This window comes from Culicoides brevitarsis, chromosome 1, assembly GCF_036172545.1.
Source record: "Culicoides brevitarsis isolate CSIRO-B50_1 chromosome 1, AGI_CSIRO_Cbre_v1, whole genome shotgun sequence".
In the NCBI taxonomy this organism is placed as follows: Eukaryota; Metazoa; Arthropoda; class Insecta; order Diptera; family Ceratopogonidae; genus Culicoides; species Culicoides brevitarsis.
The window spans coordinates 20,470,895-20,598,254 of NC_087085.1; the positions used below are offsets into that span (position 1 = coordinate 20,470,895).

The 127,360-nt window shown below is 29.5% G+C and overlaps 12 protein-coding genes across 17 annotated transcripts in view; 5 read left to right on the plus strand and 7 right to left on the minus strand.

Moving 5' to 3' along the window:
* Positions 1-25,552: 25,552 nt before the first annotated feature.
* On the minus strand, positions 25,553-29,533 carry LOC134832693 (motile sperm domain-containing protein 2-like). The gene is made up of 7 exons (XM_063846808.1): positions 29,460-29,533; positions 29,025-29,189; positions 28,677-28,823; positions 28,274-28,618; positions 27,448-27,656; positions 26,371-26,488; positions 25,553-26,318 (listed from the first exon to the last, which is right to left on the minus strand). The coding sequence occupies exons 2-7, from the start codon at positions 29,122-29,124 to the stop codon at positions 25,699-25,701; spliced, it is 1,539 nt and encodes a 512-aa protein (XP_063702878.1). The 5' UTR covers positions 29,125-29,189; positions 29,460-29,533; the 3' UTR covers positions 25,553-25,698.
* Positions 29,534-32,327: 2,794 nt separating this feature from the next.
* On the minus strand, positions 32,328-39,629 carry LOC134836811 (uncharacterized). Of its 3 annotated transcripts, XM_063852043.1 has the most exons (5): positions 39,511-39,629; positions 39,219-39,450; positions 37,701-39,142; positions 33,561-36,278; positions 32,328-33,493 (listed from the first exon to the last, which is right to left on the minus strand). In XM_063852043.1, exons 3-4 carry the CDS (start codon positions 38,184-38,186, stop codon positions 33,585-33,587), a joined length of 3,180 nt encoding a protein of 1,059 aa, XP_063708113.1. In that variant the 5' UTR covers positions 38,187-39,142; positions 39,219-39,450; positions 39,511-39,629; the 3' UTR covers positions 32,328-33,493; positions 33,561-33,584. The 3 variants fall into 3 exon arrangements, with proteins under 3 accessions (XP_063708113.1, XP_063708112.1, XP_063708111.1); XM_063852042.1 differs by having other exon boundaries at positions 32,328-32,785; positions 37,701-39,450; XM_063852041.1 differs by having other exon boundaries at positions 37,701-39,450.
* Positions 39,630-40,613: 984 nt separating this feature from the next.
* LOC134836902 (elongator complex protein 4) lies at positions 40,614-41,889 on the plus strand. Its single transcript, XM_063852178.1, has 2 exons — positions 40,614-40,931; positions 40,990-41,889. Exons 1-2 carry the CDS (start codon positions 40,668-40,670, stop codon positions 41,806-41,808), a joined length of 1,083 nt encoding a protein of 360 aa, XP_063708248.1. The 5' UTR covers positions 40,614-40,667; the 3' UTR covers positions 41,809-41,889.
* Positions 41,890-42,873: 984 nt separating this feature from the next.
* Positions 42,874-44,599, minus strand: LOC134827002 (tetraspanin-11). The gene is made up of 3 exons (XM_063839524.1): positions 44,324-44,599; positions 43,409-44,041; positions 42,874-43,339 (listed from the first exon to the last, which is right to left on the minus strand). The coding sequence occupies exons 1-3, from the start codon at positions 44,384-44,386 to the stop codon at positions 42,965-42,967; spliced, it is 1,071 nt and encodes a 356-aa protein (XP_063695594.1). The 5' UTR covers positions 44,387-44,599; the 3' UTR covers positions 42,874-42,964.
* A 3,390-nt stretch (positions 44,600-47,989) lies between these two features.
* On the minus strand, positions 47,990-98,895 carry LOC134838254 (serine-rich adhesin for platelets). Of its 3 annotated transcripts, XM_063853749.1 has the most exons (7): positions 98,187-98,895; positions 63,399-63,513; positions 59,163-59,466; positions 57,873-57,960; positions 51,381-51,636; positions 50,785-50,891; positions 47,990-50,730 (listed from the first exon to the last, which is right to left on the minus strand). In XM_063853749.1, the coding sequence occupies exons 2-7, from the start codon at positions 63,511-63,513 to the stop codon at positions 48,163-48,165; spliced, it is 3,438 nt and encodes a 1,145-aa protein (XP_063709819.1). In that variant the 5' UTR covers positions 98,187-98,895; the 3' UTR covers positions 47,990-48,162. The 3 variants fall into 3 exon arrangements, with proteins under 3 accessions (XP_063709819.1, XP_063709827.1, XP_063709835.1); XM_063853757.1 differs by lacking the exons at positions 63,399-63,513; positions 98,187-98,895 and adding an exon at positions 59,607-59,672; XM_063853765.1 differs by lacking the exons at positions 57,873-57,960; positions 59,163-59,466; positions 63,399-63,513; positions 98,187-98,895 and adding an exon at positions 51,914-52,030.
* Positions 63,818-65,454, plus strand: LOC134838286 (farnesol dehydrogenase-like). Its single transcript, XM_063853789.1, has 3 exons — positions 63,818-64,329; positions 64,385-64,495; positions 64,549-65,454. The coding sequence occupies exons 1-3, from the start codon at positions 63,841-63,843 to the stop codon at positions 64,588-64,590; spliced, it is 642 nt and encodes a 213-aa protein (XP_063709859.1). The 5' UTR covers positions 63,818-63,840; the 3' UTR covers positions 64,591-65,454.
* Positions 98,896-99,438: 543 nt separating the features above from the next.
* On the plus strand, positions 99,439-101,510 carry LOC134827092 (uncharacterized). Its single transcript, XM_063839631.1, has 2 exons — positions 99,439-100,265; positions 100,827-101,510. Exons 1-2 carry the CDS (start codon positions 99,462-99,464, stop codon positions 101,121-101,123), a joined length of 1,101 nt encoding a protein of 366 aa, XP_063695701.1. The 5' UTR covers positions 99,439-99,461; the 3' UTR covers positions 101,124-101,510.
* A 1,816-nt stretch (positions 101,511-103,326) lies between these two features.
* Positions 103,327-107,079, plus strand: LOC134837427 (transient receptor potential cation channel protein painless-like). Its single transcript, XM_063852802.1, has 3 exons — positions 103,327-103,441; positions 104,332-106,208; positions 106,803-107,079. Exons 1-3 carry the CDS (start codon positions 103,400-103,402, stop codon positions 107,077-107,079), a joined length of 2,196 nt encoding a protein of 731 aa, XP_063708872.1. The 5' UTR covers positions 103,327-103,399.
* A 1,498-nt stretch (positions 107,080-108,577) lies between these two features.
* On the plus strand, positions 108,578-109,119 carry LOC134838161 (mitochondrial import inner membrane translocase subunit Tim8). Its single transcript, XM_063853632.1, has 2 exons — positions 108,578-108,756; positions 108,825-109,119. Exons 1-2 carry the CDS (start codon positions 108,667-108,669, stop codon positions 108,996-108,998), a joined length of 264 nt encoding a protein of 87 aa, XP_063709702.1. The 5' UTR covers positions 108,578-108,666; the 3' UTR covers positions 108,999-109,119.
* A 17-nt stretch (positions 109,120-109,136) lies between these two features.
* Positions 109,137-112,210, minus strand: LOC134838160 (GPI mannosyltransferase 4). Its single transcript, XM_063853631.1, has 3 exons — positions 111,871-112,210; positions 111,203-111,810; positions 109,137-110,503 (listed from the first exon to the last, which is right to left on the minus strand). The coding sequence occupies exons 1-3, from the start codon at positions 112,034-112,036 to the stop codon at positions 109,244-109,246; spliced, it is 2,034 nt and encodes a 677-aa protein (XP_063709701.1). The 5' UTR covers positions 112,037-112,210; the 3' UTR covers positions 109,137-109,243.
* A 1,277-nt stretch (positions 112,211-113,487) lies between these two features.
* On the minus strand, positions 113,488-125,611 carry LOC134826899 (bombyxin B-1 homolog). 2 transcript variants are annotated; one of them, XM_063839404.1, is made up of 3 exons: positions 125,017-125,611; positions 114,299-114,503; positions 113,488-114,234 (listed from the first exon to the last, which is right to left on the minus strand). In XM_063839404.1, exons 2-3 carry the CDS (start codon positions 114,501-114,503, stop codon positions 113,993-113,995), a joined length of 447 nt encoding a protein of 148 aa, XP_063695474.1. In that variant the 5' UTR covers positions 125,017-125,611; the 3' UTR covers positions 113,488-113,992. The 2 variants fall into 2 exon arrangements, with proteins under 2 accessions (XP_063695474.1, XP_063695473.1); XM_063839403.1 differs by lacking the exon at positions 125,017-125,611 and adding an exon at positions 117,961-118,322.
* Positions 125,612-126,871: 1,260 nt separating this feature from the next.
* Positions 126,872-127,360, minus strand: part of LOC134826898 (uncharacterized) — a 1,653-nt gene continuing 1,164 nt past the window's right edge. Inside the window, exon 3 of the mRNA XM_063839402.1 lies at positions 126,872-127,295. Coding sequence (XP_063695472.1) covers positions 127,030-127,295 — 266 coding nt within the window. The 3' untranslated portion in view covers positions 126,872-127,029. The remainder of the gene's footprint in view (positions 127,296-127,360) is intronic.

Here is a 127,360-nt window from a genome sequence, read left to right on the forward strand (position 1 = left end):
CGTGCCGCATTGCCACAAAAAGTTCCCAAAATATTAATTTTTTTTTTTGTTTAAAATTCTTGAGCCGAGTACGAAAAACGAGAGATAACAAGGTAATTATGCAAATAAGTTTCCATTTTAAATTTTATTATTTAATATTCTCTTATCAAAAATCATAGAAAACAGAGCAAATAAATTTTTTAACAATGTCGGTTTTTCGTACTCGACTCCATTTATTATTAGTGTTATGATGTTTTCTCTCACTCCACGCAGAGACAGAAAAAAAACGAACAAGAAATGTAAAATAATTCTTCTGGGCTTGTTTGCTGGAATTGTTATCAAGAATTTTATGGATTAATTAAGAGAAACAAGAGAACAATAATATAATTTTTACGAACGTCACAGAACAACGGGAAGTCTGGGAACTTTACAAGCGTGCAATGTGATAATAATTTCTTAATTGTTCAAGTTTGTAATTTTTTTTTGTGTGTTTTACGTTTGTTTTGGAATAAATTTTAAATATCGTGTCAGGCAAGTAGATGAATGTAAATTATTGTAAAATTTTTGTTAAAACTGATAAAGTCATTGATATTTTTTTTGTTTTATTTTAAAATAAATATTTTTAAGTAATTATTAAAGCAAAAAACAAAACTTTTTCTCAGATAAATTTCTGTAAATTTTCGTAATATAAAACCTTAATTTGGTTAATTAAAATTCACTTCAATTCATTTCCCGCTAAAATCACTCAAACTAACATAAAATTACCACTAACCAACCGTTAACAAGTGAATGATTGATTGAATTTTAATACAACTCCATTTAAATAGTGTGTAAAAAAACCACACCATGCAATAACACAAAAACCGCCATTTTGATGAAAAACAGTTCAGCGATTTTTAATTGTGGCCGGAAACTCAATTTGCCTCTTCTTGCACAAAAAAACATTAATGGCCTGAAAAAGTTTTCCATATAGGTCAATTTAGATAAAAATGCAGGGCGTCTCCACTTGAAAAATGTAAAAAATTGAATTCCTCGAGTTATTTGAAAATCAACAGCATGTAAATAAATATTTAACTTTCAATTACAAAATATTTCTCGCACATGAGAGAAGATGAGTTGCAATAAAAGCTAAAATAGAAGAAAAAATCATTCCAGACTAGACCAGCAATTTTCATTTAATTTTTTTTCTCGTGCAATATTATTAAGTACTCGGTAAAATTTATTTTAAGCATTTTTGTAGGGCAAGAATTGTGGCACCATCATTTATTTTTTTTTCGTTCTGTCCAACAACGACTTTTTTCGTTTTTTTTAAAGGGGAAGAAGACTCATATGAGAGAAAGTCGACATAAAATAGGGAAGATTAGTGACTGCAGAAAATAGTTTACTATGCCAAAAAAAATGAAATAAAATTCAGGAAAAAAAAAAATAATAATAATAAGGAAAATGTTGTTTCTCTGTATTAAATATAAATATTTTTAAATCCATGTGTTTTATGTGTGCGCTAACTCGCAAAATTTTGTGCACCACGTTTATAAATATTATTTTTTCTGAACCATATTTTGAGGATTTTTTTAAAGAAAGATTCAGAATTTTTTTTTCTTCCGTAAAAAATTGTAAAAAATATTTTAAATTTATTAAACCGTGATAAAATTATACATTATAATTTTTTATTAATTTTTAAATTAAATTAATATTTTTTTTTAAATTATTCAAAATAAATAAATAATTAATTATTTTTAAAAAAATTATTTTAATTTAATTTAACTTTAAATTAATAATAAGAAAAATTAAAATTTAATTAAACGAAATTTAAAAATGTTAAAAAGTCGAATTTTAAAAAATCTAAAATTAAAAAAAAAATTATTAAGAAATTAGTCATGAAATTATATAAAAAAATCTTAGCACATAAAAATTAAATTAATAAAAAATATTAAATTATAAAAAATTTATTGAAATCAAAAAATTTTGTTAAATAAAATTAAATTTAATAATTTAAATTTTTAATTAAAATAAATTTTAAAATCTAGAATTTATTACATTAAAAATGCGCTCAAATTACAGCTTCTGAAGCTTTAATTTTTCTGTTTTAGTACAAAAGAGGACATTTAAGTCACCCTCTCATTCGAACTGCATCCAAGTATGAAAAGTGTGAATGCATTTTCATCTCGACCGGCAACCAGAAAAAAAGAGAAATAAAGGAGAGCATACAGGATTTTAATGCGGAAAATTTCGTCGTGCCCACACATTTTATTTTTACAATATTATTATTATGCGGAAATAAAGCTTCATTTAATTTAATATGCGCAATTGTTACCTAAAGCTATAAAATCTGCGAGGAAGGTGCCTCTTGCTTGCCAACGGGTAAAAACTACAAAACTAGCAAAAGGGAGAAAAATTTCTTGACAAAATTTACATAACTGAAGAAAAAGAAGAAGTAAGTGAACGCGGAGCTGAGGTGCGAATATTTTGTTTATGGGTGTGAGAGACCGCGTTGTTTATTTCGCGACAGACCAAAATACAAATAAAATTATTCATATTTGGTGGCAAAGAACAAGACACGAAGGAAGACGTTGTTGTGCGCGATTATAATAGAATTTTCAAGCAGACATAAATTTTGCATACAAACAGCGTTGTCGCACGTAAACACTCAAGCAAACAATTTTGCTTGGAACGAAGAAAAAAAGGGTTGAATTGGCGTTGAACGTACTTTTGTCTTTCAAGATTGTGTTCCGCGTGCAGAACAAAGCACGACATTTTTCCTCGAAGAAGAATTGAACGGAACAGAATATGGATGACTTAAGACGAGCAAAAAGATGCAATGCACGTGTCTTCTTATTTCCACACTTTTGTTAAATTTCAAGTGAAAATTACCGTCTTATTGCACCATAATATAACCAACAACGATAACCGACTTTACTCCGCACTTAAGATACGATTTCACACGTGTGTGTGGGAAAATTTTCATTCATTTTGCGCTCTGTGTGTGTTTGTGTGCAAAAGAAGATGAAGAAGAAGAAGAAGGGGTTTTGCATATTAAACGATAATAACATTTTATACTCTTTATGCTACGTATGAATACGAGCTTCAAGTGGCAAGGTAAGTTGCATAAGAAAAGAAGCTGAAGTATCATAACTTGGAATGTGTGAAGTATAAAGGAACGGTGCTCTTTGAAATTTTTTAAAGAGATTCCTGTTAAAAGTTCTTAAAATGTGATGTTTTTTTAAATTAAAAATACATTTTTAAAAAATTAAAATAAATAAATGTTTTTGAATAAATTTTAATTCTTATTCCAAAGAATATTGAAAAAGAAATAAATCTGAATAGATTTTTTTTAAATTAAAATATGTATTATCAAATTTTTTTTTTCCTTTATATTTTTTTTATTTTAGATTATTTCACTTTATAAAAAAAATTACGAAATGTTTTTTTTATAATTTTTTTGATATAAAAAATTAATTAAGTACCTTCTTAATTAATGTTAGTTAATTGTTAGGTTAATTAAAATTATTTTAAAAATTATTGCAAAAACATAAATTTTTTTTAAAATAAAATTAATTAAATTTAATTTTTCAAAAAATTTTAAATGCAAAAACTTGAAATAAATTTGGACCTTATTCAAATAAAATTAAATTTAGAAAATTTTAAATGAATGCGTTTTTGAAAGCAAACCATTGTTAAAAAAAGTTAAAAGTGTTAGGTGCAAAAATTTCTTTTTCATTTTTCAATTTTTTTTTATAATTTTTAGTGGAAATTTTATTTTGAAATGACTTTTCTTCTCTAAAAATGTTTTTTAATTTTTTTTTTTAAAGAAATTCTCGTAATTTTAGTACTTATTTTTAAAATTCAATTGAAAACGCCTGAAAAATAACAAAATTAAAATTAAAAAATATTTTTATTTTTTTTTTCAATTTTAGGATTAGAAAAACATTTTTCCCGTCGCACCGTTCAACTCATTGAGACAGAAAAACAATTTTCCACATAAGCGTAAACATATGAATATGAATCAGATAATAAATCCTGACATTTCTCATGCATTTATGGCAAGAAAATCTCTCGCATACCTCCATCGATACACAAAACACAATCACACACATGCTGAGAAGATGTTCATATAGTTCGGATTACTTCGACAAGAAAATTATATTAAGACACTCTCTCATAGTTTTTTCTTGTGTTAGAAATCCCCTGCGAAACCCAAAATAATATCAAAAGGTAAACCATAGAAAATCACGTTTCCTCTCTCTCTCCGAGGTACATATTTCACATAATATAATAAAATAATAATCTGCTTGTCTATAAATTTGATAATAATAAAGATGAAGAAGAAGCAGCCTCGTACTCGAAGTTAGTCGCATTCACAAGAGTATTCATTTAAATTTTAAAAGGGGAAATGTCTGAGGTACAATTTTATTGTCTCAATAATTAAATCCTGTAAATCAATTGTTCGTAAACGAGTCTTTTGTCTTTGGAAGTCGAGAGAAATGCAACTTTACTTACAATTCAATAAATTTCAGAGCATTTATCATGCGAGCGATTAGACAACTTTTGGGGCAAAATTCTGCAATATTTGAGAAATTTATCGCACTTTGCATGAATAAATAAAATTTCAGCAAAAAAAAAAGTCCAATCACGATAATATTTATGCATGTTTCCCATTATTATTATTATTGCATGCATTGTTAGAATATTTTTGTCTCCCAAAAAAAAAAAAATCAGCAGCCAAATATTTGTAGACAAACAAAAAAGATTTTTTTGTGTGTTAAAACTTTTTATTTTATTATGTCGGGCCAGATGATGATGAATAATGTCTGAAATTTTGAATGCGACGTGAGTGCAAGAAAAAAAAAGAAAATATTGCGGCGTCACATTGCACATAATTGAAGATGAAGATGTTATTTTGTGTGCCAATAATAACATAATTACTGGTTCGTTGACCGTTTTCGTGCAATTTGCGGGATAAAAATTTGGCATGTCGTGTCAAAACGACGCAATTTCATCATTGGCTGCCAAAAAAATGTGTGTTCGGATTATATGACGGGAATAAACACATTAGCATACAAACGTCTAATGAAGCATGACAAAACAGAGATAATGTTAATACAGATCATTAATTAGATTATTATCGCATGTTTAGCGGAATGACGACGACGTCGATGTCGCGATGTGTGACGTGCACGTGGTATATGTGGTGCCAAAGACATCGTTTATACAAGTCGTTTGTTTTGTAACTGATAACAACAACTTACATCTCATTAGAGATAGAAATGGCGCAATGTTTTTTTTTAATGATATAATCCTTTTTTGTGGTTCGTGGAAAACGTGATTTAGGCTTTTATGGCAGGAAAAGTACTTGGAAAATGCTTGAAAGATGAGATGAAAATGTTTTTTTATGACTTTTGATATGAAACCGAATCTTGAATGATATAAAATTTTGTTATTTTCATTCAAAATGTGTAACAAAATGTTTTTTAAATTTTATTTTATTTTATGATATTTTTAAATTGTTTTTTTAATTGCTGAATAATTTTTTGACATTTGCTGAATACAAATTTTTTCAATAGATTTTTTTCTGAAAATATTATTTTTTTTTATTTTCAGAAATTCTTGAAGTTTTTTTTTCCAATTGCTGAATATTTTTTTTATATTTTTTTGAATATATTTTTTTTTAAATTTAAGAAAATTAAGAGATTTTTATTAATTTAAAAGAATTTTTTGTGACTTTTGAGTTTTGCTGAATAGCATTTGAAAATTGCTAAATATATTTACTTTAAATTCAGCTGAAGAAGTGTTAAGGTTTTTAATATTTAATTAAAAATTCAGGATAAATTTTAATTAGCTTCTAAAATTTTAAACTTAATTTCAGTAAATTTTATTTTTTGCTGAATTGCATTTTAAATTTGCTGACGATTTTAATATTTGCTGAATTGCTTTAAAAGCTTGCTAAATACAACTTTTTTTAATAGATTTTGCTCTTAATTTTTTTATTATATAAATTTTGATGCGTTTTGCTGAATTTGCTGGATTTGCTGAATAATTTTTGACATTTGCTGAATACAATTTTTTGTAATAAATTTAGAGGAAATTTTTATTTGTGACTTAAAATTTGCTGAATTGCATTTGAGTTTTGCTGAATATACTTAAAAATCAGATGAATAAGTGTTAAAGTTTTTTAATAATTTTTTATGTTAAAATAAATTTAAGATAAATTTAATTAGCCTTTAAAATTTCAAACTTATCTTCAGTAAATTTAGTTATTTGCTGAATTATATTTTAATTTTGCTGAAGATTTTAAAACATGCTGAAGATTTTTAAATTTGCTGAATAAATGTTAAGGTTCTTCAATAATAACGTAATGTTTAAAAATAAAATTTTTATCAATTTCTTTCAAGTTTTTAATTTTTAACTTTGCTGAATTGCTTTAAAAATTTGCTGAATAGAACAATTAAATTTGTTTAAACATTTTTTCTACATAGTAGGTACTTCAAAATGCATTATATGAGTGAAAATTAAATTTATCTCGTGGTTTTTTAAAACATTTCCATAAAAGCAATCCACAAATTTTTGTGTTATTAAACCATCTGCTCTAAATATTTCCCGTTGAAAAAAATCCCACATCCACGTAAATATCATAACGTTGCCATTACTACCGCTATCACATTGCACGTTGATTAGAGCATCACACATCCGCATCTCCGACATTTCCTAAAAAAAAACAAGACAAAAATAAAATAAATAAAAATCAATTGTTTGATCCGGCAGATAACGCGAACTGCCACGATGACTTTTTCACATTTTTTTTTTTTTCATAAATCTGTAAAAAAAACTTGGAAAAATGTTCACGTACGCCATTTATGCTGGTTGTTGATAACAGAAAAAGTCCGGGAGAGGAAAAAATACGTGAGTTTGTGTGAACGTGTGCATTTCCATTATTATTATCGCATAGACACTTAAAAAGCTCGTTGATCGCGTTGTTGTTGGCGTTTTTGCTGTTCCTGCATGCATGCTGCTTACATAAAAGTGCGGGCAATAATTTTTATCAAAAGACAGGAAAAACTGGTTTCGAGTTGAATTTTTGCTCTCACGAAGGAATTAAATTTATTGGAAAAGAGTTTTCTGTGCGAAATGCAACTTGCATCGGGATAAAAACATGAAAAAATTGTAATTTTTATCACGTTTATGTGAACGCTCACACTTTTTCACTCCGGTTTTGTTCATATTTTTTTTTGTAAAAAAAACTGCAAAAAAATTGCATGTTACTAAATCTTGTTGATGCTTTAAAAAAATTACGAGTTTTACAGTGAGACAAGTAACTGTCTCTAAATCATGATGAATTTTTGATGACATAATTTTCCTCATGTCTCGGCATGAATAGAAATTATCGATTTTTCTCACACGAAATGTTCCGCAGCGTGTTAATTATGAGAGAAATTGTCACAAACTAAAGTCAGTCAATCAATTTGATTCGCATGCGAGACGATTTTACGTTAATTAGTTGCTTCGTTGTGCGTTGCTTCAATACCTTTCATGCAAAAAAGGGGATTTAAGTCGCAAATCTCTGTAATAAAATTAAAATTCATTGAAAAACAGTCAGACAAATAAGAGACACTGACTTGTATCGTGTTAGCTGAGTGCGAGAAAGACTCGTTAAATTATAATCTTTGCTGCTTTTTCGTGATCCTTTGCTTTTTACAACACAACAACGACGAGTGCTGCTTGACTGTTACAGAGCATAAGAAAAAGTAAAGAACATGGATTTATGTTTATTTAACATTTTATGTGTTTTTTCGTCTTTTTTTCGGGTAAGTAAGCAGCATCCCTTCGTTTGGCATGAACAGTTTCTTGTGTTAAGTATTGCAAGAAACACTCACATAATTAATTATAATCAGTAAATTAAAATGTGTTCTAAGCTCAAGCAGGGAGAAGAAGAAGGGTGGTTTACGATGTAGAGACGAAATGTGAACTTTAGTAAAATACTTAAAATGTAAATAAGTACAAGGAATTTATCATCATGATCTTTCGGTAATTTGCTTGTGAATTTGTTCAAGTGATATGGAATTGCGTCTTGGTTTTTCATGCTTTTTACTCGGTTAGGGAGGAAGTAAAAGACTTCTTAGTGGCCAAGAAATAAAATTTCATTGACAGAATTCATTTAAATAATATTTGACGTTTGCTGAATTACATAAAACTTTTGCTGAATAGGTTTAAATGTTTGCTGAATAGCAGGCTTGTATGATTTAAATCAAAAATTTGAAAATCAAATCAAAAATCAAATCTCGATCTGATTTTTTTTTTCAAAAAAAGATTTGATTTTTGATTTGATTTGCAAATCAATAAAAAAAAATTTTCAAAACTGAAATTTTTTTGATTTGATTTAATTTGAAAATTAATTTTAATTGAAAATTGATTTAAATCAAAATTAATTCAAATCAAATCAAATCAAATCAAAAAAATTTCAATTTTGAAAAAAATTAGATTAATGTGCAAATCAAATCAAAATTTAAATCATTATTTGGTTTGTCTCTTAAAAAATTCAGATCATTTTTTTGATTATTTGATTCTTGATTTTGATTTAAATCATACAAGCCTGCTGAATAGTTTTAAAAGGTTTCTGAACAACATTTGACGTTTGCTGAATAGCTTTGGTTGATTGCTGAATAAAATTTGATGTTTGCTGAATAGTCTTGGCTCATTGCTGAATAACACTTGATGTTTGCTGAGTTGTTAAATGGCTTGCTGAATATCTTTTAAAAATTTGCTGAATATGATTTGACGTTTGCTGAACAACTTTTTGTCTTTATTCATAAAAAAAACTTGGTATTCTTTCAAATTTAAGTCAAATTAATATTTAAAACCATAAAATTTGTCACCAAAGTCGTAAATTTAACAAAATTTAAATTCTCGTAAATTGATAACTTGCCTCTTTAAGTAACTCAACGGACAAAACTTTTCATAAGACAACAAACACCGGGTTGATCCCATAAAAAAGTGGTAAAATTATCATTTTAATTAAAATTATTACGAACACCGCTCATAAAAAACATCATTTCATCCCTTTTGTCAGCCGAAAATTTGTCGCAAGACAATAATAATTTTTTGTTACAAAATGAACATGTGACCTGTCAGAATTCGTAACGCAGAAAATTAACATTAATTAGCAATAACAGTTTCTCGGAAACCTTGACTGCCACGTTAATTAAAACGATAAAAGCTTGAAGTAGTTCCTTTAATTACATAGTCTGCAATAAAATTATATTTTCTTCATCACAAGAAATTTTTGTTGTCAATTTCTTCAGAAGGCATTTGAAGCGTTTATCGCTAACCAACAGTCGGATGGATGAATGGAAGAAAAAGCAAGTAGAGAGAGAAATAAAATAATTAACCGCATTTCTGTGAAAAAAAACGCAATCCGTGGATAGCTGACAGGACACGAGAAGACCATGCAATTCCATTTCTATTTGTTGTTCGAAGCCATTCATCTGTTGTTGTGTTCGGATCGGACTAATTTAATTTGAAAGTGAACAAAACAGAACAGAGGGAATAGATTGAGTGAAACCATCGAACACATAGTCATTTCCTGCCATGATGGTCCTGCAGCAATGAATTGTTTTTTACTCTCGCATTTTATTGCACCAGACTGCAAGAAAGGCAGCAAAAAAAGACTTAAATGATTGCTCTATGCATCGCCATCGTCAAGAGAGAGATATCTGCCGTCCGTTGGTCGTCATTAGAAAATAGCATGCGGAGAAAAAAAGCATTACAGATAAATTTTTATCTTTATTTAACTTGATTCCATTATTTTTTTCTGCCGACATTGTTGTTGTTGTTGTTCTCGTAGGTGTAACACGACCGAAGAGAACTGACCAGACCATGCCACGATGATTCCGCTGTTTACAACATTCATTCCTCCGTGTGCATATATGCGATATTAAATAAAGCTGTCTTGCTTCATTCCATCTAATTTTTTATAGAATTAAAATTAATTGTTCATGCTTTTTTGCGTCAGCTTGCTGCCTTTGGTTTCACGTAACGAATGGATATTGGTCAGCTGAATGTGTAAGGATGGAAAACGGAGATAGATGGAAAATAATTGTGTGTTACTCAAATGAATGGACAACTAAATGCCATAAAAATTGCTATTTTATTTTCATTTGTTGTGTCGTGCGCAATGTTTTGCTGTTGTAGTGGTAGAATCAAATATCGGGTTGGATTGGAAAAGAAATGTGCGAGAAAAATTGACCAAATTAGTCAAATTTCATTAGATCAGGAAATTAAGATAATTTTTGCAAGTAATTTATGTTTGCTGAATAAGAATTAACATTTGCTGAATAACTTTTGAAATTTGCTGAATAAGAATTTTCTTTTGCTGAATATATTTTAACATTTGCTAAATAGATTTTAAAAAATTGCTGAATAGTTTTTAAAACTTGCTGAATAGTTTTTAAAACTTGCTGAATTGTTTTTAATATTTGCTGAATAACCACTAGCAATTTTAAAATCTGCTGAATAATTTCTGAATAATGAATTTGCTTAAAAAATTTGTAATTCTTTACATTTTTAAGCAGCAAAAAAGGTTGTCAAAATAGTTTGCCAATTGCTGAACTGAAATTTGCTGAATTAAAATTTGCTGAATACTGTTTGAAATCAGCTGAATCCTTTTCTAAATTCGCTTAATTTTTTTTCTAACTAATTGATTCTGTTTTTACTTTGCTGAATACTTTTCAAAATAAGCTGAATAACATTAAAAATTCATCCTGAGCATTTCTAGTATTTTTTAAAATGACGAACAATCATCTTATTGCACTTTTCGTTTAAATTCCTCTTTCAACAAGAATCTCTTATCTAAAATGTTTCAGGCTTCTGTTTTTCTCCTGCCCACATAGTAATCTAGTAGACCACAACAACTTGCAGAGAAATAAAATACTTTTTTTATACTCTTCCATCGTTTGTTGTCGATACATAAATTGAACTGTATCTTGTTCTCGTCTCAAGTATCATCGAAATAATTGAGCAGTTTCCAAGCTTATCATCTTCTTACGAAATTCAATTGATTAGAACTAATATGATTATAGTTTTTGTTTTCTTCTCATTTTTGTTTTCTTTTTATTTATTGTCGGTTTGTTTGTTTTCTCAACTTCTTTGCCTTATCCAATGATGAACAATGGAGAAATGTTGAAAAATCGACCGGCTCTAATCCAAATCACTTTAAATCACCCTTCAAGGAGATTATTGCTAACTATTTTCCGTTCCTGGCTGTTTATTTATACAACTGCTGAACAGTGACAAATGTTCGTTCTTATTGATTGTTTATCTTTTGCAACGTTCGTAAATAAATTTTTCACATTGATTTCGTTTCGTGGAAATGAATGGCTTCGAAGACATTTTTCTCTGTATTTATCGAAAGGAAATGTCGAAGCAGGAATAAACATTTAACGAAGGATATATTTTACCATAATTACTGTTTAAGTTTCCCTTCAGTCTTTCTTACGAAGTATGCGGCAGAAGATCACAAGGAAAAAAAAATAAATTATCCCATGGGAATATTTGAGTAGGAAGTGTGACGACAATGCTGATGATGCTTCGTCTACTTCAGCGTCTCGTTACTGCGATGGTGTGACAACTAGAGCAAATCCGTTGCATCGACGACTTTTGTGAAATATGAAAAAACATTAACCAGACACAGTAATGCCATTAAAAGGGATGAGATAAGGGGTTTTTACTCCACAAGCTCGTATTGTTTGAGATAGTTTGAGTAATTGCACTAGTTTTATTTTACAAATAATCGGAGTTACCAAAGAAAATTAATTAAATGCAATAAATATATGGCAAAAAAGGAAAAGCCACACAAAGTAATTTGTGCTGTAAATGAATTGTTCTTTAATGAGGGAACATTTGCAACTTTAATTTGATGAGTTACAGCGTGGGAGAGAGAAAGTGAAGGAGAAAAGTACAAGACTAAAGGAGACGAGAGAAAACTATTCAAAAAAAGTTTATGATTAATTTGCGCTTTGATTAAAATATTTTAAGAGCATCGTTTCCTTTTTGTGTTCAACTTTTGTGAGGAAAGAAGAAAATTTTCAACATTTCTATAAAATGGTAAGAAAAGAAATTTTTACATTTTTTTTTTCAATTTGAGCGCTTTTTATAGGTTGTAAATACTTTATAACTTTAATTTAAAAGTTGAATTTTTAAAAATTAAAAAATTTATTCAGCAAATTTCAACAGAAATTCAGCAAATTTAAAATTGCTCGAAATTATTCAGCAGGTTTAAAAAAAACTATTCAGCAAATTTTAAAATTTATTCAGCAAATGTTTTAAGCTTTGATTTTTGGTTGAAAAAGTCTTACAGCCATGCTTTTTATATTTTTTTTTAAATTAAAAATTTAATTATAGCTTGAACATTTTTCTACAACAAAAAATTTTATTGACTTATTTTTGACTAAAAGTCAACTAAAAGAGCTCATCAATATAAGAAAAAATTAAATAATAAAATAATTTTTAAATTTCAGATAAATTTGTAAATTCGTAACTCCTTTGAATCACAACTTTTTTTTCGCGAAAGGTCATTTTTTCGCTTCAAAAACCTTAAAAATAGACACGGTGTAAAAATAATTTTCTCTCCGAGATTCGTGCTTTATTGTATTATGATTTGATTAAAGTTATTCTTGATAAAGTATTCATAACTTTTTCCCAACAGCAACGATAAAGAAGCTATATTGAATATCATGGACCATAAAACCCTACAAGACATTATTGCAAGACGAAAACGAAGAAGACGACAAGACATAATTTGTAAGTCTTTTTTGATAGATACTCAAAGTTTATCGTCTAAGACGAAATTGATATAAACAAGAATCCCTTTCGCTTCCACTTGTAGTGTAAGGTATATAATTATTGTTATCGCACAACTTTCTGGAATACCACTGAAAACTTTAATGGCTTTGTTTTTGTCTGAGAGAGTAAAGTTCAAACCATCGAAGAGAAAAATTCCAAATGCATTTTTTTCCGAAAATTTAAAGCTGTTCTGTTGATTTATGGAAACGATAAAGTTAGTGCTTGTTTGAAGGAAGTTAGTAGGTCAAATATTTGCCTCACAAAGGATTAAAATATAAACATTTTAGCACGATGCATGTGCATGAGTGTGAGGCAAAAAGTTTGCGAAAGTTGATGTCGTTAATAATAAAACCAAATTGATGTGCATCAGAGAGAAGTAAAAAGAGAAAGAAGCCATTAATAAGCCATTAATGAATCAACATCACAAACAAACTTTTTTACTTGCATCTCTCTAGTGAATAAAACTGATGTGATTGACGTTCGACAACTTTCCTGGATGAGAAAAAAAAGAAGCATGAAGACCTCACAAGGTAAGTTTTTAAAATTAAAATCTATTCCAATATTCCAAACCAAGCAAATAAATTTTTCCATTCCAAAATGGGCTGAATAGCTGAAGGCCCGTTAAAATGTAAATAGTGATGAACGTTCAAAGCTGGTAAAAGTATGTTGCATCTGTAATTCCGGCTTTGTTTAAAATCTTTGTCCTCATTCCCTGCATCGCTACGAGAAAATTACATAATAATCTGCAAAAGATGAAGAAAAGTTACATATTTGGCAAGAAGAAGAAGTAATATTATGTTGTTTGACTAACATTTGTACTTAGGCACGGAGCAGCAGAGACAATATTAAATTGTAAAAGGAAGACATACGAGCGCAAATGTGCAGACAGACAGGGAACAAACAATATGCGCCCTTGTTGTTTCCGCCACATTAACTTCTTTTCTTCTTCTCACTCTCGGTCCCAAGCACATTCGTTGCCTTATTGTTTTTATCCGTAAAACCGTTTAAATGTAAAAGCAATGTAAAATTGTGTCTGTATTTGTACTAACTTCTATTTAAGTTTACCCGAGAGGCGAGCAAGACGTATAAATCGTAATGTATTGAGGAACGGACCGAAAAGAAAGGGCTAGAGACAGCAGACACCTTGCAATGTAATTTTATCTACATTACGAGGCAAACCATGCACGGCGAAGAAAAAAAGACCGAAGACGAAAGATGAAAATTCAAAAACATAATTGAAATTCAAGATAATCTTACGACGATGGCATGGCGGCGATGTAGCAGATGTGACTGTGAATTCGAAGGAAAAGTCATCTTTTTCGCTTTTAGTTTATTTCAGCAGTTTTTTCTTTGGTTGTAAGCTTATTTGTACTTCAATTCAGTACCTACGACTAATGCCATAATGGAACTTATTTTCCGCTTGAAATCGTAGAAAATGAAATTGTATGAAAATTTTTCTATTTTTTTCTGCTAAAGTATTTTTGAGGGAAAATGTAAAATTTGTTTAACGGTCAATAGTTTTCTTTTTTGTATCTCTTTAATATTTTTTTACTCATTTCAGGTTCTAAATATTTAATATTGGGGTCTAGAATGACTGGCACCAGTCTTTGTAGGAGTTCAATTGTACTTTGCTTCCTAGGAAAACGACTAGTAAGTCTTAGATTTTCTCCTGTCATCCTAATCACCTTTAAAATTTATTCAGCTCTCCTAGAATAATTAAAAATTGACCTTGTTTTTCGCCCAAATAAGATTCTTGAAGCATCAATTTAAAAAAAAAAATCCGGACCTGCTACAAAAACAGCCCATGTCAAAAAGTTAACCGTTAAGCTGTCTAAAAAAGTCAAAGTAAAGCAACCATGGAGTATAATGCCTTCAATAAAATATGGAAGATAAAACAATATTCGGATTCTGACAACTAAGCTTTAAAGACGTGTTCGGAACCTAAAGAAAAAATTCAAATATAACCAAAAGGCTTTCCATTCAAATACTTTTCGCTCATACATACATTACTAACATCATGAGACTCATCTCTCGTAAAAAAGTCCTAATGCCACAAAATGCCATTCGGTCATGCCCCGTCAAGGACTCGAAGCGCTGCTGTGATATTTCGTTTAAAATTGTTGTTAAGTAGTGTATTCAGTGTAATCTCTCTCATTATGTTCAAATCTGTAGAGTTCCTTTAAGATTGTATAAAATTTTGTATGTAAATTAAAATTAATTTTTTATGATTCATTTAAATTATTTCGATGAAATCAGAAAATTTTTTTATTATATAAGTCTCGAATGCTTATATTTAAAATTACCTCATCAGCCGTTAAAAATAAATCCTTTAAAGTTAATTTTTTTTCAAGCAAAGTAACTCATCACTCTCAAATTAATTTCTATTAAATTACAAGAAAACTTTTTCCTATAGAAAAAAATTAAAATAAATAAATGAAAAATTTGCTTGGTTTCCAGTTGCAAGAAAAAAAAAGAAGATTTTTTCCTTATTTCATCAATGAGTTTGCTAAATCAGATTGGCATTAAAAATAAAAAGATACGCAGCTAAGCTTAAAATTTTCAGAGAACCAGCGGAAAGAAACTTTTCTTTTTCATTTCGACATTTTCTCCCTTATTGCCTCGCAAGACTGGGAGCGAATACAAAAAACAACCCTTTTCATTTCGTAAATCACAACAACTTTGCTCGCTCTCTCTTCGTCTCGTTCTGTTGTTTTAAAAGCAGAAAAAAGAAGAAGTATTTTTCTTCAATACATCATCATATGCACAGCCGAGCTACGTTAAAATATATTTCTTTTTAACTTTTCAGACAACATCTTGTCTTCCATTACCTGGCATGGCATGGCTTGCAATGTTTAGCCAATTTCGTGAATAGAAAGCAACTCTTTCACTCTTAAAATAAAATATTTTCTTCATTACTTTGGGCTTCGCTTGCGAAAACGATGGAGGCGTTGTTGTGTTGCGAGGCGAAAAAGTGCAAGAAAAGTTTAAGGGAAAAGATATTCCTGACACGTTGTGTTTATTTTCCACTTTTTTCTGTACTTTGTTTGGAAATTCATGGGATATAGTAAAAAGAAGTAAGAAATATAGAAAAAAATTGGTGGATTTTGTAACAGAAAGCAACATGCTTTGCAAGAAAAGTAACAAATTGCACAAAATGTTGCGTCTCATAGCTTGTTTATCTTGTTCGACACTGTAACTGTCGTGTAATGAACGAGAAAAAAAATTGTTGAGCCAAATTTTAAGTAATGTTTGTGCTCAAGTAGGTAAATTTTCGAAAGTGCTCTTAATTTACTCGGATTGTCCGTCTCAAGTCTCTCAAAAAGTGGAAGAAAATTTTATAATGAACGTTAAATTGTTGTCTGGTTCGTTAAAAATTATTATTTTTTTGCAACATTTTTCACAAAGAGGCATCTAAAAAACGACATCTTGTTTAAAATATTCAAGTCAAAAACTTTTGAAGAAGGGAGCATTCATTCTTTTATCACTGAAATGCCTTTTCATCCAACAATTTATTTATGAATAGCGTCACGAACGGTCCGTGCACACAACTTTTTATGCTCTATGTTTTGAGGTGCATTGATAAGAACTTTCTTTCAGAGTAGTGTGAAATTTTTAAGTTTTTTTTTCCTTCAAAGTGAACAACAATAAAAATTATATTCAAAAGTTTTTAACGATGTCGAGAGTGTATAAAAGTTTTTCCGTTGTTTATTGTCGAAGAGCGACAACGTGATATGAATGCTTATCAACAACAATGGTGATTCACGAGTCAAATATCGCGTTTCAATGCTGTCCGTGAAATCTGTGGTTTATTAAAACTTTACATCAGTTTAACGTGAATTGGATCTCCATGAGCTCAAAATTTCGGAATGCATATGTTTAATATTAATAGAAATGCTGACATGACGTTACATCCCAAAATTTTACGATTATTACTAAAATTACATCGTGATGAAATGTGGTTACAAATAATTTACAGACCAAGAGTTTTCGACGAACTTAAAGATGCTTGATAATTTTTTTCTATTATTCTGAAACATTTTTTGGTAATTTTTAAAAATACGATCAGAATTATAATTTTTTTAGTGGATTTTTAGGATTCTCGAGGCCGAAAAACAGATTATTGCAAGGCTTTCAATATTTTTCGGTTACTACAAAGCAAGCTTTTATATTTGAGATTTTATTTTAAATTTTAATTAATTAAAATTTTAATTTAAAAAATTTTATTTATCTAAAAAAATAATTTTTAAAAATAATTAATTTAAAATTTAAATTAAAATTTTTAATTTAAACCTTTTTAATTTTTAATAATATTTAAAAGAAAAATTTTAAAAAGATTGGATATTTTTTTTACCTTTTTTTTAAATTTTTTTAAAGGTCTGTAACATTATTTGTATTTAAAAATTTTTAATAAATAAAATAATTTTTAATTTGTAAAAAAAATTTTTAAAATTATTTTTTATTATTTTAATAAACAAATTTAACTCACTTTTTATCACCCGAACTTTTGTTCCAAAAACTTTTTTTAGGGGGCCCAAAAAAATTTGAAATACTTTTTTATACAAAATGAGAAATATTCCATGAATTTTTGACCGTTATTATTATTATTTGATTGAAAAAATATTTTCCCGGGAAAACAGTTTACAAAAATTTTAGTAAATATGAAGTTAACTTGCTTATTAAAACAACATTTTCGTTATCGAAATTTAGATGAGAAATTTTTTTGTCACGTGCAATTCCAAATTTATAATTTTTTCTTATAAAAAAAATTTTTTTAGTTTTTTGTGAAAAAAAATTAAAATTCTTGTAAAAAAAAATTTTCAATACAAAAGTTTAATAAAATCCAAAATTTTTGAAAATTCCTTGAAAAAATATAAAAAAAGGCAAAAAACTTTTAATTTTTGATTATTTTGCCCCATAATTTGAATTTGATTTTGAAATTAACGTTCAAAAACGTTAAAAAAAAATTTAGAGTGGCCTAATATGTAGATTTAAAAAAAAAAATTGTAGAAGAAAATTTTTGAAAACGATAAAAAATATCGAATTGATAAATTTTTAACAATATGTAGCCGCCTTAAAAATATTTTTTTTTTATTTTTTAAAAAATAAAATTTTGAAAAAACAAAAAAACATGAAATTTGCCTTTTTAAAATCAAATCGTGAATAAGTTCGTGAAAAACAAACCAGTCTATGCCCTTTTTTGCATGCCAAAGCAATTTTTGGGAAATGTGTTTGTCTAGGCTCCAACATGTGCGTCCAACAACCAGATCATAATCGAGGACAAAGACATGTAACGAGACGACAATGTAAGCAAAGGATAATCCTTTGTGTTAACATTACCGAAGGATTAAAAAAAATGAAATTAATATGTGATGAGACTGATGACAAGGACTTTGTTGGTGACGTTGGTCAATATTTCTCTCTCAGACTCTTTTAATTCTGCTGCAGATTAAACGTAATAATCGAGCGCTTTAAAGTTTGAACATGCATTTTTAAAATTTAGGTAGGAGGTAGCAAAAAAAAAAATTAAAACTAAAACAACGACGGACGACAAACGAGGAGAGTCATGCATGTAAAATAAAGCTTTATCTACTTCTACTTCCTTCCGACAGACAAGAACATCCGGCTGGCAAAATGTTTTAAATACGAGTTGTGATCTTTGAACGACGACATTATTCATTGCGTGTCGTTCTATATTTCTAAATTTTTATTTTTTTCGAGAGTCGAGAGAATGTGGTATCAACCGCAAGTTTGGGCCCAATCCTTCAACAATGCCGTTGTCAAAGCGAATGACGTAAAGAAGCAAAAAACGACGAGTTACGAGAGTTTTCAAATAATTTTCTACGCTGTTCATATGTTCATTGGCGTGAGATCATCTTTTTCTCTCTTCTTTTGTGACGTAATTTTAATTTTTATTTCAGTTTTTCGGTCTTTTGATGTTCATCTATGGCGTGGGAAGTGACGTCGTGAAGTTCTACGAAATAAAACTCTTTAAGGATGTCGATAAAAATGTGACTTTACTTGTTCCAGCAATCCTTGTAATTATCACGATTCTCATAAGTGTCTTGTTGACACTCAATTACACAAATGACTACAGGAAACATATTTTAGGCTTGGTAAGACTTCATGAATTTTCTTGAAAAAAATAAATTTTCAGAAAAATTCCTTAGTTTTTCGTAATGGTCCTTGTGAGCCTCGCAACAAGTATCGTTTTGCTCGGATCAGGATTTACGCTGGAAATAAGCTTGGACAGCACAAAGAACGATTTGAAGATGAAATGCATGGAATATTGCAAGAAAAATTGACGATAAGTTAAAATGATGACTTGTATCCGCCGAGAACGGTGACTTTGAATGCCGGCTCCAATTTCCTGCTTTTGTTGTATTTTACAGAGACATCAATGTTCATTAGGGTTTTGTAGTTTCCAAAGAAATTTACTAAAAAAATATTTAAAAGTTCGTTTTTATTTAAAATTAAATTAAATTAAATTAAATAAAATTACCTGAGAAAAAACTCGTAGCTTGAAAATGTTCAGCGGTAGCATTTTTTACATAGTAATGTCCTGCTGCGATCTGAAATTACAAGAAATTTTTATTATTATACCACTTATATCAATTATTGCATTAAATTTAATTATTTTATTTTAAGAAAAAGAAAATTTTTAAGTGTTTAAGAAAAAAATAAAAAAATTAATAAAAAATAAAATCAATTAAAAATTGTTAATTTAAAATTTAAATGTTTCACATTAAATTAATTTTAATTTAAAAATATAAAAAAAAATATGAACTCAAATTTGAAATAAAATCGAACTAAAATTTCATAAATTTGAATTTTAAGAGAAAAAATTGCGCGATAAATTTTTTTTCATCTAAATTTGAATAAAAAATGTGTTTCTAGAGCAAATTAGAATTCAAAACAAAAAATTTTTTTTATATTTGATTTTTTTTTTGACCCAGAATTTTTTCAACAAAATCTGAGCAAGAGTGCAGATAGTACAATAATAAAATTTAATGACCTAAGAAAAAAAATTACCGGACAGCTTAAAGGAACTTTTCCGAATTGCTTGAAAAATTTCAAGTAATCTCCAACTAAAAATGATCCTCGTCGAAAGTTTTTCAAAAATGCACAAATTTCCGTAGAAAAATCCACTATTTTTGACTTTTGATTCGGTTTACCATCAGGATATTTGTACTTCTTATAATGAAAATGGCAGTAAGAAATGCCAGAAGTTCTGATGTTCGCATCAAAGTTAAAGATGAATTTGGAATGGTCAGATCCTTCGTATTCAAACCAGGCACGAGCTTCGCCAAGTTTGGGACTAAGCCAGATTTTTATGTCATCAACGTAGAGAACGACGTTAGAATTGACGAGATTTAGCAAAATCAAGACAAAAATAGCAGCTAACGAGACGAGATGTGTCATGATACAACGTTAAAATGTGACTAAATCGTGAATTTCCGTCAGATTTGGCTGATTTTTGAAATTATTCAATAATTATTGTTTGATGATCTATCTAGTTTTTTTTAAATTTTAATTTTTGCTCATTAGTTGTTAGAACAAAATTCGACTTAAGATGACCGATATCCACCATAAATAGTTGCCTTTAAAGCTGATTCAACCTTTTTACTTTTGTTGAATTTCACGGAAAACTCTATAGTTGTGATGGTTTGATAATTTCCCATAAAGTTAACTAAAAAATGAAAAATAAAATAATTTTCATAGTTGATCTCTGGAAGAAATTTCTGACAAAAGTTTAATTTTAAAGCATTTTTTGCGTAATTTTCTAAAACTATCTAAAAAAATTTAAAAAGAATTTAATAAATTTAAAAAATTTAAATTTCCTCACCAGAATAAAAATTAGAACTCTCAAAATTACTCGCTGTCACATTTCTCGCATAATAATGTCCTGGTGGGATCTAAAGTTACAAAAATTAAAGAAAAAAAATTTTTTTTAAAAAAAAGCAAAAAATTTTACTCACCGGACACTTTGTCGGCATTTTCCCATATTTATTATAAAACTTCAAAAAATCTCCCACAAGAAACGCTCGTCGATTCAACTTCAAAAACATACAGGCATCCGTTGCAAAGTCAATAATTTTTGTCGTTTCACTGGGTTTTCCTTTGGGAAATTTTACTTTTTTGTAGCGAATTTGGCAATAATTGATTCCCGAAACTGTAAGTCTTCCATCCATGTTGCAAATAAATTTGCTGTGATCCTTCCCGTTGCCCTCATATTCGACCCAAACACGACCTTCCCCAAATTTTGGATTTATCCAGAATTTCACTTCATCCACATACAATTTTTGTTCGGTTTTAACGACAAAAATGAATATCAGAATGAACGAAAAAAGCTTTAACACCATGTTCTGAGACTAAAAACCAACTAACGAGATTTTGATTGAAATGTTTTTTTTCACGAGGTAAAAAAATCTGATAAATTTTTGGTCATTGATGAATTTAATTTTCAAATTTTTTTATTTATTAAATTTTCAGGTCAAATAACTTTACGATGAATCATATCCTCCAAGGGTAGTTGACTTGAACATTGGTTCAATCTTTTTGCTTTTGTTGTATTTTACAAAAACTTCAACCGTTGTTATGGTTTTGTAACTTCCACTTAAATGAGCTAAAAATAAGTTTTAAATCAGTAGCATTAATTTTTAATTTAATAAATATAGAATTAATAATGAAATTAAATAAAATAAATTAATTTTAAATAAATATTAAAAAAAAAATTAATGTTAGTCTTACAGTTAATGAAATTTGGTTGTTCAAGCATGCTATTTGTAGCGTTTTTCACGTAATAATGCCCTGGTGGAATCTAATTTTTGTTGAAATTTTTTGAAAAAGCTTAAAATTTAATAAAATTCAAAACTTACGGGGCAACTTGTTGGCATTTTACCGTGATTTTTAAAAAACTTAACGAATTGTAACATTAAAAACGCTCCCGCATTAGCTTTCTTAAAAAAATCACAAACATTTAATGAAAAATCAACAAGTTTGGATTTTTCTTTAGGTTTTCCCTTGGGATATCGCATCTTTTTGTATCGAATAAGCACATAATTAATACCAGAAACGTAGAGTTTTGAGTCAATGTTGTAAATGAACTTGCTGTGATCCTTGCCGTCACCAAGGAAATCGATCCACATTCGACATTCGCCGAATTTTGGGTTCATCTCTGACTTAATTTCGTCTATGTAATAAATGGTATTGGAAATGACAGATTGGAATAGCACAAAAGCAAAAATTGTTGCTAAAAAGAAACGAGCCAACATGCTTGAAGAGTGGATTGGAACTAATACATACAAAAAATTAATGAAAAATGTAAGGTAGTTAAAAATTTTTGAATATTTTTGTAATTACTATGGATGCCAATTAACCGAAAATTTCCACTAACCGGCTTTCGGTTAGTTAATTTGAAATTAACGGATATCCGGTTTGATTTTAGCTTTCAGTAGTGAAAAAAAATAATGTTTTCATTGAAAATAAGTTTTATATTAAGGATGACGTCTCCCGTGATTTTTTAAAATTTTTTGATGAACTTCCATATTTGGGAAATTTTTTAAGTTTTAACGAGTCTTTGTTTTGAATATTTCTGTTCCTAAACCTTCTCTTAACAAAACTTGACAAACCTCAAAAAATTTCAAAGAGATTCGAGAAGCAGAATTTTATTGAAAGTGTTACAAAATTGGTTTGGAACTTTGAAATGCAATCGCTTGAAATCTGCTTCACGAATCTCTTTGGCATTTTTGTAGTATGTCAAGTTACGCTAAAAGAAGGTTTAGGTAAAGAAAAATATTGTTCAAAAAGATTCGTGGAAAAACAAGGGTAGATCCAGAGAGCATATTTGGGTATATTTAGTATATTTTCAGCTGAAAGGGGGGGCAAATACTCTTCCCTGGATCCGCCCTTGTGGAAAGATATTAAAATTTTTTATTTCCCACTTTTCGTGTAAAATTAATTAAAATACAAAATATAATTAAAATATTGCAAATTCAAAACAGATTTAAACAATTTTTATAATTACAAGTCATTGATAAAAATTGAAGTAAACTAACGAGTTTTTAATTGAAATATAATTTTTAGCGGTAGTTTAAATGTGATAAGTTTTTGGTCAGTGATTTTCAAATTTTTGTTTATAAAATCATTTTATCAAACAAATTCACGATGACACATATCCTCCAAAAGTAGTTGACTTGAGCAAAGGTTCAATTTTTCTGCTTTTATTATATTTTACAGAAAGCTCCATTGTTGTTATAGTTTTGTAACTCCCACTTAAATGAGCTAAAAATAATTTTAACATGCTCAATTATTAATTAAATTTAAGTAAATTAGCATAAAAAATCCTTACTGTTAAAGAAATTTGCATTATCAAGCATGCTAATAGTAGCATTTTTCACGTAATAATGTCCTGGTTGAATCTAATATTTATTCAAATTCTTTAAAAAAGCTAAAAATTCAATAAAATTAAAAACTTACGGGACAACTTGTCGGCATTTTTCCGTATTTCTTAAAAAAATTCATGAAATCTAACATTAAAAATGCTCCACCGTGGGTTTTCTTATAAAAATCACAAGCATTTAGTGAGAAGTCAACAATTTTGGACTTTTCATTAGGCTTTCCTGTGGGATGTCGAAACTTTTTGTATCGTACAAGCAAATAATTTATACCAGAAACGTAAATTTTTGCATCAACGTTAAAAATGAACTTGCTGTGATCCTTGCCGTCACCTATAAAATTGATCCAAATGCGACATTCGCCGAATTTAGGATTTATCCATGACTTAATCTCGTCGACGTAATGAACGATATTGGAAGGAACAAGTTGTAAATTGATAAGGACAAAAATTATTGTCAAAAGGAAACGAGCTGACATGATCGAAGTTTGAACTTGAACTAAAAAATGCAAAAAATGAATGATAAATTGAAACAGGTAATTTTTTGTCATTATTTATGCATTATTATTCAATGGTCACCTCTATAGTGCGAAAATTCGGTTAAGTGGATTCAAAACTATACATACATATTTGCTGAAATGCAGATATAAATTAGCTAAACATTAATTTAATAACTATAATAATAACAAATAATAATTCTAAAATTATTTTTTTTTTAATAATTTTTAATAATAATAATATTTTTAGAATTATTGGATTATTTAATATTAATTTAAAATTTTCTATTAATTTTTAAAAAAGCTTAAATTTTTCAAAAAATAAATTATTTTTGTATTTTTTTTTTTCATTGTAAATTTTAGTCAAATTCTGCTATAAATACCTAAATACTTAAAAATTGTTTAGGTTTTAACAAATTCTGGAAATTTCAATTACCTTCATAACTTGGAATTAAAAAAAATAACGAGTTTTTGATTGAAATAATTTTTTTGTTAAATCTGATAAATTTTTGGTCATTATCAAATTTAATTTTCAAATTTTTAGTTCATTAAATATTTAAATCAAACAAATTTATAATGTTTCATATCCACCGAGAACAGTTATATTGCAAGCTTTTTCAGCCTTGCGACTTTTGTTGTATTTCACGGAAAGCTCGATTGTTGTTATGGTTTTGTAACTTCCACTTAAATGTGCTAAAAATTAAATTTTAATAGAATTTATTTTGGAAAAATTAATTTAAAATTTTACCGTTTAAGAAGTTACTCATTTCAAATTTGCTGTTTGAAGCATTTCTCACGTAATAATGTCCTGGTTTCACCTAAATTTAGATTTTTTTTTAAATATATCAAAAAAAAAAACTTTGTTAAACTTACAGGACAACTTGTCGGTATTTTCCCGAATTTCTTGAAAAACTTCAATAAATCTGTCAATAAAAACGTTGCGGCGTGAGTTTTCTTCAGAAACGCACAAACATCCATCGAAAAATCCATCATTTTAGATTTTTCTTCGGGCTTTCCTTTGGGATATCGAATTTTATGGAATCGAACGAGCGCAAAATAAATACCAGACACATGAACTTTTCCGTCAATGTTTAAAATGAATTTGCTGTGATCCTTTCCGTCGCCTTCGTAATCAACCCAGATGCGACCTTCGCCAAGTTTTGGATTAATCCATGAAGTTATCTCGTCGACGAAGGTAATGCGATCGGGAATGACAAGTTTCGAGAGAAAAATAACAAAAATTGTTGATAATAAGAAGTGAGTTGACATGATCGACATTTGAAAGGGAACTGATGAATTTTTAATGGAATGAAAATTTTTTGCAAATTTTTTTTTTCGCGATATTTGATAAAAAAAAAAATTAGCAAAGTAATTTAATCCACACGTTTTATTTAATTTGGCGAAATATTTTTATCGAATTACGATTTGGAGTTGTTTCATTTTTTTTCAAATCTTTTGAATTTTGATTTTTTTCGGTTTTTTCAAGTAGAAATTATTTTTGTATTAAAAAGACCAATTTCAGAAAAAAGGGTAATTTTTAAAAATATTTTCGCAAACCAAAAAAGTACGAATATGGTCAAAAAATGGGATTTTAATAGAATTTTTGTTATTTAAATGTGAAATGTGAAAATATTAAATTTTTTTAATGTTTCATTTTGTGAAGCAGTTTTCACATGAAAATGTTTAAAAATATAAAATTTTTACAAAATTAATAATTTTTCTTTCTCACGAATTTGGTACGCTGAATTAACAAAAGCTTAAATTTTTTAAATCATAAAAAAATAAAAAAATAATTTTTCAAACTAAAAAAGTGAAATTTGGGCCATTCTTCAAGTAAAAATTAATATTTTTTAAGAAATTATATTTTTTTTATTCAATTTTTCGAATCACATAATTCAGTCACTAGTTTTTATTGTAAGTCGACTCATTCAATGAACCGACAGAAGGAGTGCCAAATCCACCTATTTACGGAATTTCGTCAATTTTCCCTTCCAAACTCTAGTGCTTCAGGCAATACTCGTAACTGTTATTGTTAATCTCAATCTTCAGGATGTAAATTATCGCAACCGACAGTACGATAAAGAGCAAACAACTGACCCACTGCATGGTTTGTGTCCAACGTGTTTGTCCCTCCAACCGATGCAACGTCTCCGTGATGCAGGTCAAGGTGTGATTCATCTGCGTTTGTGTCCGATTCGAACTACTATCGAAGGAATCGAAAACTGACCCACTCTTGACACCTTCTTTCGTGTCATCCGGCAACTGGCATCGCAAACGATGTTGCTCGATCGATGCCGACGACGACGGCGTATTTTTCCACAATTCCGCGACATGCTGCTGATCCGTAGACGCGTCGGCGCCCAAACTCATGCACATCACGAGAAACTTGTCGCGATTCCAGGTGTGGCCTTGGTTGAAAAAGACGTTAATTGTTTGTGTGCCGCCTTTGGTGAGGACGCCGCTCGACGGACGAACGCGAAATTTCTCCGGTGCTGTGGTCTTAATCTTGTAGGTAACGGGATGCGGGTCGATATTTGTAAGTTGCACTTGTCCGTAGAGCTCATTTTCTACTTTATTGAAGATAATCGCTTCGCTTGGCGTCACACGGAGCAAGTGGGCTACAAGAAAATTCAATTAAAAATCGAAAATTGCCAATAAAAATCGACTTACAATCCTGATTATTGACATTTTGACTCTTATCCATCGCCGAGCTGCTATTAAGGGAGTGTGATGTTACGTCGGATGGCGAGCTATCCTCGATTGTATGTGATTGTGGAGCAAAGTGTACCTGAAACGAGAACAATGAGTCATAAATTTAGGTCAATCGGCAATGAAAAATCGAATTATCGACGAAAAATACTATCACGAAAGGCCGTTTCGTACTTTTCTATGTCGTATCGTGTCTATTTTGGTATCCAATTGTCCAGAAATCCGTCACAAAAATGAAAAAATATCAATTTTCGTTATTTTTTGTACAAAATTTGACTAGACCCGGAAATATAAAGCAACAATTAAACAAGTTTCGAGTTTTTCGACGTTACTTTTCTTTGTTTTTGTCAAAAATAGGGGCTTCGGATACTTTTTGGCACGAAATCCATTTAATTTTTTTCGATTCAAAAATTTTTTTCGTTAAATTTTATTACCCGTGTCATATTTTTTGTTGGTTGAACTCTCTTTTCATTCACTGATGCGTCAATTTGGTGCAGATTTTAACCTTTTCTTTATCGTTGCGCTATTTTTAGGCGATCAAGATAAGAATAATCTCGTTTTTTTGCTCTTCTTTGTTTGTGTCTTCTTGTTTTTTTACGTCACTACCGAATATGTGTGAACATTAGATCATCATAGACGAATTTTTGGCGTTTTGCTTCGAAATAAATCACGCCCGCGAACACTTCAAACGAATACTGGACACAAAATAACGTAATTTTACGACAATTAATGATCCGTGACTCAACTACCAGTTGCGTGTAAGATTTTTTTTCTTGTAATTTGCATTAATTACGCTTGTTTTTAATTTTTGATTTCACTTTTTAGACACGGCAGAATTTTTTTCGATGCGGTTTATCGCAAACGCGAAACATAACTGACTTCGGATGTGTGTTTTGGTGCGACACAGACTGGTTTTGTATACGCAACAAGCCGTATGTAAATAAAAAATAGTAAATAAGTGAAATAGCAGAAGACGAATGAGTGAGTGACGCTTGAGTTGGTGAGAAATTAACGGTAAAAGAGATTTTTTGCGCTCACCTTTTTGTTGTTGTTGCTTGAAATGTCGGCAGTTCCATTCGTTGTTGGGAGCTTTTCGGGAGTCCAGTGGTACTCGTATTTGTTGGTGCCTTTCCATAAAGCTGGAACGTTGTCTTTTTCCACGAATTCTTTGACATTTTTTGCGTTTAGGAACTTGAGACGTTCGACAGCTTTGGCAGGAAGGAGTTTTTTGATGACTTGGAAGGTGGCTGTTGATGGAAAAAAAAGTTGAAATTATTATTCGTGAAGGAGGAAATTTTAAAATTTGAGCTATTTTTAGATAAATTTGCCTTAATTTACTATTTTTTCGTTTTTTTTTTTCAAAAACGTTGGTCAAAAATTGATTTTTTAAAAAATTTTTTTAGTGAAACCCAAAATTTTGAATGTTGAACTTCGCCAAAAAAGTAAAAATTATTAGTAGTGAAGAAAGAATTTTTAAATTTCAGCTTTTTATAAGAAACTTTTTAATTTCTTTTTGTGATTTTGGACTAAAAAGGTTCAATATTTTGGTGAAAAGCAAACTTTGAAGCATAAAAAATGCAAGAAAGGGAAAATTCTTACTCATTAAGGCAGGAATTTCGTATAATTTTAACTTCTTTGAACACTTTTTGCGAAATTCGAAATCTTGAGAGTAAAAATTGGCCAAAAGAGTAAAAATTATTGATCAAAAGGGTTAAATTTTTGTGATTTTTTTAACTCTTAGAATACGTTTGAGCTAAAAAATATTCAAATTTTGAAACTTTGAACCAGTTTTGGTACAATAAAAACTTAAAAAACATAAAAAACCGCGAAAAATGTAGAAATTTCAATTGAGTCACGTTCTCACCATTTAAAATCCACGCCATATCATAGATAATGATATAATTAATTTGTTCCGGGTAGTAATTCTTGAAGACATTAATGATGTACTGCGTATACGGCAAGTCAATATTGGACAGTCCACAATCTGTCATATCAAAAACGGGCGTAATAAGATCTCCATTCTGCTCTCGGATCGTTCTCTCAATCCAATATACGAGAACCCGTTTTAGCTCATCCAGATCCTTCGAGCCACGTTGATACAGCTTGCAACGAAACATAAAAAGCACTTTTCCATCCACATCGCGACTCGTATGAGGGAAATACAAGCCGGCATCGCGGTAATCTTGACGAATGTTATCAGCGGTGATGTCTAAAAATATAGGAAAAAATCAAAAATTGACTAAAATTTCAAGTTTTAGAAATTTTACCGTTAGTTCCAAACTCTTTGCGCCAAATGCAGGTCTCCCAAAGCATATTGAGAGCCTCGTTTACATTCAAATCTTTTTCCTGAAGGAATTTTGTGAGCCAGATGTCGTTGTCGTTGATTCGCGCCAAATCCGCGGGATGAAAGCCGCCTAAAAATGGTAAATTTGATAAGAAAAATGTTCAAGAAAATAATTTTTTAGATGATCGGCGTCAAATATTTAAAAATAAAATTCAATTTCGAAACAAAATCATTAATTTTAATTTACCGAAAATGATTTAAAATTGAAATTTTAGTAAAATTCTGATATTTGACCTCTAAAAAAATTTTTTTTTGTAAAATTATTGTTCACCTTTGACTGGAACACCATCGTTTTCACACTTTTCAGCAAATCGTTGTCGCAATTCCCGTATTTGCTCACCGGATACCTGTTTTACCTCCGCTAGAACCATCTTATTGTAAACAATTTCGGACTTTGATATATTTAAGTGTTACAGCATTTCAGGTCGATCAAAAACTACGGAAATTAAATTTATTAGCAGATATTCGATGGAAAACGTAAGCACTTGAAAGATCAATGATGATGACTCTTGGAATTTGAACTGTAATCATCATCGCGGATCGTCACGTCGTCGAGTAAGTCTCTCTTTAAAAAATTGTCATGCAACGAGTAAATTTCGTAATCTTATCTTCTTTAAAGCTTCTGAACCTCAATCGACCAAAAATAATTTTTTTTATGAAAAAAAAATTCAAGATAAGTAAATTTATAGTTGTTTACTGAACGCACTTCGATTGTCCGGACAAAGTGAAAAAAAAATCCAGTGATTACTCGAGAATTTTTGTACGAATGCTTCGACAATCCGTGATCGACTGAATGAATAAATGAGCTTTATTGTTGTAGGTATGACCGAATGTTATTATTTTGATTTTTTTTTTCATAGTAATTTTTTTGTGCTCGTGTGCCGTTCGTTCCCTTTTCGATAATGATTCGTAAATACTATATGCTGGCTCATAATATGCGTCGTCTTCGTCAGTGGAGCGATCGTTTACTTTTTGTACATGCTTTTTTTTCATTGTTTACTACTCATTCGTAATTCTTTTTTTGTTGAATCAATTTATTTTAATAAGTGCTTGTATGTACTTACAAGTTGAGCTTCGGTGAGTGAATGAACGAACGATCATATGTGGCAGCATAGTTCAGAGGCATGGCATGCAATGTGACGTTTTTTGTAACAATTTGTATTAGCGATTTTTTTTGTATGCAGAAGTCGATCATCGTTCAAGGTTTATGACGAAATTAGCATTTTTAAAAGTCATTAAGAACTTTAAATTTCTGAGTGATGTTCGTAAGAATTTTTTGTCTTAAAAGTTTTTTTGTGAATTTAATTGTAGAATGAAATTTGAACTTCTAGCGGAACCTTTTATTTTTTTTTAGATTTTTATCCATAATGTTAAAATTTATTCTGATTTGTAGTTTCCTTTCATGTTTTTCCTCGTGCTTGGTGAATTTTCTCTCTACGGAGAATTTCTGATAGTTTTCAATGTATTTTCGGTGACAATTTGTGCACTTTACTTGGTCATCTAGGATTATATACGTTTTTTGTTAATCAAATGGTATTTATTATTCCGAATGATAGTTACCAGAATATCTAACATACTTTGACAATAATTTGTAAATTTTGGAGCTTTGAACAAATATGCAAAAATTCTGTCATTGCTTTATTCCACAAATCCTTTCGAAATAGGTACAAGCCATAAATCCTGAAAAAATAGAGAAAAATAAAACTACACTGAGTTGGATGCCAACTAATCGCTTCTTTATTTCATTTCTTGTCATTATTCTTACTTTTGGATTAATACATTTCATTTTCGGAATATTTCTCAAAAAATTAAAATTAATATTTTTACTCAATACATTTTTCAAAATTCAAAAAAACCTACAAAAATCCTTTCATTGACAATTAGTTTGGTATCCAAAAAATTGATGTTGTTGTTGGTCAAGACGATGTTATTTTTTTATATTTATTTTAAATATGAATTTAATATTTTTTTTTGTTGTTGTGTAATTAAACTATTGTTCTTTTTTTATAATTTTTGTCTGCTTTAATTTAATATATTTTATTGTGTTTATATTTTTTTCCTGATTTATTTATTTGTATTATGTTGTATATTTTCTTCATTTATAATTTTAAATCATTTTACATCTCTGTCATTTTTCTCAAAAATTTTTACTTTCCGCGTGGTATCATTTCAAACATAATTTAATTTATTTATTCTTGTTTTGTTTTAAGGATGATAATGTTACAATGATGATATTTTATTATTTTATATATATATATATTTATTATTCTATATATTTTTGATAAACATATCTAAGAAATATTATTTATTTAGCGATTGAAAACAAAATTTAATTCAAAAAATAATGTATTTTGACGAAAATTTGATACCAGAGGATTTGTATTATTATTTATTTTTTTTTATTACTTTCATTACAGTGTTCATTAATATTTTTTTTTTATTTCTTTTATTTATTTTTTTCACACCTAATTTCAATTTTTTATTTTTATATATTTTCACAGCCTTTTTTTCTAAATAATATGATAAAGTGTGTGAAACAAAAAATTATTTTTTTTTATTCATGAATGACAAACATGTGCATGATGATTTTTTTTTTTGTATTTTTTTAATGTTTTAGTTTCCATTTTTTTAATGTTCAAACCCTAACAAGACTAAATCTGTCTTGATAGCTTTCTTTTCGTATGTACATAATATTTGATACTTTTCTTCATATATTAGCTATTTTTTTTTCGTGCCAGGGAGCAAACAATTAATGGTAACTCTTGAGAAATTGATCTAATTTTTTGTTTGTGTAAATATTTTGGTGATAAAGTTTTAATTATATTTTTTTTTTACAATTACATACCTCACTAACGTTAAAGCCAAGCTTTATGAATTTGGCATTGTTTCGTATGTAATTTAATATTTTTTTTTGTTTTAGTTACTTTTAGAGGTATTCATCGAATGATCAACACAATATCGAAATCATTTTACTAAATATTATATACATCGAACCTAAATTTTATATATATTTTTACTTTTATGATGTTTAATAACTTATAGGGCAAGATCAAATAGGGAATTCAATTTAATAATAATTTTTATACATTTTGTTGTAAAAGAAGCCAAAGCTAATATATATTTTTGTGTTTCAAGAATAAGAAGTACTTTTATAGAGGAGAATATTATTTACTTTAAAAGTTAATGATTATTAAGGCGTTGAATGTGATCAAGTTTACAATTATTATTATTTATCTCTCTGTTAAATATATATTAATATTTTTTTTTAATAATAGAAATAGGAATAGATAGTTTTAATAATTATAACGAAAAAAAAATAATAAAATTTTTTTGATTGAAGTTTAAGGAAAAGTTTAAAGTTGTGCAACATTATTTACAAATAAAAGTTAAAAGTTAACAAAAAATAATAATAATGAAGAAAATGGAAACAAGATTGAGATTTAACTAAATTATTCTCTATATAATATACAATGTTGTTTAATATGTAACATATGTATTTATTAATGATGAAGGCTTGTATAACTTCTTAAACTTATACTCAATAATCATAATAATAATTAATAATTTACGTTATTCTTTGATCAATATAATTATATTTTAACGCGTTTTTGAGTGATAAAGTGAGATAATAATTCAAAAAAATTCTGTAATAATTTTTAATATTTTTTTTTTAAATGAAAAAATCATAATAAAAAACAGCAAAATACAAGAACGGGACGTGTAAAATCAATGTGGTGTCCGTTTCATTTTTCTTGTTTCTTTTATATTAAATTATTTTTTTTTAATATCGACTTTGGAAATATATTTTAATTTTAAAAAATAATAAAGAGCAATTTTCAGTTTTTGAGTAAAATAATAAAATAAACAAAAAATCATATAATTCACGATGAAATTTTTTTCTTCTTCAAAATACTTTTACTTTTCAGCCCTATTAAATTTAATATTTTTTTTATAATTATTACTTTAAATTTAATTATTTTTTCATAGTGTTTCTTCCCAATTTTTTTCAGTTATACTTCAGTGCGCTTCTTGCTAGTTTTAGTAAGAAGCTAGTAATATTTATATATTTTTTAAAAAGTGCAAGTAACAAGTAACGTTGGTTCACTTGTTAATTTCACCCAATCAGACAAATTTCTTTTTTTTTTATTTTTTTTTCTTTTGTTAATCAACTTTATGCAATAAAAAGTCGCTAAAGTTGATTAAGAGAAGAAATTACCCAAGTTTTCACTACTTTTTAAAAAAGTTTTTGTTAAAAAATACTGAAAATTCGGGCAGATACAGATACCACATTTACTAGTAAAGAGTTGTGGTTAATAATAATAATTATAATTTTTGTTATTTTTTTGTATTATTTTTTTTCAATCGATATATTTTGACAGGGTAACGCATGTGATACTATTTTTTTTATATTTTTTTTTATCAATTTTTTTATAGCAATTTTTTATGAGATTTTTTCGTATTTTTTTTTAATTTAATTTTCTTTTTTTATATTTGCAGGTTGATCCGAAGCAATTTCAACAGATTATTTAAAATTTTTATTTTTTTTGTTTTTGAAAATTTTTACGCCAAATTTTTTTTTTACATATGAACTGAAGGGTTTTCTGTTGAAGTTGATTTGGAGCGACCTCGTATGTAGTTTTTCTTTATATTTACTATACATTAAATATTTTCTTCACTTCATCAATTTTCTGTTCATTTTTTGTTTAAAAATTAATTATTTTGCGAATAATGTGATTTTTTCTGTGAATATAATGTGTATTCATTAAAATTTTTCCTTTTTTTCTGTAAAATTTTACGTTTAGCATACCATGAATCGAAGCATAAATCCATTTTAACGTGTCAGAGGTCGTGTTAAATCAACTTGTTTTAACAGTAAATTGTTGTTCTTGAAGATGATGGAGGCATCTGTGGCCCAATATTTGCTGATAAAGTTGTGCTCGTCCATTTCCACACCTTGCAAGAGCTTTTCCGTGATATTTTCGAACGTCATTCCGTGTTCCGCGTTAATCAGCTTTCCCGTATTTCCGATGTTGGCGCCGTATGCAATCAAGGTTTCGTCGTCAAACACGTCGGAGCAGTCGTAGCCCACGAGTTTCATGTGGCGATAATTGTAGAGACTTTTGCATGCCGAATGTCGACGTTTTCGCTCGAGACGCGAATTCCGAATCACCGTATTTTGCAGCTGCAGGAGCTTCAGTTGACCGATATTTGACTTTTCCTTGCCTTTCCACAACTCGGCATCGATGTAGTTGCACAAGTTGAGAAAGTTCACAGACGACGGTTTGACAGGATGATCGCGATTTTTGTCGGGTGGCGACTTTTGGACCTCCGGCATGCGCACTTGTTGCTCATTGTGACTCGTGGTTCGACGTTTTTCCTTCTTGTTGTTGCCCGTTTGGCAGTTGAACAGATACGCGAACGGCAGCAAGTCATTTTCCGCGACATTTTCCCAATCGGCATTGCACGTATCGAGAGCTTTGGCGAGCGTTTTGGTCGTTTCCGGCTTCAGCAAGTCATTTACGAACTTGTCGACTTTTTGGTAGACCCGATTGCGATCGATCAGGGTGTCGGCTTGCAACAAATAATCATCGTCCTTGGAGGGGGGCTGTTCATTGTTGTTCGTTTCGTCGTGCCAGTCATTGCCGATGATGAGACTTTGGAAGTAATTGAGATCTGCGAGAATTTCCTCGCCATCGGCATGCAGTTCGTCCTTCAACAGACGATTTGCCGGGAACGAAACGGTATCTTGGCACGTATTGCATGCCTCCCACAAACGATGATGCTCCGAATTTTGCCCGACATTGTTGTTGTTGTTGTTATTCATGCCCTCCGCATTGCTCCAGATGCATTTGGAGCTCATGATCGAGTCGTCATCCGTATCGAAGGAGTATCCACCGCTAAAATCAATCTTCGTATCGGCCAAAACTTGCTCCGAATAACGCCAATTGGTGCGAAAATGATCGAATCCAATGTCCGATTGGTAAAAAGTATAAGCATTATCCAGTTCTTGCTCATCCGTTTGGCAGCATTTCTCGTTTTGCGTCGTGACGAAGAACTTTACGACAAATTTGAGGTCCTGATCAATGTCCTCACGCATTTCTTCCGCTGCCTCAAGCTGACTGAACCCATAAAAGTCATCGCGCATGTTATCCATTCGCAATTCCATGTACTGATCTTGATCCAGGAACAACGACCCGGACTCTGAGCGATAAAATTGAACGTCATCCAGATTATTGGAGATATCGAACGTATAACCGTCGGGATAAGCGATCGGTTTAAAGTGAGTCCGATCACTTGTAAGAAGATTTTCATCTTCTTTCGCATCAAAATCCGATTTTCCCGCTTCGCTGGTCGTCGCGGTGCTCGAAAAATGCGACAACAAGTTGTTGCTGCTGCCCTTCTTCGAGGTAATTACTTCCGTGAACATGCTGTGCTCCGAGTGATTCGACAGGGAAATGTGACTGCCGCGCTTTTCCGTCAAGCTACGATTTGCCTGCGGTGCCTGGTCGAAAATTTCGCGACATTGCAAGGCGTCTTCCGTGCGTGAGTCGCCATTATCGCTATTTGACCAGATACTTGTTTGGAGATTCGTGCCACACTTGATGAAGTCATAGTTGTCGAGTTGTTGCTTTGGGGCGCCACAATCGCGATATTCGAGCGTATGAGCCGGAACCGAAGCCCATGCGATGCTCATTTGATCGTAGTACGAAGGTTCGTTGAGCGGCTCCCAGACATTTCGCGTATTGGTGACGTTAAAATTTTCCAAGGAATCTTCGCCGTCATCCCACAACGCCTTGATTTTGTCGAATTTGGACTTTAATTGCGCCATTGGATCGAGTTGTGGTGGCGCCGGTTGCGGCTGCGGAGCTTCTGCGGGCTTTTTGTGTGCATTGACGACGTTATTGTTGAACTGAAAATTGACAACTTGCTTTTCCATCGGTAACAACTGCTTCGGTAAGTGATACGCGACGACATCTTCTTTGGTATTGCTGCTTTTGCGATAAAAATCTTGCATGTTATTGTTGTTTATCCATTGCTGGGTGCCACGATGACGTGCTTTTCCGCCGAAATTCTTGCCAAAATCTCCCTCCGAGATGCTGCGATTGCGCTTGTGATAATGATGACTTGCCTGCTCTTGTTGCATCACAAAATCGCTGATCATGTCTTGACCCATTTCCCAGTTGCCCTCGAAATTCATGTCCCACAACGAGGTTCCGTCGTCGAAGGACGAGGAATTTTTGCGGGAGTTGACGTACAAGCTGCGCGTTTTTCCGGCACGTTTGCGTTTGGACTTGCGTTTGAGAGAGTTTGTTTTTGGTACAGACTTTTGCGATTGCAGATTGCTCTTTGTGAACACGTTCGACCACAACAGATTGTTGCTGTTTGGAGATGATGCAACGACACGTTTTTGCATGTCGTTTGAAGATTGGAGATTTTTCGAGGGACCAGTCAACTCCTTATCCAGCGCAGGGAAGGCTGAATAGTATTTTTTCGTGACATCCTCGATCGTGCAAGTCTCGAGTGACTGGAAATTAAAAGAGAAAAATTTATTTAAAAAATTATTTTTATTATTTTTGAAAAAACGAACAAAAAATGGATCAAATATTAAAAATTCAACTAAAATAAATAGAATTTTAAAATAAATTCTGTAAAAAACCGAAAATATTGTAAAATCGATCAATAGAAAAACTTCAATTTTTTTTTTAATTTTACAATACTTTGAATTTGAATATTCTGAAAATTGATTTTAAAGAATCGTTGGTTTTTCTTTAAAAATTCAAATTTTTACCAAAATAATAAAAATACTAAATAAAAATATTTATACAGTTTTAACCAAACTTTTGACCTTGAAAACAAAGTTTATTTCAATTTTTTTTCTCGACATTCTTTTATTTATATTTAGACCGCTCCAAATGAAACTCAATAGTTTTGTCCGATGCCCCATTTTATATTCGAAAATCCAATGGGGCAAAATAAAAAAAAAGTTAAAAATTTCATCAAAAATTAAAAATTTTTGGTGTATTTTCATGATTTTTCAACAAATTTTCAAGAAAATTTTTCAATTTTTAGTAATGTTTGTATTCAAAATCGTATTTCGACATTAAATTTTATTTAAAAAATAATTTTCATAAAAATTATTGAATTTTTTTTTTCAAAAAAATTTTGACAGTTGTTTTTATGATATTAATTTTTTTCAATTTAAATTAAAATTTTTTAAAATAAATTTTTAATACACAAATATCAATGTAAAACCTCAAAACAACAATAACATTGATTAAAAATAAAAAAAAAAAATTAAAAAATTTGACATTTTGTATGAAAATAAGTATTTCAAAATTTTTTATTTTTTTTGCCCCCCCCATTTTTATTTCAAAAATTTTGGACAAACCTATTGAGTTTCATTTGGAGCGGCCTTAATGAAAAATGTTTTTTTTTATTTTTTTCACAATCCGCTCTTAGTTTGAAAAATAAATAAAAATAAAAAAATAAGTTAAAAATTTTATGCAAAATTGATGAAAAATTGCTATTTTTGCGTTTTTTTTGTTCTTCAAGAAAGTTTTGAAAAATCAATTTTTAAAGTAAAACATTTGTAAAATTAAAATTCAAAAGTTAAAATTTTGATTTTCTTTTTTAAAAATATTTTTCAAAAAATTACTGAATAATTTTTTTCAGCAATGTTTGACTAAATTTTCACTTGAATGCTCTTGACTCAATTTTAAATTATCAAATTTTAATGTTATCATTAAAAAATAAATTTAAAAATAAAAACAATAAAAAATTTTAGAAAATTAAAATAATAAAATTTAAAAAAATAAAATACCAAAAAAAATGCAAAAACTCAATCTTTTCATATATGAAAAAGTATTCATTAATTTTTTTTCAGTTTTAAATATTTTAAATGTTTTTTTTATTTTTTTTTAAATAAAAAATTAAATTCAATACTCACATGCTTCATATCATTAAACCGACTTCTCAGATTGTGATCCAAGTTTTTGTTCTCGAGCGGTACGTTGGACTGCTCAATTGCCGCGACCCCGGATGCCGATGCTGTGGACGCTGACGAGTCCTCAATCGCACGTATCTTCTTGTACAACTCGTTCACTAACTGCACGATGCCCGAATTTTCCTCCGGTCCTCCGTCCGACGCGGACGACGACGACGATTGTTGCAATGCCTCGAGCAACAAATGAACTGCCGCGAATTTCTTCAACTCCTCAATGTCGAGCGGATGATGCGACTTTGTTTTTGCCACAAATTCCTTAAAGTACGGAATATCGGCTGCTTGTTCGACGTTGAAGGTCGTGTGCAACAACGAAAGTAAGAGACGCGAATAAACTAGTGGTGCTTCGACACCCAATTCTTCTAAATTAAAGACTAACCAATCGGAGAGCGCATTTACTGCTCGTGCAGGTACGAATTGATGATACTTCATGATTTTTTTTTTGCTTGAATTTCTCGACACTAATTTTTTTGTTTGTTTTTTTTTTAATTTATTTACAGGGACGAGTCATTCATTACCTGCTTGAGTCCTGCGATAACGACTTGTTTTTGTTAGACGACGACGACTACGACAAATAATGATGATGATGATGATGAATAATAATTTTTTCCCTTAATTGGCCTTAAGGTTCCGTTGTTGAATGATGGTGGTGAATTGATGATACGACGACGAGACGAGTGTATGAGTCACTCTGTGATGAAATGTGTTGCTTTTGTGTTGTGGGGCTTAGTAGCAGCCATGCACAAGTTTAAAATAGTTGTAATCTGGTGGCGCATTGATCCATCGATTATTGTTAATCATCGTGAAGTCGCTTCACTATCACGCTCCGAAATCGAAAAAAAATGAACAAATATTAACACAGAAACTTATTGAATAAATAGCAGGTTATTGACTTCTGCTGGCTGGCTGGATGGCGATGTTGTTGTCTGATGACGACGAATCGCACGAACGTACTAATAATAATGAAATAAACTTTTTTTTTTCTGGGATACGGGACGACCTCCGATCAGATCCACTCGAGTAACGTGTGATTTGTGTTGTGTTGGTATCCGTTTTAGCGCTTCATGGTTTTTTTTTGCTGATTTTTCTTGTTTTTGCGCGTCTTCTCGCGTACAATGCTCCTTGTCTGCTGCAACACAACGAGACAAGTCGAGGCAAATGCACACACAATTTACTCTATGAATTGTTACCAACACAGAGATATACCGTTAAACTGCTTGTATTCTTGCTTCTTCTTCTTCTGTTTCTTCGTTTGGATATTTTCTCAGTGTCTACGTGGTGCGTCGTACATGCTAAATAGAAAAGACACGACACGACGATGTGTGAATGATGATAGAGTTGCTGTATGGCCCTACGAAGACGTCGACGTGCCGTATGCGTCGTACAAGCTGTAATAATAGTTGTTGTTGTTGTTTCCTTTGTTACTCTTCTTCGCACTGATTTATCAAAAGTCAGTCGACTTACGGGAATTGCATCATTGGCGCTTCATTTTCTGGGAGTTTGGCGCGCGTTGCTCGCAATTTTGCTTCCGTTCCTTCGAATTGCGAGACGACGAGACGAGACGAAAAGTTTTTTGTGTGTGTTGTTGGTGTGTGTGTTTGAGTGTGTTGCTGCTGCTGCTGCTTCGAATGGCATGAAAAATTTTCACTTCAGGATTGCGTCATAAGAGCAAATTTATTTTCACGACAACTTGCACCTGCAACGAATGGAAACCGATAAAATGCACGTTACACGCGAGCAGGGAGCTCCAATTTACCTAAATTACACGAAATTTTTAGGTTTTGGTCAGCAACTTGACGAAATTTGTTTGATTTCTAGCACACTGAAAAAATTGGGAAAAAATGTACTGTGTTAGTGGTGTCAAGCGTGATGCCATCGAGTACTCACTAATTTAGTTCTGAAAAAATCCACAAGTGGCGCTTTTTATGGTGAGTCGGTTGAAAGTGATAAAGTATCAAGTCACTATGGATGTCGTTTGGAAATTCAGTTACGTGCCTCAACTTTCCATGGTGCACTTCCAGGCGAGTTTTCGGTGCAATTTTAGTTATTTTTGAAGCACTTTTAACATATTTTAACATATTTTTGCATTTTAAATTGCATTGTTAAAAGTCAAAAATCCAATGGGGCAAATTAAAAAAAAAAGTTAAAAATTTAATCAAAATTGATCGTTTTCATAATTTCAAGACATTTTCAAAAAAATTTATAAAAAATTTTCAATTATTTTAATTTTTGTTTTGAAAATCATATTTTAACTTGAATTTTCTTCTCTAAAAATATTTTTCATAAAATTACTGAATTTTTTTTTTCAAATTTTTTTGACAGTTATTTTTTATGAAATTTTAATTTTTCAATTTTAAAATGATCTAAAATCAATTTTTATTTGAAAATTTCAAAGAACATTATTAAAAAACAACAAAAATGTTGATCAACGATCAAAAATTGCTAAAATTTTATCATTTTGTATGAAAATAAGTATTTCAATTTTTTTTTTATTTTGCCCCCCCCCCATTTTATTTTCAAAAATTTTGGACTTTATTTTTGATTTTCATTTGGAATTTTAACTTATTTTTGGAGTTATTTTTTTGGGCACTTCCAGTCATTAGTCATCATTGGTGCACTTCCAGCCATTTTTGGGGCACTTCTTATTACTTTTAAGGCTCTCTTAGTCATTTTTGGTGCATTTTCAGCCGTTTTTGGAGCATTTTCAATTATTTTTGGTGCACTTCCAGTCATTTTTTGGAGCACTTCCTGTTATTTTTGGGGTCTTTCCAGTAATTTTTGGTGCACTTCCAGTTATTTTTGGTGCACTTCCAGTAAATCTGGGGACAGTTCTCAATAAAAAGTAACATCTGGTCACCTTACTCAAAATAAAAACAAACAAACGTGGGACAAAAATATTAAAAAAAAAATCAAATGTCCTTCCAAAAACGCACCCGACAATTGCCAATAGCGGGCACAAAGCCTTCCTTACACAATGGACAACTCCTGACATCCACGGGAAACCCAAGTTTAGACTACATCTTGGGAGGCGGGCAACAATTAAACACTTTACTGCTCATCGAAGAAGACAAATCCGGCTGTTATGCATCGACTTTGACGAAATATTATCTCGCTGAAGGAGTTTTACAGAAGCATTCGTTGTTCGTTGCTGCCTTGGATGACGATCCACAAGCGATTGTAAGAAAAAACTTTTAAAAAAATTCTTATTGGAATTTAATTCTTTTATTTTTTATAGATTGAAAAGTTACCTGCTCCAGTTGTGGACGCCGAAAATGCTTCAAAACCTCCCATGAGCACAAATCCCGATGATGACATGCGAATTGCTTGGCGTTATAATAATTTACCGAAAGTGGATTCAGTTGAGGAGTCGAAAAAAAGTAATTTTGAGCATTTTTTCGACTTAAGCAAGACTTTGGAAGAAGAAATCGTTCGTCAAGTTGAAATTACAACGTGGAATGGAACAAAATCTGCTCCCTCATCGTACATTAAAAACCCTCAGATGCAAGATTGCTTGAGGAAACTTCATGAAACCGCCCAAAAATATCCTCTAGAGAAAAGTTCCAAACTTTTAAGAGTCGTTATTCAATCCTTTGCTTCCCCATATTGGTACACATCGTCATTCGTGCCAGATTTAATCAAATTTTTGTACACTTTGAAGTCAATTCTGCGACATACGACCGCTACGTGTCTCATTACAATCCCATCGCACTTGCTAAAGCACGTGGATTCGGATCTCGTGACAAAAATTCGTTCAAGTGTCGATTATGCCATTGAATTGGAATCGTTTGCCGGGTCAGAGCGAGAAACAAATCCAATTTTCAAAGATTATCATGGACTTTTGAACATCAAGAGGATTCAAGCAGTCAATTCTCCGGCAGCGTATCAACCAAAAATTAAAGATTTGGCTTTCAAACTACGCAGAAAGAAGTTTGTCATTGAAAAATTGCATTTGCCACCGGAATTGCAAGAAAGTGCGGAACGCGAGCAAGACGATATTGTGCCAGGAGGTGTGGGATGTTCTTCTGCGAAGGGAAAGAAATTGCTAGATTTTTGATTTTTATTGTTTTATTTAAAATTAGAAATAAAAAAAAATCACACACACTCTTAAATTTTATGGGATAATAAACTAATTTTTTCACAGAAAACGAAATATTGAAAATTTTCGTAAAATTTTTAAATTTGTTTAAAAATTTGAGATTTTTTTTATCAATTTTCAATAATTTTTTGATTTTCAATCAAATTTTCTAAAATCTAGATTTTTTTTCAAAATATTCGACGCTCTGAATTTAGTTGAAACTTTTTTCATGTACAAATTTAATTTTTTAAAACACTTTTTCACTCATTTTGACTGATTTTAAATAATATTTTAAATCAAATTGGAGCCGAGTCAATTTTTTTGAATTATAAATTTTATTAATTCAGAGCATTAAAAATTTTTTTTTTTCATAAAAGAAATTGTCGAAAATTTTTGAAGTATTTTTATTTCTTAGATTTCTATTGTATTTTTCTTTCTAGAATCGTAAAATTATAAAAATTGAAATTTTTAATGAAATTTTACATTTTTGTCTCATTTGATATTTCGACTAAGGCCGCTCCAAATTTTTTTCGAACTTTTTGTCCCAGGAAATTTTTATCCAAAATGGGGAGGAAAAAAGATTTGAAATACGTTTTCATACAAAACGACAAAATTTTAACAGTTTTGCGTCATTAGACAATATTTTAATTACTTTTGAGATATCTACATTGAGAATTTCTTATTTAAAATTGATTTCAGAGCAATTCAACTAAAAATTCAAGAAAAAAAAATATAAATTCATAAAAAAGATCTTTAAAAAAATTGAAAAAATAAGTTCAATGATTTAAAAAAACGTTTTTAGAGAAGAAAATTCATGTAAAACTAAATTTTTTCAATGTAGAAGTTTTTAAATTTTTTTATTTCTTGAAAAATAATAAAAAATGATCAATGGGACATGGGACAAAAAGTTCAAAAAAAAAAATTGGAGCGGCCTAAGTTAGAAAATAATTAAAGCAGCCTAAATTTTGAAAATAAAATTCAAAAATATTCTGACCTTAAAGACTAAAATTTTTGATTTTTCACAATTTTAAATTTATAAATTTTAAATCGTTAAAAAATTCAGATTTTACCAAAATTTATTCTTTAAACTAAGGACCTTAACTTGAGAGAGATAAAAAATACTTTGGTTGAGCTTCTACACTAAATAACTTCGATTAACGCTATAATTATTGACACCATTGCTGTGCCCATTGTGACTGGGCTTAAAGCTTTGTACATGTTGCTGCTTCCGATGCTTACTACTGTGATGCGCTGGCGGAGGCTGAACAAACACCTCTCTTATCTCTGGCAACGTTGGCGGAAATCCATCATGATAAATATTCGTAATTGGTTCACGATGAACTTCAATCTCCTCCAACGTCTTCCTTTTTGGCTTCTTTTTGTAAATTCTCGTACAACTAAGAATTATGCTGAGCAACACCGAAAACTCCACTAGAGCAATCAAAACTCCCGCACCTAGGAAATAAATGTATTGCTCACGATACCATTGCTCGATTTTATCAACGCAACTCTAGAAATTCATCAAAAAAATTTAATTTTGTAAAAATTCGCGCTTCAATGAGTGACTTTACAAACTTACATCAACATAACGATGCTTTTCATAATCGTGTAGTTGCAATGCCTGACACAACGTGGTGTTAACGGGCTTTGGATCTAAATATGCATCGCGGTCATCTTTATTCGAGAGATGGCAACATGTGAGTGGAACAGTGAGTTCTTTCTTCCCTAAGCCTTCTTGCAGCTTCCACATCGAGGTGTCGTAATTGATGCTCGTATTGATGCCACAACACTGGAATTTTACTTGAGCGAGATCGATGGCAGCTGTAAATTGTTCCTCTCCGGGAATCCCGTAATAACCCTGAAGTGTCTTCACCATGGCAGTTGTGTTTAGCGTGAGACCTAAACATTGAGGCCACATTGTAATAATGAGACAAATGGCGAACTCGAAGAAGAGTAAGATGATGACGATGAGAAAATAGAGACTTAGAATGCAATATCGATTAATGCATGAAGCCCAAACTCCCAAAGCAGCTGCGATACTCGCAATTAGTCCGGCAACGATAATTCCCAACGCGACATAGAAGAAAAAGGGTTGCGATAAATTCGTGAGAGGACTATTGTCTAACGAAGAGATGATGAGACGAGATAAAAGTACGCGTGGCCCGTCACAAAGCACGTAAAATCCAACTGCAAGCAATCCGATCCCGCATGTCTGTGAAAAAGAGAAATGGCGCCATGAAAGAATTTTTATGAATGAATGAATCATCACCATTAGTGAAAGCAACACCATGAATGACCATTCATACTAGACAGAATTTCAACAATAGACGTCACGAGTTACATCCTGTCGAATAGTAATTGAAATTCTATGACGTTGCTCTCAATAAATTTCATTTGATGAAATATTTACTAAAAAAGTTCTAACATTCTTTGTCAAAAGAGACGAAATTGTTAGAACTACGCGAAAATGATAACAAACTTTGAATTTAATTACCATAAACAAAAGGTTGCACACTGCCAACAACAGTCGGTGGTTAAATATTTTGCAAAACTTCATCGTTCCAGTCCGTAAACGTGAATTTATTCAAAAAATGAAGATGTTTGCAATATTTTTTAAATGATTTTTGATAGAAGAACCATTAATAGGTTCGCACACTTTTCATTGTGACAAAAATTGATCCAGATTCCGACCGAATTTTATATATTTTTAGATCGCTCTGATAAAGAAAGATGACATTCTTGCCGCGGAACTGCGAAACGCGTGTGCACTCTTTCATTTAACGTGAATTACTGAAGTGAAGTCACAACCTAGCATTTTAATGTGAGTTCACCTGTGGATATTGTGTTCGTTTGGAGTGGAAACGGTGATTGCTTTCGGTGCAATTTGATGGTTGTGAAATTATTCTGTGAAATTTGTATTTTGATTGTTTTTTTAGAAAAATTTTTCTAGGTCCACATACAGTTTAAAGACAACCAATCAGATTAGTTATTGAAAAGCGTATTTTAACTGCAATTTCAACTTAAATCGTTCGTGGAAAAAATTAATTCCTTTGAGTTAATTGCTATATCGCATTGGAAAAAATAAGCTCGTGGCAGTGATATTTAGTTGTAAAAAATCCGATCGACAAATCATTGAGGCCACCTGTGGTTTGAAGAGATTTTTGAAGAAATAATCAATCCGAAGAATTTTTAAGAAAAATTTAACTAAACTTTTATTCACTTCAATATATTTTTATTTATTCGCACAACATGTGCTTACTCGTTGCTGTCTAGTGTCTCGATATCTAATAATTTAATGTTTTCTCCATTGCTTGCATAGAAAATGTTGCTCAGAGCATCTATTCTATGTTAAATATTTGAATTTTGACGTAAGAAGTGAAAATCAATCGCCTTATGTTTTTGCCTAAGAAAGGAATTTCCTTAGGCCTTAAATACTTGTTATAATTTTTATCCACTTCTGAATTCTGCATATTGAGATGTCCACGACTTGAAGCATAAACTTAATGATATTGTTTGATGATTAGGAATGATGCGAAGACTACGCATTACTCCACGATGTGTTATGAACCACGTTTTTGCTGATGCGAAATTTGCCACATTTTTGCTGACAAGATTTGTTTTTGTCGAAAATAAGTTTTGCCGGTGAGCAAAAAACTATGATTTATTCTGCAACTAACACTTTTGGCAAAAACCTAACAACAGATTGGTAATCACGGTGGACACTTGATTACTTTCAATTTTTCTTTATTTTCACTGCACTTTATTTAGGTGAAATTTAAATAAAACAATTGCCTCAATTGACTCGTGTTTATGTATGTATGTCATTCAATTGGATTCTCCCAAAAACCACAGAATGGAAGACATTGAGACTGAGAATTACCTAAAAAGCTCAAAATATAACTTCTCTTAAATATTAAAAGTTATTTAAATTTGTTGAAATGGAAAATAAATATCCTGTAAAAAACGTAAAAAAATTATCATTATTATTATTATTACTTACCTTCTAGGTTATTTACATCAAACGCTAATTCACTGAAATTTCCCATATATCACTCTCTGCATGTATGTTTGCTTACTTGAAGAGCATCACCTCACCATTATCATCATTTATTGTACTACTAACAAAATGTTGTTGTTAAAAATTTAAACAATAAACACATACACACATTATTCGAAGTGTGTGTGTAAAATAAAGCGGCTAATAAACTTACAATAAAAATGAAAAACTCACCAAACAAAATAGAATAAATTAACGTCATTCATGTATGATCGACAATAGATACATAACAATATTTTCACGCATTATGCTGTTAAAGGGGTTTGCAGGTCTCTTTCAATTAATTACCGTGTCGAGGTTGATTCTTAAAAGGTGTTGCTAGAAGATCATCGTAGAATCTTGATCATCATAATTTACGGTAAATGAAGAAAAAACAATGTTTAAAATTAAATGTACGTTCTTCTAAATAGGTCGTCATCATCATCAATAGAACAATTAAAGAGCAACACACGAATGCCATTGTTTTATTTCATTTAATTTTAAACATAAGTTACATAAGAGAGCATTAAACGTCTATCTACCGTCTCTCTCGTGTTTAAATAAAAAATAAATAACAAATTTTAGTTGTTTGACCATTTTTTGTTTTGTTATTTTTTTTTTAGACAAAAAGGAAATGATTTCAGTAGAGCGGAACTTGATGGATCAAATGTATGTTAAAAACGCAGGTAATGTATGCAAGAGTGTTAAATGCGTGAAGAGTACTCCGTTGCCGTGATACACTTAATAATAGAGGGCAATTTTTGATAGAGTTGTTGTTATGGAATGAACGTAAGGCCGCTCCAAATTAAACTCAATAGTTTTGTTCGATGCCCCATTTCAGAATCCAAAAATGGTACAAAAAAAACGTAAAAAAATTTTATCAAAAAAAAATTTTATCAAAACGTTTTTTTACCGTTTTTGATTCTATCTTCATATCGTTAAGCATGAATTTTCTTCCAAATTTATGGAAATTTTGAAAACTCCTGAAATTTTTTTAAAAATTTTAAGTTTTTAAAAATTTTTGAGTTGAAAATTATATTTTAGCATGAATTTTCTTCCATAAAAATATTTTTGACTAGAATTCCTAGAGTTATTTTTCAAAAAAAAAAAAAGAAAAAAATTTACAGTTTTTTTTAATGACAATCATTTTTTTAAACTACAATTTTATTTTAATTTTAAATTGCTTACCTTCGGTTTTTTATATCTTTTATAATGAGATAGGTACTTAATTTTATTATAAAAACTTCTTCAAAAAATATATTAAAAACTCGTCAAAAGATTTATTAAAAAATATAAGTACATGATCGAAGGAAAATTCAATGATAACGATCATTTTTTTGCAACTATTTGAAAACCAATGAATAATAAAAGTTAAAAATATGAAAATTACCTGTTTTTTTACTTTAATACACAATTCTAGGATTTTCGGGAAAACATTTAAAAAATATCTTTATGGAAAAATAAAAAAATCTAAACTTTTTTTACACATTTTTTGTTTTATTTTTTATTTTATTTCACACCTCAAATAATTGAGTCGTAATTCGTTCAAATATACTTCTTATACATTGAAAATTCTTAACTCTCAAATACATTGTCAACTTCATTAATAATAATTTTATATATGTTTAACTCTAAGATATTTATCAATATAATATGGATTTGATACACAGTTCTTGTTAATTTCAAACAAACTTTTTTTTTTAAATATATGTTTTAGGCAAACTTTATCATTGCTTAACACCCTTTAAATTATTTTTCATTTTTGTTTTTTTTTTTTGTTATCAGGTGTTTCTATCAATCTATCACTTTCTTCAAATCATCAGAGAAAATTTTCATATAGGTAGAAAAATATTTTAGGTCTCGGGTTATTTTGTGGGTTGGTTGAACGTGTTGTTGAACATTTTATTCTTAGTTATTTATTATTTTAGAAAAAAAGGATCTACTTTTATATGATATATTTTCTTGTTTAACATTTTGTGGGAAAATTTCAACTGGATTAACAACTCTTTATTTTTTTTCAATAAATATCTATTCATAACTCGGTTCATAAGCAATTTCTAACATTTTTTTTTTGAGTTTCATTCTAAAGCCACACAATTTTCACAGGATTTGCAGGTTTATTTGTTTTTAATGTTTATATTTATAGAAAAGCTACTCTAAAAATTGGTCGAATTGTTAAGGAATGATTTTTTTTTTTGAAAAATTATTAGTACAAAAGAAATTTTCATCAAGAAGCTAATCGTTAATTTATTTTTTTTTATCACAAGCACAACTTTTTTTAAACTTTTTAAAGATTTTTATTTGAATCCTTCTTTTGCGCGTTTTTCCCATTCGGCGCGTCGCTGCAAAATTCCCTTGAACTCAATTTCTTCGGGTTCCGTGTCAATTTTCTCGATAGCACCGATTGTGTGACGAATGTTTGTGGAATTGTTGTTCTTGACATCTTGCGTTAGTTTGTTATTGCTCGTAATTGTCGTTGTTGTTGTCGTCGTCGTTGCGGATGTTGATGATGTCATGTTGTTGTTGTTTTTCATCGTTTTATTGCGCGTTTCCAGGAAAGTCGTGCTATTGCGATAATTGGAGACGTTGCTAAACCGACTTGGCGTTCCAAAGGGTTTCGACAATGTTTTGCCATCGTTCACCGGAATCACATTTTCATTATTTTCCTTGATGCCGGTTGTGGCGGGCTTGATTGTTGGCACGTTGTTGTTGTTGATGTTGTTGTTCGTTCCTTGACTTGCAGGAGGCGTTACTTGTGGTTGCGTGATTTTATCCAACTTTTCCTCGCTACTTGATTGATTTTCCTTGTCACTGTCGACGTTGTGAGCTGCGATAAGTTTCTTAATTTCCTGCACTTGAACATTGTCGTCGTCATCAAGTTGGATTTTTTGCGAGCGACGCGCAAAAACTTTCATCAGTTCCGGCGTTTCGTCGTTTTTAGTACCCGACGCGTCAAAAACCTTCTCGCTGGACTTTTTACGCATCGTAACTACGGGAGTTTCGTCTTCGTCGGATGTCGTGCTAGCGACCGACTTTTTCATTTCCTTTGGTTTTGTCTCAAGATCTTCCTCGGATTGCGATTTTTTGTGATCTTTCGAGCCGTCGTCCGATGCTCCGCCGGAAATTCTCCGTTCGAACTTCAAACGTTCCTCGGACACGGAAGTTCTTCGTTGCAAAATCACTTTTCGGTCGTCATTGTCTCCGATGATGCTTCTACGGGGCTCTGTCTCTTGAAAAACTGCGTTATGCGTCAACTTCACGGGACTACTGGGCGTCTCCGAAGCCGGAATAATCTCAACGGGAGTCGTTTTCGGTGAAATTCTGAAAGACGTTGGGGGCTTTGGAGGTTTCATCTCTTTGTCGCGCAACTCAACGGTCTCTGTTTCAGGTTTTGTCACCTTAATTGGCGGTTTTGCCTTGAATTCCGGACTGCGTTTCGCCTCAAATTGTTCCAAAACACTAGAAACGCGTTTTTCACGGAAGATGGCTTCAGTTTCGTTTGTTTCGGATTTTTTCTCTTCCTTTACGGGAGATTGGGGGCTTTCGGGAGTCATACTTTCCTCACTCGATGAATCGATAATTTCCATTTTTACGTCATTTTCTTCGAAACTTGCATTTTTGAGCATCGTAACGACAGAACTTTTCATTAATTTGTCGATATTTTCCTCGATTTGGGAGATATTGGTCGTCGTCGATTGTGATAACTCTTCAGCACCTTTCAAAACGATATTTTTCTTCTTAAGAACTCCAACAATTTCGACTCCGGGCTCTTTTTTGTGCTGTTTCACCAAATTAAAGTCGTTAATTTCGAATTTTTGTTTGCTCGAATCGGGAAGTTTTTCTTGCGACTTGCGTTTTTTCTCGGTGTAGTGCTCCGTTAGACTAGAAAACTTCAAGGGCTCATCACTTTTCACGTCGTCATCGTTGTCGTCGACAATCTTACTCAAGTTCGGTAAACTCGGGAGATTGTTCTTTTCCAAATTGCTGTCGATGCTGGACGAGTAAACGCGAAAACTGTTGGATTTGGGGACATTTGCCTTCTTTGACGGCGATTCCATGTGAGAAATTTTCTGCTGCAACGAACTCAATCCACAAATTTTGGGCGCCTTTAGGTGATGTTGTTCCTGCCAACTCGTTTTTGGTGGCGAAATGGATTGTGCTTTCACATTTTCTTCCTTTTCCAACGATTTGGACAACAAATTTTCGTGACTTTTGACAATCACGCGTGCCGGACTCGCTCCAATGTGCGTTCTGGCAATCGGGATCGGTTTCGACTTTGCCTCCGTTTTTTGTCCAATTACGATGCTAGCACGTTCTTTAACCACAGGCTCCTCGATTTCCTGCGGAACGACACGTTGACGAGCTGCAGCTCCAGTTTTGGGCTTTGGCTTGACGAGAACATCCGTATTTTCCGTGTTAATTTGCAAAATTGATTTATGTTCCATGCATTCCGAGACACGTTCTTCTTGCTCGTCTTCCGCTTCCATGACGTCCTCTTTGGACTTTTTCACGTTGCGACTCCAGAATTTCTTGATCAAACTCTCCTCGGATTTCTTCGTGGAAGTTGTTGTTGTCGTGTTTGTCGTCACTGTCGATGCTGTGCCAATTGTGATGCTTGTCGTGGCAACGGGTTTGTCGAAATCGTGACTTTTGGAAATATTTTTGTTCACGTAAATTGTCGTTTTTTGCGGCGTTTGACGAATTTCGGATTTTGTGAAAGCAAACATCTGCTTGGAATCCGTTTCGCGTGGCAACGATTGTGATTTAAGCTTCTTGGTGGGCGTATCTGTGATGTCAGAATTTGACGCGGCATGTTTTAAATTTTCCTCATTCACCTCGGGAGTGGATGGCAAGACAGTTGTCGGCTAAAAATCATAAAAAATTAGCTACAATTAAAATTTGAGTAAGAAAAAACTTACTTCACGTGATCTGCGTGGTCGACTGGGACCCTTTTTCTTGGGGCGCACTGCCAATTTGTGACGCGCTGCTGAATGGCTCAATCGGGAAGATGACGAAAGATCAAGATCTATAAAAAAAAATAATTTTAATTAAACTTTAATTGATTGTTTGTTTTTTAAATTAAATTTGGGACGCTTTTAATATATTTTTTTAAATTTTTTGTCAAAAAAAAAAGTAAAAAATCAGGCAAAATAAAAAAAAATAAAATTTTTTTTAAATATTTTAATATTTTTTTTAAGTTTTTAAATTTTGAATTTCAATTTTTTCAAATTTAAATTTTTAGAAATTTTTGTATTTAAAATCGGAATTTTGTATTTGAAATATTTTTTAAAATTATTTTTTATGAAATAATTATTTTTTAATTTATTTCTTAAAATTAATTTCTAATTTGCAAATCTTAAAGAAAATAATTAAAAAAACAAAAATATTGATGAAATTTTCTTTTTTGTATAAAAAAAAAAAGTTTTTTATAAATTGGACAAAATGGATCGTCCTTAATTTGATTTTTCATGAAAAATTTAGGAAAATTTTATTTTATTTTTTTTTTTAAACTTACCAACTTCATCATGCGAATAATCCGACGATTTATTGAAGAAACTCGAGCTCGAACTGTCAAACGTCGTATTTTGACGCGTCGAGGAATGTTCGTCGTCCATATCGGAACTCGTCATACTCAACAAACTCAAGGAACCTTGGCTGTGATGTTTTTCCTTGCGATTTGGACTGTTGGGGCTCTGTGGCAGGCCGAGATCTTCTTCTTCGGACGCTTCTTGGCGCAATCCACGTTTGCGCAACACATCTGTCAACTCAGCCTGTAACAACGAGAGACACAAGGTAAGAAATCATTTTTTTTTGCTTATTTCAAATCGTTTTAGAAATAAAGTGACTTGCAACAAACACATTGAACGAACCCACACACGAAGACTTTTCAAACTTTTAAATTAATGCACAATTATTTATTTATATATTTCTTCATAATTTTTTTTCGCTGTTCGCTAAATTGAACAACAACAAAACCATCATCATCATCACCACCATCGCGTAACTTTTTTATTTTTATTACATTCCATTTAATTAATGTCCATTTACCCTAGTTGCGAATATTAGTTTATGAAATCGCCTGGAATTCCGCCAGTGCGAGCTGTATTGTTCCAAATCCTCCTGCTGACTAATCACTGATGTCATTTTATCGAAAATGGACATGTCGTTGGGTTTTACTCGCGTTGCCTTGTGCTTCCTTTTAGGCATTTGACGGGGTTTTCACTGGTAACTTTGAGTCCATTTTTTTTAAATTAAATAATAAAATGTTCAATGACTTTTTAATCGCTCAATCTTATCACAAATCAAAATTATTTGTTTATTAATCAAAATAATAAATAACGAGTCTTTTAGTAATCCGCGATGATGAGCTTAAAATTAAAGCTTTGTGAGAAACTTGAAGTTATTTTTATTTATTTTGCACCGAAACGTATTTTCGTTCCAAACAGTTGGAACGCGAACAACAAACTGAGCAAAAATTCAATTCACTAAATGTTGTTTGTGGTGTAAAGTAGTTGTACGTCTATATTTACCACCTTTTTAAGGCGATTACTGACAACGAGACGACGGTGTTTGATGTTAATTCGGTTGCTTTTGTGTCTATTTGTGATCAAGTACTGAGTCTATATTTGAGTATTTGTTCAAGTTTGCATTAAAAAATGTGTTACAAACAAGTAAATAAGCAACACCTTCGCTGACTCACCGATTAGAACGGACTTTGGTGAGGGAAAAAGTACCAGGGAGCTCCATCACGGATGTGATTTTTACTCTTTTGGTAATTTTTTTTGAGATAATTGACATTTAATGATTTTATTTTTATTTCAGGATCAGAAAATGATAGGTTTTTCAGAAAAAAAACTTAAATAAAAATATTTAATTGAAATATTTATTTTTTTTTTAATTTTATAAATTTTAAAAATTTCTAAAAATAAATTTCAAAATTAAAAATATTTTAATACAATTTTTTTGCGGGTCCAGAAAAATAATTATTTAAAAAATTATTTAATTATTTAAAAAAAATATTTAAAAAAAAATAAATATATTTTTTTTTAAAAATTTAATTTTTTAAAATATTTAAAAATTAAAAATTGTTCTTAAAACCGTTTTAAAAGAATTTTAGATTTTATAAAAAATTATTCGATTTATAATTGATTTTTTTTTTTGTTTTTTAAATTTAATTTAATTTTTTTTAAAGGTCTAGAAATTCTTCAATATTTATTCCAATTAATTCAAACCAAGCACAAAAATTTCATGAAATTATTTTTTTTTTGTTAACCCAAAATTTAAATTTTGCATCATCAAGGTAAGTATCAAATTTCTTTTAAAAAAAATTCCCTTTCAAACTTTAAACGCTTCAATTTTATTCATTATTTCTTTGTTGCAGCCCATACAATGTTGCTTTTTTATTGTTAATATTGGGACAGCGATCGTTTTAAAAAAAATGTTACGAAACTGAAAACACTTGAACGAAAAGTGTTCCAAAACAACTATTAAAAGGTGCAGACATGCGAAATTAACGGATGCGTGACTATTTACAGACAGCGTGGCGTTTTGTTTATTCAAAATTGTGTCACTTATTTTTTTTTGTTTCTTTAAAAACGTTTTTAAGAACAAAATAAGTAAATCTGGTCAAGACCCGATGTCAATCACCGCTGGAGGCATGTTCTTGTCAGGTTTCGTCTTATCGCCCAACAAATAAAAAAAATAGTTGCTGTCGATATGCGATGATTTATGGTGTGGCAAGATGTTTCATGTTCGACTGACTTTACAAAAGTAACCTATAAAACTTTTAATTTTATTTTTATGTCTAATTGCATGCACGTGAGTTGACGCGCTTTAATGCCTTTACATGCGAGTTGCGAGCAATAATTGTCTGCGAATCGTCTGAAAAATAGTCTAATTTAACGGTCAAAGGTGTGACATAATGCCAAGTACGAAGACGTTATATAAGTAAGACATGCGAAAAAATTCAGACTTTTTTTACGATGAAAAACGATGGCGATGAAAAGGAAAAGATATGCAAAAGCAAGAAAGACGAGCTGATCGGTATCTAACTAGTTTATACGGTCATTTACGTTTGAATTTCATTTGAATTCAATTTCGAACAGAGATTTTTCGTCTCGATACTATTTTTCTGACCAAAGTTAAATGCAAAATGTGGTTTTGTGCAAAAATTTTATGTAAATGAGAAAAGTTTTCAATCCTGATATCACGAAAAAACGAGTGTAATGAAAGGATTGCAATGCGGTTAAAAATATGTCAGAGTGGTCAGAAAATGATACATTGCAGCTTGTAACTCTGAGATATGAATATTTATTAAAATTTTTCGTGTGCTTGTGACAAAAATGTGGAGTAATGTTACTTTGGTGAGACAACTAGGTCACATTCGTGAAATTAAAAAATTGGTTTTCAGGAATTTATTACTTGTGATGAAGATTAATCAAAGAATTTATGTTTTATGAGAAAAAATATTAAAATATTGAAAATAAAAAAAAAATAAATTTTAAAATGAATTAATTAATTTAAAATAAAATAATTTTGATTTAAAAAAAAAAATTTTTAACTTTTTTTTTGATTAAAAAACGTTTCTTTTCAATGTTTATCAAAGTTTAAATTTAATTTAATTTCAAATATTAATGTATTAATTTAAATTTAATCTAAAATTTATTAAATTTTGAAGTAAGGACTTCTCATTCTTTAAAAAATGCTGATTTTTTTTATTAAATTAGGCCGCTTTAAATTTATTTTCGTTTGAATCAAAAAAAGTTGTTCTACGAAAGTTGCATTTTTTCATGCACTTTAAATGCACAAAAGAATTTTTAGTCCCAAAAAATTTTAACAGTTTTTTGTCATTAATCAATATTTTAGTTGATTTTACGGTATCTACATTGAGATTTGATAGTTTAAGATATATCTTAGAGTATAAAAATTTAAACAAAAAAATTTCGTAAAAAAAACTCATAAAATTTTGAAAAAATTTTTAAAGAAGAAAATTCATGTTTAAATACGATTTTTAATATAAAAATTCTTAAAAACTAAATTTTTTTTTTAAATTTTGGGAAATTTTTTGAAAAAAGACTAAAAAACGACCAACTTTGATGAAATTTTAAATTTTTTTATTTTGCCCGTTGGATTTTCGAATTTTAAGATGGGGCATGGGACAAAAAGTTCAAAAAAAAAAATTGGAGCGGCTTTAATTAATATTTTATATTTAGGCAATTTTAAAAAATAATTTTGAATAAATTTTTTAAAAATTTATCTTAATATAGAAATTTAATTAATTAAAATATTTTTAAAAATTCTTTAAAAAATTTTTTTGTAATAAATTAAACTGCGAATTTTAAACAAAAATAATTTTAAATAATTTTTTATAAAAAAATGGTTCTCACAATATTTTTCCTGTTCCTCGTATCTTTATTAACTCGCGTGAAATTCTAAATTGGAGCGCAAGTAACAACAACAACTTTGCTCGTCATCGACGCAATTACACCGGTACAACTGAATCAATTTAAAATAATTATTGCAACATGTCTGCCTCCATTCAGCTGCAAAGTAACGAAAGAAGCATGGCTCGCAGTAACAATTTTTAATTCACCCATTTACCCGCAAAACAGTCACGTTTATTATTATTATTTTTATTTACGTCTGCATCTCATTAATCGCGTGTGTGTGCCGCGTTGCGTCTCCTTAGCAGCGTTTGCCTAACGAAACTGGTATCTTCGCAAGCAACTTAAAAAGTATAATAACAACAATCTTTGTGTAAATTTATTACCATCAAGTGTCATTTAACCGGTACTTTTCTCTTCGTCGTGCATCGTCGTCGTTGTTTCTTTCTGTGCATTGGATTGCATAATTTTTGCTCGTAAGCCCGTGAAAGAAAAGAGGTCGACACAGATGTGGAGCAAATGTACGATGGACACCCCTTTGTGAAAATTGATTTCTGTTGTGCTCTATGACGCAGTTTCTAATGCTCTGCTCTCTGTAACGTGCATAAAATGCATTATAATGAGAAATGTTACACAATTTGCATATCTGGTCCGAGTTGCACGACGAATGTGTGACAATATATGCAAAATTCAATCATTTCCTGGAAACGATACACGCGAAAATGACCCAATTTATGCATTTTATGTAACGGTGGGTGGCAACTCGCGATAAAAGTACACGGCAGTTAGTTAATTAATTGATGTATTGAATGGCAGTGTGACGAGATGCAGGCTTAAGGTGGTTTTTTGTGACAAACGTTATTGATTGATTTTTGCTGTTGACAATTTATGCTGCAATTTTACGGGTTTTGTGACAACCAGGAATTGATTAAATGCAATATTGATAAGGCTTACACAAAATTTCAATTTGTTAAAATGCAAAAACCACCTTTTTGATCAACTTTTTTATGAATGAAATATCAGTAGATTTAATTTGTTGGATATTTCTACTGAACATCATCAATTTTTGCAACTATACCTGGTATTGACTATGGATTTCGAAAATATTAAATGAATGATAGAATTTCAAAAATTGTTGAATTTTGTTTTTCAGAAGCTCTTTGTATAGAATTTAAGCTTAATGAAAAAATTACTTTTTAATTCGTCGACTCTACAGTAATTTTTTAAGCTTAGTCTGATGATGATTTTCATTTTATCTCCATCTATGAGCTCTTAAGATTTTGGGATTTTAAGTTAAAAAACGCTCAAAAATTGTACTCCTCCTTCACCTCTCGAGATTTTAAAATATCGATTAATTTGTATTCAAGAAATTCAGTAGGGTTAATTTGACCATCTATTCTGTTAGAAATATTTTGTCGTCTGTCTTAGAGTCCGGAATAAGTATTTCGAAGATTTTTCATCATTGAAGCAACTTCTGCACGTAAGCTCGTAGACTCAATCTCTTCAGAAAACGCCAGAAAATGGATCTTAGCTTATAAAGTATGAACCCAAGCAGGCACCCTCAAAATTCACTAAGCTCTTCCAGAAGGTTCCAAAGCGATTTCTCACTGAAATGAATCTTTTCTTTCTTAAAGAGTGTCAGCACGGTTAAAGAAGAATATGGAACAGGTTAGGAAGAAAGAAAACCTACAGAAAGCCTTTTTTGTGTGCTTAGATGGGTCATCGTATAATCATCATCATCAAGGTTCCAAAGGGTGTCTAAAAGATCTTAGTAAATTTTAAGCATGATTGGAGTCAAGAAAGTTTTTCATGATTTTGAGTCTCGAACCGACGACCATACGCTTCTCAGTAAGATACGTTGACCAGTGTACCAAGCTTTTTAACTATGTCTAGATATGTCCATGTAAGAATGCTGTTATTACTCTAATTTGAGAAATACCTTGGTCTGTTGAAAAATTTCATTCCAGTTAGATTCCAGCCATTGCTCTCTAGTTGTTGGTATCGAATCTTGAAAAACTTCTGATGACTAAAAATCAGCAATAATCAATTCACTTGATCATAAAAAATCGATCAAAACTCATCAACATTCATGACAAAAGTCACTTATGCGACAATTTCCCATCTAATGCACTTACAAAGATCAATTTTGCGGTTATCGTTACTCATCACGAGACATGAAACGATAATAACATAAAATTTAATCACACATAAAATGAAACTGGATTTATGATGATTTTTTTTCTCTCATCAAATCAAATCAACGTGACTCGTGAGCTTTGTCAAGTCATTCACGAAAAGTGCTCTGACAACAAATAGATGCACTCTAATGCCAGTTATTAACTATAAAACATAAGTTTAAAGACCGTGCGAGCGTGGTGATGAAATATTTTGCTCTCTTCTTGCTTTTATGTTGCAGCTTTACTTTGCAAACTGAAGAAAACGGGTTTGGTTGCACGACTTCTGCTGCGATTTATTTTTAGAATGGAAAAAACTGGATTTTTGCTTTGAATTACTCGACTTAAGTACAAAAATACTCCGAAAAAGGACACAAACTTGCGGTTTTCGTTCGTTCAATGTGATCTTAATCTTTCGTTAAAACATAGAAAAATGTTGACAAAACTTACCTTTAGCACTATCGATAAACTGCTTGCTGTAGCTGACTCGGAAAATACACTGTCGTGCGACTGTGATAGATGTTCTCGACTGATGTCACTGAAAACATAAAAAATGAAAATTCATCAACTTTGGCATTTTTTTTTATATGTCACGCTAAGAGAGAAAAACATTTCTGGTTGAATGGGCTCGTTAAGCCGTTAATGCCACAAGGTGTGGAACTCCAAAAATAAAAAAAAATAGAATTCTATTGATTTTGTTACCATTATTAATAATAACTTGCAAGACAAATAGCTTGTTAAAGACTCGTTATGTAATATAATAAAGTTTACCTGATCGAGAGTTGCAAATATTTACTTTTTCGAAAAAAGAAATAAATTTATTATTAGCAAAGTCGTGACTTGATATTTGTTGATTTTTTTTTTTGAGTCAAGTAGAATTGAGAGCAAGAAGGTGTTTTACTGGTTTGGCATTTGAAAGGGAACTAATTCAATGGAAGTCTAGTCGGACACTCGATAATGATAATTGATAAGATTGGTTATCTTGCACGTTTTTGTTGGTATTTAGCAATGTTTTGAGTGTTTGATGAATTGATAATTTTTTTTTGGTTTGATAAAGTTCGGTGGAAAGAATTATTTACATGAAGGTCATTCTAATACCTTGAGCGCTTTCTTTAATTGATATCTGATAATTTTTTTTGTACATTTCTTTTGAACTTGGTAAAAATTGATAATTTTTACTAACATAAGGCAGGTGATATTTGAAACTATATTTCGGGCCTTTTCTGACTTATTAAAGCCCATAAACTTTGTACAGGATTTTTTTCAAACTTTTATGTAAAAAAAAGTGAATTTTCAAATTTCTTAAAAAAAATTTTTTTTCATAAATTTTTGAAAAAAATAAAATTACAAATTGATCAATATTTAGTATCGAATTTGGCCAAAAAAAAATATAAAAATTTGTTAAATTTTCTTAAAGTATGTCAGAAATGGTCACGTGATTAAGATTTAAATGCTCAATATCATGAACATTTATTTAATCATTAGGTAATAATTTTATAAATTAATTTTGTTCATCTTTTTATTTTCTGTATTTTTGCGACAAACAAAAAATAGTCAATTTTCAAATATTTAAGGTCTTATAACGATCTTTTTTATTTAAAATTATCTAAAAATCACGTGGTTAACAAATCTCTCAATTAGTGATGCAAAAACCGAATACTTGATCTCTCTTAAAATTATTCTAACCTCAAATTTTCTATTTTTTTTTTAATTATTATAAAATGTAATTATTCAACTTACCTATCTATCAATCGTCCTTCACTGAAGCTCCTCTGACAATCACTTATCTCCGCCATATCACTTGATTCGTCTTCCGCATTACCGCCACGATGTCCAATACCGTCGGTCGAGTGATCGCGCTTCAGATACAAATATCCACCGGAAATTTGAGCACTTTTGCCACTGATTGTCGTGGTGTCTGTCGTGGACGAACTCACGGTACCAAAGGTGTGAATTTGCGGGGTTTCAGCATGCGAAACTGTGCGTCTGCGAAATATTTTTCGTAAATTTCGTAGTGGATGAAAACGACGACGCTTCACCGTATCTGCAACAATTAAGTGATAAGATAGTATAAAAATTCCGATAAAACTGATGATGTGCAATTAACGAGAATATTAATCAATATTATTTACAAAATGATTGAGTGAAGTGACGCTTTTGATGATTATTACAACTTTAACTCACTTTCATTCACTTAATTTTTTTTTTTTTTGAGAATTTTTTTCCCACAATTTTATGATTTTTTTAAATTTGTTTATTATTTAAAACAATATCTCATTTTTTCTCAAAATTTTCTCTTCTTTTTATGGATTTTTTATGACTTTTTTTTTATATTTCTCTGTTATGAATTAACAGACTTTATCACTTAACGCTTGTACAATATTTGACACACATTGGCTTAAAATCCACTCAAAACACAATAAAAATTATCTCAAACTGGAAGTCAATAACGATAACATTTTTATCATCATCGTCGTTTCTATTATTATTTACTATGGATTTTTTTCGTAAGAAACCAGTTTTTTGACACTATGCATTAAGTCAGTAGTAATCAAACAGAGAAAAAAAACTTTCCTCGAGCAAACGAACCGAGGTCTTATCACCGTCAATGTCAAACACGAACTAAACAAATAAATTGTAGCAATATTAAAAATAAGCCAAAGTTGGTTGTTCGTTCGTTTGTTTTGCTTTTTTGAATATTTTTTTTATTATTACATTAAATACCCACACACACAAACACATACACATTCGAATGCAGAGAGAAGCATTTATCTTTTGTTTTCTAGTTAGTTATGTGGTTCACCGAAGACAAAACAATGGATAATATGTATGACTAATTACTGTGGGGCTGAGAGACTTTCTGCCATAAGTTTTTTCTGTACGGCAACATTTTAATTAGATTTGTATTTATGCGTACAGCGGGCGATGAGGGACGCTTATACAATCGAAAGAAAGAAAGAAAATTCCTCGTTTTTTATGTATTCCAATTCCGGTTGGCAATTTCTTTAAGTAGAAGTTACATTTCTAAGTATTCCGTTATTATTATAGAATTTGTAATACGAATCGACAAAAAAAAAGAAAAACAAAAGAATCAAGACCCTTTTCTAGTGTACTTTAAGGTACACTTTCACTAACATTTGACGTACGTACGTAATTTCACCGCATATTTGCATAATAAAATGAGCGTTATTATTCGAATAAAAACAGTTGCTGGCTACGAACTTCCATGTTGTATGAAAAAAAAGGTATAATCATCATGTAACAATAAAAATTATGTGAAAAATGTTTTATTTACGTTTTATTGTTTGTTATAGGTGGCGGACAGTAGTTGGAAGGTGAAAGAATAATTTGTGGACATTTTTTACGATTTTGTTACGTTATCTACGACTTAGAGAAAATTGAAAAAATTGGACGAAACTATGAAAAATTTTAAAGAAATTGCGTCGAAGGAATTCAATTTGTCAAGAAAATTACGTATTTTGTCAATATTAGAAAAGCAGAACTTCATTAGATGTGCAAATACTTGAAAAATAGTTTTCATGTGGGATCACGACCGTTAAATGAGGTAAAATTGCTTCAAGTTATTTTTCACTTTATGATTTTAAAGAAGATGACTTTTACAGCTAAAGATAGAGAAATTACGAAAAATATTTCGCATAGAATTATTTTTATGAATCAGTGAAAAAAAATTCTAAAAATTTTAATTGTTAGAATTTTTGATAAACAATAAAATATTTAAAATTAATTTAATTAAAAATTAAAATTTATTTATTATATTATAAAATTTATTTTTTTTTTATATTTTATTAAATTAATTTAAAAATTAATATTTTTATTTTATTCAATTTTTTATAAATTTAAAATTAATTTATTTACTAATTTTTAAATAAAAAAAAAATTGTTTCAATTGAATTGACATTTCCAATTTTTTAATTAAAATTCTACGATTTTATTTTTTACATTGTATTTCAAAATTAAATATCAATTTTTTACAACACAAACTTAAATTGTCCATAAAATCTCTTAACAAATCGTGAAATAACAAAAATTTTCATAATTATAATTTCACCCCATTTAACGACCTGTTACGCATCTACCAACTCTCAGCACAAACAAGTACTCTATGTGTCATATGCAATCAAATGAGCAAGCAACGAAGCGATCATAACACTCAATTCGCAAGAAGCAGGAACAAAAAAACAAACAAAATGTGTGGGTGCAATTTTCCCATTGTTTTCATGTAACGTTAAGTGGCAGTTGGAAAAATTTCTTCATTATTGTTATTCTATTGTCTGTCTCAAATAACCGTAAGAGCAGTAAAGACTCTTTGCGTTACAAAGGCCTTGACTATCCAAAGAAATGGCACTAATAACCCATTTTTATCTTCAACTGAACATCGCGTGTGTTTAGCTCGAGCAAAAGTCGATTAAAATTGTTGACATTGATCAAAAAGAAGCAAATTCATCTAAAATGAGAAAATCAACAACATCATCGTCAGACAGTTCAGTAATCAGTCATGCGTGCGATCGTTCGTTTCTAATTAATATTCCATCATAAATAATCTACTTATAATTAGAAGCAAATTCTTCATGCAGTCTCCTCGTTCGTGTTCGCCTGCACATAGAGAATATTTTTCATTCAATATTCAAAGTTTGTTGTGATAAATTGACAAACAACTTATTTTATACTACAAATAATCAAGTTTTATATGGTGGTTGACTGATATTGTGTTGCTGCTGAATGCACTCGTTGATTGCCTCATTTAACACACACACACCCGTATGTCCAGCAAATTAGTATTGACCTTGTTTAATTGGCACTCTCTTGAAATCAGATTATTGTTTCAATTGAGATGCCGGTCGTGACAAGAACTTTATAACTTGCAAATAGGATGAATTTCTAAAAGTACCCTACGGATGAAAAATGGATAAGATTGACATCTTTGATATCTGGGCTGTCAGAATGATCCTCATAATTGGTTTGTTGAAATCTCAGTGCGTCTGTTTTTCTCAGTTACATTCATCGAGATTCGTTGTTGTTAACTCGCTAAGTAGTCAATTAAATGTTTGTCCTCTTGATCGTTTTTCATCATCGCAAAAATGGATATGTAGTCGAAGCACAAAACAATAAATATACTAGTTTTGTCGTCGATCATCACGTAATAGTCAGAAACGGATTTTCCAAAAATAATCTGAAAAAGTCGTCAAAATGCTTGTTTCAATTAGGTCATGACTTCTTACTGCTTTAGCCCGCAAATACTTCTCTTGTGTTTCTACAAATGGTTCTCTGACTCGTACCTTCAGGAGGTTTCATATAAATTTCCTCCGGAGTTTAGCCATTAAGATAGCTGGATTTGACGTCCATGTGATGCAAGAGCATATTTTAATTAATGCCAATGGATAAAAGTGAACGAATAGTTGGTAAGCCAGCAAGAGGAGCGAAAAATTTTGCTATAGTCGTTGGTCACCTTTTTTCAAGTAGCCTTTTGCTACCAGTCGAGCCTTGTATTTCTTGTTTATTTATCATTTTTAATTTATTTGTTTATTGTTTAGTTTTCAATTTTTTTGGACCTAGAATCAAAAGTCAGGTTTTGTCTCTTTTTTTTTGTGCATAAAAGATCTGATTTTCCTTCATTTTATCATTTCTTTCAACGGATGCAAATTCACAACTCAACACATTTTTCCTTTTTTTTTGATAACTTTTTATGCATTTATTTTATCTAAATGATGTAGAATGTAGATCACTAAATAATTCTTTTTTGAGGAATCTGTTCAGTCCTTTAAGTGATAAAATTGATCTCTTGAAGAAATTACTTAGAGAATCAAATTATTTTATTTTAGAGAATCAATTTAACCCGTTTATTGTCCGTAGGGCAATGAGAATTACATCCATTAGAAATTGAATATTTGGAACAATTTTTGTATAAAGTTAAATAGCTGCAAATAATGTTAATTAAAAATTAAATTAAATTCTCACCTGTATCTGTATTTGATGAAGATTGTGTTCCAGCAATGCTAATTGTCATAGCTGGTGACTCATTTCCCATTGGCGGGGAGTTTTCCCGTACACAAGACATCAGTCCCGCTGACATCTGAAAAGAATCAAGAAAAAAAGTAAAATTAATAAAAATTCCATAAATTTATAAAAAAAAAATACGGAAATAAATTCTTCCGTTTTATTAATTACCACTTTACACTTGAAAAAAATGAACGCATTTAACGCATGACGAGACTTGTACAAGAAACTTGCACCGCAAAATATATATTCCAAAATTAGATAGTGCCCGACATTTGTTATTTACGTTTTTGAACTGCAGCCAAAAGTCGTTTGGTAAACAATAACACGAGTCGCATCTCAGTCTTTCTCCTCATTTCATTCAAACAAGTCAACAAAACAATCAACAACCAAAAAATAAAAAATGGAAAAGTGGATTCACAAAGTTGCCGTAATCACAGGTGCGAGTACTTCCATTGGACAACAAATTATTAAAGATCTGGCATTTTCGGGACTAACCGTTATCGGAATCACACGCAAAAAACACGTGATAGACGCCATTGCTAACAGACACAAATCCCGCGGGAAAATTCATGCGCTCGAGTGTGACATTGCCGACCGCGATGCTATTAAATCCGCATTTAATTCAATTGAAAAGGAATTTGGGCGACTGGATGTCATGATAAACAATGCCGAGCACGGGACCCGGAGGAACGAGGAATTGATGATGAATTTTGCATTAACGGGCGTAATTTGGTGTACGAGTGAGGCGTTCAAACTCATGGAAAAGGGGAAGGAATGTGGATACATAATAAATGTGAATGGCTTAGCAAAAAAGTGTGCTGTGAAAAATCACACGGAGACCGTTAGACTGGATTTAGCAAATGCCAGAAATCGACTTATAAGGGTGACGGTAAGGAAAATTTTTGATTTTGAGAGTTTTTTAGTTAAATTTTGTCTGTTTTTAGAGTCTTTGTCCTGAATGTATCGACGAAAAAGTGTCCACAGATCAGAAATTAAGTCCAAAAGACGTTTCCAATACAATTTTATATCTTCTTAGCACTCCCCAACAAATAAATGTAAGTTAAAGCTTTTACAAAAAACCATAAATTAACGATTTTCTTTGAAACAGATTACAGAATTGACGATTAAATCAACGGGGCTTCCCTTGTAACAAAGCAAAAATAAAATTTAAAAATAATAATTAAAAAAATGCAAGCGATTATCGATTTTACGATGGATTATGAGCGGATTCTGATGTAATTCCATCCGACAAAGGTCTTTCCATACCACACACACGAACGAATTATGGTCATCAACTTATGTCACTTAATTTTTATTCGGAAGCCCTTCAAGTTACCCTCCAACGTCGTCATTGTTACATGACGTAAAGTCTCCGAGGAATGCGTTGAGTAACTAATAACCGTAACATTGAAGGCTCGTGTTACCCATTTCATCTAAAGTGCATCTAAATATTTGAAACTTTCTCTCTCTCGCGACTTGCATTAAAAAAACAAAAATTCAGACAGACAAAAAAAAACATCTGTGTCAGTAATTATTAGTGATGGTCAGCAACAGTGACAGTTAAACGATTAAGGTAATAATTGAGTTATTTATCAATTACATGTTTGTCTTTTGCTCTTTAAAAAAATTAAAACCGGTAATTATGCGTCGACGTTCGATGTCAAGTCGAGCAAAAAAAGTTGTGGAGAGTAGAGGAGGAGGAATGAAAAAATATTTGACAGTTTTGTAAGATGTTTATAAAATAAGAAAAGTAGTAATAAATGTTGGCGCCAATGAAACAGATAAACACTTCTTGCTGTGATGCATTAAAATGCGATTAATGTTTGTTGAGATTAAATTTACAAGGAATTTAGTGATAGTGGATCAAAAAACATTATTTTGACAAACTTTCAAGACACAATTTTTTTGACACAAAAATTACAAATTTCACCAAGTAATAACAGAATGCAATAAAAATTCGCAAACTAAGTCGATAAAAAAAATAAAAATTTGAAAAAAAAAATCAGGGCAATACAAAAATCAAAACCGAACATCAAAACAACTTTGAAAGGTAAAACATAATTTTTAATATTGAATTAATTTTAATTATGAGGTTCGTATTTTTTAAAAATTTTAAAAATGTAAATTTTTTCAAAAAATTTAATTTTGATCACGTGACTAAAAATTTTTTCTATTAAAATAAGTTATTAAAAAAAATAATATTAAATTTACTTTAATAATAATAATTAAATAGAATTAAATAAAATTTAATAAAAATAATTAAATTTAATAAAAATATTTAATAATAAATAAAAATTAAAGCAAATTTAAATTAATTTTTTTTAAAAATAATTTTCCTTTTTCTTCCAAATTCCAGACAAAGTAAAATTTTTAAGGGTAACAAAAAAAAAAATAAAATATAAAATTTATTCGCGAGAAGAGCAAATTTACCTTTAAGCTGATAAACATTCCTGCATTTTGTACAAAATTTTCTCCGAATCAGACTTCAAAATCTTTCAAAAAAGCCATTTTATCCGTCTGTAACAAACATAACTCATCAAGAAAAATGCAAAGGTGATTTTCACGGAGTTCACCTTCCAAGAAGATTTATAGCCAGAGATTTACTCAGAAAATGTTTTTACTTCAAAATAATGATGAACATCTACAAAATTCATCCTTAACGAGAAATGAAGTACTTCAAAGAACGCAAATCCCTCGTTTGCATATCCGTAAAACTGTAATTTTTTTTTGCTTTAAATGGTCATCAAAGCCTGACCTTGACTCGTTTATATTCTACAAAGAGACATTCCGCACCTTGTTTTTTTTTTAATTAACGATTCATCTCGTCGTTCATTTCCTTCTTCTTCATCATCTTCTTTACAAATATTCTTTTTGCTGACACGCCAACAATCGCGATACATGACTCACTTGATTGGAAAACTTCTCTAGTCATAATTTCCAGGCAATTTTCTACACGAATTTTCATGTTGTTATCATGTCTCGAACAAAAAAAAATGATTGTCAATATTAAAGGAACAGAGTACATTCATCTCCGCCAATGTGACACTGGAAAATGTACGGAAACCATTTCGTTTCGTGCTCCGACATACGAGAAATGAGAGAGAGGAAGTCAAGGTCAAGTGAAGTTTTCCATATATGGTTCATGTTGCGATGCTGCGTGTCGTATCTGTTGCGGGATCAATAATCTCTCTGCTTTTTTTTGTGCATACTCGTGTACCGTAAAATGAACACTTTTCGATGGAAAATGGAACGAATTGCATGAACAGCTGTACGAAACACAAAAACATCAACAGAGAATTGTTTCAATTCACTCAAGCCGTGAGAGTGACATGAAAAATGAATTGCACGTGCATGATTCACGGGTAAGTTTTCGAAGAAATTCCGAGAACTCAAGGAATCTATTTTTTCTCAGGAAATGTCGAGAAACGTGTCTTGTTTCCTTAGCAACGGAAAAATTCTTTTGAGTGATGACTTTGTGTCAATTTTAATCATCAACTAGACAGAAACTCATTTTCATAATGGATTCCAACCTTTTCAAGAAACATTTTTTAAAATGTAAAACAACAACAGAACCCTTTTTCACCAGACCACAAAAATTGCACCTTTACCTCGGCTTCTTCTCATGATAAGCAAAAAACGACACATGTTACCTTACATGATGTTTTCTTGTCTTGTACAATAATAATCGTCTCGGCTCCAGAGAGGAAAGATAAAAAAAAACTTGCATGTTCAACGAAATTGAGCAATTTATCACAAACATGTGTTAAAAATTGACACGTGAGGTAAGTTTTTCTCCTTAATTCAAAATGTGTCTCATCTTAATAACTGTTCATAGTCATAATTTTAATAGGATTAGGAACCAACCTGATTTATTTTTCTTGTCATTTCGTTCTGAATTATACTTCTTAATGCGCTCCGTTAAGATGATCGATGATGAAATTTTATAAAAATTTTGTGAGAAAAAAAATCCCCTTTAAACTACGAAGCGACACAGTTGTCATAATTATTATGGTTTATTTGACATTTTTATTTAATATTTACTTTGATTTATTTTTTAAGAGATTTCGAAACGCTTGAAAATCGTCTGAGAGCAATAAAACGGTCTTTAACAAATATTTGAGAACGTCCCTTCAGAAAGTTTTTTGTTAAAATGTAAATAAATAAATCGTAAAATTAAATGAAAAAAGGGCCCATAAATACATTTTTACTCGTCATTAACTTTTTTTTTTACTGAACGAAGGATTTTTTTTTTCAATTTTTTGTTTGAAAAACCGAAAATATTTCTTCATTGAACCATTTCCTTCTTGATTTATGCTCCAAATTCACCGTATTGTTCAATATTTGGTGCTTTTACTCACTCATGTTTTATTTTACTGAATTTTAGAAAAATATAAAAAATGTGTCCTGTCTGTCTTGTTGTCCGTACCGTTATGTTTTTGAATATTGAGGAGTACGAAATTGTGAAAACTCACTTATTTTATTTTTTTATTTTAATAAATTTTTTATCAATAAAATTAAAATCTCGAGTTTATTTATTTTTAATTTCTATTCAAAAATTTTGAAATAAAAAGAGATTTTTTTTGTCTGTTTTTATTAATTTTATATTTAATTGGTAAATATATTTATTTATTTTTTATTTGACCAATTTTTAAACTGAACCTGTAGTAAAAAGTATTGACAGTAAAATTAAAATTTTTATTTAAAATAATTAATTATCATTAATTTTATTTTAACTAGTTGAATAATTTTTTTAAATCAAATTAATATTTATTAAATGATTAAAATTAAAAAAAAAAATTAAAATTAATAAATTAAATTAATTAATTAATTATTATTAATTATTTTTAAATTTTTTAATTAAATTAATTTAAAATTAAAGAGCAAAATTTCACCAAAAATTAAAATGCTCTTTGATTTCGATTTTCACGACACTTTTCACATGTCTCTCATTTATTTATATTCGCTTCCAAAATTAAATAGAAATCGCAATACCGTTGGAAATTGAAAATATAAATCCTCTTATACTCTGTTATGCGCATTGTGAACAAAAAATAAAATAAAACCTCATGTGAACACGAAAACCATCAACGACGTCGACGGAATGCAATGTAATAATAAATTTATTGCATGCATAAATTTGCGCTTTGTTTGCTGTTTTTCAATTTCCGATTTGAATCGGCAATGTGAACGAAAATATTTCGCAGAATTTGAAATATTTTGATGAAAATAGGAGATCGACAAAACTCTTTGCGTTAATGACGCAACTCGTTATCTCGATCAAAGGAAATTTTGTTGTTTCTGGTTTTTGTGCGAGAAATCCGATACACGTGCCTTGCAATCGGGAAAAGGAAAACTAAAAGTACTCTTAACATTCCTCCGCATAGAAAAAAATAAAACGAGGCACTTTTCAAGATGCGAATGAAGACGAAGAAAAATAGCACTCAAGGGTCTTCTTACACGTTTCGTTCCGTCATTTTGTGTTCTTTTTGTGGTAAAAAAAAAATGAACATCGTGTCCTTCTCGAATTGTTATTTACTTTTGTCCCTCGCATTTTCCGACATTGCATTCGATTTGTAATAAAAATCATTTTCAATTACGACCAAACAGGAAATTTGTTGCCAATTTCTCTGCGCTGCAATTTATGTGAGTCGTAAAATTTTTTTTTCGTGTTAGAATTTGTTCCACACGTGAAATGTGGGAGAAGATACATATAATTTAATGATACCACCTTCTTCTTCCGAAATCGTGTCATGTCACGTTCTTTTCCAGCAATCACATAAATGATTACATAACCATTTAAATTTATGTCTTTTTGCCACTTGGAAAATCTGTAAATGTCGAAAACTACAAATTACTTGGAGATTTTGATGATGTCGATAATCTCCTGAAAAAAAAAAATCATCAAAATTTGATTCATTTCTTGATGATACAAAAAAATCTCCGAATAACCATTTCAAATCGGATTTTATGTTCATTACACTCAGTGGTGCTCGGTTTGGTGATACAAATGCTCGTTTTCCTAAATAAATTGGGTTTCCACTCGTTTGATGTTGGAAATGTTGTTTTTCATCGGAAAACTCCAATTTTGTTTCGTTTTATTATTATTATTTTTTTCTGTGTTTTTTGAGAAAAAAGTCTCGCTACTGCGCTGCTTTGATCCCTTTGCCATATCCTTCCAGTTCACATAAAAAATTTTCAACCATAAAGGTTTTCACGCGTGTTCGTGCAAAAGTTGCTTGCCAGCATGACACGAGAATTCAGCCGAGAAACGAACCGAAATTCAATTTATCAAATTTTCAATTCCTCTCGTTTTTGCGTGTTTCGTTCCCAGGATAAAAATAAAGATTTAGGAGCGATTTCCTTTATCTCTCTCGTCAGGATGATGATCAAAATAAAAATTTTTCCCTTTAAATTTGTTTGTTTTTTTTTCAGCTTAACAAAAATACGAGACAATGACTCACCAATCTAGATATTTTTTTTAGACAAATCGGAATTTCTTCTGAGCTCACTGCATGAATATTTTGTGCATTAAATCGTCTTTTTTTATGTCTGATTGTCTGTGAGAACATAAAAATTTACGAATTTGTCACACAGACATGTAGGCGGAATTAAATCGTCTCTCAGTCTGTTCTTGCTATTATAATTTTATATTGTGTGATTCATCCGAAAAAATGTACAAAAACAACTTTTTTAACAACTTATTTTTCTGTGTGACAAATCATGACACACAGAAATCTCGCCTAATTATTTCGTAACACTTGGCAAACAGTTAGTTGCTTAAAAAGGCTTTAAAAACTGGGACAAAGTAATTAAAAAATGTATTTTTTTAATTATAAAACAATAATGATAATGAGAGAAAGTGGATGAAAAGGATTTGAGGACATGCAAGTGATGAAAAGCTCATTACTTTTTTTCACAGTTATTTTTTTCTTTTAATCTCGTTGAAGAGGTGACTCGTGCATCGTCATTAGCGTAATTTTATGATAATTTTTTTTCTTTTATTTAAAAAGAGTGGCATCGTAAATTTATAAAATGATAAGGAAGCTAGTTTACCTAGCTTTTTTATAATTTTAATGAAAAGGCTCCTTGAAATGAAAATTATAAAAATTTTTCTGAAAAACAAAAAAAAAATAAAACTTGGGCTTTTAAAAAAAGTGGCAACCCTGTACTTGTTATGAATTTAAAAAAAAAATTCAGTCAAATTTTAATAAAATTTTAATTTTATTTTAAATTGATTCAATTTAACCAAAAAAGGTATATCAGAAGTTTGAAAAAATTAAGAAATTCAGAATTTTTAAAAAATTGTTTTCTGAAAATTGGCAACACTGCATAGTAAAAAATATTAAAATTTGACGGATTTTGACATACATTAAGTTTGAATTTGTTGCTAAATCTTAACTAAAATCATTAAAATCAAATTTTATTGACATTTTAAACCAAAAAATTGCATCCAGGGTTGCCAAATAAATTTAAAAAATTTTGATTTTAATTTAATTGATTTTCTGACAGGTTTTTTTTTTTTAATTAAGTCCAATTTTCTTATCAAAAATGGAACAAAATAGAAAATTTCAGTAAAAATTGCTATAAAATATCCTCCTTTAACTGTCACATTAAAGCTGTCAACTTTATATTCTGTCTCTACGAAAAAAAACTTTGGTAACTAAAAATGCTAGAAATACATCCAAATGATAAGATTTAGTATTGCATCGAAACAACTTGTGGATTTAAGCAATAAAAAATTTTATGAACATGTTAAACGAACCAATAAAAAACGAATAAAACAATTTTTGTGTTCTCGATGCTGTCATCAGCAACTACTGTATGTGACATCACTTAAGACAACAGGAGACGAAAAGAAATGCATTTCACATTGTAAATAAAAAAAAACAACAAAAATAAGTTGATTGGACTAAATTATCTTCAATCATATTTTTATCATGGTCAATTTATGACTCAGTCTCGCATGTGACGACAACTTTGTTCGCCATCTGAAGACTTTGCAGCGAGAACGTTAAAGTTCATAAAGTTCATGCAAGATGTTTTTGTGGAAAAAAACGATCAGAAATCGTGAGAAAGGATGTTTGCATGTGGTGTAGTTTTTTTATGTATCACATTTTTTTTTGCCTAGAAGCGTATTGAATTACCTTCAGATGTCTATTGATCGCTAGATTTGTTCTTAAAGATGTCTTAAAATTACCTGAAACGAAAAAAAAAAATAAATTTATTAGCTTTAAAACTCAAGAATTAAACTTTTTTGCAAAAATTGGATTAAAAGTCACCCGAAGGCAAAAAACCAAATGAATTATTCATCACATTTACTCAATGTAACAATCAAAACTTCATAAATTGTTGTGTTAAATGACAAAAACGACAATTAATCGCGCAATTTTCATCGCTTCCTCCGTTTATTGTCACAAGTTCCTCTGAATTTAATCAAAATATTTACATTTTGATTAAATTCACAAAGAAAAAAAATCAAACGCAAATTCTTGAATTGTTGATTTTTTGCCATTTAAAGACATAAAAAAACAAAAACAGCGTTACATAATAAAAAATCTCAATAAAACGGCAGTGACCTTCACAAAATAGTGGCAATGTTCTTTTTTGTTTGTAATTTAACTGACGAGTTGTTTTTTTTTGCATCTATGGATGTTACTTGTTGTTGTTGCTTTGTAAATACTCAACAATCCCACATTTGTAACAAATAAACAATTAATGTTCGACATGATTTTATTTTCATGCTGGCCAGAGACGTTTGCTGCTCTGTCCATACAAAAGGAAATAAATTGTCGATGAAAAAAATGACGAGAACCAGTTTTTCGTGTGTAGCGGTGAATCCACGAGTCAAGCGAGTAATGTGGGAAAAAAAGCATCGCTATGGGTGCGTCGTTGTCGTCAATTGAATTGGATTACTGTTGATTGTCGTATTATTAGAGATATTTAATTTAAAAACGATTATCTCCCTCTATGGCTCGATTAAGCGTTAATTTTTTTTTTGCATAGAAGCACGTGTTTCGGTACGAGGAAGTCTTCGAAAAAAAAATCGCAAGTGAGTCCAAATATGGTTTCAAGTGTGTTTAATGTCGAAAATGAAGAAAAAAAAACGGTGTTTGTCGGTAATGATATTCTAATGTTATGTTAAACCAGAAAACGTGACATGTACCAAAACCCATTAAAAATATTTTATTTACCAAACACATGCAAATAATAATAACACGAGATGACTTCCCTCCTACTTTCGAACGTCAACGATGAAAATGGCAAAGTAGGTCAGTTCATGATGAGATGAGATGATGTTCCTGATCATTTTTTGCGATAGCATATTTTTTATATTGACTCACATCTGACACTTCCTGCATGCCTCCTGTAGTGTCTCCGACACAGGATAAATGAGGAAATTTCATAAAAAAGAGTATTAGTTTTGACGTTATTTGTAGTCGGCAACTAATGAATGCTTCATAGAAAGTCTTTTTCTATAGTCGATGCCAAATGGTTTGTCATCGTCATTTATCATCTCGTCTGCCTTCTGTGAAGGTTTTTTTTTTTGAAAATGATGAATGAAAAGGTAAATCATCTCTCTTGTGTTCATTGTGAGCAAGTTTTGTTTATTGAAATAAAAGTTTTTTTTTGTGTCACATTTTTGTCAGGCTTGTCGGACATTGAGATAAAGTATAAACATTGATGATGAGCATAAAAGGTCGTTGGACGGAAATTGACACAAAAACGGCGTGATAATTGCGGGACAAAAGGCTGGCGAATGACAAAAGCCACAGTAGAAAGTGTCAACGGATGTTTGAAGATGGTTTTGTGGGATGTGAATTGCTTTATTGTTCATTGCTCGAGAAGTTCGTAATGGTCGTTTTTTTTCTCAATTCAAAAGACGTCACAAGTTCTTGTCAGTCAGAAAGTCGTTAAAAGAAATTTTTGATGCATGTCAAACTCACAATTGTAAGCTTTGTCTGTTTCAAATTTAGTACATTTAGTCTGGTTCATCATTTTAGATGATCTGTTTCGAAATTCGGTGATAATTCAGTAATTTTTTTTTTGCATTCAGCAATTACTTCTTGTTCGATGTGTACGAACAGTCTAGAGTCAACTGTGAGAACGATCTTGCCTTTAAAATCTTCCTTGTTTCAGTCGAAGTAGCGTCAGTTCTCTCGACCAGTAAATAATTATGTATGAAGTAATTTCGTATGAAGTATTTTTTTAATAGTAAAATTTCTCATAGTTTGATGTCAAGTTGATTGAGGTGTTGCCTTGCTCGATTTGACAAATTGTGTTATTCTTCATAACTTCCTTCAAAATATCTTTCTGGGAAAAACATAACAAAGTTTGCTCAGTTGCTCCACAATCGCATTTAGAGTTTGAAATAATGTTCCATTTAAAGAGACAGTAATTACATTTTCTTTGATTTGTTCTGGTTTGATTCAATTGCGTCCATGATTTTCTGCCGAAATCGAAGCCCGAAACTTGTTTAGTTAAAGTTTGTCGACATTTTTATTTAAAGTGAATTCGAGTGGTCCATAACCTATCAGAGAGTTGAAGAAAAAATGGTGATGATTTATTCAAGAACAGTATGTATAAAAAAATATATTGACAGCCTTCTTATACGCTTTCTTTCTTACACTTAGTAAGTTATCCTGATCCAACATTTGAAACATATCTTTGCTTTGTTTTTCGATCCATCCACAAATTTTTTCTTATGACCAAAAAGCTTCATGTTTTGATTTTTGATTCTTCCATTGGCCAATAAAATCACTTTTGGCAAACTATTTTAAAAAACTTTTTTTTCATTCAGTCCATAATTTTTATTTTCAAAAACACTTCACTTCACTTTATCTTAAAATAAAACACTGTTGACATGATTAACGATTCGCTTTTCTTTGTTCACACCACAAACTAGATAATAAAAAATCGACCTCTGGTCCGGATAACGTCATAAATTATCTGCACATAAATTAAACTTTTTTTTTATCAACCAACGACCAACGCAGCTTTTTTGGCAAAAAACTCGCTTTTTAATTGAATCTGCATAGATTTTTGTGATATTTACGATGATGACGAGAAAGTGTGAAAATGATAGTTTTAGCACTGAAGCTCATAAAAGCATTTTTTCCACTGTTACTTAATTATTAAATCGTAAAAAAAAACAACATTTTGATGGGTTTTCATTCATTGTGTTAATCAAAATCAAAGCGCGAAATATATGAGTTCAAATCGTAAAATATGAGATCATTATTTAAATGAGATCTTTCACTTTTATTTCGTTTCGGATTTATTTGGAAACCACAAAAAGAGTAATAATCGATTAATAGCCAACTGTGGGGCTTTCTTGCCTCGAATTTACATCAATTTGCAATAAACTACAAAATCAACTTAATTATCGCGGGTGCGTGGACCCATCTGCTTCGTATCACTATTATTATTTTCCAATTTGAATGCGGACTAAAATGCTAAATAATTAGAGAGAGACTTATAAAAAAACAGAGAGAGTTTGTGTTTTCTTTCTTTTTAATCTTATTATTTTTTGTTGGTTACTTTTTTTTTACTTCATTATTATAATAAATTAACGCGGCACACATGTTTGTCTATCTCTATTTTATCTTTCTGTGTAATATTTCATCATTTGATACTCTATCACGCAGTTAGTTGTGAGTCGTCCGCATATGCTTCTAATGCCCTATAATGCCTTTTTAATAACTTTCCAAAAGTATTTTTTTTTTCGGATATTCATGAATTTTTTTTGTACGTGGCTAAATTTAGACATAACGTACTCGGAAAGTGATAAAATCCATAAAATATTGAAGAAGTTTCCTATTTTTATGAATGTACGGTTAAATTGAAAAAAAAAGTAAAAATCGTATCGATCGAGCTTTAATATTTCATTTAAAGCCTTTAAAACACTCAACAACTTTTATTCCTTGAAGGAATAAATTACAAAATAGAATTCATTAAATATTAATCGTTGGATAAGGATAAGCTTTTCTACTATTTATGAACGAAGTGATATGCACAGTGGTCCGAAATTGCTCTTGAAATGGACAAAAAATGGTAAGACAAATCTCATAATTTTCGTTAAAATACTAATTTATGAGCAAAAAGAACTAAATTTTTGCTCAAAATGCTTGAAAGTTAAAATTTCAACTAAAATCATTTGACTTTTTACACTTTTTTAGTAAATTTCATCCCACCGTGCGTACATGTGTCGCATTTCCATATTTTTCGTTTATCCATAAAGGTAAAACAAAAAAGTTTCATTTCTTTTTCCTTTTTTTTAACAGCGACACGAAAAGTCCCTGAACTTTACTTCCCTAGCAACTTTGCAAGGACAAACAAACTAAATTTACATTTCGAAGCAATATTTTGGCACAAAGCCTTCGCATGGCGGCATGGCAGTTTTTTAATATCCTTTGTTTCCCTTTTTATTTGCATTTTGTTGTACTTTTGTTAGCAATAATTGCTACAAAATTGCAATTTTTGACGTAAATTGTGCTTTGAGCGAAGCGTGCTATATTTTAATATCCTCAACAATTTTTGTTCAGCAAACAACGTCAGAACAATTTTAATAGAAATCAAAAAAGCCTCTAGCTAGTTTTTTATTTTGTTCAATTAATGATCATCAGGTGTTCCAAAACGTAATTTTTTTTCTGTTGATACATGCCTTCAACAACTGTAATTAACCGAAAAATTCCTCACTTTCGATACACTTTTACTTCAGCATTCCAGAGTAGTACCAGTCCATCAAATAGATCAGAATGTGGAATTGAAGGTGAAAAAAAAACCATCAAAATAATTGGGTGAGTAATGCGTAGTTGGAAGTTTTATCATTTCCTGCAAAATAATCTCAATGTTTTATTAAATACCTGTTAACTGTTACAGATCTCGTGTTGCTCCATATCTATAAAAAGCCGTAATAAAACTAATCTAATCAATACTTTCTTCATGCGGCTTGTAATGTTTAATGTGTAGGCATGAGGTATATTATGTAATAATAACGAGCAAAGTTAACGTTACTCGATTTCATTCACCATTTCAAACTGATTTTGATACGGCTGTCGTGTGTATTCGCTTGTGAGAGGAAATCTCTGTTTCCGTTGCTTGTATACTTTTGCTGTATTTCTATTTTTACCTTCCTTGAGTAGAGTAGGAGGATCTTTTATCGGTGTTTAAAGCAATATTATGGGCATGGCGATTTGTTTATCCAACTATACCTACATTTGAGCAAAAAAACTTTAACAGGTAAGTATTATTTCATAATTCAAAATGTAACAAGTGTCACAATTTTTGTTTAAATGTTCCTTTTTTTGTTCAACTCTAGTTATATAAAAGATGCATTTGAAATTCGATCACCACTCTATGATATCAAGAGTCAACGCCCTCAGGGAGTCAGCTTAGTACAGTGGTTAGCGTATCTGACTGATGAGCGTAAGGTCGTCGGTTCGAGACTCGAAATCATGAAAAACTTTTCTGACTCCAATCGTGCTCTGAATTTATTAAGATCTTTTAGAAACCCTTTGGAACCTTCTGGGAGAGCTGAGTGAATTTTGAGGGCGCCTGCTTGGGATGACAAGTAAAAAGCTAAGACCCATTCATCGGCGCTATGAAGTACAATACGACTCTTTAGAGACCGCGGTGCGAGCCATACTGGACTAGGTCTAGTAAACACTACCCTACCCTACTTAACGCCGTTTTTCTGATCCGTTACATCAGCTTTTTCAATACGACTTTAGTACATCAACATTCCAAAAATAAGCTTAAAACATAAACTAAAGTTGAAACTCAACTCTCTGCCTTATTAAAAATGTCAAAATTACGTACAATCCTCATTCATTCCGGAAGTTTTCGACTGTGAGACATCAATTTTTCACAGTTTAATTGGTTTTTAATTTTTTGCGATCATATTGATCCATCATCCATCATGCGAATCATTTTCGTTCTCTTGACTGACCAAAAATATTTGGCGATGGTGTTGAGTTGATTAAATTTTTTGTTTACATGAAGTGCTATATGGTTGATTAATGCTCTAGGTTTTTTTCGGAGCTATAATAATAGATAGATTGATGCCTAGATATGCTATTTAGGTAGTTCTGAACCGTAATAAAAAATGATTCAAGAACAAAACCTTTGTTTATATCGTGAGCAAATCATCAAATTATTTGTCTTATGGCCAATGATCATAATTATTGATGTTGTGGTTCTTTATCTCTCTGCCTTCTATAGTTCTTGATTTGTGTCTACTTCCTGATTCGGTTCATGCTTTAATGTTTCACAGTAAATAATAAATAACACACAAACTTTTGTTTATAGATGTTGTCTTGTGGCAAATGGCTTTTGTATAAAATATTAGAATTAAATGAATATTCAGAGTGTTCTTGACATACCATGATAGCAAAATTGTTTGAGAATATTTTCTCTTGTTTGAACCAATTTCTGGTTGAATACTTTGTTTGTTTTAAAGTACCTCTTCTAAGAAATCAATATAGAAAATTATTTGAATCATCCGTAATTAACTTGACCTAAAATGAGAAATTTTTAATCGATTCGAATTCTCATCATGTCTCGATGATGATCTCCAATTAAAAAGAAAACGAAAATCAATTGATTCGTCAATCAAATTCAATTTCAGAGTCATCTGGAATGAAATTAATTAAAATTACTCGTAATTTAGTCTTAACGAAGTCGACTCATTTCCTTTCAAGGCATCTTTCGGTTGAATCGTGAGGTTTATTAATGTTTACCTCGGGACATACCCTTCAAAAGTAAACAAAAAAAAAATCAAAATTCTAACTCGTGTTTCGTATCATAGAAAATTTATCATCATCCCTCAAGGGACCTTTTATTTCGTGATGACTTTATTTCATGTTGGTTATTTATAACTCACCCCTTAATTTGTCAAATGCGTGGCGGATTCGTTGCAGTTTGAAGTGTTTTTGACGTTTCCTTTGTTCAAATCCCAAATGCAAAATATTTTTACGTTATTAGCAATAATGGGGGTCATAATATCAAAAAGCAAAAAATGAACAGATGCCATTAAGAATCCATTAATTTCGTTCCAGACTCGCTTTTTGTCGCGACAGTCGTTGAAAACAGACTTCATCTCCCTCTTTGAATTTCGGAACGGAGTAAAGTAATAAAGCAATCAGTGCAAAACCGAATTTATTTTACGTTTTTTGCTTGAATTGACCATTATATTATGTGACAAGTACAACTTTTTATGATAAATTATATTAACCTTTGCACTTTTTTATTGTAAAATTATTTAAAGCACTTTTTGTCCACATTAAATTTTATTTTTATAAAAAAATATCGAAACTCTACCGCAATATTTTTTTTCGTAATCCACGACGACACAGATATTTCACAATAATAAATAAATAAAATATTTAAAATTGAAATAAACTCAGTGGATAAATTCCTGAATGTTTCTTCGTCATAAATAAATTATGAGAGGCAAAGTGCTGAATATATGAAAAAGTGGAAAAACTAGAGAAGGAAACGATTTCAATGGAAAATGGGTTTATTTACATATTTATTGCATTTTCATATCACAAAACATCCAACAGTTTGCCAAGAATCTTTGTTCTTCTCACACAACAAAGTTTGTGAATGTCATTTCAATTGGATTGTTTGAAAGAAAAGTTTTCCCTTATACACTTTTGTGATAAATACATTAACTGCGAACTTAAAATGCTTGCATTGAAAAATCATTTGGAAATGTGTGGAATGAGATGATAGGAGAAAACAAAAGAACCTTCAAGCAGCAACAGAAGAAGTTTGTTTACAAAAGTATTTCAAGGGAAATGAAATGTGCTCTGCTCACTTGCGATGATCATTGTCATCATTTCTATTTAATTTTTGTTTTGCTGTTATTGCAGATTTTTAGTTTTTTAGTACATACAATAAAACGATGATGACCATGAGCTAAGTAATTCAATGGTCAATGAGTAACAAACAATTCATGATGATTTCTGCACATAATTTGTATTTATTTGAAAACAATAAAAGAACAAAAATGAATGCTAAATTTGAATAATTTTAAAATGAAACACTAATTTGAATGTCAATCCACGCATAAATCCCATCAATTTTGAAAAAGATGAACATTGAATGTATTTGTGGAATCTAAAAGTTTCGACGAACTTATCATAAAAGTTTTTTGAGCAAATTAGACGCTCTTTTGTAAATTTCAGACTTTTTCGTAAATAAAAACACTTTTTATTTTATTTTTAAATAAAATCTTCCTTTTAAAAACTCGGAAAGCATTCGTGTTTTAAGCCAAATCAATAAACTAAAATTTTAAAGCTTTATTGGAAATATTCAGATTTCTCAAATGTGTCTGATATCTTTTATCGTATGTGAGGTTATTTCAATTGAATTGTCTTTAACTTCATTAATTGTCATTCATTGCAAAAAAATAATAAGTACTCTTAAGTTCATATTTTTAACCATAAAGTCGTAGTGACTGATCTAATGAAGGTCCTTTAATGGCTTGGTTTCGTATTGGCACTTCATGGCTTTCCGTATGTGTTCCAAGTTCATGTTTGACAAACCCTTTCAATATTATGAATTTTTGGCCGACTGTTTCTCGATTTCCACGAAATTGTGTACCACGAAATTGTGCAGGGCAACAGAAATGACGGTCACAATTCTTTCGTATTTTTGGCAGCTTTCTTCGTTTCCTAAGAACTAGCGACTAATGTAAGATATTTGTTGTTGTGACAAAATTTGATGGAAATTTTCTCGTGTCTTATTGAAATTTGTTTTCGTTCTAGCCCAATAATATAAGACCTTTCAGTATAGTTACTTCAGTTAATTACTGACTCATTGATTCTTAGTTATACGTGATTCTTAATTTTTAACTAAGTGGTTCAAATTTTTCTCTTGACTTTTTTTTGATTTCCATACCACTAGCACATTTTACTATTTCAAATTCTATTTTAAAAAGAAAAAAAAATCTTATTAAAAAAAAACGCCTTATAATATTAAAATAGAAACCATCACTAAGTTCGTTGCAACATTCAGTAGTTTCTCTAGAATTTCAAAACAGTTTAATACATTAAAATATACAAAAATATGAAAATTTTATAATGTATTAAATATAATGTAACATGCAACTTTTATTGACAAACTCTTCACAATATAAGCAATTTTATTATAACATACGCCGACACCAACATGCACTCATCATGCTAATGCTTCGCATGCAATTGAAGTTTTGTAATGTAAATTGGAAACCCATTGAGTTTGTATCAAAAAGCACGTAAACTGTGGGAGCGCCTTTAAGAAGTCTTAACAAAATATGTTTTTTCGGTGTCAAGTGACTCTCTTGACTCACCTTCACGTTCACTAAATGTCACCTACATAATTTTTCTGAGATGTTCTGAGTCACACCCGTTTTTCTTAAAAAAAGAAACACAAAAACAAATTACTAATATTCGTGATCGATTCTAATTTTTGTAACTTGATGAAAAATTGGAATGACACACCTTATATAACGTTATTCTAGGTTATCGCGTTGCTTGTAGTAGATAAGCTACCTCAGAGACAACCATAAAGACTTCCGAAAGACATTAAAAATCATCAAAAATAAGCCAATTCGTGAACAGAATTCTGAGCTTATCCACCTGCGATGACAACAATGAACATTTATCGCAGGTACGTTGCTCAGAATAACAATTAACTTGTCACTGTGTTGTCTTTTTTTGATGTTTTTCGATATAGATTACTCACGTTTCAGCGTTTTGTTTGTTATTCCGATATCCGATGTGAACCGATTCACGTGTTTTTTGACAGTAAAGTTCAATGGCATTTTGGGAAACTGTTTTTGTCAGTGAATTTGACCAGTTAATACAGTCATTAGCGGTTTTATGATGAAAAATTTGTGATGATGATTTTTCATGAAGTTATCATGAAAGTGATTTAAGTGCGCGAAAAAAATGATAAATATGAAAAAATTACACAATTACGATGTCAGAGCAATTTAACGATGATTGATTGAATGAGACTGAACTGTCTGACGTTTTTTATCATTGCGCGGTGAAATTAATCGTCGCACTGTGTAATTGTCGCGACACAAAAATTTGTTTTATTTGTCCAACATCAACAAAGCTCTTTAGCACTGTCGAGTGTTAAGTCAAGTCAATGTTGACTCTCATCACTTGAAGTAAACGAGCCGCATGTTTTATGATTAATTACCGAATCTTTTAACGATTTATTGATTGATTTACGGATGAAATTGCGTTGCGTGCCTATGATTTCGTGTTAATGTTAACATTAATTAAAAATAACAAATATTTAACGCAAAACAAATATTTTCTCAGAATCACTTGAGATTCGCGTGAAAAATTCACTTTTTAAACAAAAATAATATTTTTTTTTGTTTATATAATAAAAAAAATGTTTAAAATTTTATGATAGCCACTCAAAATTTAATACCAGAAAAAATTGTTAGAAACAATTTTCGAAGGGATTTTGTGAAAGTTTCGCTTTTTTTTAATGGCTCATGTCGTGTCTAAGGTAATCTGATATGCTTTTCGTTGCTATTACAACTACTTGCTGCTTATGTAAAAGTTTGTAACGAACTCCAATTAAATTTTCCTGTGATGTCACATTCGCTTAAACTAAGACTCGAGTGTGGGATCACAACAAAGCTAACGAACAAAACAACAAGAAAAAAGAGAGGAAAAAAAGTAATAATTACACGTACAAGCATAATTGTTCTGTAATCGTTTAAAATATGGAAATATGAGATGTTTGTTAGATAAAACGTGGAATAAATATTGCAATAGATAATAATTAAAATAATAAACTTTACACTGGAAACTTTTAATTTTCCAGCGACAATGATGATGATGACAACGGAAGGCTAGGTCGACGTTATTAAATAAAATGTAATTGGCAAACAATGGCAAAATGTAATTATGGTATAATGTAATAAAAGTGTAACTTTGAGCTTCTGTATTTTTTTGTTGTTTAGTGTTTTTAAAATCACATCAATTTACAGACCAACTTGTTATTATGCGCACGAGTTTGATGCTTAACAAAGTAATTGCGGTGTAAATAAAAAGAGAGAATAATTGTAATTAAGGACAAACAAAGCAGCTGGTAAGTTTTTGTTTGCGTCACATTTTGTAGAAATTTTAAAATAATTTAAATATTTTTTTTCGTAAATATAATTTGTCATTTCTTGGTTGAAAATTTAAAAAAATTATAAAATATTTAAAAATTAAAAAAAAATTATTTTAATTTTATTAAATTTTTTAATTAGGTGTTTTAATTATTTTTTTTTAAATTATTTTTTTTTATTAAATTTATATATTGTTAAATTTAATATTTTTTAATAGTTTTTTAAAATTTTTAAAACTAAAAAAATATTTTTAATTTAATTAATTTTTTTTTAATTATTTTAATTTATAAAAATATTTTTTTTATTATTTTATTTATTGAAATATTTTTTAATAGTTTTTTTCAAAATTTTTAATAAAATTTATTTAAAAAAATATTTCTTTAAATAAGGCCGCTCCAAATTTTTTTCTATGTTTTTGTCCCCTGCCCCATTTCAAAAGTCGAAAATCCAATGGGGCAAAATAAAAAAAAAAGTTAAAAATTTCATCAAAATTGACCATTTTTTGGTCCTTTTCCTTAGTTTTTCAAGGAATTTTTAAAAATATTTTCAATTTTTAAAATATTTTGTGTAAAAATTCTAAATTTTACATGAATTTTCTTCTCTAAAAATATTTCCTAAAAATTATTTTTTCAAAAATCTTTGACGGTTATTTTTATGAATTTTTTTTGTTAAAATTTTTAACTTGAAATATGAAAGTATCAATTTTAAATCATCAAATCTCAATGTAGATACCATAAAAACCTCTAAAATTTTCATGAAAAATCAAAACTTGTTAATATTTTGGCATTTTGTATGAAACAGTATTTCAAAATTTTATTTTTTTTATTTTGCCCCCCCCCCCATTTCGAAAAAAATGTTTTGGGACAAAAACATCGGAAAAAATTTGGAACGGCCTAAATAAAAATTAAAAACATCAAGTTACTGTCATAACACACGTAAAATTTAAGTTTGATTGTTACATTTTAATTATTTTTCTTACCAAAATTTGAATCCAAAAAAAACTTCCAAAAGTAATTTCGTCTTACCTAAAATGAAAGAAAAAAACGAATGATCAATAAATCTTTTTTTAATCGATTTCAGCGTAATTCAATGCAATAACTATAATAATTTTAATTAAAAAAAAAAACTTGTTACTAATCAAATCGAAAATAAAATTAAATTAAAAAACAGAGAAACATTAAACATTGGCAAATACACAAAATCGCAATAATTGGTCAATAATTATAAACTTAACATTTTAAAACATCTACATTTTGCAAAAAAAAAACTTTAAAAGTCGATTTTTTATGTGAAACATTCGTTTTCCGATTTGCTTCGTTTAGTACGATTTTTTAAAGTTAAAAATGTGTTGCTAGGTATTTTTATTGTTTCCACTTTCTTTTGTTGTTTCTTAATTGTATATTTTAACACGAAATTTATTTATTTACTGGAATCACCAATATGTAAAGCTATCTTCAATGTTAAGTGAGAAAAGTAAGTGGACTCTTCATAAATATTTTTTTAAATATTTTTTTCTCGAGCATAATCTCAACATCAACAAGTTTTATTGAAAAAATCATAGAAAATCGTATTATTTATGGTAATAATCCGGCTGTTGTTATTATTAGATAAACACATTTTTTTTTGTTGAATAATAATAATTTATAATCAATTTGAATATCATTGCTTAAAAAATTTATAGAGTATGAAATGCCCTTTCTCATTGTTGTTGTTGTTGTTTGCTTTTGTTATATAATGACCGTGTTTTAGAATAACTCAATTAATTTCAGCGTAATTTAGCGAGAAACGGAATCAAAGTCATTATTATCTTAATTAGTTTCTTACAAGATTCTCGATCTTGAGCAACAAAAGGCCAATTATTGTTCATGACATCGTACTTCAAGTTGATGTGAAGTGAAGCGATTCTAAAGCTAATCTAATCCGAAAAGTGTCTAAATATTTGTTCGTTTTGTGTTGTTCGCATGTTTCCGTTTGTCTGTCTGTCTGTTGTCGCGTTTTGTTTGTTTGTTTGCTCAAATAATTACTGTAATGGGTTATAATATGATTGCTTGTTGCCGATGAACCGTTAAGCGAGACACAAAAGCAGAAATGAGAGAATGATAATAATAATGACGATCATGAGAGATGTAAACAATGATGATAATAACGCGTAATAATGACAGATAAAAAGACGCGGTATGGAAAATTTTTAATAATGGATTGTTATGCTATGGGATGAGAACGCGCGAACGTGAGTAATGAGCGATTTTTCTACCTGAGAGAAAATTCTGATTTTTTTTAATGATTTGAAATTGAATAGTAAGAAACGAAAATTTGGGTAATTTGAACCTTTTTTTTATTTTTATTCAACTGAAAATTCTTCATTATTCAGAAATTATAAGAAACAATTTCTTAAATTTATTTTAAAAATTAATTTTAAAGACAATTTTTACAAAAAAGTAATAAAAAAACAAATATTAATTTGAATTAATTAATTTATTTTGAAAAAAAAAATAAATTTAATTTTTTGAATATAATTTAAAATTAATTTGAATTTTTGAAGTATTACAAAAAAAAAATAAATATTTAGAAAACGTTGAAAAAAAATCTTTTAACTCTAAATTAATTTTGGAAGAAAAAAATTTTTTGAAATAATTTAATTTAAATTAAAATTCATATTTTCAGAAATTTATTAAAATTTTATTAATTTGAATTTTTGAAAATTAAAAAATTGATTAATTTTTTAAATTTATTATAATAATTTTTTTTTTAATAAATATTTTAAATAATAATTTTATTTAAAATTAATTAATTGAATAAATAATTATAAAATAAATAAATTAAAAAATTTTTAAATAAATTTCATTTAAAAAAAAATTCAGACAGGCAACAAATTTGCTCTCAAGCAACACCACTTCAAATCCAAACAAAAGATCATTAACAAGTTATTGACAAAAAAAACTTTGGTAACAACATTTAACGATCCATTCATGAAAAAAAGCTTCAAGTTCAAGTGCATTAAATATTATGCCTCGCCACTCAAGTACGAAGAACGAAAAATGACATAACAAGATTGCCTTCTTTTAATAGAATTAAAAGATTTTTGACCTATTTTTATTCTTTACACTTTTTTTTATCGCGCAGTAACACGCCAGGCTTTTTAAATAAAAACCCATAATTTTCCTCTACTAAACCGAGAGAGTTACTTTCTATGTTATGTTTTTTTTGCGGGCATGTAATGAAAAAGTGCAAGCATATGTCGACCCATTTATGGCTTGGCAAACCATATTGTGGTCCCGAAAAAACTCCAATGACCTATTTCACTACCTTGTTCACTTTCGCATCACGTAATGGATGGATGGTGGGTTGCCTGAATAATTTTTTTTGTGTTACACATGATCACATTTTAGCCAATTTATCAACAATTTTTCAATTTTTTACTGGGTGGTCGTTTTTTGTCATCGTCACATCGCAATAGAAATCAATTAATTTTTTGAATGACATGCAGAATTCGAGAGGAAGATGAGAACGAGAACCAGAATAGTTGCTTGTCCATCAAACTCAATCAAGTTTAATCTCTTTTTAAATCTCCTAGATTCGTGTCCAACGACGATAAATATAAATTAAATAAATCATGTGGAAAAAAAATTTACTGTGCAATATCTTGAGTGTGTTTGTGTGTATTTTGTTGGAATAAGCCTTTAAAATAAAATATAAAATAGGTCGCCGCAATTTTATCATTTACTTCAATTCTGTTGTCATCGTCGTCGATTTTTATTCCATTTAAAAATGAAACTTTATCTACTAAAGTCTCGAGGCATGTCAAGACATACAAATGCATTTCAAAAAAAAAAAAAAAAGTTGCGGTTTTTAACTTTATTCAATAATTGTGTGACCTTCGTATCTGATGATGCCTGTCGCCGATTCAGATTTTTATTATTTCTATACTGACTGGAAAATTACTCAAAGAAAAAAAATCAGACAAAACAAAGAAAAAAAAATCATTTTTTGTCGCAAGAATAGTAATTATTCACTTTCATTTTATTTCTAATCTCGCACCCTTTTTTGATGAGCGAAAATCTCGCGATGCACGCAATACTTGTGTAACAGTCAAATGTCTCCTCGTTAAAAGTTATAAATTACCGGCAATTAAAATGGTCTTTATTTGTGAAATTAACGCAATTTGGCACGTTTCGACACCGTTTGTCACACGGAATTATTAGATTTTGTCAGCAAATGGGCGGTCGGTGCCTGAAATTGACATTTTTTTTCGAATGAAAGTTCGGCGGATTCGTGCGCGTTGCTTTTGTCGTTTTGTGGATTATGAGACATTTATAACATTGCCATTGTCTGACATTGTGAAAAATGTGTTTCTTGTTACCAAGAAAATTTATAAGATGTTCTCGAAAAGTGTAAAAAAAATAATTAAAAAAGATAATGTTAACAAAATTTTCCTTATTTTATTTTTAAATTAATTTTTTCACAGTTTTATTTTTTAAATAATTTTTTAATAATTTTAATTTAATTTTATTTTAATTTTAATTTAATTTTAATTTAATTTTAATTTAATTTTAATTTAATTTTAATTTAATTTTAATTTAATTTAAATTTAATTTTAATTTAATTTTAATTTAAATTTAATTTTAATTTTATGTTAACCTTATTTTAATTTTTTTCGTTTTTTATAAAATTTGAATTTTCATTAATTATTTCAATTTTTTTTTAGAATTTAATCATTTTTTTAATAAATAAAAATTTTCAGGTTGAATTTAATTTTATATTTTTTTTATTTTAATTTATTATTAATTATAATTTTAATTTTTTAATTAGGTAGGCTAAGTTTGAGAATACACCACCGTGGTCCGAAGACATATTGTGATCGTATTAATTAGGTAACATTTTTGTAATTGTTTTTTTTTTAATAAATATAAATTTTAGAATAATTCTTATTTTTTTCGTTAAAGTTAAACATTTTTTTTTTTAAATATTTTTAAAATTAAATTTCCATCAGAAAATCTCATATTTTAGGAGCTAAAACTGGAATTTTTGGGTAATGATTATAAAATTTAGTTTTTTTTTTATCAGACAGATCAGTCCAAAAATAAAAATTTTAATTGAAAAAAAATATTAATAATTTAATAAAAATATAATAAAAATTTTCTCACTTTAATTAAAATCTCAAAAATCGTTACATTAATCGTACCATAAGTTATTTTTTCAAACATTGAATTTTCAAACAATTAGTTCCTATCCGGCCACCTTTGTGATAATACCAACTTCAACATCTAAAACGAAATTTTTTCATAAAAGAATCCTTTCTCATTACATTCTTTTTCATACAAAGGAACTCTTTTTTATTTTTTTTCTACTTGTAGAATTGAGGTGTTGACCTATTTAACAACATTTTTATTTGCATTTAACACTTTTTTTTTTTAATATTTTTTCCAGAACATTTTCAAAGAGAGGAAACTCTTTTGTCACATTTTTTTTCTCGAATTGTGCGAAAACCCGTGTCTGACTGTGTTTATGTGAGAGTAAGGGAAGTCGTCGTTTCCCGTGGATGAACAACAAAATGAAGAACATCCATTAACGCAAAACTATTGTAATGTAAATATTTCAAGTATTTAGAAAAAAAAGTGAGAGAGAGGAAAAAAATATTTGTACTTCATTTATAGCCGAGTCGAAGCGAATAAAAAAGTGCCATCTCATTTTGTTCTCATAAATGCGTTCATATCCGTCGGTAAACTCATCAGCATCGAAGAAGTTTCCTGCATGCATGCCGGTGGATAATTTAACAAAGAAAAAAAATAAATTTCAACACTTTTTTTTTTCGCAACACACCGATCGAGGGAACTTTCAAGGACAAGAATGTCTCTCTCTCTCCCTTTGCTAGTTGCGTCTTTTGCGAATGTTTTGCGTGCAAACAATAAAATTCCTCTACCACAGCAATTTTTATCTCGGAGCGTGAATGTTCGGCACAGCAGAAGCAAGATACTGACAAAACAGAACAAAAAGTAGTAAAACTTGTGCAAATAATGGAATTCCACATGTGTCCTGCGTGTATTCGATTGCGACGTATCAACTCGTGTTTTATTATTTTTTTTTTTCATCGTATTGTGTGTGTTTTGAATGGAAACGGCGCGCAAGTAACAGCATAATTTATTGTTTCACATCAAAAAAAGTTGTAATTGTGTTTTATCCGCGGACTTTATTGTCTAATCGGAAATTTTTATCGCTCACGCGAGAACGAGAGACAATTTCAAGGCCACAAAATCCGAGCCCTGCCCTGCAAATGCGTTTCGTTGCAACATTTTATCGATACCGGAAGACTAATATTATGTTACAAAGCGTGTTTTTTTATTCTACTTATCACTCTGACATCTTGTTACAATACTCGCATGGCAAGTTTCTTCCATTAAATTCTGCATAAAATTTATTAATAGCAGTTTTTTTATTGTGTCTGTAAGGCAGTCACACAGAATGAATGAAAATGACGGGTTTTCTCTCGCCGCGGAGTGAAGGGAGGATGGCAATCGAGGATGACAGCTACTGGAGTTGTGTGGAAGCATAAATGAAAAATTGGATCAATGAGCGTAGTAACGTGCCAATCCACCCAAAAGAGTTATTTTTAGACGTAAATGCGGGTAGACATACTCAATTTAATGTAAAAAAAGCTTTATTGTAATTTTTATAAAATTTATTTAATTTTAAGAGATTTAATTGATAAAGACGAGACTTTTTGTGTCTGTCTGTTGAGGATTTTGAACCGAATTAAATAAAACAGAACAAAAAATTTAAAAACTAAATTTTAAAATCGTCTGAAAAAATTTAGAAATCCTTTAAATTAAAAAAAAAAATTAATTAATTGACTTTCAAACTTAATAAAATAAAAAAAATTATAATTTAAAAAAATTTAAACTTAGGCCGCTCCAAATGAAACTCAATAGTTTTGTCCAAATTTTTTGAAATAAAAATGGGGGGGGGGCAAAAAAAATAGAAAAATTTGAAATACTTTTTTTCATACAAAATGCCAAATTTAAAAAAAAAATTATAGTTAATCGATACTATTGTTGTTTTGAGTTTTTTATATTGATATTTGTGTATTAAAAATTGATTTAAGAATATTTTAATTAAAATTGAAAAAAATCAATATCGTAAAAATAACTATCAAATTTTTTTTTGAAAAAAACATTCAATAATTTTCATGAAAATTATTTTTTAAATCAAATTTTTTGTCGAAATATGATTCTGAATACAAAATTATTAAAAATTTAAAAATTTTCTTAAAAATTTCTTAAAAAATTATGAAAATACACCAAAAATCGGTAATTCTTGATGAAATTTTTAACTTTTTTTTTAATTTTTTAAATTTTTTGAAATTTTGTTCGTCTGAATTTTCGACTTTTGGGATAAAAATATGGAAAACAATTTGGAACGGCCTTAATGGAAGAAAATAAATGTTTTTAAAAAATGTTTTTAAATGATTTTTAAAATGAATTTAACAATTTCGTTAATTAATTTTAAAACTAAGTTGTGACTAGAAATGACAAAAAAAAAATTATCAAACATTAATCAGAAAATTTCAAAAAAGATGTTAAAACAAAAATTACAAGTAAATAGTTAAAAAATTGTCAAAAAACCCAAATTTTCTAATTTTTTGTTTGCATTTTGTATTATACTAGAACTATAAAATGTCAAAAAAATAAATATTTGATCAATTTTTTAAAATTATAAGCTGTAAAAAATTTTAAATTTATGTTCTAAAAACATTTTTAGAAATCAAAATGCGCTAAAATGATTAAAAATCTACTCTAGACACTATTTTACAATAATTTCTTACATTATTTATGCTCTTAATGCATTTTTTGTTACGTTATGCACTCGCTTTATTTTTTTTTTGTTTGTTTTATTTTTGTTTTTTTTTTTTTTTTTTGTAAAACCTGTTTTATTTCTCTATTCTGCATACATTTAATAAATACATTTTGTTTGTACAGTTGGGACTTGTCTGCTGCAAGAATACGATCAGACAAGGAAAAGATGCAACATGTTGTTGTTATTATTTTTTATTGTTTATTACATAAAAAAAGTTAAAAGTTTGAATTTTGCATTCAAAATTCGAATTTACTGTGAAGGTTTTCGCCGGATTTTTCTCACAAACAGCTCCGACGTCATGCATCAGAGATTACCTTATGGATTTATTATGAAAAGTAGCTCACAAGAGCAGAACATTGCTTGCTTGTACCGAGAATGGATGAATGAAAACCAAACGATCCTATTAAAAAAGTATAATCTAATCATGTTGAGGTATTTGCGAGTAAAGCACAAAACACTTCTTGGTATGTTTTGACGGTTGGTTGCTTAGGCAACTTTCGCATGCGAGTTAAGTTCTTGATCAATTCCCGTGCATGCGGCCGAGGAGGAGAACAAAAGGTGAACGAACTCGCGCATAACAACACGTACCTACACTCATTATTATTGTTATTATTTACTTTTTATACTCACTTTTTTTTATTATCGTCGTGTTCACGATACGTCGTGCTCAAGTTTGCTTTAAAAAAAGAGGTTCTACACGAAAGACGCAGCAAAAAGTTGTTCAAGCCACCTGTATGAAGCCTATTGATGGGCTCGAGTTGTACAGAAGACGTGGAAAAAGAGAAGAACGAGAACACTTTTTCGCAATTTCTTTTATGTGCTTATGGTTTAAAGAGAGTGTAACGATGTGAAGCACATTTTATGCGAGACAAGATAGTAACTCTTGAAAAAAAATAGTTTTATGGTGCGTGGTGAAGGAGTTAGAATTCTAGCTGAGCGAAATAATTGCTTCTCTTGATGATTTTCTTAACAAAATTTTACATGAAAGTCCCAAACTCCGGACCGACCGTCGTTATTTGACCGAAAATTCATTCCTTTAACCCTTTCTAAGCTCTAAATTCCTTCGTTATTATTTCAGTATCATCTTGCAGCCATGCCAAGTCGAGCAAAAGGTAAATGTCTAGATAAACTTTTCATCACAGGATTAACTTTAACATTATTTTTCCCCTTTCTTTCTTTCTGTTTTTTCTATTAATAGGTTCGGTTGTTAACTAACATCTTGATAAAATTTCGTCGACATTAGTAGCAAAGAACTGATTTCATTAAAATTGAGCTTCAAAAGCTAGATAAATACAATTCGAACTGCCGTGCTGAGGCTTTTCAATCAAAAATTTGATGGATTAATTTCACACTTTTTATTCGTTAACGCGATTAATGTGAACAATGGCACTGCGCATTGAAATGTAACGTCACCATCGACGTTATTAAATATTTATTATTAATCCACAAAAAATATCGAAAAATCGTTAGTGAATGAAGGAAAAAAAGTGTCATTACGTGATTAAATTGACGACAAAGTAGGGCATTTCCGTTGTTCCATTTTTTTTTTTGAATAATAAATTAAGGATGGAAATTTTACTTTTTTTGTTGTTCCATTTTTTTTGAATAATAAAAAAGGATGGAAATTTTACTTTTATTTGAAGTTTTTTTTTATTAATTTTTTAGAATAAAAAAAAATTAATTTTATAAATTTTAAATTTTTAGAATAAATATAAAACTTTTAAATAAACTTTTTTTTAATTTATTTTTTAATATATTATTTTATTTTATTAAAACTTATGGAATAAAAGAACAACTTAAATTATAATTGAAAATAATTTTTAAAAACCTTTTAGAAATAGCCAAAATCGAAATTAATGTCAAAATTTATAAAAAAATAAATAAATTAAATTTTAATTAATAAATAATTAATTTTTATAATAAATTTTACTAATTTTTAATTTAATTAAATTTAGTATTTATTATTTTATTTTATTTATTATGAAATTTAATTATTTTAAAATTTTTTAAATTTATTTTAAATATATTAAATTAAAAATAAAAAATGAATGAATTAATAAAATTAATAAAAAAAATTGAAATTAAATTAAAATTAAATAATTAAAAAATAAACCGCCTAAAAAATAATTTAATTTTTTTTCGTATAAAGTTAATTTTCATTAGCAGAGATAATGAAAATTATAATAATTTAATCTCTCTTTAATTCCGAGTCGACTTTTTTCCCAAACTAAATGTAACGGTTCACGGTGCAATTTAATTCATTTTTTTTTAAATAAATGATGCAAACTCGACAAGCCCAGTTAGTGGGCGACTTAAAGAAATTAATAAAAATGAATTATTTAATTTTTTTAAATTTATTTTGGACACACATGAATTACCAACTATTTTCACTTTTCAAAAATATTTTTGAAGAAAAAAAATTTATGAAGAAAAAAAAGTTAATTAATGACCTTGTTATATTATTAATTACCATCAAACATCCAACGACTCACTTTTACTTCGTGTATGTAGCTAATGTTTTCTAATGCGATAAAATATCGTTTTAAGCCATTCCACATGTTATTGCCTTTCTTTCTCTATCACTCTTTCTTTTGTTTTTGAGAGCATAAATTAGTAATCTGACCAAAAAATTTATACGATTAGACGATTTAAGTCTCATATATGGTCAAAAACGTAATAAAATATTCATAAATTAACTTTAATTTTTGCGGATTTTACTTTTTTTTTGTCTTCATTGCTGTGGCTTTGTGAAGAAAGTAACTTGAGATAAAAATCTACATGGCATTAAAAAAAGTTTAAATTCCCATAAAATTAAATCCAACAGAGACACACAGAACGAATAATCATCACTCAAATATGCAAATTTAACGAGTTGCACTAAAAATTCCAGTGGCAAATTATTCTTCGACGTACTTTCTGAATAGAATCTCAGCTTTTTGTGTTTCATTTTAGTTCAACTAATTTACTCAACAGACACATGCCCGTCATCGTTACCGCCCGACATCGACATGAACGAACATGCAACAAGTGCAGCTGGAAAAATGTGTTATGATTAGAAACTATCATAAAAAATTTTTTCGTATAATGTAAATTTAAATGCTGTGTAATTGAATGGTATTGAAGGAAAATTGTACGAACGCGACGTCACGTACAAGGGTGTGAAAATTGAGTTATGCGAAGGTCGGATAATTAATTAGATCAGTAAAAAAAGCCGTGTTATTAGCGGGAGAATGTCGAAAGTAAGTCAATAAAGAGTGGAAAATATTTTGAAAATAAACAAATCAAAAAATTTCGTAGTTGCCTGGAGACGATGATGAAATAATTAATTTTTCGTGCGTATTTTCTGAAGCAGCAGTAGAAAACTTGTTATGATTTTAATTTGTTTGTTTTTAATAAGTATTACGAGGTTGTTAGTGAGTTTTGCAATTTTCTGATAAACTTTGTTTATGAGAATGAAATTTAATTTTTTATGCGGCTTTTATTATTAATTTATAGTTAAGAGGATCAAAAAACAACAATTTTGCGAGACACCGCGAGACACGGCGCGAGACATGGTGCGAGACACGATGCGAGACACCGTAAAAATTTTGAGAATTCGAAAAATTGATGAAAACAAAAGATTTTTTCTTGACTTTTTGATTTTTTATGACGTCAATGAATTTTTGGGAGTCAAAAATGTAATTTGTGATACCAAAAAACGTTGATTTTGTTCAATTTTATCAAAAAATCTTTAAAAATTGTCAAAAATCAGTTTTTATGAGGAAATTTTGTGTTTTGATACTTCCTTTGGCTGTTTCTAATCATAATCCTTCAAAAAAGTTTTTAAAAAAGTTTTATATTTAAATTTCTTGTCTGCATTGCATTGCTTTCGAGATTTTTTTTGAACAATTTTGCTTCCACAATTTTCTTATTGCATAAAATGAATAAAGTTTTGTTTCCACTTAGTGCTTGATTGGTTGACATTTTTTCCCGAATCCTTCTCACACAAAAAGTTTTATTTTATCTGTTGCATTGCTTCGAGATTTTTTTAACACGCATTTTAAAGAAAATTTAAGAAAAACTCATTTTTCTTAATTTTTATTTTATTTAATTGTTTTTTTTTCAATAATAAAAAATATTCTTAAAATTAATTAATTTTAAAAATTTTATTAAATTAATTCTTAAAATTAATTGTTTGTTAAATTTAATTTAATTTAATTTAATTAAATTTAATAGAAAAAATTTAAATAAATAAAAAATAAATAAAAGTAAAAAAATAAAAAAAAATAAAATATTAAAATAATAAAATTTTTAATTAAAAATAAAATTAATTTTAAAAAATCTAAAATTAATTAAATTAATTAATAGAAAAAATATCTAATAAAAAAATATTTAAATGCGATCAAGATATTTTTTTGTTTCACAACAAATCTAATTTTATCTTGTCATTCCTCGTCAGAGACTGGACTTCCAAGAAAAAACCGACATTCATGACAAATTCTCTAAATTGAGGAAAAATGAATTTATAATACGTTTTTTATTATTTATTTATATCAAAAAGGAGCATTATGAGTTGGGTTTGGCAAACTTTTTCTTGACAACTTTTTATTTTATTTCAATTTATTTTTTTTCCTTTCAAGAATATGCCAGACTGAGGTGAACAAAGTTCAAGGCGGTTTACCTCGTTTGATGGCAAAGAAAGCTTTTAAAATAAGTCGAAAATTAAATTTTGTGTATTCAGAAATTTTTCTTTTGTTTCAAAAAAAAAAAAAAAAAATTAATCATCAAAATATTTTTTTTCTTTTTTTCAGAAACCGGATTTTTTGATGGAATTTCTAACTTTCAGGTAGTCAGTCCCATTGTAAATATTTAAGTATTAATTACTCACTCATTCATGTGTAAACATAGATTCAGCTTAGAAACAATTATTATTTAAAAACAAGAGATACAGAAAAAAAAAATTATCAGCACAGAAACAAAAACAACACAAAAGGCATTATTTTTGCCATTTTTAATTGCCGTATTGTGACTGTGATAACCTAAAAACCTGGCACACACACACATATGGAATGCATTTAATTGCATGTTCGGACCCACATTTGGCCTTTATTACTCACCGAGCGTGCATTTACTGCGACAATGATAATAATAAATAATGTGCATGTCTCACACTTTTAGCACAAAATATCGGAATATGATACTTTTTCACGATAACAACTAACATAGCACAACAATGTGGCAAGAGAGCGAGAGAGAAAAAAATATTTTAATTAATAATCAGAACGACTAACACAACAAAAAAAAAAATAAAAATAAACAGTAAAATATGATATTAAAAGTTTTGATGCACTCTGATTCAGACACTAACAATGCGTTGATATAGTGGCAAAAAGTGTTTGATGTTGCTTGTAAAAAATGAAAACTGATACGGTTTTTTTTTGCAGTGATAGTAATAAAAGCTGATGGTGAATAAATAAATAAAAACAGCATTTTATTGAATGAAGTTATTTGTTGTGCGTTCAAGTGTGCCTCCCTCCCGTTTATCAGTTTGAGGTGTGATTGTTCTATTGAGTAGCAATTTGCAACGAGGACAAAATTGATAAAAAATTGCAAAATGACCTAATTTAATTTTTTTTTTCCGTAGAATCTTTCGTAATTTTTTATTAATTTTTAGTTGATTTTCAGTAAAATGAAAGTTTTTAAAATTAAATTAATTTAAAACTTTTTTAATTTCAGGAAATTTATTCAATCACAGAGAAAGTTTGTGCCGTAAAAATACATGAAAAATATTCTCTGGTTCATAAAGGAAGACGGTAACTGAGAAATGAAGAAATCAATCAAGTAGAGTGCCTAAGGATGAAAAATGAGCTGATGAGTAGCAGTTTTATGTGGTTTTTTGATCGTTTTTTGTTACATTTTTTTTGAGAAATTAAATTAAAAATTGATTTGTGGGTCATTTTTTGCTTCGTTTAAATATAAATCGTTATAAATTAAAAAAAATAATAATTAAAAAAATATTTTTTTTTAATTCTTCAAAAAATTTTGTTCTAAAAATAGAAATAATAAAGAAATATTTTTAATACTTATTTTAGTTAATTTTTTATTTTATATTTTAATTAATAAATTTTTAAATTGAATAAAAATCGTCAAAAATTTTAAAAAAATATTCAAATAAAAATGAATGAATTTTAAAATTTTAAATTAAAATTAATTAAATTAAAATTAATTAAAATTTAATTTAAGTTAATTAATTATTAAAATTTATTTAAATAATTAATTAAATTAATATTTATTTTTATTTTTTAATTAATCTTGAAGCTAAAATAAATCTTGATTTAAGAAATTCATTCGAGAAGCAAAAAATTCTGTAAAGCAATTCAACAAGCTGCACTTCACACTTCCTCAATATGTCAATTACGACAAAGATTACGACGCAATTTCTCATTAACATCCAATAAACAACCTTAAGTCACTTGCATTTTTTACACTCGCATCACAATTTTATCACGAGCAAAAATTACCGTTGATCAGATAAATGGTGAGACGTGTCTGGTGTTCACTGCAAATTGATTCTATTCATTCATTAGTCATCGCTGTAGCAACAACAGGTCACTTTGCAAAACAAAAAAAAAAAAGAATCATCGCGCAATTCTATGAAATGAATAAAATTGTTTACTTGGTGCTAATCAAAATTTTGATTAAAATGTACGGACAAAAAGTATCAGCAAGTGATATCGCTTGAAAGTCATTCATTGAGTTGTGGAAGAATGTAGAAGTAGACAGAAACGAGTCAAAACAAACTATTGAGAGCTTAGAATTTGAACCTTGGAGTGTTATCACATATTTGTATGTATTTTATTTACGACTCATGATGGAATTACATGGAATTCGAGTGATGGAGGAACGTAAGAGGAAGTCGTGAGTTATCGCAGAAGGATCTTGTAAGAAGGTTTTTGTGTTTACAAGGAAAGGATTTCCTGTTTTAAATTCTAGCTGTATAAAAAATCAATTGAATGTCTTCAAGTCGACTTATAAAAAAAATATAAAATATTTTTGATTTATTTTAATTTAAATATTTTTTAAAATTTTTATTTATTTTCTTATAACTTTTTGATTTATTTTATTTTAAAATTTTAAATTTTTTTTAATTTTTTTGTTTTATTTTTAAAATATTTATTTTAATAATAAATTTAATTTTTTTAAATAATTTTTCAATATTTTAATAATTTATATATTTTTTTTTTAAAAAAAAATAAATTTTCAACAAATTATTTTCCATAAATTTCAATTTTTACCTTATTTTAACTCAATTTTTGAAGAAATTCTAGAATTTTTTTATAAATTTTTAAAATAAAAAAAATCTTAAAAATTATTTTTTGACTCCAAAAAAACTCTTAAAAATTAGTTGAAAACTAAAATTCAATTTTTGGTTGGAAATTCAATATTTTTAGATAAAAAATTATCAATAAATTAATGAAATTGATAAAAAATTATTAAATTAAAAAATCATAATTAAAACAAATTTAATAAAATCCATAAAAAAAATAATTTAAGCTTTTTAAATTTTATTTTCTTAAAAACAATCTCAAGAAAAATAAATTTAATTGAAAATCTATCACTCTGTCAATCGAAACACAATTCAATCGACACTTTACTACAATATTTTACATTCAAATCCACTTCCTATGCAATTGAAATCTCTTTTTCTACTTTACAGTTGAAACATATATCCACGTTAAGATGATTAACTCGATAAAGCTCGCATTTAAAAACGATGCAAATCTACTCACCTTTATTTATGTAGGTATTTATTTTACGTAATAATAGTTTAATCCGTTTTAGTTTTTGTTGTTGTTGTTGTTGTGTTGATTTGAAGAGAAAGAGAAAAATGAAAAGCAAAGCACTGTTACTTCATTCACTGCTCGAAACAATTGAATTAAGCACAATTAAAGATCGATCGCAGATCCCGTTGAATTCGATCACGATTGATTTTTGTCTTCTTCTCAACTTATTTTTTTTTTCAATTATTTATCTCTTGAAGAAATTCTCTCGTTCGTGTGGGATCTCAAGTAAAAATTTTTTTGTTGTATTTGAAATTTTATACTTTTCTTTATTACACAGAAACTCTCTATTCTACTTGCAGTATGAGAACGTATTCGTCGGAATTCTTCTTCTTTTTATTCTATTTATTTTGATTCTTGAAAATTATTTTTGTCGTCTCTCGAGGAGGAATTCTATCTGCTAACTGCTTACTATGCACAAGTAATATTTTCACAGATTTTTTTTTTCTTCTTCTTCAATTTAATTTTGAATATCACTTCACTTCTTCAATATTTTTTTGCTTTTATCATATCAGCAATAAGAAGAACAAATAACAGCAGAGAAATATACACAGAGACCTATGACAACATTGAATAAAGTAATCTTTTTTGTATATTTTTGTTCTGTTTCTTTTTTGTTTTATTTCTTCTTGATTCTGTGAGTGTAGAAAAAAAACGAGACAAGAGACCGCACGTGTACCGTCCCCTTTGAAGTACAAACAGGGAATGAATGAAAAATATTTTTGTTTTGAATGAACAGATTGCGTTTGGAGTTTGGTCCGTTTTCCGCTTTGAATTCATTGCGTGAGAGAATTTACTTGAAATTGTGTTGCAAAAATTTATTTTTTTTTTTTTTATAATTTTTTTATTAGAATTTTTTTTAAATTTAATTATTTTCTTTTTTAAATAATTTTTAAAGATTTTTTTTTATTTAAAAAATTCTAATTATTTATTTTTTTAAATTTTTTAGGAAATTGAAACTTTGTTGCAACGAAATTTGAACAAAATTACCGTTAATTTTTTCTTGAAAATTGAAATAACGGTAAATAATTAAAAATTCAAGTAATCTTATCATTAATTCAACTTTTTGTATAAATTCAGTAGGTTTTAGTATGAAGTTGTTTATAAATACATTCACTGATGAAGCGAAAAATAAAGATAACCAAACATTGATAAGGAACACAAACTCATTTTTCGAGTAAAAGTTCAGTTTTGTCTCTTATTTCAATTAATTCACACGTAAAAATGTCTTCTTCTTTAGTTTGTCTCAAAGATTTTGAAGCTGCCGCTTTCCAGCGAATTCCTAAAAATGCCTTGGATTATTACAAAAGTGGTGCCGGAGATGAATTTTCTTTGCGTTTGAACAAAACTTCGTGGGATTCCATCAGAATTCGTCCTCGCGTCTTACGGGACGTTTCAAAAAGGGATCTTTCAACCCATATTCTTGGCTTGGATCTTTCTTTCCCATTGGGGATCGCGCCAACAGCCATGCAACGAATGGCCCATCCTGACGGTGAAGTTGCCAATGCTCGAGCTGCCGGAAAAAGTGACATTTTGTTTACTTTGAGTACAATTGCGACGAGTTCGATTGAGGAATTGGGAGAACAAGCGAAAAACACGAAAAAATGGTTTCAATTGTACATTCACAATGATCGGGAATTGACCACGAATTTGGTAAAAAGAGCAGAAAAGGCGGGATTTAAAGCGCTCGTGTTGACAGTTGATGCTCCGATTTTTGGATTGAGACGTGCGGATATGCGGAATAAATTTACGCTGCCGAAACCGTTGAAGCTGGCGAATTTTGAGGGGGATTTGGCAAGTAGCGTCAAATCAAAAGGTGGTTCTGGAATTAATGAATATGTGACGAAACAATTTAATCCAACGCTGACGTGGAAGGATGTTGCATGGCTGAAATCGGTGACGAAGCTTCCTGTGGTGTTGAAGGGAATTTTGACGAAAGAAGATGCAATTTTGGCAGCAGATGCGGGAGTTGCTGGAATAATTGTTTCTAATCACGGGGCACGACAAATTGATTCAACGACATCTACGGTAAGGAAATTAAAAATTAAAAAAAAATATATTTTTACGTCATTAGGATTTTTATACGGGAGAGTTAGTAGATTTTCATAATTTTTATTAAAAAAAATTTATTCAAAATTTTCCATTTTTTTCTATTGATTTTTTTTCAACAAAAAAAAACAAAAAAGCATTTTGAGGCTCAAAAATTATGAGAACTGCCAAAATAACTTAATTAATTTGTGAAAATTTAAGATGCTTTTATTTTTATTTTTTAACATTTTTTGTTTAAAATCATCTAAAAAAAAATATTTTTGATAAAATTATTGAAATTTAAAAAATTATGAAAAAAAAAATTAAATTAAATTTTATTAGAAAATTATTTTTTTTTTAAATATTTATGAAAGTTTTATTTATAAGAAAGGCAAAAAAATAAATTTATTTAGGTAGATTAAATTTAAATTTAATGAAATTTTAATTTTTTTAATTAATTTTTTTTTAAATTTTAAGGTTTAAAAAAATATGAAACTTTTTTTTTCTTAATTTTGAATTTATTTTTTAAATTTAATTTTAATTATTTTTATTTTTTTTTAGATCGAAGCCTTACCAGAAATCGCCTCTGCAGTCGGTGATCGCGTCGTTGTAATGTTAGACGGTGGCGTTTCCCAAGGCACCGATATTTTCAAAGCACTCGCTCTTGGCGCCAAACTCGTTTTCATCGGTCGTCCTGCAATCTGGGGCCTTTCTGTCGCCGGTCAACGTGGCGTCGAGCAAGTCATCGAAATCCTGCGAAAAGAACTCGATGTGACAATGACCTTGATGGGATGCGCTAAGATCAGCGACATTACGCGCGACATGGTGGCACACGAAAGTACTTACTGCAAATTGTGAATTAGTGTATTTATGGTGTTATCATTATAAATTTTTATTGTGTGTTTGTAAACAACGATGCAATAAACGACGGTACACGAGCAAAAATACGTCACTTTTCTGACAAAACTCAATTGGCGCTAATCAAATATTTTTTTTTGGTTTCGTTTGTATGACGAGAATGAGACACCTGCATTTTATTTTTGACTCGATCGATAGAAATTTGCTCTCGTGCTCGCGTAAATGGCTCGAAATATTTGAGAATCAATGCAAATTGAATCATCATCGATTGGCTGCGATACGAGACAATAGTGCGAAATCAATTGAAAAAGGGAATGAATCATTGTTAAGGGCCGTCAAATGCCTTTAAAGAATTTTCTTAAGGGAATTCAATTAATTTCTTGAAAATTTAAATTTATTTTTAATTAAAAATTAAAAAAAAATTAAATTTTTGATAAAAAATTTTTTAAAAATTATATTTTTATCGAAATTTCGAACTCAAAAATTTATTTTTGACGTAACCGATAAATTTTCACTCATCAAAAGACTCAAAATCTTGAGAATGAATCAATTTCTTATCAATAAATCTGAAGAACTTTTATGATAAATCCACTTTGAGTACCCTTAATCGCCAATTATTCACTCATAAACCCATAACGACCAAGCCACACTATTGTTTTGTATGCGAAAAAGACACTTATTTTAGAAATTAATTTCAGTGCCAAGTTCATTGTCAACGAAAGTGCATCAAAATCTCTCGTGCAACAAAAATCGCGCACGTCGATTAATCACAAAAATTTTATTGTTTTGAATTTTTTCACAACTGAAAACTCGATAAAATTATGAAATTCCTGACGATAACAATTTTTGCTACGTTTTTTATTCTTCACGGTTGTGCTGCTTATCCGCTGGAACATGTTGCCGTGCAAAATCGTGCCAAATTCAACGAAATCATGGAGTCAATGGAAAAATTGCGCCAAAGTGACGAGGAAATTTGGATGGATTTTATGCGATTTCGGCGATACACGAAATACGACATCGATACCCTGGTGTACAAAATTAATGAACTCGTGCAGGAAGTCAATCGGTTGAAGGGATTGCCGAATCATTAAAAATTGAATTTTTTGCACTGCAAAAAAAAAATAATAAAATAAATAAATAAAGAGAAATTTGATGAAAAAATAAATTTTTGGCGAAAAAAAAATGTTAATTTGGTTGTTTGAAAGTCTTTGTCAGAAATTTTGTGGGTGTAGCAATAAAATCTTTAAACCTGTTGCTTGTTTATTTTCTATGAATGAATTTCACATTAACATCTTGTTTGATAATGAAAAGAAATCCAATAATCACCAATTTTAAACGTTCTCGTCAGTCGGGTTTGATTTTTTGCGCATTTTAAAGAAATTTATAAAAAAAATGTATTTTATGCGGAATGACATCCGTTGTGTGTAAAAAAAATATAAAATAATTAAATCAAAAATAATTCAAAAAAATTAATAATAAAATCTTAAAAAAAATTAAAAAAATATTTTTGAAAAATAAATAAAAAAATTACTTTTTTTTCAAATTTAAACTTTTTTACATTTTAGGTTATTATTAAATAAACATTTAAAAAATTATTTAATAATTTAATAAATCTTCTTGATACGTTTTTATTCTTTAATTTATTAAATTAAATTAATTTTTTTTTTTATATTTTATTTTTATTTTTTATATATTCTAATAAATATTTTATCTAGATAATTTTAATACAATTTAAAAAAATAATTTTCTGAAGGTTTTTTCAAAAACTTAAAATGCTTAAAATAGAAATTTTTAATAATTTAAAAATGATGTAAAAAAATTTAATTAAAAAAAATTAATAATTATTTTTAAAAAATATAAAAAAAATTATTTTAAAAAAAATTAATATTATTTTTAAAAAATCCAAAAATATTTAAATGCGCTCAAATTATTTATTTATCATTAACTTTTAATTCTTATTCTTGTGATTTGCTGTAAATAAATTAATGTTCATAAAAATATTAGCGGAGTTTCTATTGATCCGGCAAACACACAAAAAAATTGTAAATATCACAAAAAACACGCAACTGATGATTATTCTTGCTTGCCTAACAATAGAGGAGACAACACACACGACAAGACACAAGGTACACTTTTTAAGAGATTCTAGCTCCAACGACTTCAGTATGAATCTTGTTTTTGTTGAGTTCACGTCGCGTTCGCTAAAAACTCAAACAATAATTTTTACGCAATTAATTAAGAGACTTTGGATTCAAAATTCATTTAGTTAGTGAGGAATGTTTCCTCGTAGTCCCGATGTTTCGCTGGAAATGTCTCAGGTGAGTTTTTTTTTTGAATTAAGGAATTCCCTGAAAATCAGGAAAAAATTAAGTCTGGAGATCTTTATGGTTCACGTGATATTTTAAGACTGTGACTCAGGAATATAAAAAAGATAAAAAATTTTAACAATAAGATTTTTTTGACGAAAATTGCCGGACCAGTTAAACTCGTTTGGTACCTTTCGTTTTTTTATTATCACTGAGGCATTCCTCAGACTGCGTGGTTTCGTGTTTTATTCGAGAAAAATGTGCAAGAAAGACGATCAAGTGCGAATTTATCATTCGAAAAGGTTTCGTTTGAGAGGTCAAACGTGCAATACAAGAAAGAAATCCCCGAAAAACCTGTGCAATTCTCGTTAGTTTTGTTTTGATCGTCTTCGGGCGTGGATCGTGGCTCGAATAAAAGTTGATGAACGATAAAAAAGTGATAAATAATTTTTTTTGTGTAGTATAATGTTTCATGATCCAAGTGAATTTGTTTTAACCCTTAAAGATCCTTCTTTCATTGATGAGGTGATTCAACTTATCTAGAAAAAATAAAAAAATTATAATTATTAAACATTTGATGAATGATAAAAAATATAAAAAAAAAAATTAATTAAATAAAAAAAATTTTGTAAATATTGAAATAATTACAAAATAATAAAAAAAGAGTTTTATAAAATCTTAATGAAGAAAAAACTTTTAAAATAATTATAAATTAAAATTTATTAAATAAAAAAAATAAATAAATAAATTTAAAAAAAAAATAAATTTACTGATAAAAAATAAATTAAAAAATTTAAAAAAAATGAAAAATGATCAGTTGAAAATTTTAAAAATATAAAAATATATTTATCGTTAAAAATTTTTTAAAATAAATTTTTTACAAATTTTAATTTTTTTTCCAGACAAATTCCGACTTACCATTCCAACTGAATGCCGAACACCTTCACACGCGAATCCAAAACTTGCGAAATGTCCCACGAGAAAAGCTCCCGGAACAAATCGAATGGATTTCCTTCGAGACCATCACTTTAACCACCAATCAAATTGACATGTCAGACAAATTCGGAAAGTGCGCGTTGCATTATTTGCTCGAGTTCTTCTTGGATTTCAAGTACGAGGATCACCGCGAAGGAGATTTAGTTGAACTGATAATGATCAAAAGTCGCATCGATTACAGTCGGTACCAAGATGGCATTGTTCTGGAATTGCTGAAAAAATACAACGTCATAAAATTTTACCAATGGCAACTTTTAAACAACAAGGAAAACGCATTTTTGCAAGAAACGTTGGAAGGACCGCAAAAAGATTTAATTTTACGAAATCGAGATAATTTGGATGATTTGCTGCAAATGGTGTTCGTTGTCGGCGCATTAAGGACCCTTAAAGTACTTGTGGACTTGATAAAAAATTTCTACGGAGCGCGTTACCCGATTTTACCGACAGCCGTTGAATGGAGTGTCCTCGTGAAAGATAATTGCAAAAGCAAATTTTATCGTTGTTTCGATTATCTCCTAAGTCGTGCGGATATCGACATCAATGAGCCCGACAAAAATGGGGAAACGGCATTTTTTATCGCTTGTCGCCTGAATGACAGTTACATGGTGAACGAATTACTGAAACGAAAGCCCTTTATCGCTGCGAAAAATCCTCAAGGCAGCTACGCGATCGTAGATTTGCAGTTGGAAACACTTTCGAACATCTTTGACGCCTGCATAATTTCGAAGCCAGACCATTTGATACAAGATGAAAGAGCTTTCAAGATCATCAAGACATTTTCTTTGAAAGTTCTGAACTTGGATAATCTCATTTTCATGGATTTACGGAATTTTTACCCGGTGAAAAATGAAGAGGATCGAAATTTTAACGTTTTGGAGCTCATTCAGTGCATTGGAAGCACGAAAGATTTGCGACTGATGCTAAACCATCCGGTCATCGGTACAATAATCGACCTAAAATGGCGAAAATTGCGATATTACGTCCTTTTGAGGATCCTGGGAGCTCTAATTCCGATAATTTTGGCATTTTTTCTGCGTGACTTCCGGATGAGTGCAGCGGAATTGACGTTTTTCATGGTTTGTCTGGGATTTTTGATACTTTTTGAATTTATTTCGACCATTTTGACGATTTTAACGGATCATGGCAGTTTCTACTTGGGCACGATGAACATTTGTATGTATTTTACGCTCTTTATGTTCTTCGCAACGAGCACTTGTCAAGCCGTTTGTCCATCTGTGGTGGGAATTGTGTGGATTTTTACCGGAATTTGCGTCAATGGGATCATTTCCGTTTTTAATAAGAATGTCGCGCATTACACGATCATGTTGATGTACGTCGCTTACAATATCATGAAGTTTCTGGTTTTCAACTCATTTTTATTACTTGGACTAATTATGAGTTATGCTTCAATTTTTTATGATCCTTCGATGGCTACAGAGGAAGAATATGCGGAAAGTGATGGAAATGAGACTGCAGATTCGTTCGGTGAAGTTCAAGAGCAGCAGCAAGTGGAAAATAATTATTCGTTTAACGTTAAATTGACACTTTTTAAGACTCTTGTCATGCTGGTGGGTGAAATTTGGGATAATGTTGATGGTACTCGGAGTTTCCGTGTTTATCTCGTTTATGCGTTTTTGATTTTTATGTTGCCAATTGTTGCTCTGAACTTGTTGAATGGACTTGCGGTGGGAAATGTCAAAGATATCTCGTCACAAGCGCAATATTGGCATAGAAAAGTGCAAGCGATGGTGTTGTACGAGGTGGAAACGATGCTGCGAAAAATGTAAGTAATATTTTTTCGATAGAAAAACAAACAAAAAATATTAAAATTCGATAAAATTTGTTATCCGAAAAATATTTACTTCAAAAATAAATATTTTTTAATTTTTTATTAGTAAAGAAAAATTAAAAAATACTCATTGAAAAAAATTATAAAAATAAATAATTTTAATCATTCACTGAAATAAAATTTCCACATAGGCCCAAAATAAAAAATTAAATTCAAGATTATCATAAATGGAATTTTTTATGATTTTTTTTCCAAAAATTTTTTCATTTTGAACGCGTTCAAGTTAAATAAAATCATTGTTGGAATTCATTAAAAAACAGTTTTTCCTTTTTTTCGAAACAGAATATTGAAAACTAAAAATCAAAAATATTTTTTTTTTTAAAAAAGGAACAAATAAAAATCTGGAAAACATAAAAAGTCTCAAAAAAATAAAATTTTAAAAAACTGTAAAAATGGGCAATTGCCATGCAAAAAATGAAATTTTTCTCAAAATTCTCTAAAAAAGTGTAAAAGTTGCAAATTTCAATATTTTTACAAACTTTTAAAATTTGAATGAAATTTAAAAATTTTTATTTTATTTTTTTACAGTGAAAGTTTTGCTCGCATCCCCTGGCCCGACGTCAATTTCACCGCTCGTCTCATCCGGGAACGTCATTTTGTCGCTATCAACACTACAAACGGCCTCGTATATTCCATAGAAACCCTAACACGCCACAAAAAAGTCGGCAAACTGAACAAAGATATCATCCAACCGTCCATCAAGGTCATCAAACGACGCGAAAGATCACAAAAACAGAAAGAAATCAGTGCCATACGGAAAGGAAGCACTTCATTTTGTCCACATTGTTTCGAACAATTAGCTTAAATTATGAAATAAATTAATTTTTTATCAAAATTCTTCAAAAAATTAATTAATTTAACTAATTTCTTATAGATTTGATGGATTTTGAGAGCCATCCGGAAAAAAATTGTATACGAGGTAACACAGTAGTCATTTTTGGCTAAAGCCAAATATAGTTGACACTCGACTTTTTCTCCATTTAAATTAAATTGTGTAATTAAAAGTCAAAATGGAACAAGTTCCAGAAGAACGCGAATCAGTCGCTTACACTCCGGAGCAAGAGATGGCATGGACTTGGCAATTTATGGATGTAATGCTCACTTGGGAATTCAATGGCGTTCATTTATGGGCTCCCGATCATCTTAATCAACGATACATCGACGGCTGCAGATGGCGCGAATCTATCGGGATATTTGGCTTCACGGGTGCCCCCGCATACCAAGGTCAGCGAGTTAGGGAATTACATTATATTCGGAGACACTATGAAGAATTTGGTTATGAATCATCTGGGTTTTCATCGAGGCGAGACACGACAGCTCTTTAACGTTGCTGCCACAGACAATGTATTTTACCATGGAATCTCCAGGCAGTACATTCACCGACTTAAGACTGATGCAAGAAACGTCCATTTTTTTCGCAAAAAATCCAGATCCCCGCGCAAATTCCAATGACTACGATAGAATGAATGCAAGCATAATTGAACGTTTATCACGTTATGATGAAGGAGGACCATACGTGGTAAAAGTATCCTTTGATTGTTGCACGTCGATTCCCTCTAACTTTCATTTTGCCTTGGAGACGGCTATTAATTCATGGATCTGGGCTTTGGTGCAAAAAAAAATATGAAGGTCCTCCAGGTATCCAAGGAATTAATCACGCACCGCCTCTCACTACAATTGTGAACAGAGTCCGGGTTAACGATGCAACGATGCAATGGTGCTGAAATGATTTAAATCTTATCTGTCTGACCGCGAAGCTCACGTGACCTTTAATGGCGCCATCTCCAATACATTAATACCAACCACAGGCACTCCTCAAGGGTCTATTCTAGGTCCTCTTCTCTTCATTATATATACGAACGACCTGTCCTTAAGTGTTGATGGTAAAATGTCGATTTTCGCTGACGACGTGAAAATTTCTAGAGTAATTAACGATGTTAATGACGCTGTTTTTACAACAATCTTTTGGAGGCTATAACATCTTTGATGGCACTCTTGAAGTGTTCAAGAAGCAATGGATCGACACTATTTTGACACACGGATACGGAAGCTTCGTGACATACATTTGAAATTACTTTTTACCTACTATGTCTGTCTTGTTCTCTATCCATTTTGATATTATTGTTAACACATTTAATTGGGCTCTGCCTTTTTGTGTTACTATTTGCTGGCTTTGCCAGCCATAAAACAAAAATAAAAAAATACATCAGATCACTATTGTAGGAAGCCGAAATTCGTCAACGGTTTTTTGTATTAAAAAATATTTGAATTTAGCTCTCTTTCCTACAACAAAATTAACGCATGTCAAAATCGTGCTGTCACAAAAAAGTTTAGAAAACGTGAGACGCCTTGATTCCTCCGATTTTTTTGTAAATTCTCTCACAAAACAACGATGTCAGATCTTGGTTTGGACTCCAAAGTCGATCCTGAGTTGCAGGAATTCATTCATGCGCAACAACAAAAGGCTCAGATGACGGCACGAGTAAGAAATCCAAAATTTAAATGTGTCCCTGTGGATTACTTAATCAATAAAATTATTTTTTTCGGCAGATTCTTGAGTTTTCCGAGACCTGCTGGGACAAATGTGTCGATAAACCAGGCAAAAAGCTCGAAAGCCGACAAGAAACGTGTTTGGACAACTGCGTGAACCGATTTATTGACACGAGCTTGTTTATCGCAAATCGCTACGCACAGAAGATACAGAAACAATCCGGGGGATACTAGATTTTTGCATTTTTTTCATTATTTTTTTTTAGTTAAGTGGTCGTTGTTTAAATGAATCCGCATCAGTAACGGACATAAATGGAGGAATAAATTGTTATTTCTTGTGAAATAGGACAAAAAATGCATTTTTAAAGGGTTTCATCACCTTTGCATCATCCAAAAATCGTTTCCGTTCAAAAAGCTTAAATTTATTCTTCAAAAATTATTTAAAATTTTAAGTTACATGACTAGAATGTGCCGTAAAGCTACAAGTTTTTCCGTTTTGACGTCGATTTCACCTCTATTTTGTACAAAATCAAGCCAAATTGATGCACAATCGACGAAAATTGCTTCAGAGCTCCGTCGATGGTGTACAGGTCCAAAGGTTTTTCCGTCACTTCTGCACCAATGTCATGCGGATGCGGACTATAAAAGTCCGGGAGGGCTTCTGTCGACAAGTGCGGGTAAAAAATCTTTATTTTTTGTTGTGTCAGCGGTGCGCTCCCGTTATAAAAGACATAATTCCACTCCTCAAGCTTGCTCGTGGGAATGGCAAAGTAAATTTTGTACTTGTGACTCTTGTTGGTCGTGACTTTTTTCATCTCGTTCACGTCCACGAGCAATTTTATCTTGTTAAAAACCTCGCGCAAGTCCATACTTCCATGCTCGTGCAAGAAAAATTGCTGACTTTTCCGGTATTTGTGTCCCGTATCCGGATTTACGTGCAATCGGGTCGTTGAAGGAAGGTATAAAAGGTAATTCGGGATGTCATAAATGTGACTCGTGATGAGATGGAGATGGGTATCTTTGGCTTTTGTCACCATTGCCATGCTAAAGTGATCGGCTAGTGGATAAACGCCTCCTTGATGCAAAAATCCGAAGAAAATTGTCAAACACAAATTCAAAATGTACCAAATTTTGAGCAGATATTTCGAACTGACGTCCGCTGCGAGCACATATTTGTAGAAATAATCGTACAACCAGTACCGGACTTTGAACGGATTCTCATTCGTGAAGCCATAACGCAGCTTTGGCGCATGCAGCATCACGACCGGTAATGTAATCGGGATGAGAAATCTCGCTTCTTGGTGATTTATGAAGGACAAGGCAAGGACGGGTGTCACGATGGAACAAATCATGAGGCCGACGAAACTTTGGGCGCGTGGCAGGAATTGATATTCTTGATTTCCGAAGCGGTAAATCATGTAGCAAAAACTCACAACTGTCGTGATTCCGAGGACGTTGTACAGCAAGGGAAGATTTACGAGGACATGAACCCATTTTGGGTGTTCGCCGTGCTCAGCAGTCTTTGCGGGATTCAAATTGTACCGCAAGAAGTTCAAAGGGGTCACTACGAAATTATTTATGCCGACATCCCTGTGCTCGAGTTCCGATATTGTCAAGTATTTGAAGTAAAAGGAGTCGGTGATGATGCAATAGAGCAGCGCAGGTAACGATGCAAGGATGAGAAATAAGATGCGGAAGTTGAAATCGACAAAGGTAACGGTTTTTGTTCCCATTCCACGCTGAAAAAAATAATTTTTTTTTATTAAAATTTAAACAAAAATAATTTAAAATTCAGGTCGGTTAAATTTTTTTTCGAAATTTTTGTCCCAAACATTTTTTTTTTCAAATTTTTGCAAAGGGCAAAATAAGTTTTGAAATACTTTTTCACAAAATATCTTTTTAAATATTTTTTTGTTTTCAAATTATTTATTTTTATTCCATTAAATATTTTTTTGTTTTCAAATTTTTTATTTTAGTTCCATAAAATGACATCAGAACATTTTAAATAAAATATTTCGAAAAATAAAAAAAGATCAAATCTTTTTTTTGTCAATTTTTAAAAAGTATTTTGAAAAAAAATGTTAATAATCTAAAAATATTGAAAAATTCTTGTAAAAATATCAAAATATTTTTTCAACACTAAAAAAATAAATTTATTAAAAAAAAATATATGAAAAAATTGAAAAAATCCATGAAAAAGGGAAACCTTTTTTGCAATAATAAAAGATTTCAACCAATTTTTAAAATCATTAAATGTTTTGAAGGTCAAAATTTTCAAAACTATTATCATTAATTTTTCCTTGGATTTTCGGAAAAAATTTTTTTTGAAATTTATAAGTTTTTTACTTTTTTTGACTCTCATTGGATTTTTAACTTTTTAAATGGGGCAAAAATTTCGAAATAAATTTTGAACGACCTCAAAATTAAAAAAATCTCACCTGCAACCACTGAAAAACGATTGGAAAGCCAAAAACCAGAAATGTCGGTCGATTAAAAACTCCCAAAACGCAAATTGTCGCGATAAAAAAGCATTTGTTGAACGAATGTGCCGGCAATCGACTTCGCATCTTGAAAAATTTCACTCTTTCCACGACACTTTTGGCCGTTTCGTATTTCTTATCCAAAAATTCCTTCTGATAAATCACCGTTTTCGAGTGAATTATGCATTCGCTCACCATCCACAGCAACAATGAACAAAGTGCCATTTCGATGGTGTTGGAAAAAGTCCGTGTCCCGTAAACTAACATCACGTACGAACTTCCGAGGGCCAGCAAACTCGTGTGATACTCCAAACCATACGTGAGGCAGATCCGATAGAGACAGTAGTCATTAACGAAGGAAATTGCACACATAATCATCCGCGGAAACACTAAAAGCCAATAACTGCATTTCATGTCGAGACTAAAGTAGTAGTAGAGATATCGCGAGAGCAAATTATAAATGTTCAACGGGACTCGCAAGTAAATGAAGGGAATGGCAGCCGATCGGATGGGAAATGTGCGATTATATTCCCACGTACGGATGGCATCAATTTGGAATTCGTCAGCTAAAAATTAAAATTTTAATGAATTTTATGTAAAATGACAGATAAAAATCGATTACCAACCTGCCATGACTTCAATTGTTTGGAAAAACTCGTCGGGATGAATGTAGCCGAATTGTGGAATGAAAACGAGCACTATGCGGAGCAAAGCGAAGAAGAAGTAGTGCACCAGATCGTTGCCCTGGTAGATGAGCGACTTGATGTGCGATTTTTTCATGCGATTTGGCATCTTGTTCCTTTTGTTTTTCACAGGATTTCGCAAGAATTTCCGATAAATTGTGAGGAATGTAACAAATAATGAAGAATTTTAATAGATTTTGTTACATTTTACAGGTTTTCCGGGTTCGAGTGGTTTTTCTTTAAGGAAAACACGAGAATTTCTGCATTTTTCCTCGAAAATAAAAATCACTATTTACTATTTAGATTTGACTTTTGAACACCAGATGTAGCTGTTGAACTATTACTTCCGGAAAGTGAATATCTGAAACAGCGCCTCCAATACGGAAATGCAAATAATTATCACTTTTATTCGTCTTATGCATTTCCTTTTTTGAGAACTTTTTAGGTCCTGAAGGTTTAAAAAGAGGGCCGAAATTTTCAGAGGAAATTTTTAATTATTTTTTATTAATTTAATAAAATTTTAAATAATTAATTTTCTCAAAATAATAAAAGTTTGGGAAAATTTGATATGAAAAAATTGGAAATCCTAATTTTACCAAATTTAAATTTAAAGTCGACAAATTTAAATTTATTTTTAATTTTATTTTGGTTTTATAGCTCCAAATAATTCAATTTTGATTTTGATTAATTAAATTAAATATATAAAAATCTAAAATCAAAATAATAAAGCAAGGTAAGGTAGTTCATAAAAAAAATGTTTGACAGAAAATTTTTGGTGATATAAGAACAAATTAAAATTAAATTCTCTAATTTATCTTTTTGACTTTTAAAAATATTAAAAAATGAATTAAATTTAATTAAATTCAAAAACTAAATTTTAATCATTTTTTTTCATTAAAATATATTGAATTTAAATTAAATTAAGAAATTTCGAATTTAAAAACTGAACTAAAAAAAATTCAATAAATCAGGAAAATTTACATTAAATAAATCGACTATAAAATTTGTGAAAAAAAAAAACTTAAAAACAAAAATTAAATATTTAAACAAACTTTACCTTTTTTTTAATCAGAAAAAAATTTTAAAAAAATCAACAATTTTTTTTAGATTTTTTTTTATTTCATTATTAATTCAGTACACAATAAATTTGCAAAACCTAACTAAAAATTAAAAAATTATTTGATTAATTATAATAAACATTAGCTAGTACTGTTCTTAACATTCTTCTCTATTATCGCATAGCATGATTTTGTCAAAGCATGTTTTACAATATATTTTTTTTATGATTAACTAATCAGCAGCAAGCGAAAAATGCCTAAATAATTGTTTATAGTATTTCTCATCTTAAAAATAATTTTCTTTTTTTTTTCTTTAAATATAAAAGTAACACAAAATCGCTATATTCATATTTTTTAATGATATAAAAAATTCTTAAAAAATATTTTTTTTTATTTATGTATGAGAAAAAAAATGTTAAAATGCAAAAAATTAATTATTTTGTCTTTATCGCCTATTTAACTTTTAATCATAAAAAAACAATACTTTGATCGTATCTGAATATTTTGACTCAAAATTTCGGCGCGATTTGTGACGAGTACAGCACGCGACGACAGGGATGAAAATTTGCTCAAAATACTTTTTAATTATTTTTTTTTGTTTTTTTTTGTATGTAAGCTTTGGCTTAGCGAAAGTTTCATTTTTTTGTTGGTTTTTTTTTTAATATTATTTTGAATAACATCACAAAATATATATTTTTTAATAATAATAACTATAAATGTTGTCATGTTTCAAGTGCTAATGTTTCAGGTATTTTTATGTTTAATATAATATTTATAGTATTTTTTGAGAACTCTTATAAAATACATCAATATATATAAGATAAACAGTATAATATTAAGATCACATTTAAGCTCTCGTTCTCAAGGTTGATTATTATTATGTTTGTTTTGTTGATTCAAGGGATACTTTCTGACAGGTTTTCATTCGAAGCTGAGTGCGTGTGACTTAAAAAAGAGACCTTACGGCACTTTACGTATTGTTTGAAGGCTCGTCGTGGGAAATTTGCTTAGTCGTTGTAGCTGTTGAGACCACCTTTCCGATTGCAATACGACATAAGTTCCGACATTGAGCAGGATTTGCGACAGCAGTCCGAGACGCCGCGCCGAATCCGACGGAATCCGCTTTGTGGCAAGGCAGCAGCGGCAATTTTATTCAAAAACGGCGAATTTTCCTGTCCCGGAATAATCATCTCGCCATTCCAGTCCTTTTGCATGGGCTCGTTGTACGGAAACGTGTCGTAGTCATCAGCTGTCAACGAAATTGTAGACTTTAAGTTAAGATAAAATATGACAATTGGGGCGTCAATACATACCTGATTTCTTTTCGACGTACATCGAGCAAATCAGTTGCAACGTGTCACTCAGCACGGCGCCGCACAAGCGTTTTCGTGTGTGTCTCTGGAACAATTCGGGCTGGTTATTGGCATCACACGTCATAGCTTGCATCATCAATACCACAACAACTGTCGTAATAAATAATTGTTTTGCGTTGATGAGTGTTTGTAGTGTTTGAAGCATCTGCAAAGACAACAAAAAAAAAAGAAATTTTTTGTTAGTGAATTATTTTAACTCACACGCGCTTGTCAATTAATTCTCATGAAGAGTCTGATTATCGAGGCGCCGTGCATGCGACTCGCAGTTAATTGTTGCAACAAATTATTGGGTTGCAATGCAATTTGCAACGGGTCGTAAACGTCGTCGTATCAAGACGTTTCATTGATTGAATTTATTGTTGTGGCGTCTCGCAGACTAATGAATCAGGTAATTTAATTAGATCGTCGATTGGTTGCGTGATCAATGAACTAACTCGTGTAAAATGTTTATTTTTAGAAATTTTATGAAAAACACGAGATATTTTTGAAGGATAAGATTTTTTTCAGGTAAGTTTTGATCTATTTTTTTTTTAACACGGGAAATTAAGATGCTAATACAGTATAATCTCCCAAAATGGGAAAATCTGAGATTCGGCATTATTCTGAAGTTGGGTACCGCAATTTCTATGAAGTTTTAATAAAAAAATCAAATTTTATGTTCATTTAGAATATTTTCATTAAAAAATGGTTTAAAATTATCTAAAATGTCATAAATAAGAGTATGAACTACAAAACACTCAAGGTTTTGATGAAAATATTTTTTTAAAAATTTTTGAAATTTTTTGTAAAATAATATTATTATTAAAAATAATTGGTCAAAAAAAACTCGATAAAAAAAAATTGACAAAAGTGATCTAATTCGCAAAATTGAAAAAAAAAATTTTTGATTCTGAAAAAAAAAAAAGACCTGAAAATTGACAAAAAAGACGATTTTCTCGAAATATACTAAAAGTTACAAAAAATGACAAAAAAGAGGCAATTTTTTTATTTTTTCGTAAAAAATTCGTAAAAAATATGCAAATATGATGCATACCTGATTAGCAATTTTTTAAAAAAAACGAAAACGGGTATATGAAATTTGAAGCATTAACTCAAATTTTGGCTCTCACTCGAGACTTTTTGATATGTTAAACTAAGAAGGTCATAAATAAACTCGAAAAAATATGCAAATATGACGCGATTCATTGCATCTTATTTAATAAATAAAAAAAAAGATAGAACAAAATTATGTCTCAATGACGCTATGAATAAACTATGCAATCGTAAACTTCATAATGAAAGCATAAGTAAAAGAAAATATTTGATGCCTCACATCACCCGATATCAGCATTTCATCGAAAAAAATGGCTTGAGATTTTTTGATAGTTTTGTATTAGTTAGGCCTAAAGTCCAAAAAACCTAAATTTAAAATTCTAGAACGAATCAAAGTGTTTCTTGAATATACCCAAATGCACTAAAAATGTCGAAAATCCGTTTGGTTCGCTCCAGAATTTTGAATTTAGATTTTTTGGACTAGTTTAGGTCTTACTAATACAAAACCATCAAAAAATCTCGTGCCTTTTTTTTCGATGAAATGCTGATATCGGGTGATATGGCCTATAATTGAATTAAAAGGTACGCCATGAACATATAATTTCATAATTGGAAGTATATTTTTAAATTTTTTCATCAGTTTTCTAAATTTTTGAAAGCTAACTTTGACCAACTACAAAGAATTTTCAAGCATATTTTGATCGCATTGTAAAATTTTAATTCTTATTCTATTTTTAAAAATAACTCTATGTTCTATACTAATAAATATCTAAAAATCTTCTCTAAATAAAAGACCAAAGTCCATTTTTTCACAATCCAAGAGAGTCACATGATATTTTGTCAAAATAAACAAACATTTTGCAATTCGTTATTATTATTTTGTTCTTGAGTGACGCATATCAAGTCACAAAAAATCTTGGGTTTTTTTGCTGTAGAAGGATTAACGTCGTTTCTTGACATCCTTTCTCGATAAATCTCTTGTAGACAAAACAAAATATGAAAGTTCTGTTGTTTACAAGTTAACGATGATTTATTTTGGTTCGAGCCATAACACAGCTGACTCAGACACTCCAATCACATCAACATCAAACGAGTTTTTGCATCGACTTCCATAACCACTTATAATTTCTTCTTGAGAAATGTTTTTATTTTTTTAGTAAACAAACAAATCATCTTCGCCGTATTTCCCAACCATTTCCTTAAACGTCTAGTCTAATCAATTCCAAACAACTGGTTGACTTTATCATTGCTCACTTGATTCTACGACGACGGCATGTGTCGAAATATTCGTTCGTTAACAATTTTATTTTACAGTAATAAATAGAGTTGTAATGTAAGTGACTAAAAATAGACGAAAAAAAAAATTATCTCGCGTGTGCGTGAGTAAGTAACGAGTTTCATTCATCATTCAAACTAATAAACAGCGACAAATTGAACGATAAAGTTTTTTTTTTAATTTTTTCATGTAACACATAATATGGTGATAAGAAACTTGTTTACTTTACAATTTTACATGAAAATCAGTTTTTTTCTTCATCTCGTTCGCGTTGAAAAAATTCAGTCAGTTGTCTACGATTTTGTTTATAAATAAAATTTATTACACTCTAGACAGCAACTGTGAAATACTTGACCGATAATCGAAAGTCGTAAACAAGTGCAGTGCAGAGAGGAGATTCCGCGTTGTTGACCGACTCTTGATATCAGAATTTTGAACTTTTTTTTAATGAACTGATTCATTCAATTTTAAAATATTCTGGGAACAAAATTAAATTAATTAAATTAAATTTTACTATTTCTACGAAAATTTGTTAGAAACCTACATTTTAATGCAATTTTCTAAACAAATTCGTAGAAATCGTAAAATTTCGAATGAAGTTCGTCTCTTTTGTCGTTGTCGTTATCAGACGCTGAGCTGGCATAATGCTCCATGTCGCATGGGTTAGTTGCCAGCCACGCGCCTTGTTTTTGTCATTCATGTTTACAAAATTTGTTATTTAAATGCAAGTTGATATGGCTCCGAAACTCGATCTTTTTCCACAAGACATTTCGTCTGGCGAGGAAAAAAATTCTTAATCTTTTCGACAAAATTAAAGACTAATTTAAAAATTATAGGTCGGTACAAGTACATCAAAAAAGAACACAAAAAAACACAACGAAGACGGGAATTCATTGACCTTTGTTATTCACCCCGAAAAAAAATTATTATTATTATTATAATCACACACATGGAGAAAAAAAGGAGACGACGACGAAATCTCAGACAACGACATTTTTTGTTAGTCGAGAGTTCACTCTTTTGTTATGCTGCTGCGTGGTTCAGTGACTGACCTTGAAATTGAATTGAACAATTCTAGAAAATTTGCATAATAAACGTTAATTTTCGTGTGTCTCATTGTCGCGAGAGGAAAGTAAAAATTATTCTATTTCACGTGAAAAAAAAAATAAATAAATAAATAGACACTTGAACTAACAATGGAAATTTTTTCTGGGGTCATCGACAAAATTATCTTTTTTTTTAGAAAAAAAAAAATGTTTCGTATCAAAATGCAAACAAAAAAATTCATGTTTACCTCCTATCTTATCAAAATCCTTTGATGTCCAATAATGTAAATACTTGTGCCAGTAGATAATGCAGGTGGTTGAGTTGCAATGTGTGTTATTGGTAATTCTTTTGTTCACGGTACACATTCAATTAAGTTTTGTTGTGTTAAAAAATTAAATTTAAACTTTTAAAAAATTGTTCTTTAATTCTAAATATCACTAAATGCTCGTTCTTATTTTTTAATTTTTTTTTAACTTAAAAATTATTTTTTTTGTAGCGTTTAAAAGTAATGTTTTTAAAAAAAATAATAAAAATTAAACAAAACACTTGTACTATCCTTTCCCCCTGCCAATGAAACGATAGTCTATCGTGTTTAGTTTCGACGACGGTCTGATTGCAACTAGTGAGAAACTATTAAAAGACTTTAGCTCATAAATGTAATTTATATAGTTTTACTCTATTATGTGTGTATGCACATACATCGCGTACACACACACACACACATGCATAGCCTATATAATACCAACATTACTCTAGATTCTTGTGTGAGTATTCTCCTTATATTATTTCACACTTTGTGTCTAGTGTTTATTATTATTTATTTTTTCTTTATTTGATTTATTATTATTATGCTACTACGATTGCATAGATGAACTTTATTTACAAAAAAATTTCCATCATGCGTTTTTTTAATATTTTTTGGTAAGGTGACCAGGTCAAGACTTCTAAAAAAAAATTTTTTTTTTAATTAAATTGCCACATGAGACGTGAGATTAATGGCTCAGGCTGCTGTTATCGCCCATTAAACATGTTGTTTACAACTTTTTTCGTACAACCAAAATGAACTTAGACCAGGTTATCGCGACTTGAACTTTTGTCGAAGTAATTTAATTCGTAGTACGCGAGACGAAATTGATGATCGCGAGCTATTATTTTATGATTTATGTGTTAATTTAATTTGGTGCAGAAGTAATTAGGAAATATTGATCTTAAGTAGCAAAACAAGATCAAAGGCCTAAGCGATTAGGCATCATGTCTGAAAAAATGATATAAAAAATGTGACAGATTTGAAATGAGTGCAAGGGAACTTGTGATTAAAATTTTGATCGTTTTCAATAATAACATTTTTTTTTCGAAATAATTATATTTTGGTTTAATTTTGAGGTTTTTAGTTCATTTTTTATGTTTTTTTTTATTAAAATAATTCAATTATGCATTACAATTTTTTCTATTGCAAAATATATCTTTTCTAAGATGTGATCTTTTTTGTTTGAGTTTTTTAAAAATTTCGTTCAACTTTAGTTTTAAAGAAAAGTGTATTTTAATCAAATATTTATTTTTTTTAATTTATCAAATAAAATAAAATTTATTTAAAAATCTAAGTTTATTAAAAAAAAAAAAGAAAATTAAATTTAAAAATTTATATTTTAATTATTAAAATTTTATTGCTCTACTTTTTTTTCTAATTAAAATATTTATTTAGTTAATTTATTTTATTCTATTTATCTTTTGAATATTAAAAGTTAAGATTTTATTCGGATTTTATCAAGAAATGATAAATTTAAAATTTTATAAAAATATTTTTAATATAAAATTTTAAATTTAAATCTTAAATTTTTTAATATTCAAAAAAGTTTAAAGAAAAAGAAATATTTTTTTTAAAGATTTATTTTTTAAGAAAACCTTTTCATCATCAAAAAAATCATAATTTTTTGTCAATTTCATAATTTTAAAATAAATTTGAATTAAATTTAAAATTTTTTATTGTACAAAAAACTGAAAAATACTTGAAATTTCAGTAAAAACAAAAATTTTTAGAAAAAAAAAATCTAATTGTCACCGTAAAAAAATTACAGGGAACCATTTAAATGTTCTATTTTTAGTTTCATCTCTAAATTTTTTATCTTGTTTAGAATAACCATCCAAAACAAAGAAGAGAAAGAGAGACATTTAATTCTATAGGTACATAACACACAAAAAAAATTATTTACCAGTTTTGGACCTTTTTTTCGTGACACTGTATTAGTGTAATATTTTTATTTTCGATTTTTTTTTGTAAACAATTTTTTATGTATTTATTCTCTTATTTTTAGTCAATCATATGGTTTATTTATCACATGGATCCTGTTATTTGTGAGTCAATATCTCATCTCAAGAAGTTTCTTGATAATATTAAAAAAAACTGTTTTTTCATTGATTATCGAAAATGAAAACAAACAAGAAATTCAAATGCGGTTCCACGAGGCGACCAACAAATCGTCCATGCAAAATTATGATAATAAGAAGCGAATGGAGAAGCACGTCCCCTGTTTTGCTGTTAATAACCGGTCATTATTTTTATTATAAATAAATTTATTTGCAGTGGTCTGTAATTTGTTCCTATATCGAGAGACGATACCTGGAATGAATGACGATTAATTTATGCAAGATGCAACATTGTATGAAGTTATAAATAAACCTGAAGACGTAGAAAGAAAGAAAAAATCCATGGAAGGTAAAAATCTTCTTCAGTCTTCAAATGTACAAGAGTTTGTGAGTGTTTAAGGCAAGCAGCTGACAATTTTGTATTGTTTAAAGAAGAACAAGATGATATATAAAAAGTTGTAAGTGTGTGTTCTTTCCTTCTCTTTTCGTCTAAACACTCTTGTAGTTTTCTTATCATCAACTTTTCTAAAAACAAATCATAAAAGATCGAGAGACGATTGTGAGAGAGAGAGAGCGAGACATAAAAAAAGATCATAGGAAACGTTAATGTTGACATGAAGTGACTTTTTCTTTAACGCATTAACACATTTAATTGCTCGTAACGTATTTTCATAATTTTCTACAACATTGTCAGTCATTAAATATTTTTTCGCTCATTATTTAAATTGCAACATTTAAATTACGTCACAGTGAAATTGAAAGTGCATCTACGTGACCGAACGCTCGCATCTCGCACTATCTCGATAAATTTTTGTTAAGCAAACAATTCCAGTTACGAAGAATTTGATCCAGAAAAACAAACAAACTAAAAAAAAATAGAATAAACTTGACATGCTTGCCTCAATATTGTTTGATACCCACGACGTTGCATTGCAATGCCGCAGAACAGCGTCTTAATTGTTTCTTGCGATTTTAACCTTTGATCAAGACAGAAAAAACCCCGCCGACGTCTCACTAAAAATAAACTTTTTTGACATTCATCAAGCATAATTTTTTATCTGACATAGATCTATTTGCGCACTAGAATTATGTCAAAAACGAATAAGTGTGAATTAAAAAACCATTAGAGTCACTTGATTATTACTTTGTCATCATCATCATCGACGTTGTCTAATGTGGCGTTTCGTTATGTAAGACAGAAAGAGATCGTCAGTGCAGATCGCTCTTTTTGAGTCCATTTATGACAATTTGTGAAGAATGCAAGTTTTGTAACAGCAAAAGTTTTTTAAAATGTCTATTTTTATTAAAAAAAAAACATAAAAAAAATATTAAAATTTTAAAAGTTTTGATTAAAATTATTCAAAAATTAATTAAAAAGTGGACCCGTATACTTCGTTCTACCCGTGAAAATTTTTTTCTTATTAAAAAAATTTATAAGAATTTTCGCATTTTTTTAATTTTTTTTTTATATTTTTTTTATAAATTGAACTCGAAAAAAATATTTGATGATTTAATAATTTTTTTTTATTCAGTTAGGCCGCTCCAAATTTATTTCAAACTTTTTGTCCAAAAACTTTTTTTCAAAATGGGGCGGAGGGCAAAATAAATTTTTTTTTTTATTTTTCATACAATATGACAAAATTTTAACAGTTTTTGTCATTAATCAATACTTTTGTTGATTTTATGGTATCTACTTTGAGATTTGATGATTAAAAATTTATAACAGAGTATTTCAAGTTAAAAATTTAAACAAAAAAATTTCGTAAAAATAACTGTCAAAAAATTTTGAAAAATAATTTTTTGAAAAAAATTTTAAAAAAGAAAATTCATGTTAAAATACTATTTTTAATATAAAAATTCTTTGAGAAATTTCTTGAAATTTTTTATTTTTTTTTTATTTGGATTTTCGACTTTTGAAATCGGGCATGGGACAAAAATTTCAAAAAAAATTTGGAGCGGCCTTAATTAATTAATTAGTTTTTTAAATTAATTTTTAATAATTTAGTTTAAAATAAAAATTAATTTTAATGATTTATTTTGTTTATAAAGAAATAAAAATTTAAAAAAAATCAAATAAAAGTTTAAAAAATAATATATAAGTAATTAATAAAATAATAATTAAATTAATAATAAATAAAAATTTATGTTATAAATAACTTTTTAAACGAAAAATATTAGGAAAAAATTTTTAAATTAATTTGGAATAATTTTAAATTTTAATAAAAAAAAAATTAAAATTATTTTCTTAAACATTTTTCAACTGTCTAATTAATTTTAAAATTATTAATATTTTTTTCTGAATTTTTCTCTAAAAAAATATTTTTCGCAATTTTTTCATTTAGCGCAACTCGAATTTTTCACAATTTATTTTTGAGCGAATCTTGTCAAATTCAGCTGATTACGAATGCTCATTGTTATGATTTATTTATATTTATTGTAATAAGTACAAATTATCATTTATTGTCCATTTTATATTTGTGAATGATGCGTGTGAATTTATTATATAATATGTGCAATCAAGTAAGCGCAGAATAAAGACGATCTCATGAAATATTTAAATCTATTTTATTGCTCAAGAAAATTATGATTTATTTTTTTTTTCGAGCGCGCTCAAATTGATTAATCGCAGAAAGCAAATTTTTCCTTGTTGCCCGACCTAAATACCTCTCACGTGTAATTGAATTTCGCATTCTAAACTTTGCGATCACGTTGAAGGCTTTTGAACCCCCAGCTCGATGTGCCGCGATCTAGAACAGTGTGTGTGATGCACTCGAGTGATGCAACCGAAGTTTGTTGCATTTGAAAGTAAAAACGCGAGTTACGCGCTCACAGGTTGATGAAAATTTAATTTATTCCGCGGAATAAATGAATATATCACGCTGCTGACCCATATAAAGACCGTCGTCCGTCAGCAGAAATTCACCTGGCTGCTTGTCATTTGTTGTTTATTGCGCGTAAATTTTGTTTTTTTTTTTTGTGTTGCATGACACCGAAGAAGAATATAAATAACGACAATCCATCATCGCATCATCATCATCGCCACTTCTGACGAGAAAACAAACAAATATTTTCAATGCAAATTTCCCATTCATGAAATTTCGAAAAATTCTCGAGGTGAAAATGAGTGGAAAAATATTATTTATTATTATTTTTAGCCACTGCTTGGAGAGAAAGAGAAGATTACGACGTAAAAAAATAAAACTTTTTTTTTAGTGCATTCACTTTGCGGAGTGAGTCAGTTTCTCAGATTATTATTACTATGTGCAGAGACAATAAAAATGTTTGCGTCTTCGGCGGACATTCAACTTCGACGCATCGTAAGTGACTTGACACCGACTTTAATCCATTTTTTCTTTGCGTGTACTCTACCCCGGCATTGTTTGTGATATCTTGTTGTTGTTGATTTGTGTTCCTGTTAATTTTATTTATAGACAACGAGATTCGCACCGAGCGAAAGTACAGAAATGGGGTTGTTTACTGTCCGCGCGTTGCGTACGCTGTGTGGTGCCACACAGTGATTTAATCGGGTTAAATTCGCGCTACGGTGCAAAGTTGATATGGGAAAGGTGAGTGACTTGTCGCCGTTTAAAAATTTTATTGAGGAACAAGGATTTTTTTGAATGTTAAAAAAAATTTTAGAAAGTTTTTAAGGATTTTTTTTTTAATTTTTAGAGTATTTTAAGTATTTTTATTTTAATTTTTTAAATTTTTATTTTAATATATATTTTTTTTTTAATTTTTATTTCAATATTTTTTTTTTAAATTTTTATTTTAATATTTTTTTTTAAATTTTTATTTTAATATTTTTTTTTTAAATTTTATTTTATTCCAAAAATAAGGCGAATATAATTATTTAACCTTTTTAATTTTCAAAAAAAGGCCTTTTTGGATTTTTTCGACGTTAAAACTTGATGAAAAACGTCAAAAATTTGATAAAAATTTTACATTTTTTTTATATTTTCGTGATATTGATATATGTATGTCTTTAATACGAAAAAAACTTAATATTTTTCAAAAAATTAAATTAAAAAAAAAATACAATACAAAATTTTTAAAATTTTGTAAAAAAAAAACTTTATAGAAATTATTAAATTTATTTAGAAATTTTAAATTTTTAAAAAATTAAATTAAAAAAAAATTTTGTAAAAAAAAAACTTTATAGAAATTTTAAATTTTGTAAAAACTTAAAAAACAAGTAAAATTTTTAATTTATTATTTTTTTTAATTTACTTTGAAATATTTTTAATCTTAAAAAAATAAAAATATTGAAAATCATAAATAAAAATTTCTAAGGCTAATCATAAATTTCTTTAAATAAAAAATAAAAAAAAATCATTTATTTTTTTTAAACACATAAACATAATAAATATGTGTATAAAAAATAAAGTTGAATGTTAAACGTTAACCTAAACTCAAAAACAATTTCTTCCAGAAGAAATTCCTCAAATCAAGCAGAAATAACTCGAGATGAATAATAATAACAATAATAATTAAAATTCATAAAAACAATAACAAACAATGCTTATCACAAATTTTTTTTTCATGCACGACCTTCGCACGGATGTGTAAAATCATGAATTTAATGCGTGAGCAAATAACAAAAACAACATCATCTCGAAGAACATCCAAAACCGGATTAAAAATATGTTACTCGCCCATGTAATTATTTTAAAAATAAACCAAAAAATCCTTCATTCATAAAAAAAAAGTTTTTTTTCCGTCGTGTGTGTTTTGATATGGTTAGCATAGAAAATTGACGAACTTATCAGCGACTTACTTATTTTTGACATTAAGTAATAGAAAAACAAAAATAGAAAAAAAAACGGTTTTTTGTGGTTTTAAATTATTTTTAGAGTTACGTTAATACGGATTTTGGTCAAGAGGTTTGTTTATTTATAATTTCTAAGCTAAATATAATTTTAAATAAAAAATGACTCACCTTTGAAAGTTTTTGTTTTTTTGAGATTTATTTATTAATTCAATATTTGACTTGAGTGGATTGATTCGTATACGGAGGAAAAAGTAACAGCGTGTAAGTAGTACGTTGCTTACTTTAACAGTTAATTTAAAATTATTAAAAAAAATAAAACTACAACAATAAATAATCTACTCAAAATATATAATAATAAATACTTTTTTATATTTTTAATAATTTTAATTAATTAATAATAATTAATTTATTAAAAAATAGGAGGATTTTTTTATATCACAATTTTATTTATTTATTTTTTCTTTTTTTTCAATAAATATCCTTTTTTCCGATATTTTTTTATAAAAATAATAATTTTTTCAAGTCTGCCTCGTAATCAATCCACGAACACCAAGCGTTTGAGAATACGATGCTCATTTTCACTCAACAATAATTTTCCTCTAAATTTTTCAAGTGAATGTTTTATTTTTATTTGTGAAATTTTTCATGTGTTCAATAGTATTTCCTTGAAAATTTCACTTGTTTTTTTTCAAATCTCTTAATTTATTTTTGTCTTAAAAAAAAACAATTTTTTTGTGTATTTTTTGCAGTTGCACGACAGAAACTTGACTTGCAAGACGGTCACTTTGGTACTGAATTAAAATGTGTGTCTAGGCGTCTCTTATATTGAAATGATGATGAAAGCAAAGTTTTTTTTTTGTGTGATTTTCTTATCATTCACACAATATTAATATTAATAATGAGTTCATACATGTTGTTCGCATACTGTATATGATGTGGTCCGAAAAAAAAAATCTTCAATGAATGAATACGACGTGTTGGCAATGTTCGAATTACGAATTAAAATTTGTGTTATGAGACTTACTGTCCAATTTGTTATCAATTGTGACCAATTAATAATATTTAATATTGATCATGAGCTGGAATCCGGAATGGATTTGAAAAATATTAATTTTTTTAATTTTTATGTAGTTTGCGATAGAGAGAAACCGTGTTATCGTGTGCTGATGTGAGGCACGTACCATATTTATTTTTTTTGAGTGATATCTTTTTTTTTAAACCCAAATCCGAGGGCGTTCTATGTTTATTTTGAATTTTAAATTATATTATTCTAATGTGCATTTGTTTATTTTTATAATTTTTTTTTGGTTTATTCAAATTGTTTACCAAAATAAAGAATTAAAGATAAAATTTTATCGGGTTTTTGTTTGTTTTTGTCGTCAATTGTGATTAAAATCACGTTTTTCGTTAAATCTAGACGACTTTGGAATACGAGAATCGACTTGGTGACGATTTTTGTGTGAAACGACGAACCCCTATTACTAAAAAAATTAAATTTAGAACAAGCTCTATTTTCGAAAAATCAAAACAAATCACGAAATTGATGACAAAGCAACAATTAAATCCGCAAATAAGCAGTGAATACTTAGAAAAACGGGACGTTTCATGAGAAAAAATATTAAAAAAATGATAAGCGTGGCAAGATTTTTTATTTTTGTTATTTTTACTGAAAAGAGGTGTGTTTTGGTAATGTATGATAATTTTGGTAAAGGAAAAAAATGTAAAAATAAACAATTCCCATCCCTTAAAATCAACACTGACCTACTCGCGGTTCTAACCTTTGATTATTTATGAATTAAATGACGGCGCCAACTTTGTAAACAAATTGACTCATAATCAGTTTTCGTATAAAATTGGTAATAAATCACAATGCGAAGCGATTTTATAGAATCTTGTTTACAATGCGCATTTTTTTCGCTCGCAAATCCACTATATCTTCACGTGGACCGTTGTTTACTGCACCGGAAATTGCGTTCTGAGCATCTTTTGTGTCGGATTTCAAAGTCTATCGTGTTAGATTTGAATAAATGTTTTTTATTTGAATTTTTTGCTACATCAAGATTGGATTTTTAATACAAAAAAGTTTTAAAATTGGTCCTTTCGTTTCGTTTTTTTTTTCTATCAGTCTCTTGCTTTTCTTACTAATTCTTTTTTTTTGACGTTACTTTAAGCGTTTTTTGCTCACTTGTCGTCATCGTTGTATGACTTAAGGCCGCCTTTGCCGTCGCAGTAGCCAATCATTTCGGCTGTCGTGCACGACTTTTGGCAGCACTCGGTCACGAGCGATTGGCGATGTCGGCCGGTACGTTTGCCGCTCTTCCAGATATTTCCGTACATTTTTTTGAGGAAGGGCTGGAAATCGAAATTGTTCATGGATGGTGGCATCATGTCGTTCTCGTCCTCTTTTTCGTCGTATTCGAAGTCAGTAATTGTGGGGAACATGACTCCTTGAAGATTTTTTTTATTTTTAGAAAAAACGACAAAATGAGTGATTTTTAATGGCTAAAAACTT

Excerpts from the sequence above, each read along its gene's own strand:
- LOC134836902 (XM_063852178.1), top strand. The coding sequence starts at position 40,668 with ATGTCCTTCCAAAAACGCACCCGACAATTGCCAATAGCGGGCACAAAG. Across the intron at positions 40,932-40,989 it reads ATGACGATCCACAAGCGATT|ATTGAAAAGTTACCTGCTCC; the intron begins GTAAGAAAAAAC and ends TATTTTTTATAG.
- LOC134827092 (XM_063839631.1), top strand. The coding sequence starts at position 99,462 with ATGTCTTCTTCTTTAGTTTGTCTCAAAGATTTTGAAGCTGCCGCTTTC. Across the intron at positions 100,266-100,826 it reads TTGATTCAACGACATCTACG|ATCGAAGCCTTACCAGAAAT; the intron begins GTAAGGAAATTA and ends ATTTTTTTTTAG.
- LOC134826899 (XM_063839404.1), bottom strand. The coding sequence starts at position 114,503 with ATGCTTCAAACACTACAAACACTCATCAACGCAAAACAATTATTTATT. Across the intron at positions 114,235-114,298 it reads GTACGTCGAAAAGAAATCAG|CTGATGACTACGACACGTTT; the intron begins GTATGTATTGAC and ends TTTCGTTGACAG.
- LOC134836811 (XM_063852043.1), bottom strand. The coding sequence starts at position 38,186 with ATGAAGTATCATCAATTCGTACCTGCACGAGCAGTAAATGCGCTCTCC. Across the intron at positions 36,279-37,700 it reads GGTTTAATGATATGAAGCAT|TCACTCGAGACTTGCACGAT; the intron begins GTGAGTATTGAA and ends TTTAATTTCCAG.
- LOC134838254 (XM_063853749.1), bottom strand. The coding sequence starts at position 63,513 with ATGTCAGCGGGACTGATGTCTTGTGTACGGGAAAACTCCCCGCCAATG. Across the intron at positions 59,467-63,398 it reads TTCATCAAATACAGATACAG|ATACGGTGAAGCGTCGTCGT; the intron begins GTGAGAATTTAA and ends TAATTGTTGCAG. Across the intron at positions 50,731-50,784 it reads GACCACGCAGATCACGTGAA|CCGACAACTGTCTTGCCATC; the intron begins GTAAGTTTTTTC and ends TATGATTTTTAG.
- LOC134838160 (XM_063853631.1), bottom strand. The coding sequence starts at position 112,036 with ATGCCAAATCGCATGAAAAAATCGCACATCAAGTCGCTCATCTACCAG. Across the intron at positions 111,811-111,870 it reads AACAATTGAAGTCATGGCAG|CTGACGAATTCCAAATTGAT; the intron begins GTTGGTAATCGA and ends TTTAATTTTTAG. Across the intron at positions 110,504-111,202 it reads TCGTTTTTCAGTGGTTGCAG|CGTGGAATGGGAACAAAAAC; the intron begins GTGAGATTTTTT and ends TATTTTTTTCAG.
- LOC134838161 (XM_063853632.1), top strand. The coding sequence starts at position 108,667 with ATGTCAGATCTTGGTTTGGACTCCAAAGTCGATCCTGAGTTGCAGGAA. Across the intron at positions 108,757-108,824 it reads AGGCTCAGATGACGGCACGA|ATTCTTGAGTTTTCCGAGAC; the intron begins GTAAGAAATCCA and ends TTTTTTCGGCAG.
- LOC134838286 (XM_063853789.1), top strand. The coding sequence starts at position 63,841 with ATGGAAAAGTGGATTCACAAAGTTGCCGTAATCACAGGTGCGAGTACT. Across the intron at positions 64,330-64,384 it reads ATCGACTTATAAGGGTGACG|AGTCTTTGTCCTGAATGTAT; the intron begins GTAAGGAAAATT and ends GTCTGTTTTTAG. Across the intron at positions 64,496-64,548 it reads GCACTCCCCAACAAATAAAT|ATTACAGAATTGACGATTAA; the intron begins GTAAGTTAAAGC and ends TCTTTGAAACAG.
- LOC134827002 (XM_063839524.1), bottom strand. The coding sequence starts at position 44,386 with ATGAAGTTTTGCAAAATATTTAACCACCGACTGTTGTTGGCAGTGTGC. Across the intron at positions 44,042-44,323 it reads TGTGCAACCTTTTGTTTATG|ACATGCGGGATCGGATTGCT; the intron begins GTAATTAAATTC and ends TCTTTTTCACAG. Across the intron at positions 43,340-43,408 it reads AAAAGCATCGTTATGTTGAT|AGTTGCGTTGATAAAATCGA; the intron begins GTAAGTTTGTAA and ends ATGAATTTCTAG.
- LOC134832693 (XM_063846808.1), bottom strand. The coding sequence starts at position 29,124 with ATGGTTCTAGCGGAGGTAAAACAGGTATCCGGTGAGCAAATACGGGAA. Across the intron at positions 28,824-29,024 it reads CGATGGTGTTCCAGTCAAAG|GCGGCTTTCATCCCGCGGAT; the intron begins GTGAACAATAAT and ends TACCATTTTTAG. Across the intron at positions 28,619-28,676 it reads CAAAGAGTTTGGAACTAACG|ACATCACCGCTGATAACATT; the intron begins GTAAAATTTCTA and ends CTATATTTTTAG.
- LOC134837427 (XM_063852802.1), top strand. The coding sequence starts at position 103,400 with ATGTTTCCTCGTAGTCCCGATGTTTCGCTGGAAATGTCTCAG. Across the intron at positions 103,442-104,331 it reads TTTCGCTGGAAATGTCTCAG|ACAAATTCCGACTTACCATT; the intron begins GTGAGTTTTTTT and ends TTTTTTTTCCAG. Across the intron at positions 106,209-106,802 it reads GAAACGATGCTGCGAAAAAT|TGAAAGTTTTGCTCGCATCC; the intron begins GTAAGTAATATT and ends ATTTTTTTACAG.